The sequence below is a fragment of the Pelodiscus sinensis genome, chromosome 4 (assembly GCF_049634645.1).
Source record: "Pelodiscus sinensis isolate JC-2024 chromosome 4, ASM4963464v1, whole genome shotgun sequence".
Classification (NCBI taxonomy): domain Eukaryota; kingdom Metazoa; phylum Chordata; order Testudines; family Trionychidae; genus Pelodiscus; species Pelodiscus sinensis.
In genome coordinates, this window is record NC_134714.1 from 126309747 (window position 1) to 126448412 (window position 138666).

Consider the following 138666-nt stretch of genomic DNA (forward strand, 5'->3'; position numbering starts at 1 on the left):
CCATTGGCCAGGAAGGGCAAACCACAGTCACTGGAAACAGACAGAGCTGTGGACATGCAGATAAATAGTCTCCAGCAACCCACCAGGGCTCACTTGGTGAGCATTTCTGAACCCCTCTTTGTAAGGAAAAGCCCCATGCTCCTGATTGCTTTAGTTATCAAACTTCTCTCCCTGCAAAGCAAGTGTTTCCCACCCATCTTTTCTAACCTTTCCCTCATCTCAAACAATTTTTTTTTTTAATCAAGCCCTTGCTCCAATACCGGGCAGGGGAAAACCACATGTGGCTTCTGAAGTGGGCTGTACCCACAAAAGCTCATAGCAGCAGCACTGTTTTGCTAGTCTTTAAAGTGTTACTAGAGCAGGTGTTGTCTTAAGTTTTCTAGATTGTTCTTGCAAAATATACATCCCCTTCTCCCATGAACTGTGAAGGGAATGAACTGGCTTTTAGTTTATATTTATCCAGGCCTTTGTCATTCCCATCTCAAAAAACCTTGGCTTTAAATAAATTTAAAAAAATCAGGCCCATTAGTCAGGATTGCACTCATCTCTTCCCCGTAACCTTCCCCTTACAGGCACTAGCATTGCAGTAGGTGTTGACAGAAGGGAATAGATCCTCTGAGCTTTGGCTCTTCAGAAGAGAGTTTCTGGCTCTTAGCTCAGGCGAGTAAACCCACCAAAACTTCTGACAGACTGAAGTGCCAGCTGGTGCAGCCACAACTAGACAGGGTCAGGTTGCACTAAGTATAACAGGCCAGTGAAGGCATTGCCTTCTCTAGTGCTGCTATAACCCACCACTGGGCAACTGGGCTCTGGTGTCTCCCCTTCCCAGAGAGCCCAAGAGGGGAATCGAGCTTGAGCCAGCACCTAGAAATGCAGGCAACCTAGTCACCACCCTTCTGCAGGAGGCAATGCTCCACCCCTCCCCCACAAGCAATTAGTGTGGAAGCAAAAGCCACCCAGGAGAGATTCACGTGCTGTCTAGTGGATTAGCAGGGTAGGCACAGCTGAGAACATGTGTTTCTAGTGGTGGTGCCCATATGCCTCAGTGCACAAAAGTTTATTCTGCACATGGAGGGAAAACTGCTGAGGAGCACTGTAACACACTTGTGCCACAGACGCTTAGTCCTTTGACTGTTTCCAACCCTACACAGGGAAGTGGTAACGGGCATCTCCTCCTCTTCTCCCCCCCCCCCATTGCACCCCTTTCACAGCTATCCAGATCAGCTTCCGGGGTTCATTCAGGTGTAGGTGCTTCCTGCCTGAAGGTGGAGCAATACTGTGTTTTGAGGTTCTGCCACCTAGGCCAGTTCATAATGATTGTGTTGGATGAGTGTGCTGCTGCTGCCACTTCTCTGCATTGTCTGTCATCACATCTGATGCTCCCAGTGCAACATCTAAAGTTCATCCCCTTACAGACTATTAATGACTTCCGCTCTAGTGAGCACTGAGAAGGTGAGATCAAGGCCTTTCAGCTCCCTGCCCTTTAGTTGTACAATAAGGGTTTGTCACCCCCACAGCCAAAGGTCTGAGTTTAAGCCAAATTTGTTTTCACTTTGGAAAAGCAAGTCTGTGTGCTCATCATCCAGGCAAACTAGGTGTCTATGCAAATAGAGTGGATTCCTCACATTTTCCCCGTTCCTCAGTAGATGGTAGAAGAGCTTGGCTACATCTACACCGGCAAGATTTTGCACAAATACTCTTTTAATGCAAGAGTTTTTGCACAAGAGGGCATCTACACCAGCATGTGCTCTTGCGCAAAAGCACCTGTGCCAGTGTAGATGCTCTTGCGCAAGAAAGCTTCAATGGCCATTTTAACCATCGGGCTTTCTTGTGCAAGAAATTCATGTTGCCTGTCTACACTGGCCTCTTGTGCAAGAACAGTTGTGCAAGAGGGCTTATTCGAGGGGGAGCATCAGTGTTCTTGTGCAAGAACTCCACCAGTGTAGACAGGCAGCAAGTTTTTGCGCAAAAGCAACTGCTTTTGTGCAAAATCATACCAATGTAGACAAAGCCCTCAGGTTTACACACAAACCATCCTGTTACTAGTCACAGGAGAGCAAGACCCTCCCTTGCTGATATGATGCAGCAGCACTAACATCTAAGCTGCAGAGACCAGCGCCAAAATCCACAATTGTAGCTACTAGTCTGGCTCTACCGATCCATGCCTTTCTGAGCATGGCTGGGGTGGAAAAAGGAAGATCTTAGATAAGGTCACTGCAGAGAGAGACAGTGAATTGTGACCCTCAAAGGATAGTAGCAGACTGGCTTAGGACCAGTGGTACCTCACCCACTAAACCCTCACAATACTGAGTTGACAAGTAGAATTCTGTTGTTGGACAGGCACCACCCACAGCCCACAACTTAAAGCCCTCCAGTGCATCATCTACAGCCTATCCTGGAAAATGATCCCTTACTCACAGGCCTTGTGGGACAGGCCAATCCTCACCTACAGACAGACAATCCTGTAACCTAAAACAAATTCTTTCCAGTAACCACACAGCACACCTCCAGTCAATCATCCTGGAACCCAACCCTGCAATCAGCTCCAGTGCCCATGCGTCTACACACATGATTTCACCACTGGACCCAACATTAGCAGCCACCACATCAGGGGCTCATTTAACTGCACATCCACTAATTGATCTATGCCATCAAATGCCAGCAATGCCCCACTGCCATGGAGAGTGGCAAACTGGACAGTATGGGAAATTAGTGGATACAAATCAGACAAGGCAAAACAAACCTGTGGAATGTTTTAACCTGCCCAGACACTCAATGAATCTCCAAGTCACCCTGTTGTTTCAGACCAATTCCACAAGCCAAATACACAGAGAAGGGTGGGAACTTAAACTTGTAAATGAAGTGATCTTGTTCATGCCATTCTGACAACAGCTGGCACACTACCTTCTACATCCTAATGACTTAATTAACCAAACAATGGAGGTGCTATCAGCCTCCTGTAGCTACTTGAACAACCTATTCACTCCCCCCCCCCCCCTTCCCCTCTCCTCCCCTTATTCTTGGATCTGGATTTTTAATACTTAAGTCATCTGAAGTGGGTTATGCCCACAATAGCTCATACCACCATCTACATGTCTTGTTAGTCTTTAAAGTGCTACTAGACTGTTCATTGTTTAAGTTTCAGACTAACTTGGCTACCTCATTGCAAGGCCAGCCCCCCATTAACTGCCTTTGGGGGACCTAGATTCTAATTGGGAAGATGGTTTAAGGCCAGCCCAGCTTCAGTTCCAGCCACCATCAGTGTAAGGTGATCAGTGAGTGGAGAGTGGGAACTGGGGGCACGCAGAGGTGAGGAAGCTTCCTCTTCTGGGCTGTTTCCTCAGCAAAAAACCCTGCCCCTCCCACCCACCATCAGTGAGGTTGTTAGATCAGAAGACATGAAATCTCACCACCATGCTGCCCTGACAGTGGCTAGTGGCAGGTTTTCCACAGGAAGATATCCTGGGGGCAAGGCGGGGGGGGGGGGGGAGGAGAGAAAAAACCCCGCTGACGCAGCAACAGCTTCCCCCCAGTCCAGAGGGGAAATTAGAACTCCCTTCAGAGGATACCTTTATTTCTGGAAGCCTGACTCAGTGATCAACTTGTGTCCCCACTTTAACCATGGCCAGCCTCATCTTCAGGGCCAGAAGAGGTTTCTTTAGCTGGCCTGATGCTGGGGTCCCCACATACCTTCCCACCTCACCCCCACACTGAGGAACAAGACACATTTCCATTGACTGACGGGTTTAATTTTTCAAGAGGCTGGAGGTTCATACAGCGCCAGACTCCCCGCAAGCTGAAGCCACCACTGCACCAGGTTTCTTGGATGCTACACTGGAGTTTCCAGCAGCTGTGGGTGCCATGGCAACAGCACCAGCCTCCCCCAAGGCAGCATCAGCAGCACCCATCCGGTAGCCTCTGTGGTAGCGCTTTGTGGAGCAGTAGCAACCCAGGATCCCCAGGAAGACGAAGATGGAGGACATCACGGCGATGGCCAGGGTTGTGACAGAGAAGGGGAGCTGCAGCCCTGCGGGAAGGGAACAGAGCGGTGTTCGGAGAGGCCACAAGTTTGTCAAAGGAGCTGGATTCCAACAGGCCTCAGCTGTTCTCCAGCTGGGGGAGCAGCCCAGGAATGCTCCTTTTGCTACCCCCTTCTGGGCAGCACTCCGCTCACGGAACATGGTAGGGAGGGCTACTTCGAGCCCAAGCCAAGATCTTCCCTCACAGATTGCTAGGAGATGGGGCCTAGACCAGTCCCTGTCAGCAACCCCATTAGTTCTGCCAATTGGCTGGGTGAGGAGACAATAAGTAGACAGACTGCTCATGGCCTTCCCTATGACTACACTGAGTCATGGGAGTTTGTCTAGTCAGCTCCCATTCCCCATGACAGGTCTGAGCACACTCACCTGAGGAGTCCTTTGTTTCCTCTCTCACAATGGGATTTGCTGCCCGATTTGGGGACAGCAGGACTGGGCGGATGGCTTTAGGGATGCCAGAGGTAGTCACGGTGGAAGACACCTCAACAGCCACAGGCATGGCTGAGGCAGGCTCTGTGGAAGCCGCTGTGTGGGAGCTAGAGGCCAGCACAGCAGAGGAATTGGAGGCCAGCTTGATGGGGCCAAGCTGGATGTCCACTTCTCCAAGGAGCCCTACAGGGAAAGAGCAGCCACACTGAGTAGACACAGGATCTCACCCACCTCCTCCTGCAATGCCAGCTCCCACTAGCTATCAGCACAGGATCAGGGACATGCAGCAGCTAGCCAGCCCCGGCACCAGGGCTAGGCCCAGCCCCAGCAGGGACAGTAGAGTACCCAAGGGAGCGGTTATCCCAGCCAGCCTCCTGCAGGCCACCAAGGCACTACAGAACCCAGGCCTGGGGGCCAGGAGCAATGTTACCTTCCCGGTCCTGAGGAAGATGCCGGCGCCGCCTCCTGGTCCCACAGTGAGCAGGGGAAGCACAGCAGGAGCAGTCTCCTCCTTCGTGGGAGAGCCAGGCTGCAGTGGCTGGGTCATAGGAGCAGGCCTTGTTGTGCTGGGTGGCAGGGCCAGCAGCTACTGCCTTCAGGTGGCACAGCAGATAGATCTGAAAGCATGAGCTGTGTCACAGCAGGGTGTGGGTCTGCATGGGGGAGGGTTGGTGGGGAGAGCCCAGAACTTAGCCTACCCTGGGATCAGGCTGAGGGAGCCCTCTCCCCACATCTGGCTCTTGTGTCCCTAGGGAGACCAGACAGGAGACTGTGGGAGTGTCCCTCAGAGATGGCAACCATGTCACATGGCTAACACCCACCCATACAAAGAAGTCAATGCACTTCCAAGCCACTCAGGCCTCTGCCTCCTCTGCACTGCACTGACCTGGTTGTTAGAAGCACCAGTGAAGACAAACGTGTCCAGCTGAAACCGGAGGAAGTGGTCTCCCCGGGGGGTGAGGAAGCGAGAGCGGCTGTGCTGCCCGTCCACAAGGCACCTGTAGGGAGGAAGAGGAATGATGCTAAGAGCCTTACCCCAGCCGGCCTCCTGAATGGGAGCCAGGATAGCTCCCAGACTGTCCATATGGGCCCTGAGAAACAGCTAAGGCTGGGCATGACCTAGATCCTAGGGGGTAGAGACAAGCAATCAGGGGGATTCAGAGCAGTGTTGGAGTAGCCAGCAGCCCCCAAATTCAGATCACCACTGCTAACCCAGAAGGCCCAGCCTTATCCCGCCCCTCCTAGTTGGTCCATGGAGACTTGGTTGCCTAGTTCTACTAGATAAACTGGTACCCCATAGCCCATTCCGAGTCCTCGGCCTCACTGACCCATGGTCTGTGATGACTTCATATTTCACAGAGGACTCCACACTTGGCCGGGCCACACACTCGTCTATGTAGATCTTCAGTGGTGCATGGCTGCCTGTCCTCACCGAGGCCTGGATGTTTATCAGGTCACCAAGGTAGGACATGGGGTCAGACAGGGGGGAGGACCAGGTACCTGAAGACAAAGATGATGCAGGGGATGTCTCAGCTGGAGCCCTCTTGTTCCAGCCTGCCCACCCCCAGACTAGCAAGGAGCATCAGAAGAGGGTGAAAAGCAGGGGAGCTCAGCAAGAAAACAAGTAAGGGGACAAGGGGGAATCCAAGGCTAGGATAGTAGGGGCTGCAGGGTGGGACAAGAGAAGGGGGTGCCATTGGCAGAGCTGGAGACAGGACTGATGTGCATTGACCAAACTTGGGGTGTGCTGTTCCCCCATTTTGGGCAACATGGGCTGTGCATGCATGGGTAGGGAAGCCCACCCCTAGCCTGCCTCCTGGAGACAAGCCTAGCTAGTGGGCAGCTCCACATCTGGGAGCTGGCATTTAGCCGCAGGCTCAGGAGGAGCTAAGGAGGCCCCCTGACTACACCAGCACTCACTGTCATAGACATCCAGGGCAAAGTCCAGGCGCTGTCTGTGCATTAGTGTGGCGCTGAAGGGGGCCCAGGTAGGCTGAAGGCCCGAGGAGGAGACATTCCCAGACCTGAAAGAGAGAGAGTCACTCCTGTTTCCCCACAGCCGGGACCTCCCATTGGTTGATGGCACTCCCTGTTGGACCCATGCTGGCAGCTGTTGTGTAACCCCTTGCTCTTCCCCACCCCGCTCCCCTACAATCGGAGGTAAATCCCAGCAGGACTCCCGTTTCATAGAGAAGTGGGGGAGGTGGCTCTAGAGACGTCAGGCCAAGACTGGGGTTGCCAGAGCTGAGCTGCAGTGAAGCGGCCAGCTGAGACACGTGAGCCCTTGTGCTTTGCTCTCCACACCTGCCTCACCAGGGCTGTGTCTAGATTGGCAGGATTTTCTGGAAATGCTTTTAACAGAAAAGTTCTCTGTTAAAAGCATTTTTGGAACAGAGCATCTAGATTGTCACTCTTCCACAAAAGCACTTTTTGCTGAGAAGCGTCCATGCCAATCTAGATGCACTTTTCCGCAAAAAAGCCCTGATTGCCATTTTTGCGATTGGGGCTTTTTTGCAGAAAACAAGTCTGAGCTGTCTACACTGGCCTTTTTGCGCAAAGCTTTTCTTACAGTAGGAAGTCAGTGCTTTTGCGGAAATTCAAGTGACCAGTGTAGACAGCTGGCAAGTTTTCCCCAGAAAAGCAGCTGATTTTCAGGAAAAACTGGCCAGTCTAGACACAGCCCAGATGTATTGACCTAGTACCCACAGGCCAGCTTTGCACTAGTGTAGGCAACAGGCAGGTCATATGGACCATCAGGCCCCACCAGCTGCATCCCTGAAGCTGAGCCATGAGTCTTCCAGACCTGGGCATCTCACTGACTGCATGCCCAACCATGGTGACACTGGCCCAGGAGCACTGAGTCTTTGTTGTGGAAGGCCAGCCGCAGCAGGCTCAGTGGAGCAGCCCTATAGAGCAAGGCCACTCTCAGCAAGAGGGCAAGCTAGCCTGGGGATAGATACTCTGCTTCCCTGAAGCAGTTCAGCCCCCAGCACTGCCTGGAGGATGCTCGCTCACCTGGGGTAGTAGCAGTCGATGGGGAGGGAGAAGGCGCTGGCGCGGCTCACGCCCTCCAGAGCAAAGGGCCTGTAGTAGAGGACGTTTCTGTAGTGGATGGTGTCAGGGAGGAGCTGGGCAGAGCAAACAGAGCCAAGGGTCAGGATCTTCCTCCCCTCACCTGCAGCTACTCAGCCTGCATCTGCTCCATCCACCCAGCAGCATGGGAGTCTGTCCAGGCAGAGCCCAGCAGGGTAGCAGCAGTGACCAGCCAGCAGGGGGCCTACGCCATCGGAGACACCTCAGAGCACAAGCTCCGGCCCCCACAACCCTCTAGCCCTGCCAGGCACAGGGCAGGGAGACATCACTAGAGTGTCACTTCACTGCTGCCATAGCAACGTCAGAGCTTGAGTCTAGCTCCTGCTCCTGGTGCTGTTACCAGGAGCAAGAGGACTCCGCCTCTGTACGACATACGCTACCCTAGCAGAGGTTCCAGTAGTACCTGCTACCTGAGCATCTCCTCACATGGGATCTGTGCATTAAACCCTTGCATCCTTCCCCTTAGTCACTTCCCTAGGTGGGGGAAAACAGACACAGGGTCCCTTCCCACAGGGGCACAGCTGGGACTAGTAGTACCTAGAGCTCACCAAGGCCAGTATCTTCCCGCCTTACACCAGCCCACTCACTGCTTCTTCCTGTGAATGCAGGAACCTGGGGCCATCTGAGGAAGGCAGCAGTTACCCAAGAGATTTCCCCACCCAGCATTCACAGATCCGCGGTGTTACTACAACACTAAGCACCCACAGCCCTGGCGGTGCACCCTTCCCTGGTTTGGCTGCAGCCAGGACGTGGGGTGCTGTGGGTTCCCCAGATACCGCAACACCTTCCCCCCCAGGCACCCAAGGGCTTGCTCCAAGACATCCCCTATTAGTCCTCTCCTGTATGGGACAGGCTGTATCCCGACTCAGGGAGACCTTCACAGCAGTGAGTCTGCTCTGGGCCCAGTGCAGTGAGTGAATGCAGAGGCCTGGTACCCCTGAGGGGAGAGGGAAGCTCAGGAGGGCTGATAATTGAAGCCAGGCTGTGCTCAGTAAGGGGAGAGACTGACCTCCCCCACCTGCATACCCAGCCCACACTGGTCTCTGCTCTCACCTCCATGGTGGCCCCGCATGCCAATAGCAGGTAGTCCAGCTGGAAGGTCTCTTCCCCAACATCAGTCACAGCACAGCCAGCCCCCAGCATCAGCTCCCTGTCAGTGATGGGCACGCCGTTCCCAAAGAGATCCGCCGGCACCATGATCTGAAGCCGTGAGCTGCCACACACCACTGACACTGCAGATGGGGCACACCGGGTTACTCCACAGCCCCAGCATCCTCCAGACACAACACCCCCAGAGACTGTGCCTGGGAGCAGGCCAGGGATACCCAGACATGCTCAGTAACACGGGATAAGTCACATCACTGCACTGCTCAGGGCCAGAATTCCAGCTGCTCCCAATAGCCACATCCAGTGTGCTCCTTCCACTCCATGCCAAACAGACACTTGGCTTGTGCCCAAGAGACTGTCCACTCGCCCTGGCACCTCCCTAGCTCCAGCTACCAGATCTATGCTAGCAGCAGAGATTGGAGTGGGGGGAGGGGGGGCGCAGCAGAGGAAGAGGGAGAACAGCCCATGACCCACCAGCCCAGCCCCTGGTTACTGCAATCCAGGGGTGTGGACTAGTACTACTCCTGGGGAGTAGGTGGGGACAACATGGCAAGATGAAGCAGCCCTGTGTCAGCAGCAGAAGTGGCTCAGTGACCTAGTTTGGAGGAGCCATCACAGAAGCTGGCATATTCCTTGCATCTCATTAGAAGGAGCCAGGCTGTCCTGTGAAACCTACGGCAGCTTAGGGGCCCCTGTGGAGAGATGGCTCTGAGCTGCCATGGCAGCCTGAGGACATGCAGGGTCCATGGGGACTCAGAGCTCTGCCACACTATTTGTGATGCACCGCTGCAGCAAAGCCCATTTGTGCAGGCTTGGCTTACGCCAACAGATGTTTGGCCTGCAAGTAGACTTACAACCTCCCAGAACAATGTGCGCTCATGCAATAGACGCGCTGAGAATTGTCAGCTGGAGCTACACTAGGGCTTTTGCCAGTGTACCTTGACTTAAGACTAAGATCTGGCCCCCCAGTCTGCCCAGATTAGGCCTCCAACTGCCTCAGTTTTCCATGTCTTCCTACTCCAGCAGGGACAGGCCTCCAGGAAATCTCACCCTTTAGGTGAATGGAATCAGGAGCCCAGCTGGGCTAGGAACTACCAACCCCAGAGCTGAAATACCAGTCAGCTGCCTTCAATCCCCTAGCACGGGAGAGGAACAAGGAACAAGGAAGCTCTATGTAAGCCAGCAGGTTACTCCACCTGTGACAGGTGCTGGTAAAGCCGGGGTAGAGGCAGCAGAAAATGCTAACATTAACTCTTGAAGGGCCTAAAGAGACATCCAGGAGCAGCAGTGCCACTAACAGCATCATACCATGTTGCCAGGTCACACCTACAGGGCAGGAATAGAACTCCAGGCCCCTGACTCAGAGCCTCCAGCTGCTCTAGCCACTAGGTCACGCCACCCCACAAGTGGGCAGAGGGGGACAGCCAACTGGCAGTTTGTTACAGATTCCATACAACCGGAGGTACCAAGTAGTCACCACAACAGGAACCTTTGCCATGGCCTCATTGCTGCCACTAAAACCCAGTGTGGTGTCCTTGGAGGGAGCAGGTCTAAGAAAGGAAGAACCACTCAGACCTACCCTGCCGGGACCAAGTCAAGGGGTAGGAGGTGGGTGGATCAGTTACAGCAGACCCCAGCCGTCTGAGCACTGTAGGAGAGCCTGCCTTTCAACAGCTGCCTCCATTTTACAGCAATGTTAGAGAGAGGGGCAGGATCTTTTACTGAGCCATCAAGACCCAGGTGGAGGGATTCACCCATCTTGTGCCTCCAAGTAGTCTGGAGCCAACACTACATGAACTAAGGGGCTATTTAAGCCCTCAAGAGGCTGCCCAAGGAGGGAGTTTACAGCCACAAACTGGCAAGTGGAGCAACTTCCACACCCCACAGCTGGGGAGAGACTGGAGTTTCCCCACAGGGGCCAGGAGGAAGTGAAGCTGCATAGGCAGTCTGCTAGCAGGTGAGTCACTGAGCAGCAGCCCAGGACATTCCTAACAGGTGAGCCCTGGCTCTCCTTGCCAAGAAAACACATGAGCAACAGGACCTGGGTCCGGCTCTGCCCACTGAGCAGCACAGAGTCAAAAACCCCACAGCTGGAGGATCGGCTACAGCAAGCAGCTCAGTTTAGTCCCCCCCGACCCAAGCAAGCAGCTCAGTTTGCCGCCACCACCCCCACTCACACTTTACCTGAAGCATTTTGAGCCCACACACCAGCAACTAAGAGGAACAAAGCCCAGCAGCCTACAGGAACACCCATCCTCTGCTCCCCCTCAGGCAACAGCCTCATGAGGAGCAGCTGCCCGCACTGGCTGGTTTTATATGGGGGAAGCAGCACGCAGGTGTCTGTGATTCCACCATTAGCCACAGCCCCACTCCAGCCCTCTGCCCCTTTGATAGGAGCAGGGGGAAGTGGGCAGCTCAGGCCCGGAGGGCTGTAGTGAGCAGACATCATCCTGTACCCTTGCTGCTGTCAGTTCAGTTCCCAGGGGTGGTAACTTGCCCTGTCCCTGGTGAGTTAAAAGCTGCCCCCTTTCTTGTGTAAGAGACTTTCTAAAATGTCAGCCCATTATTTCCCCGTATCCCCCTAGCATTTGAAAACACTCAGGGGCAAAGCCTTGATACCGCACTCCCCCAGGCTCAACTAGTGCTGTGCACAGACACAGGAGCTAGCTCTCCCTGTGGTGAGTGAGGAAGGGATGATCACTCCTGTTGTATGAAAGGGAAACTGAGGCACTGCCCCTTCTTAGGCAAGAAAAACCCTCTTGTGCAACGCTGTTCTTCCTGACAAGTAATAGGTGTAACGGCGTTGCACAAGAGGGTTTTCTTGCACAAGAGGGGGCAGTGTAGACACTCCTTACGCAAGAGCCTCTTCTGAAAAAAATGGTGGCTCATTAGGTATGCAAATGAGGCTTGGCGGTATTCCACGCTTAGCCTCATTTGCATATTATTCGCGCAAGAAGCTGCTAGTGTAGACATAGCCCAAGTGTGGTTCACTGTCCCATCCAGTGGCAGCTAGACCACAGCAACAGTTAAGATCAAGAGACCTCTATAGAATGGGCTGAGAGCCAGTGGGCTTTTAACTCAAAGGGTAGAGGCTCCTATAGTCAGCTCCATAGATCCCTGGTTCAAATCTACCTGGTGGTTACACCATCATGAGCCCCATCCAACTCTGCCCATGCCTGTCAAACCTGACCCTACACCCCTGCTGTCCCTGCCCTGGGACCCCTGCCATACACTTCTCTATGAGCCTCCATCCCAACCCAGTCTCCCCAGCCCTCATCTCACCCCACAGCTCTGCCAAGGCCCCTCAATCCCACACTGCTGCCATCTGCTCTCCTAGCCCAGGGCTCCCTACCATGCCCCCCAGCCAAAGGCCAGGAGTGTCTACACATAATGAACTAGGAAGGGATAAAACCCCACATTTGCTCTGTGTTGTCCTGGTGGCCCATGGTGTCTGTGTGTCCAGGAAGAAGTGCCACCCAAGTCTGATCTCACAGCCCTACAGTGAGATGTGACCCAGGGCCGTGGACACGAAGTGACTCTGGGGGAAGGGATGTGAATGGGAATGTTCCATCAAGGTCTCAGGTGCCAGCTGGCAGCACCTGGCAGCACCCAGAGGCCAGAAGGAGGGAGTTGTGGTCTGTTAGGCCCAGCTGTCTCTGAGCCCTCCCCCCAGGGCACAGACCTGCCCACGCTGCTGGGCATTACTCAATGTCTCCCCTCTGCTCCAGGAAAGCAGCTGAGTGAGGCAAGCCAGGGTGTCCCCGCCTCCTTCCAGCTGATAAATACCAGGTCCCAGCACAGCCAGGGAGAGACCAGGGAGAGACCAGAGACGGAGGGAGGATGAGGTCTGTGATGATCCCACTAGCCGGGCTCCTGCTCCTGTTCCTGGCCCCTGGGGGGCTGTGCCAGGGCTGTGGTGAGTGAGTCATATAGCCTGTGCCCCTTCCCCTCCCCTGGGTGGTGTGACCCTGGGGAGCAGCGGGAAGGGAGCCTTTCTCCTTTCCCCCACTGCCCCTCCCTGCCAGAGGCTTCCGTCGGCACAGGTAGCTACACCCTGCAGCGTGGGCACAGCCTGCTTTTCACAGGCGATGAGCTGCTCCAGGCGTGTCTGCTGCCCACACCCGTGTGCCGAATAGCCAATGCTGTGTAGCCAGAGTTGATTAAGGCATGGGCTAGCCAGGCAACTGCCCGGGATGCCAACCTATGGGGGGCAACTGATGGCAGCTGTAAGGGATGTAAGGTATGCGGCTCCCGGATTGCGGGCTGCAGCAGCTCCCATGCAGCTCCCAATCGGCCACCCCGCAGCGGCCGCCCGGGGCGGGGGCCGTGTTATCCCCCGCAATGCCAGCCAGCAGCACCCTTCCCCCTGTGGCCGCGGGGCCCTGCACGGCCAGGCTCAGCCCACCCCAGACGGCCATGGGTCACATACCAGTGGTGGTAGCCGGGCTGGGCTGGGCCGGGCACGTGCGTTCTGCCACTACCAGCAAGGGGGTGGGACTGTGCATGCGCCCTTCCCCAACCCAGGGCGCAATTAAATTGTCTGCCCGGAGCTCTGGAATGGCTCGGTCTGGCCGGCTCGGTCCAGCCCTCCGTGTAGCTATCAACCAGACACCCTGGAAGCTGCTGGAAGCTGCTCTGTCCAGTTCCCTGGGGAGTTTCCCTTCCTACTGCCTCCCTTCACAATAGCCTCATTGTCCCTGCCATGCAGGTCAGGGTGGCCTCTCCCTTCCCATTGCTGCTGACCTGGGAAATGCCACACATGGCACCCGGGGAGGAGGAACTGGAGGGGGCGGGTCAAGGATGCAGCTGCCTCTGGGCCAGGATGCAGGTGACCTGCCACAGGAGCTGTGCTGGCACTGGGCACGGGAGAGACTGGCTCAGGTGTCAGACTCACAGCCATCTATCTAGGGCCTGCAGAGACCGGGCCCTCCCCTCACCAGGTGGAAACAACCTGGGCAGAGCCTCTGGATATAGCCATAATGCTAGGGAGGCTGGGGGTTGGTCACGAAGAGATGTGGGGGCTGATGAAGATGGGCCTAGAAATGGGGTGTGATCAGGGGGGCAAGAATTTGGGTGTGTTAACTTCCTCCTGGCTGATGCCCAGGGCCTTGCATCCCCCTTCAGCCGGTTCTGAGGCCTGAGGGGGGGGAGGCAGACCTATAGGCCCCCATCTCTGACTACCCCTGTATGATCCTTGCCCCGCCAGCTGTGAGCGACAAGGAGCGCCCTCTGGTGAGGGATCTGCAAAGGAAGATGATCTATTCAGTGGATCCTAAAGTCCCCCCGAATCCCAGCATCCTGATCGCCCTGCGGCTGGCCCAGGACCACAACAAGCGCGTTGAGCAGGACATGCTGAAGAAGCTGAGCCAGGATGCGGTGCAGCGAGCTGGTGAGGGCTCTGCCTCTCCTCCCCCATTCTGTTCCTGTCCCTTCCCCTCACACAACCCCCCAGCAGGCACATGGGACTCTGGCACTGCCCCCAAAAAGAACCTGCCCTCCCAACCCAGCAACCCCCATTGCGTGTGAGGTCCCCAAACAACCACACATATAAAGCCAGAGCCCGGAAAGTGATTAGGGGGTGGGGTAAATGACTCATGAGCAGAGACTGAGGAACTGGGTTTATTTAGTCTGCAGAACAGAAAAGTGTGGGGGGGGGGGAGGATGTTGATAGCAGCCTTCAACTCCCTGAAGGGGGGTCCAAAGAGGATGGAGAGAGGCTGGTCTCAGTGGTGACAGATGGCAGAATGAGGAGCAAGGGTCTCAAGTTGTAGTGGGGGAGGTCTAGGTTGGATACTAGGAAAAGCTATTTCCCTGGGAGGGTGGGGGAGCACTGGAATGGGAAGTGGTGGAATCTCCAGCCGTTGAGGTTTTAAGGCCCATCCTGACAAAGCCCTGGCTGGGATGATTTTGTTGGGGCGGGTCCTGCTTTGAGCCGGTTGTGACACAACCATCCCCCAAACATGCAACTCTCAGCAAAATACAGGTGACCCCACAGGTGCCCGAGAGAGACACCATTTCCCCATGCCCAAGCACCCCACCAACTACCACCCCCACCTCCTCACATCCAGTAGCACCTCCCTCAGGTACAACGCTGGGCTGCGTCTAGACTGGCATGATTTTCCGCAAATGCTTTTAGCGGAAAAGTTTTCCATTAAAAGCATTTTCGGAAAAGAGTGTCTAGATTGGCACGGATGCTTTTCCGCAAAAGTGCTTTTTGCGGAAAAGCGTCTGTGCCAATCTAGACGTGGTTTTGCGCAAGAAAGCTCCGATCGCCATTTTTGCCATCGGGGCTTTTTTGCACAAAACAGTACTGCATTGTCTACACTGGCCCTCTTGCGCAAAAGCATTTGCGCAAGAGGGCTTTTGCCCAAACGGGAGCAGCATAGTATTTCCGCAAGAACACTGACAATCTTACATGAGATCGTCAGTGTTCTTGAGGAAATTCAAGTGGCCAGTGTAGACAGCTGGCAAGTTTGCTTTTGCGGAAAAACCTGCCAGTCTAAATGCAGCCCTGGTATTGAAACTGCTCCTCCCTTCTGAAAAGCATGACACTGAAGGGAGATGAGAAGGAAAACAGAGAGACAGGCAGGCAGACTGATGGAGTGAGGGCAGAAAGCCACAGACCCAACGTGAGGTGAGGTTCAGGGAGGCAGAGGCAGAGGCAGGGAGGCAGAGGTAGAGGCTGGGGCAGGAAGCACAGGGGAGGTTTGGAGCCTGGCTAGCCTCACTGACCCATCCCTGGTGTGCTGCTTTTCAGCCAAGTCCTTCTCCTCGGGCCAGGTGGCCCTCCATATCCTGGCTCAACGGGCCTCCTGCTCCAACCCCCGGCAGGTCTCCGCAAATAACTCCACCATCAACCTGGTGCAGCTCCTGGAGCAGAAGTTCAAGGATGAGTTGCAGAACATAGGTGAGGAGCCAAGGTGGGAGGGGAGGGGAGACCCTGCCTGGCTCAATAGCCCCCCCTCCTAGTGGTACTCTCCCATCTCCCCCCCCCCCATCTCTCTGTGTCTCCCTCTCTCAGGCCCTTTTCTCCAACCCACACCCTCTGTCCTGGCCCCAGTCTGTATGTCTGTCCCTTCTGTCCTGGCCCCAGTCTGTATGTCTGTAGCTAACAGGTGTCCCTTGGGTTCTCTCCACCTCAGTGATCCATGGCAACCCTTTGACCAACTTCTACCAGCTCAGCTTGGATGTGCTGGCCCTATGCCAGCTGAACGGCCGCCTCTCGCCAGCCAGAGCCAGCGTCCTCCTCAGCCCGGACCAAAAGAAGTATTACCTCAGCGGCCAGTTCTCCGTGGGTGGGTAAAAGCACACAGACTCCCATACCTACAGGGCAACAGTCCATGTGACTGTCTCTGTGGGGTCAGCGCTGGGATGAACCTGTCCCATCTGAGCAGCTTCTCCCATCCCCACAGACACGGCAGCAGTGGCGATCCTAGCTCAGATCTGCCTGCAGACCACAGGGCGGCCCCTCCCCGCGAAGGTGACTAAGAAGCTCAGAGAGAACGTGCAGTGGCTAGTGAACAAAATGCTGGCTGAGAAGAAAAGTGATGGAGTGATCGGGAACATCTACAGCACGGGCTGGGCCATGCAGGTGAGGGACCAGAGTCTCACTGGGAATCAGTGGAGGTGGGGCTGAAGTCTAGCTTCACCCACAACCCAAAGCCCCTCCCCACAACAGCAGAGTAGCTGGATAAGGCAGCTAAGTTAACAGCAGCAAGTGGTGTCATCAGTAGGTTCCAGAGCTAACAACCCCATATTAATGTAAATGGAGGCAGCTCTCAATGCCAGAGAGAGCGAGCAGAGGATTGGGCTCCAAATTCCTTTGCTGAGAGAAGGCCTTAAATATCCCTCGCTTCTGTCTAAGTCAGGGGTGAGCAATAATTTTTGATAGGGGCCACACCAAAATTTTGGTAAGTGGTCAAAGGCCGCACTTTTCTATGGAGGGGGTGCAAGTCTGGGATGGAGGTTGGGTGCAGAAGGGAGCTCTGGGTAGGGGTACAGGAGAGGGAGTAGGGTCTGAGAGGGAGATTGGTTGAAGGAGGGGGTTCAGAGAGCACAAAGTTTCCCCCTCCTACCAGCACAGAGAAGCCGATGGAGCAGCCAACTGTTCTGAGCCCTGGACCTGCTCACTACCTGCAGAACCAGTGGGTTGGGCCACGGCCACATTGAAAGGCTTGATGGGCCAGATCTTGCCCCAGTCTAAGTCCCACTCCTGTCTGCTGGGCTATCTGTACGTGTTCCCGTTGCCCCTTCACAGCTGCCTTTCCTCACAGCCTTGTCCTCTATAGCTGCCATGGTGGGTGTGGGCAGCCAGGCCCCAGCAGGTAACCCCGTCTTCCTCTCTATCCTCCACAGGCCTTGTCCGTCTCCTCCAGGTACCTCAAACCCGGGGCCTGGAGCTGCCCCCAGACTCTGCGCAGGGTCCTGGAGGAGCTTCCCAAAGACACATTCAATAACCCCATGGCCGCTTCCCAGATCCTGCCTTCCCTGGAGAACAAGACCTACCTGGATGTGCGTCGGCTCACTTGCTCCAAGGACCCCGGTAAGAAGAGCAGACCAAATGCTGGCTACGTCTAGGGAGGCTAAGTCCAAAGGTCCAAATCTGCCAGCACAGGCTGTGAGAACTGGTAGCTTCCAGGCACATCTGGGGGCAGGGGGCTCAGGTGCTATTGATAAACAGAGCTCTTTCAAACATGCAGAGGAAGGGTGGTCTAGTGGCTAGGGCACTTACCTGGAATTTTAAAGACCTGTATTTAGCTTTGTGCTCAGCCTGGGCCAGTCAGTAAGGGTGAGTCTACACAGAAAAACCCAGAACCCTGTGGCAGGAAGAGTCAGAACCTGGGTCAACTGACAGGGGTTGTAGGGCTCATGCTGGGGGGCTAGAAATAGCTCAGGCTCAGGCCAGAGCATGGGTTCTGAAATCCGGCAAAGGGGCTGGGTCTCAAAGCCCTGGCTCCAGCCCACGCCCTAATGTCTATGCTGCTATTTTTAGCCTTGGAGCTCAAACCCAACATCAGAATCCAGGCTCTGAGACTCACCATTATGGCTGCGCAGATGCAGAGTGGCACCGTGCCTCACTTTCCCATCTGTACAATGTAGCTAATAGCACTGCCCTGCCGGGAGGGGGGCAGTGTTAAGAGTGATAGGGGCCATTTAAGGTATCTAAGGCAGACAGGAGCTTATGTAGCAAGGGTTGGGTGGGAAATGGTTTCCCATCCCATACGAATTTTGGACATTTCAAAAAATGTTCCCATCCTAAATAAGAACAGTCAGACTGGGTCAGACCAAAAGCCCATCTAGACCAGTGTCCTGTCTCCTGACTGGCCAGTGCCAGATGCCCCAGAGGGAATGAACAGGACAGGCAATCAAGTGATCCCTCCCTTGTCAGCCATTCCCAGCTTCTGACAAACAGAGGCTAGAAATACCATCTCTGCTCATCCTGGCTAAGCCATGGAAGGACCTTTCCTCCATGAATGTGTCTACTTCTTTTTTGAACCCTGTTGTGCTTGGCCATAACAACAGATGAGGTTGGAAAGGCAAAGAAATCTCAAACATTTTCACAAACTGAAAATCCAACAAACAAACAAACATTTTTTTTTCTGTTTGGATCAATAAAAATGTTTCCTTTTGATAACTTCAAAATGCTAAGAATTACCAACTTCCCATGGGTATTTTTTTTTCTTTTTGCAAATTTACTAAAAAGTTGGTTGAGTTTGAAAAGCCCAAAATGTCCAGTTTGGACATTTTTCTGCCTTGAAAAATGTTGGTAAAGTTTCCACTGACCCCATACTGCTTCCTGTACAGATTTCACACTGACTCAACATTGATTGCCTGTTCTGTTCATTCCCCCGGGGCATCTGGAGACATTGGAGAGGGTCCAGAGAAGAGCAACAAGAATGATTAAAGGTCTAGAGAACATGACCTATGAAGGAAGGCTGAAAGAATTGGGCTTGTTTAGTTTAGAAAAGAGAAGACTGAGGGGGGCCATGATAGCAGTTTTCAGGTATCTAAAAGGGTGTCATAAGGAGGAGGGAGAAAACTTGTTCATCTTGGCCTCTGAGGATAGAACAAGAAGCAATGGGCTTAAACTGCAGCAAGGGAGGTTTAGGTTGGACATTGGGAAAAAGTTCCTAACTGTCAGGGTGGTCAAACACTGGAATAAATTGCCCAGGGAGGTTGTGGAATCCCCATCTCTGGAGATATTGAAGAGTAGGTTAGATAAATGTCTATCAGGGATGGTCTAGACAGTATTTGGTCCTGCCATGAGGGCAGGGGACTGGACTCGATGACCTCTCGAGGTCCCTTCCAGTCCTAGTATTCTATGATTCTATGATCAGTGGGGGGGGGGAGAGGTTCATTTATCCTGCCCAATTGTACATGTGGACTCTGAACGTGGTTCCCTGAAGAGGGAGACGTGCTTCCTCCTGGGTATGTGTGACTGCTCTTCACCCTCTCTTCTCTTCCTCCCCACACAGATAACCTCCCCTTGTCCACTCCCCAGCCTACCACACCAACCAGCCAACCACCTACCATCCGTGTCACGTACACGGTATTCAGTGACATGAACATCATAATCAACAACTCCATTAATGTCACTGTGCCCCAGGGCTCCGTCTTCTTCAAGGTGATGGAGGTCGCCCAGGCGACAGACCCCAGCAAATTCAGGTACCTGTTCCGCCTGGCAAACCAGCCCCTATCGCTGGTGACAGTGGCAGAGAGCAGACTAGATGGTAGCACACACATGGGGGTGGGTGAATGCCCAGCTGGGGAAAGCAAGCTCCAGCCTCCCCCTTCTACAACCCCCCACCCACAGGGAGTCAAGCCTGCTTCCCTCCAGGTTAATCCCTCAACCCCGGAACATCCCCAGTTCCCTTATTCTCACCCATCCCAGTGGGTGGTGCAGCCCCACCCTTCGTGGCCAGCTGGAGCACCTGCCAACCAGAGAGCTGGGCAGCCATACCCCACCCAGCCCTCATCCTACCTGGGTGGCCAGAGAGCTGGGCGGCTGTGGGAAGGCAATGCCTTCCCTTGCCTGTGTTATTCGTTGCCTGTGGTAGCGCAGGGCTTCTAGGGCAACAGAGACAAGGAAAATGGAGGGATCCCACAGAATGGGGAAATGCTCCTGCTCCCCCCACACACCCTTCATGGCCCCCACTGCCAGCAATTTGCCAGTGGCAGGTTAAAGTGAGGAGGGGGCTCAAGGTTGGTTCCCCTGTGTCACTCAGCTGGGCAATGTCTCCTTGGGATGGAAGATCAGAGCTCAGCTAGGGGCCTATTCTGCTGCTTCTCAGTGGCTCCCTCATGTGGCCTGGGGGTTTGGGCCCATTGTGCCCAGGGTTACCAACCCCTGTGGTGTGAGGGTTGGGGTGGGGCCGTGAGGCGGTGGGAACCAGGCCTCCAGCAGGACTCTCTCTGTCTCTCTGTAGCTTCACGTACACGGTGACCTCCTGGGGCCCGTACATCACCTCCGTGCAGGGCCTGCAGGCTGATAACAACCAGCGCACCTACTGGCAGCTCCTGAGCAACGGCACCTCGCTGAACCAAGGTGGGACTGCTGGGGAGAACGAGGGAGGGGGCCATGTGGGGCGGGAGGAGCTGGGAGGGAGAGGGAAGACTGGAAGGTCGGAGGTGCAAAAGGGGATGGGAACCAGGAGACAGACTGACACAGACAGGGAGGGGCTGGCGTGGAGTTGGGGGACTGGACTGAGGGGCCACTAACCCCATTTGCCTCATTTAGCTTCCCTTCCCTCTCCTCTCGTTCCAGGTGCTGGGGACTACGTCGTCTCCCAAGGCGAGAGACTGGAGGTCAGATTCTCCACATACTGAGCCCCTGCGCACTGGCCGGCCTGGGGACAACGGGTGCTCCTAGCCTGGCCTCTCCACTGTCTCAAGATTTCACGCATCAGCAGCCCCAGACACTCCCCCACCAGTGCAGGAGGCAGGACAGGCTCTGGGCACAACTGTGTCTTGTAGTCCCATCTCTGTGGCTGCTTCCCACGCTCTGCTTGTGTCTGGGACGTGCTCCTGAAATAAACTCTCTGCAACAGCCGGCCGCACCGCGAGGGTTATTCCAGGCAAGCAGAGGGGCTGAGAAAGTGGGATTGTGGGTAACGGGGCCTCCGACGGGCACCCTCCCTCTGGGGACACAGCACAGCAGCAGGGCTCCTCCCAGAGCAACCGTCCCATCCACGGCCTTGGCCAGCCGGGCACTGGGCTCACCATGGAGTCACCACCCCCACCAGGGCCCTGGCTGTGGGGCACTGGGTAGTCAGTCGGACCCCAGACCTGGAATTGCCCTGGCTCTGGCACTAGCTGTAGCAGGGTTAGCGGCAGGTCCTTAGGTCCCGTGGTGTAGCAGGGCAGGCTGGGGAGCGCTGCTGGTGGGGAACAGAGGCTAATGGTGTTAAGAGCCCAGCTAACCATCCCTCTGCCTGGACGCCCCCACTGAAGCGCTGCCTGGGCTCCGTGCCTCCCCCACTCAGTCCAAGTTCCCCACCAGTGGCTGATCCACATGAGAGGTGACAACTTTCCTACAGCTGCCACCCTGGGCATGCAGCCTTCAGCCCTAGCCGTGGGGGCCCGGCCATGAGTGACGAGGGTTCCAGATTCAAACCCCATCTGGTCAGCTACAGGTGTCCATGGGGTGTTCTCCTCTTGGGTCCGGGCCATCTTGCCCAGGCCTTGGAAACAGCCTTGGGCCTTCAGGGCAATGGGCCAGAGCTGTGGGCTCAGCCCACAGGGGACAGGAGCAGTGACCCCCCGCACACACCCCGACTGTGACACCCCAAGTGTCCTGAGCAGAACCCAAGAGGTGTCAGTCTGGGATCAGGAACCGGGGCTAGAGATGGCTCTGCTCTGTGGGCTGTGTCTTTGCAGATGGGTCTTCCCATAGGCTCTTCACCTCCCGCCCCCCCACTCCTACTCTGAGATTCCTGCCTAGGGAGGGGGGACAATACAGCCAGAGAGTGAGGGAGCAGTGGGGCCCCGAGCCATGGACTCACATTCCTAGTGGGAAAGAGTTTTCCAAAGAAAAATGATTTTTCATCCCCAAAGAAAAAAAAGTGTGTGGGGTGGGTGTGTAGAGGGGGTGTGTCTGTGTGTTAGTTATTCATACACAGGACCAAAAAACAAGCCATGCCCCAAACTCATTACAGTCTAACTTTAACCCAGTGGGGGCAGTCGCCTGGACGTGTTGCCCCCTTGTGAATCAGTGCTACATGGTCCCTGAAGCCCCCTGCTCTGATCTCTGTAGGTCCCTTCCTCCCCTCCCCCCCAGCCCCGACCGTGTGTGTGTTTGCTGCCCTCTGCAGTTCAGTACCAGCAACATGTTGTGTCACAGCGAGAGGGTGAGTGGGACTGTCCCAGGTGGATGACCCCAAGCCCCTGTTCTGGCTGAAGAATGTCTCCCCATCCACCTAGGACAGAGCCGCCCAGAGGGGGGGCAAGTGGGGCAATTTGCCCCAGGCCCCCCCCCCCACAAGAATGTCTGAAGTCTATAGTATTGCAACTTTTTTATGGAAAGGGCCCCTGAAATTGCTTTGCCCCGGGCCCCCTAAATCCTCTGGGTGGCACTGCCTAGGGAAGGGGTGGGAAGGCTGTACTGGATCCCCTTTCAGAGCATCCCCAACCTAAGCAACTTTGCCTCCTGGGGTGCAGGGTTGCAGTGTCACTTACAGTAGATTTGGCCCTAGCACCCCTCCATCTGTATCTCCTCTCCCCTCAGCTGCCCTTTGATGCAGTATGCCAGCCAGTGAAACGAGGGAACCACCTACTCAGTCAGCACAACATGGGGAGGACAGGAGCCGACAGCGGGGAGGGGCGGGGGAAGAGATTGTTGATGATGTGGGTGAGCTCCTCCTTGCCTCTGGGGGATGTGATGAAGCAGCAGCCCCTTGGGATCTGGACACCGCAGTGAGCAGCAGCCAAGAAATGGACAATTAAGCAGAACAGCATATTGGGGGGACTGCTGGGACATAGCTCCTCAGCTCCCTGCAGCTTTTTCCCTAAAAAGGCTCCTCCTTGTGGCTGTATGAAACTTGATCTCCAGTTCTGCCAGCTTCCAGCCTGGCCCGATAGCTCTGGGAGACACGCCACTCACCTCCAGTTAGCTGATCAGAGCATTCACTCTGAACCCTACTGATGGCTAGTTGCTGACACAGCAGCATGTTAACCATTTCACTGCTGAGGGTATTAGCGGCAACATCCTGCTACAGCAAGCAACTCTTCTGACTGCCTTTCCATGGGTAGCTAGACACGCTATACCAGGAGCGGGCAATAATTTTTACACGGGGGAGCACTTAATGAATTTTGGAATGCAGTCATGGGCTGACTCCACCCCCGGGAGGGGCAGGGCCTGGGTAAAAGGGGCAGGGCTGGGGACTAGTCTCCCTCCAGAATTGTCTGGGGCCAGAGGCTTTGAATTAAAAACACAGCAAAGGGCTTACAGCTCCGGCCCCTGCTGGATTAGTGCTGAGATTGGGAGCCATTAGCCATTTGAATAAGATCCTATTGCCTGAGCCAGCGCCTGGAAATTCGGTGGCATGGGCAGCAAAATGTAAATAGAGAGGAGCCCACGGGCAGGATCAAAGTGCTAGGAGGGATGGATCCGGCCCCTGGGCTGTATCTTGCCCAGCCCTGCGCTATCCACTGGCCCTCCAAGCCATACCCTCAGTACAGCATCTCTCCCCTTAGCTGGGGCATTGCCAGCCCTCTCCCATCCCCGAAAGAGTTAACCTAGCTCCCTGCAGCAGTTTTCTTCTTCTCCTCCCCAGCGACAGCAGGGGTGGTGAACCTCAGGCCCGGGGTCCTCCCCAGCTTCTCACATGTGTGTGGCCCCCAACTGATTTTTCTGTGGGTCAGTGGCCCACAACCCATTAAAGGTTCCCACGCCTGAGCTACAGCTTCCCAGGCCTCTCTTTCCTGAGCTGTTGCCTGGACTTGCTTCAGCCACCTCCCATATTTTGTAGGGAATTCCTGACCCCACTCAGGCGAGGCTCCTCCTGGAATTAGGGCTGGTTTAGTCTGAGGAGCTGCACCCTGGTGCAGCCTCCATGGGGTAGGGTCCTTCCAACAGCAATAGTTGTGCAGCTTGGACTCTCCCCACTCTGCTCAGCAATAGAGGCCATTTCGTGACTGCCTGAGGCTGCCACAGAATTGCTGAGCTGCTGCTACCTGAGCCCACGGGAATCGTAAGGGAAACGGAGCCGGCAGAGAATTTAGACTTAGCGTGGCCCAGAACATGAGTCCTTGCTGCTTCCTCTTGTACGTGGCTTAGATTCACACCGGCAGTGTTAGAAGGCCAAGCCTAGACGGCAATCCATGGTTTCCGGTGAGGCAGAGTGGTTTGCAGAATCCACTGGGATAGTGTCAAGGACCCCGCAGTCTGAAGCCTGTTTCCCCAGGCACAAACCGGACTGGGCTTCAGTTCCCCTTCATGGTGAAGGTGGGGACATCTGCCATGCGATGTGCAGCCATGGGACTGTATTCCCCGCAGGAGTGAAAAGCCACCGGGGTCTTTGCTGGCGCATCAACAGGGGGCCCCTTTGAGACGCTGGTGTCCTGCCACCTTGCTTGCCGTTGATCTCAGGCGGGAAAAGCTAATTCTTCGAGCTCTTGCCCTAGCAGCCAAAAAAGTTCCCTGGATGTGAGGGCTGCCAATGATCTTGGAGTCTGCCCTGTTCCTTGCTAAGGGAACACAGTGCCCAGTTGGTATCTGAACGTCCTTTGGCAAAGTCTCGGCTCAAACAGCCAGCGACACTGCCCTTGCTTATCTCCTCGCTGACGGAATCTGGCTCTCTCTAGTGTACCTAGGAAGGGGTTTTGTTTGCGGGTTTTTTGAGCTGCTGGAGGCCTTTGGGGGGATGTAAAGATACAGATTATAAGGCTTAAATCAGACATGGGGAACCTGTTTTAGGTCAGGACCACTGACCCACAGAAAAATCAGTCCGGAGCTTCACACAAGTCAGAAGCAAACAAAAATCCCAAACCTTCACTGACATGGCTCCCGACTGTGAATCTGAAAGACACTCCCCACATCCCCCTCATGCACCAGGGTCTAGGGGGGCCCAGGCTAGTATATTTTGTGTGCTCCAGCCCTGGGAGAAGGGGTGTAGCGGGGGAACTGGAGCACCATTGTGGGCTCCGCAATGCTGGGGGAAAAGCCCCAAGCCTTGGGGGCCGCATCCTTCGGTTCCACACCCTTGGCCTAAATGAACCATAGATCACCTTGTCTGCCTGCCTGCCTAACACAAGACAGACTCTCCCTCCAGCCACCTTGAGCCACATATAGAACTGGGGCTCCATCTCCAGACAGTGAAGCATTGAAGATACCCTCCTCCCCTGCCCCCCGCCAGCAGAGCAGATCTGTCTCCCCAGATATCTCAGCAGGGAGGCAGCCAGGGCACGTCCTTTGCCTGCAATACAGGCAACAATGCTGATCTCCTTTGTGCGGTGCTTGGAGATCTATTGCTGCAAAGTGCTAGACACGAACTGGGTGTTGAGCTTTGGCTCTCAGCAAGATCAGGAGGGGAATTCACCAGGACCAAATGCCCGGGCACACAGGGAAGGCTACAGCTCGACTGACTCCTCTTGATTTTGGGCCTGTTCTCGGGTCCCCATCTGTCCTACTCACCTCACATGTTGGTTAGCCAACCAGATGGCTGCTCGCCCCAGGATGGGGTACAACAATGTCCTGTGTCCTTGCACTACCTGTGTGCCTGGCCCCACCTTGCCAGCCAGCTCCTGTATTTGTTCTCTAGAGTCACCTTGGGGAATTCTTGGGAAACACAAACTCTTGTGTTGTGGAAAGTGCGATAAGCGAAGAGAGATGAATAGTATCAGAGACGGGGCAGGGGAGACAGGGAGAGGGTGTGGGCCGTGCTGGAGAGCTTGTATAAAGGAGGATGCAGAAGGCTGCCAACGCTCCCTGGCTCCCACAATCCTGCCCCCCGGCAGAACCATTGCCCAGAAGACAAGGCAGGATGTCCCCCTGGGTCCTCGCTGTTCTGTGTGCGCTCTGCGCAGCCGGCAGTGCCATGGAAATGTGCAGTGAGTACCAGCCCTTCCATGGAGGAGACCAACGCCATGGAGGAGAGGGGGGCGGTCACTGGGGCGGGGTGGTTCAATATCTCCCTGGTGCTCTGGTAAAGGAAATAAGCAGAGGTGGGAGGGTTCCCAGCGTCAGGCAGAGCCAAGGACCCCCAAAGAAAGTGAGTCTGCGGAGGAGTGCACCTTAGTCCATATCGCAGGGCTGCAGAGGCGGCTCCCAGGGGCATGTGTCCTCCTGGACTCATGTCTGCTTCTCCCCACCCCCAGCTGTCCCTGTCGACCAGCAGCACCTGGTCACTAAACTCCAGAGTAGCCTGGAGAGCTCTGTGGTTCTGCAGAGCCCACCGAACCCCAGCATCCTCATCGCTTTGAATCTGGCCGGCGCCCAGAACAGCACGATGGAAAACCTACTGGTGCAGCAGATCATAGACCGGGTCATCCAGAATGGCACAGCAGGTAGGTGGCCAGAAATCAGAGATACTTCTGTGGGTGCCGGATCACAAGCCCACAGAGGTCGACTGGAGCTTCCCACAGACTTCAAAGGGCATTGGATCAGGCCTTCTCTGCATATGCCCAATCCCTTCTCCACATACTCTGCCTCTAAAAGAACTGGCAAAAGCTTTAGTCGTAGAATCACAGAGAAGAAGGAACCCTGGGAGGTTCTGTAGTCCTGCCCCTTGTGCTATGGTAGGACCAAGTGAACCTAGACCATTCCTGACGGGTGTTTGTCCAGCCTCTTCTTAAAATCCTCCAGTGACAGGATTCTTCAGGCCTCCCTAAGTAAGGGTACGTCTACACTACAGCGCTAGTTCGAACTAACTTAGTTCGAATTAGTTAATTCGAACTAAGCTAGTTCGAACTAACGCATCTAGAACTAAAAACTAGTTCGAACTAGCGTTTTGCTAGTTCGAACTAGTAAGTCCACATTGAGTGGACTCTGAACAGGGCTTAAGGCTGGCCGGAAGCAGTGCCGGCAGGGCATAAAAGGAGGACTTAGAGCATGGAGATGCTGTCTCAGGCTAGCCGAGGGCTGCGCTTAAAGGGTCCCGACCCCCACCCCGGACACACAGTTCTCAGGGGTGCCCCGCTTGCAAAGAAGTTCTGGCTTGGAGTGCCCTGAGTGCCCACACTGAGCACATCACACCACTCGGCCATCACCCCGGCTGCACTTGCCGCAGGCTGCCATCTGGGGAGAGGGGGTAATTGGGGGGCAGCAGGAGAGCTTCCACCCCCAGAAGCCCGCAGAGCCAGCCCAGTCCTCGCCATCGGGGGCTCGTACCCCATACCTCCCTCACCTCCTTCCACTTACCCTTCCCTAGCCCCCCTTCTTATTGATGTACAAAATAAAGATAACGTTTCTTCCAACATTGACTCTGTCTTTATTGAAAAAAACTGGGGGAGACTGGGAAAAGGAGGTGGGAGAGGGGAAGAGAAAGGCTGGGAGAGGGGAGGGCAACTAACATGATCAGGGGTTGGGAACAGGTCCCAGATGAAGAAAGGCTACAGAGACTGGGACTGTTCAGCTTAGAAAAGAGGAGACGGAGGGGGGACAGGATAGAGGTCTCTAAAAGCAGGGGTTGGGTGGAGAGGGTGCATTCAGAAAAGTTCTTCCTGAGTTCCCATAAAGAAGGACTAGAGGACACCAAAGGAAAGGAATGGGTAGCAGGCTTGAAACTAGTAAGAGAAAGTTGTTGTTGTTCTTGACAAAGCAAATAGTTAACCTGTGGAACTCCTTGCTGCAGGAGGCTGTGAAGGCTACAACTAGAACAGAGTTTAAAGGGAAGTGAGATCAAGTCATGGAGGTTGGGTCCATGGAGTCCTATTAGCCAGAGGGTAGGAGTGGTGTCCCTGCCCAAAGTTTGTGGAAGGCTGGAGAGGGATGGCACGAGACAAATGGCTTGGTCATTGTCTTCGGTCCATCCCCTCCAGGGTCCCTAGGGTTGGCCGCTGTTGGCAGACAGGCTACTGGGCTAGATGGACCTTTGGTCTGACCCAGTACGGCCATTGTAAGCTCAGGGCTCAGTGTCGGGGGTCTCAGTGGACCCCCTTGATTTTCATGCACACCTGCTCCTGGGTGGCCAGGCTGGCAGCTCTCCTGCCCTAGACGGCCACTTTCCTGTGCCTAGTGCGGAGATCGTGGACGAGGTCCACGATGTCCGCACTAGCCCAGGAAGGTGCCCGCCTCTTGCGGTCCAGGGCAAGCTCCCGGGAGCCGCCAGCCTGGTCCCGGCAAGAGGGGGTGGGCTGGGGGGCATCGGGTGGGTGGCTCTGTGCCGTGCCAGGTGCAGGGTCTGCTAGCTGGGTGCTGGCAGGCTTGCACCTGGCACGGGCACCGTAGCCAGCCCGTGCCCCTTTAAGGGGTCCGGGGCCGGGAGGGGGGCATAGAGTTTCCCTGGTGTTGGCCAGAGTGGCCACCAGGGAAACCTGGGGAGGGCTAGCCTCCCACTAGTTCGAACTAAAGGGCTACACAGCCCTTAGTTCGAACTAGCTAGTTCGAACTAGGCGTTAGTCCTCGTAAAATGAGGTTTACCTAGTTCGAACTAAGCGCTCCGCTAGTTCGATTCAAATTCGAACTAGCGGAGCGCTAGTGTAGCGCCTATGAAAGTTAGTTCGAACTAACGTCCGTTAGTTCGAACTAACTTTCTAGTGTAGACATACCCTAACCGCCGGTGCATAATGATCCTCGGCGTGAGAAAGTTTTTCCCGATAACTAACCAAAATCACCCCCGCAGCAAACCAAGCTGATTCCTTCTTGTTCTGCTCTCAGTGGGCATGGGGAATGACGGATCCTTGTCTGCTTTCTAACAAAATCTGTTATCAGGCCTCCCTTAGCCTTCCCTTCTCAAAACAAACCTGTCCTTATGTGTTGCTCTTCTCTAGATTCTCTCCTGCTTGTCCCCAGTTTTCTTAAACCAGGTGCCCAGGATTGGACACTGGATTCCAACAGAAGTCTCACCAGAGCTGAGTAGAGCAGGAAAATGACCCCCCTTCTCTCACACATGGCACTGCTGTAAATACACCCAGAATGACATTTGCCATTTTCACCACCGCACTGCACTGTTGGCTCATGTTCAATTTGTGCTCTGTGACACCCCACACTTCCGTTGCTGCAGCACTGCTGCCTCGCCGGTCCTTTCTGCTGCTGCCCAGCCTGTCCGTCCCTTCCGCCAGCCTGATTTTGTATAATCACAGATCCAAAAGGACTCCCTGACCAGCCTCTGGTGTAAGGAATGATGCCAAGGCTGACCCCTAGTGGCAATAGGGAAGAATATTCCTTCCAGCTGCCTTTTGCAGAGTTTGGAGGGGATTGTAATAAACATTCCATGCTAATACCCTGACCCTGACACCCGGCTGGTGAAGATGACATTACATTTCCAGGTTAGACACTGAAAAGTCAGCTGTTGCAGTTATGATTTCACATCAAACCTTAATTCTGCCCTGTTAGGTGGCTGCATAGACAGGACCAAAAAAAATCATTGTTGATTTCGACTGGAGGCTCTTTGGGGCAGGAACTCGCTCATAGTTCACAGATGTACAGTGCCTAGCGCAACAGGGCTCAGATCTCAGCCAGGGCGCTTAGAGGCTACCCTGGTAGAATAACAAACAACCCAAGAGGGATTTCAGGAGGAAGGGTGGTGATAGTGCTGGAACGCAGGCAAGAGGCCAGGCCTAACAGCCTTCTGTCACGAAGAGCAACAGGTGATCTTTACTACACATGAGCACGCAGGGCCTGAATTTGACAGCCCATCTGATAGACAGCACCTGCTAGCACTCTGCCAAGGTGCTGAAGGCTGAACCAACTCTGAAGGCAGAGCAGTAAGTCACCTTCATCTCCGTGCACCACACAAGTGTCCTTCAAGTGTTGCCCATCCTACACCCACCCTTAGCTTTGATAACAGCACATGCGCTGGCTGCCCCCAGCCTGTGCATTAAAACTCTCGCTCCTCTTGGTGTTTCAGATGCACACTCTGATAATGGCTTTGACCCAAGAAAACAAGAAAGACTTTATCTGTGGTGGTGCGTTGTGCCAAGGACGCCTTGATGAGTTTGTGTGTCTCTCTCTTCTGCTCCCCCTTCTCATTCTGCAGGAATGACCTCTGGCGAGGTGGCCCTCTACATCCTCGCCCTCCTCTCGTCCTGCAAGGACCCCAAGAACGTCACACCCGAGATCAACTTGGTCGAAGTCTTAAAATGCAAAACCGATGAGGAATTGGCCTATTTGAGTAAGAAGGGCGAGCAGAGCTTCAAACACATAAGAATTTAACCTGGATTCAGCGGGGAGGCAGGGGAGGGGAATCATTCTGTGCCTCAGTTTCCCCATCTGGGAGACAAGGCTAATGATCCTCCTCTGTAAAGCACTTTGAAATTGAGGGATGGAAAGCGCTAGACGAGAGCCTTGGGAACAGGACACCAGGTCGCCTTACACTGTTGGGGTGCTGCCCAAGTGTGCCTGGGATCTCTCTGTCCCAGGAGGAGTGTGCTCTGCAAATCTCCCGGGCGGCCACGGGTTGCCCAGATCTGCACCGTGCCACCATCTCAGCTAAAGGATTGCTGGGAGCTTTGCTTTACCCAGGTGAGTGGGGCCCTGGTGGCAGCTGCTGTCCTGGCAGCTTAGCCGCTCAAAGGGCACCTCCTACGCCCTCAGGGGAACAGCGTCGGTGAGGACAGGGACAAGGCGATGCAGGTCCCTGCCTGATCTACAGACACACCCTTTGGGGGAAGGGAGGCCCCAGGGTTTAGTCACTTCTGCATTGGTGTTTTCCAGGTAAAAACAACTCGCCCAAGACAACGTTCTACCAGCTTGGCCTGGACACGCTGGCTCTGTGCCTGGAGGGGGCGGATGCCCAGGAGGCAGCTGTAACCCTGGCCAGGCTGGCACTGGCCGAGGACCTCTCTGTGGGTAAGATCAGCTGCTGTGAGCACTAGCCCCTTCCTGCTCCAAGCCTCAGTGACGCAGGGGCTTGCTTCCCATCCGGCACCCTGCTCCACTCACTGACTTCACCCTCAACATACCCCCCTTACCTGCTGAGGAGCCTTCCCCTCCTTGCCCCCCTCCTGGCCAGCAAGACGTCCTGTCCACTGGACAGTTCAAGGCAGCCACGCAGGCCCCACAGAGGGGTTGGGCCTGCCCCCACACTCCCTAGGTGGTGGGAAGCAGAGGGACCCAGCTCCATCCTGCTTCGCTCCCCTGGCTCCCAGGTGTGTTGCTCAAGGGCAGAGGCTTGGGGGAAGGGGTGGAGCTGCCTCCCACACTCACTGGCAGTGGGAAGTGGAGCAACATGGGTGGGAGCTGGCACAGCAGAGCAGGCTGAGGACAGGTCGCTCCACTTCCTGCTACTATCGGCGCGTGCAGGGGCGGGACCGACCCCGGCTGTCGGCATCAGTCCCCGGGCTTGCGTTGCTCAGGGGAGGAGCTTGGGGGAAGGGGTGGAGTGCAGATAGGGGTGGAGCAGAGACTTGGGGGAAGGGGCAGAGCTGAGGGGGATCAGGGGCAGAGCAGGGGTGCAGAGAGGAGGGGCAGGGCCTGGGGCAGATGAGTGGGTGGTCCCAGGCCCTGCACCGCCCTTGGGACAGCCCTGCCTCCCACTCTGTGCCCTGCCACCTTCTTCTCCTCCTCACTGCTCCCTTCTTGCCAGCTGCATGGAGCTGGGCTCCCAAGAACGTGCTGCTCTAACTATCCTTGCTGTCTCCTCCCACCCCGGTGGCTGTGGTGTCCGTGGGGCGCGTGCCATGTACAGACACCGGTGCCATGGTGACGCTGGCGCTGACCTGTGTGCACGATGGGCTGCCGAAGGCTGAGCAGAGCAGGATCCAGGAGGTCATCGACGGTGCGCTGAGCAGGCTCCAGCAGCAGATCCTCAAGGCCCTGGAAACCAACACCGCAAATATATACAGCGTTGGCTTGGCTCTGCAGGTACCACCTCCCCACCTCTCCCTGCTGGGAACACTGGCCTGGTGCAGAGCCTCCGATGCACCTTGAGCCACGGGGCTGGCTGTGCCGTGACCGGATCGAGGTTCCTACCCGGCTGGACAGTGACCAAATGGCCGCAGGACAGTGCGCAGTGGGGCTGAGCGCACAGGGATACAGCCCCCTACAGTCTCCCACCGGGCCCTGCTCTGTCACAGGCGTCTCTCTCCTCCTTTGACAGGCGCTCACTGCCACTTCGGCGTCCTATCCCTCCAGGGACTGGAGCTGCTCACAGACCCTCACCAGGGTGCTCACGGAGATCTCCCGGGGAGCCTTCAACAACCCCATGGCTGCTGCCCAGATCCTCCCTTCCCTCGTGGGCCAAACCTACCTGAGTGTGACCAGACTCAGCTGCCCCTCAGATACAAGTAAGGATGCTCCATAGCCCCTTCCCGCGCCCTTTGGAGCAATGTAACAGAGACCCCGGAGATCTCCCCTTGGTGGTTTTCCTTGGCAGAGGGCTGTGCTAGCCGGTCCTCATACTGCCTCTGGGCCACTGACCCCCTGAGAATAATCCCAGGGTTGAGGGTTCCCTGGCTAGCATACGGATACTGGGAGCAGCTCTCTCTCTGCTCTGTTCCTAGCCTCTGGTGCTGGTCCAGGTGCTTCCCAGAGGCAGGCTTTGGAACAGCCAGGGCAGCCAAAGGGCTGCTCCCTCCTGCTAGTCGGCAGCTGAAATGGTCATGTGGGGCTGCTGCAGCCAGAGGGGTGTGAGAGCAGCACTTAGGCCGTGTTAGCTGACCCCAGGGGATGTGTTTGCCCTGTGACAATGTTGGCGAACCTCTGGTCTGCTGCGTTCCTGGGTTGTTTCTCTGCCATCAGCTGATTCCCCACTGTCTGGGTGCACACAACTCCTGGCTGCAGCACTAGTTGTAGATGATCTGGCTGTCTCTTGCTCTGTTACCCTGGCATTCCCTTATGGGATCTTCTGTAGCTTCTGTAGCCATGGGTCCCTCTAGCTGGCATGTTCTCCAACCCGTCTTGCTTGGCCACCCAGTCCAAAGAGCTATTAGTGTTGCCGCCCTAATAGTGTTGCAGTCATGCCCTGCAAGGGGCTATTTCGTAACTAGGTCCATCTCTTTCCCAAAGCATCCTCAATGACATAAGGATCCTCCCAAGTTTCCCCTTCTGCAATTGTCATTTTGTGCCTGGAGGTCTGGGTCTCTCCTACCCATTGGCCCCAGATTTCCTCACCCCTGGGGCAAAACCTGGCTGCTGAGGGTGAGGGGTTTTCCACCCCAATGGCTGGGGCTCACACAGGCCCAGGCAAGAGGACTCAGTCTGGGGCAGTGCAATTAGATATGAGTTCTTCTCTCCCAACATCTTATCCAAGTCTTGGTCTCTCCCCTGAGGAGACCCCACATCTGTCACGCATCTGCTCTTATCTCCTCTCTGCTTAGTCACAGTGAAATACACCATCATCAACCACCTCAGAGGGACACGCTTTGAAAATACCACCACCGTGAGTGTACCCAACGGCTCCGTCCTGCTCTCTGTCCTGCAGGAGGCTAAGCAGAAAGAGCCACAGATATTCAGGTGAGCAAGGCAGGCCGTACGTGGCTGTGGTTTCATCCTCCCTCCGTCTGCCTCTCTCCTGATCCATCCCCCTCCTTCTCGGCAGCCCCCAGCTGTACCCTTCCCCCATCATCCCGGCTCCCTCCTGACTCTTGCCTTCACTCCCCTTGCAGCTACGAAACAGAGCAGACATCCTGGGGCCTCATGGTGGTCTCCATCAACCATCGTGCTGCCAGCACCAATGACAGGACCTTCTGGCAGTTCTTCAATGGCACAAAACCCCTGGATCAAGGTGAGGAACAGTGTGGGGGGAAGGGAGCAAGTGGGATAGTTGTTGCCAACCACTCAGCAGGGGGAAGCTGCTTGTTGTGAGAATTGCATCTGTTCTGCCCAAGCGGGGTGTTTTGTAGGAGGGGGGCAACAGCAATAGAGGGAGGCTAAGCAGGACTGCTCCTGCCCTACCACCCTGTCCCATTACTTCCAGGTGTCGACAGCTACATACCGAGTAACAACGAGCATATCAAGGCCATCTTCAGCACATACTGAGCACGCAGGTGGCCTGAGGGAGGAGGGAGATGCAATCAAGCACAGGAGAGGCCTCTTCTATCACCCTTCAAGATCACAAGCCAGGCAAGACCCCTCTTGCCTAAGAAGATACATTCTTAGCCCATCACAGGGCTGTCAAGGACAAATAAAAAGATTTTTCTGGTTCTCATGGATCGCTGAGAGTTTATGTCACTTTGGGTACATCTAGACTACAAGCCTCTTTCAAAAGAGATTGCCTAGACAGCCACAAGAGTTTAGAAAAAGTGATTCGCTTTTTCGAAAGAGAGCACCCGGGCAATCTGGACGCTCTCTTTCAAAAAAGCCCTGTTTGTGTTCAAGAATGCCTTTTCTGAAAGAGCTCTTTCGAAAAAAGGCGTTCTTCCTGGTAAACATAGGTTTATCGATTTCGAAAAAAACCCGGTGCATTCTTTCGATTTAATTTCAAAAGAACATGATGGCAGTCTAGATACTGGTGAAGTTTTTTCTAAAAAAGGCCACTTTTTTTGAAAAAACTCTGTAGTCTAGACACACCCTCTGGGGCCTAACACTGGGCTCTCAATAAAGCTCTCAGCTTCTGAAAGGCTCCCCCGTTTGGGATAGTCTATGCAAGGAAGCTCAAGGTTCAGAGATGATTGCCTGCTTCTAAAGAGGCCCCAGAACAGCTCATGCCAAATCCACCTTAAGATTGAGACCAGCTTTCTGTTTAACGTTTGACTGTTCTAAGTGCTTCTAAAATCCACATGGTTAGGTGGATTTCCTTGAATTTTGGTGTGCCTTGCCAGGGTGCTTGCAAGAGTTAGCATTCCAAATTTTCAGGCATTTGACCAAGGGATACCCAAGACACAGCTCCTAAAAAACATTTTCCCCTAAAGTTTGTGAATTCTACCAGTGTATATTGATAACGCTTTTTCTGGCTAAAGTGGTTCTAGAATAAGCCATTCCCTCCCAGCTCTCATGGGGATATCGTTAAAATATCTCCCCCTCTAAAGAGGTCCTTAGGACAGGACATTACATAACTGGCTGGATAACCATTCTCAGGGTACGTCTACACTACAGCGCTAGTTCGAACTAACTTAGTTCGAATTAGTTAATTCGAACTAAGCTAGTTCGAACTAACGCATCTAGAACTAAAAACTAGTTCGAACTAGCGTTTTGCTAGTTCGAACTAGTAAGTCCACATTGAGTGGACTCTGAACAGGGCTTAATGATGGCCGGAAGCAGTGCCGGCAGGGCATAAAAGGAGGACTTAGAGCGTGGAGATACTGTCTCAGGCTAGCCGAGGGCTGCGCTTAAAGGGTCCCGACCCCCACCCCGGACACACAGTTCTAAGGGGTGCCCCGCTTGCAAAGAAGTTCTGGCTTGGAGTGCCCTGAGTGCCCACACTGGGCACATCACACCACTCGGCCATCAGCCCGGCTGCACTTGCCGCAGGCTGCCATCTGGGGAGAGGGAGTAATTGGGGGGCTGCAGGAGAGCTTCCACCCCCAGAAGCCCGCAGAGCCAGCCCAGTCCTCCCCATCGGGGGCTCGTGCCCCATTCCTCCCTCACCTTCTTCCACTTGCCCTTCCCTAGCCCCCCTTCTTATTGATGTACAAAATAAAGCTAATGTTTCTTCCAACATTGACTCTGTCTTTATTGAAAAAAACTGGGGGAGACTGGGAAAAGGAGGTGGGAGAGGGGAAGAGAAAGGCTGGGAGAGGGGAGGGCAACTAACATGATCAGGGGTTGGGAACAGGTCCCAGATGAAGAGAGGCTACAGAGACTGGGACTGTTCAGCTTAGAAAAGAGGAGACGGAGGGGGGACAGGATAGAGGTCTCTAAAAGCAGGGGTTGGGTGGAGAGGGTGCATTCAGAAAAGTTCTTCCTGAGTTCCCATAAAGAAGGACTAGAGGACACCAAAGGAAAGGAATGGGTAGCAGGCTTGAAACTAGTAAGAGAAAGTTGTTGTTGTTCTTGACAAAGCAAATAGTTAACCTGTGGAACTCCTTGCTGCAGGAGGCTGTGAAGGCTAGAACTAGAACAGAGTTTAAAGGGAAGTGAGATCAAGTCATGGAGGTTGGGTCCATGGAGTCCTATTAGCCAGAGGGTAGGAGTGGTGTCCCTGCCCAAAGTTTGTGGAAGGCTGGAGAGGGATGGCACGAGACAAATGGCTTGGTCATTGTCTTCGGTCCATCCCCTCCAGGGTCCCTAGGGTTGGCCGCTGTTGGCAGAGAGGCTACTGGGCTAGATGGACCTTTGGTCTGACCCAGGACGGCCATTGTAAGCTCAGGGCTCAGGGTCGGGGGTCTCAGTGGACCCCCTTGATTTTCATGCACACCTGCTCCTGGGTGGCCAGGCTGGCAGCTCTCCTGCCCTAGACGGCCACTTTCCTGTGCCTAGTGCGGAGATCGTGGACGAGGTCCACGATGTCCGCACTAGCCCAGGAAGGTGCCCGCCTCTTGCGGTCCAGGGCAAGCTCCCGGGAGCCGCCAGCCTGGTCCCGGCAAGAGGGGGTGGGCTGGGAGGCATCGGGTGGGTGGCTCTGTGCCGTGCCAGGTGCAGGGTCTGCTAGCTGGGTGCTGGCAGGCTTGCACCTGGCACGGGCACCGTAGCCAGCCCGTGCCCCTTTAAGGGGTCCGGGGCCGGGAGGGGGGCATAGAGTTTCCCTGGTGTTGGCCAGAGTGGCCACCAGGGAAACCTGGGGAGGGCTAGCCTCCCACTAGTTCGAACTAAAGGGCTACACAGCCCTTAGTTCGAACTAGCTAGTTCGAACTAGGCGTTAGTCCTCGTAAAATGAGGTTTTCCTAGTTCGAACTAAGCGCTCCGCTAGTTCGATTCAAATTCGAACTAGCGGAGCGCTAGTGTAGCGCATAGGAAAGTTAGTTCGAACTAACGTCCGTTAGTTCGAACTAACTTTCTAGTGTAGACATACCCTCAGAGAGTAGTTATTAATGATTCACAGTCATGCTGGAAGGGCATAACAAGTGGGGTTCTACAGGGGTCTGTTTTAGGACCAGTTCTGTTCAATATCTTCATCAAGGATGTAGATGATGACATAGAGAGTATGCTTATTAAGTTTGCAGATGATACGAAGCTGGGAGGAGTTACAACTGCTTTGGAGGATAGGGTCATAATTCAAAATGAACTGGACAAACTGGAGAAATGGTCTGAGGTAAATAGGATAAAGTTTAATAAGGACAAATGCAAAGTGCTCCACTTAGAAAGGAAAAATCCATTTCACACATGCAGAATGGGAAGCGATTGTCTAGGAAGGAGCACTGCAGACAGGGATCTGGGGGTCATAGAGGACCACAAGCTAAATATAAGTCAACAGTGTGATACTTGCGAAAAAAAGCAAACATGATTCTGGGATGCATTAACAGGAGTGTTGTAAGCAAGACACGAGAAGTCATTCTTTCGCTTTACTCTGCACTGATTAGGCCTCAGTTGGACTATTGTGTCCAGTTTGGTGCACCACATTTCCAAAAGGATGTGGAGAAATTGGAGAATGTCTAGGGAAGAGCAACAAAAACGATTAAAAGTCTAGAAAACATGACTGATGAGGGAAGGCTGAAGGAATTGGGCTTGTTTAGTTTGGAAAAGAGAAGACTGAAAAGGGATATGATAGCAGTTTTCAGATATCTAAAAGGATGTCATGGGGGAAAGGGGGGCGGGAAATTGTTCTCCTTGGCTTCTGAGGATAGGACAAGAAGCAATGGGCTTAAACTGCAGCAAGGGAGGTCTAGGTTAGACATTAGAAAAAAACTTCCTAATTGTCAGAATGGTTAAACACTGGAATAAGTTGCCCAGGGAGGTTGTAGAATCTCCATCACTGGAAATATTTAAGAGCAGGTTAGAAAGACATCTGTCAGGGATGGTCTAGACGGTGCTTGGTCCTGCCGTGAGGGCAGGGAATTGGAGTTGATGATCTCTCAAGGTCCCTTCCGGTTACTGTATTCTGTGATATTATGCTTCTCCTTTAATAGGCTCTCAGATTGGATCATACCCTTCAAGACGACCACAGAGTATCCATAAAGTGTCTGGCGATCCAGGGGAATGACAACATTCTAAAGTGGCCCCAGGATGGGATGACCCCTTTGGAAAAACAACAAGATACCATCCTTTCCCATACTGCCATGGGTTGATATACTCCTCCACGGGACGTTAAACCAAACAAGATGAAAAACAGGGGCTACAGCTCAAGTGGCAAGAGTTCCCTGGGTTGTCTCTTGTCCCTATGGTAACAGGGCACAGCCCCTAGGGTTAATGCAACACTCCTAGTCTTCAGGGCAGCATAGCCCAGCGGCCAGAGTTTATGCCGCTGCCTTTGAGCAGCAGAGTGCATTCCTTGGGGTGGTGACCACATCCAGTGGTGGGTGCAATGTGCGGGATCCGAGCCCACCCTATTCCACAGGGACCCAATCCAGGGTCCTGAGAAACCAATTCTCCTGTGTTCAGGATTGGTCAGTCTCAGCAACCATCCATTCCCTGGGTTACTCCCTACCTTCCCTATCAGTGTCGTTTCCTGGGGTATGTCTACACTACAAAGTTAATTCGAACTAACAGCCATTAGTTCGAATTAGCTTTCATAGGCGCTACACATACAAACCGCTAGCTCGAACTTAATTCGAACTAGCAGAGCACTTAATTCAAACTAGCAGAGTGCTTAATTCGAACTAGGTAAACCTCATTCTATGAGGATTAACGTCTGGTTCGAATTAAGTAGTTCGAATTAAGGGCTGTGTAGCCACTTAATTCGAACTAGTTGGAGGCTAGCCCTTCCCAGCTTGCCCTGGTGGTCACTCTGGGCCAAGCCAGGGAAACTCTTCTGCCCCCGTCCCAGCCCCAGAGCACTTAAAGGGCCACAGTCTGGCTACGGTGCCCATGCCACGTGCAAGCCTGCCAGCACCCAGCCAGCAGACCCTGCACCTGGCATGGCATGAACCAGCCACTCGCTGCCACCCAACCCTCCGCCTCTTCCCAGGACCAGGCTGGCAGCTCCCAGGAGCCTGCCTGGGGTCGCAAGAGGCGGGTGCCCGCCTGGTCTAGTGTGGAGATCATGGACCTCATCCAGGTTTGGGGGGATACCTCCAACGTCCACAATCTCTGCACTAGGCACAGGAAAGTGGCTGTCTAGGGCAGGATAGCTGCCAGCCTGGCCACCAAAGGTCACATGCGAACCCAGGAGCAGGTTTGCATGAAAATCAAGTTGGTCCAGTGAGACCCCCGACCCTGAGCCCTGAGCTTAGAACATAAGAACGGCCGTACTGGGTCAGAACAAAGGTCCATCTAGCCCAGTAGCCTGTCTGCTGACTGCGGCCAACACCAGCTACCCTGGAGGGTATGGATCAAAGACAATGACCAAGCCATTTGTCTTGTGCCATCCATCTCCAGCCTTCCACAAACAGAGGCCAAGGACACCATTTCTACCCCCTGGCTAATAGCACTCCATGGACCCAACCTCCATGACTTTATCTAACTTCTCTTTAAACTCTGTTAGGGTATGTCTACACTACCACCCTAGTTCGAACTAGGGTGGTAATGTAGGCAACCGGAGTTGCAAATGAAGCCCGGGATTTGAATTTCCCGGGCTTCATTTGCATGTTGCTGGGCGCCGCCATTTTTAAATGTCCGCTAGTTCGGACTCCGTGCCCGCGGCAACACGCGGCACAAACTAGGTAGTTCGGATTAGGCTTCCTATTCCGAACTACCTGTACTCCTCGCGGCACGGGGTTCGAACCAGCGGGGATTTAAAAAGGCCAGTGCTCCGCTTATGCAAATGAACCCCGGGAAATTCAAATCCCGGGCTTCATTTGCAACTCCGGTTGCCTACATTACCACCCTAGTTCGAACTAGGGTGGTAGTGTAGACATACCCTTATAGTTCTAGCCTTCACAGCCTCCTGTGGCAAGGAGTTCCACAGGTTGACTATTTGATTTGTGAAGAAGAACTTTATTTTGTTAGTTTGAAGCCTGCTACCCATTCATTTCATTTGGTGTCCCCTAGTCCTTATATTATGGGAACTAATGAAGAACTTTTTTTTATGCACCCTCTCCACACCACTCATGATTTCATAGTCCTCTATCTTATCCCCCCTCAGTCTCCTCTTTTCTAAGCTGAAAAGTCCCAGTCTCTTTAGCCTCTCTTCATATGGGACCTGTTCGAAACCCCTCATCATTTTAGTTGCCCTTTTCTGAACCCTTTCCAAGGCCAAAACATCTTTTTTGTGGTGAGGAGACCACATCTGTACACAGTACTGAAGATATGGCGTACCATAGTTTGATATTTCCCCTCCTCCTTCTTCCCCTGGCTTCCCCCTTCCAGCTCCCTCCTCCCTGGTTTCCCCCTCCCCTCTTCCACCCTCTCTCTTCCCCTCTCCCACCTCCTTTTCCCAGTCTCCCCAGAGGGTAATTCCCCCCCCCCCACACACACCCAGTTTTGTTAAATAAAGAGAGTTTCTATTCCTTTATTTTTTACATGAAGAAGGGGGGCTAGGGAAGGGTAAATGGAAGGAGGTGAGGGAGGAATGGAGCACGAGCCCCCAATGGGGAGGACTGGGGTGGCTCTGTGGGCTCCTCGGGGTGGAAGCTCTCCTGCAGGGCCTCCTGGATCCTGACAGCCCCCCGATTGACCTCCCCCCTCAGATGGCAGCCTGCGGCAAGTGCAGCCGGGCTGATGGCCGAGTGCTGTGATGTGCCAAGTGTGGGCACTCAGGGCACTCCAAGACAGGACTGCTTTGCTGTCCCTCATCGAGGTAGATAAGCAAGTGGGGAACCCTGAGAACTGTCTGTCCGAGGTGGGGGTCAGTTCCCTATAAGCACAGTCCTCGGCTAGCTTGAGGCAGCAGCTCCATACTCTAAGTCCCAACCTGATGCCCTGCTGGCACTGATTCCGGCCAGCCTTAACCTCGGTTCAGGGTCCACTCAATGTGGACATGCTAGTTCAAATTAGCAAAACTGTAATTCAAATTAGTTTTTAGGTCTAGATGCACTAGTTCGAATTAGCTTAGTTCGAATTAACTAATTCGAATTAAGTTAGTTCGAATTAGTGCTGTAGTGTAGACATACCCCTGGAGTCAACAAACTTCTCCATCATCCTCAGTGGTTGACTGGGTGCCCACAGTAACTTTAGCCTCTGCAGCCTAGGGCTCTCGCAACTTCTTAGAAGAAGCCTACAACACACATCTGCTCTCCACTGCAAACTGAGCTGAGCTGCTGCCTTTTATGCCTTGTCTCCAGTCCAAGCATGCCCTGCCCCACACACATATCCCTCTGTGGTCCGCACGGCATTTGTACCAATCATCCCTGTAAGCCGTGTGCTTGTGCGGCTGCTCAGAGAGATTTATACGCCGCCCAGCCGATTACCAGAGCACACCCAACTAGGTTTTTTGATTTGTCCTAATGGTGCATAGTCACACGTCTCGCTGCACATACAGGAAATTATTCTGCAAGTGGATGGAAAAGATTAGAGGGAACCCTGATTTGCTTCATTGGCAAAACTGCATGTGTCCCGTTTGCTGTTCCTGGCTGATGATCCCTTGGCAAGAGCAAAGGGGACACATGCAGATTTGCTAATGGAGACGGGACGGGGCTTAGAAAAGGGGCCACCCAGGCCTATGGGACCCTAACTGGGCCCCTCTGCCTGAGCTGGGGATGGAAACCAGGAGTCCTGACTCTCAGGCCTGTGGCACCTGATGTGGCTACAAAGCCTCATGGGGCAGCCCTGACACACACACACACAAGCTGTGCTTTCTGTAGGGGAGACTGACTGGGGGAAGGGGAGGCAGCAGCAGCAACCCCTGAGACCTGGTCCGCTCCCTGCTGCTTCGCTTCCGCTCCCTCACACGTCGGAACCCCCTAGTTCCGGAACCATACGTCCTAGCCCTCGTTTCCCTCCGTGACACACGCAGCGGACTTACCGGAAGTGACTCCTCCAGGACAGAGTTTAAAAGCACACCAAAGATGGCAGCGCCCTGGGACCTTTATCCCCTCCCTTTCCGCCTTCTCCCGCCGTTCCTTGCTTCTCAGCGCGGCTCCTCAGACGGCCTCGTTTCGAGAGGGCGGGGGGCGGTCGCCCGTTGCGCGAGGACTGCCCCGAGCGGCGCGCGACCATGTGGAGGGGACTCGCGCGCCCTCTGCGCGCGCTGCCAACGGCCCCCGGAGGTCAGAAGGTCACCAACTGCCCGGGGGGAGTCGAGGGGGGGGTGTTGTGCAGCGAACCCTCGGTCTCGTGTCCCTCGCCGCCCACCGTCCGGCCGTTACACTGGCACCGTCCGTGGGGGGGGACTCCTGAGGAGCTGGGCGCCGGGACTTGGGTTCTGGTCCTGCTGGGGGTGGATCAAGGGGTCTAGTAGTTGGGGGGCAGGGCCTGGGGGGCGTCCAGATTCCGGGGGGGAGGGGCTGGGGGGGCAGATTCCGGGGGGGAGGGGCTGGACGCCGGGACTGGGGTTCTGGTCCTGCTGGGGGTGGATCAAGGGGTCTAGCAGTGGGGTGAAGGGCTGGGGGGGGGTCCTGATTCCGGGGGGGAGGGGCTGGGGCTGGTATTTGGTAGCTAGTGATTTGGGGGGAGGGGAGAGGAGCTGGAAGTTTGGGCTCCTGGGTTCTTCTATCCCAGCTGGGGGGTGATGGGGTCCAGTGCTTGGGGGGGGGGGAGAGGCTGGGGGCCCAAACTCCTGAGGTCTGTCCCAGTTCAGGGAGGTTAGAATGGGGGGTTCTGGCCCAGTCTGCCACGAACCCCTTCCCCCACCTGTCAACTGGGCGTGCGCCTCTGAGAAGCCCTTAGAGTTCCCCTGCATGTTACGGTTTCATTCTGTGCTTGGGCCGGGGGGGTCTACGCCAGGTTTCCTTGGTGGCAGATCTAGGATCCAGCAGAATCTCATCTCTGTGTCTCCTGCTCGTAGTTTAAGGGCTAATGGTCTGTGCAGTGGCTGTCTACATCTCTTTGCCTTTTATTTTCCAGATCTTTCTTACACCAGAGTCCTCATCGCTGGTCTGAAGAACTTTGTGATTCCCCAGAATTATGACAGTGAGTACCAGGCATGGAGAATTTCCAACATAGAAGGGTAGCAATGGGTGTCTTGTAATGTTGGATGCATTTGTCGTCTACCTTGGAAATGTGTTGGGGGAAGATGTTGAGTCCCTGTAAGGGGCTGGAGGGGGTAGGTAAGGGAAGAACATTATAGAAAGCATATTACTATTTTTTTGCAATGTGATGGGGTATTGACCAAGCACGTTGTCATAATCTCTTGGGGGAGCATGGGTTATTTGTGTGGCATATTACTGATCTCACTATGGGGAGTGGAGAGGTAAATAGGAGCCCCATATTCTGAATCATCTGCCCTAAAAGAAAGCATTAGTGACAGTGTGAGAATTGGTAGTATTATTGCTAGTTTGAAGAGAGAACTTCTTGAACAGAGTCCTGAACAAAGCTGCCTTTTTGCCTTAGAGAAGGCAATGTTCTCAGCCCACAATAGAGCCAATATCTCCCTTTGCTTAGTGTAATATAAGCTGAGAGATGTATAGGCTCAGAGACCTGGGTACAGTTTCAGAAGCTCATTGAGGGAAAACTGGCTGATGATTCCTGACTGCCAGTTCCATGTTTGCATCCTTTTGCTACAGAGCTGCCTGAGTGGAAAAAGTGGAAGTGCTTAAGACTGAGATCCCTTTCTTTTTTCATCCTTCCAGATATCTCCATCCCTGAGAGACCCAAACTGAAGTTCATAGACAAAGTTCCAAGTGTACCTAAAGTAAGGCGGGAATTCAAGAACCTACGAGACATCCGTGGCCCATCCACAGAGGCCACTGATTTCACCGAGGGACAGTATGGCATTTTGGTGAGTGGTAGATGCACGCTGGGACATCTTTGGTCTGAATCTTTCACCCAGAGCAAGGAAAAACAGAACCCCATGAGCTGACGCCCGGAGGGATTATGGAAGTGATATGAGCACTGTAAATGGGTTTCAGAAGCCTCTTTGTCTATATCTGAGTCATAATTCCTCCCCTGCTTGCTTTCCTCTCTTTGCAGGCATTGGGCGGGGGTTACCTCCACTGGGGTCACTTTGAAATGATACGCCTAACTATCAACCGTCACCTGGATCCCAAGATCATGTTCGCAGTATGGCGTGTCCCAGCCCCTTACAAGCCTATCACTCGCAAGAGCCTAGGCCATCGTATGGGTGGGGGAAAAGGTGCCATTGACCACTATGTGACAGCAGTGAAATGTGGCCGCCTCATTTTGGAAGTGGGTGGGCATTGTGAGTTTGGGGAGGTGGAGCACTTTCTCACACAAGTGGCCAAGAAGCTGCCATTCCCAGCCAAGGCAGTCAGCCGCCAGTCCCTGGAGGAGATGCGGCAGGCAGAAGAGGAGAGAAGACGCAACAACCAAAATCCATGGACTTTTGAACGTATTATCACCTCCAACATGCTGGGGATCCGCAAGGTGCTGAGCCCCTATGACCTGGCACAGAGGGGGCGATACTGGGGCAAGTTCTTTCTGCAAGACAGAGTGTAATGACTAAGTGGGAGTAGGAGGGGGAAAAAATCTCAGGGCCTTCCCTGACCTGTGAGAAATGCAACTACTGTGGGACACAACCTTGATCTTCCTTCTGCAGCACCTGTAAGGCCTCTGCTGGTTACAGCCCATCTTGCATGGCAAAATCTCCACAAGGGGGCAGTGAAGTTGAAATCTGCCCCTCAGCTTTAAATGTAGCTAAGCTATGTGCAGTAATGATGGAGGTGTGAAGAGCAGGCTCCAGTAATCAGTGATTATTTTGGATTAATAAACTTTTCCTACAGTAACACTTTGTGGCTGTGTCCCTATGCCCTCTTTATGTTGGAGGTCAACAGCAATGTTTTCTTTAATTTTTTTTTCCATCCACAGGTTGAATAAATGTTATGCATGACAAATGATGCATGTGCAGATATGCACCACTAGTAGAAACATGCTGTCAGCTGTGGGCACTTGGAATCTTTCCTGGGTGGCTATTAAAGCACTCAGCTTACAGGGAACATACGCCAGAGGGGTGAAGAGTATTGTTGAATGGCCAGGCAGGGTATCAGTCTGTCAGGTATTAAGTTAGAACAGTGGTTTCCAACCAGTAGATTGGGATCTCCAGGTAAACCTTGGAGCCTCTGACAGGTGAGTCTGACTGATTTGGCCTAGAGGCTGTCAAGTGCAGGCACTTCAAGTGCCCCGCCCCCCACTGCTACTCATCTCCTGCCCTTGGGAGCTTTCTAGGGAGGAAGAGGAAGGGTGCTGGTGTCAGAGTTCCCCCTCTCCCACCCTGTATCCTTTTTCTACAGAGTGGGGACAACAGGACTTGGAGGGAGTTTGCTGGCTGCTTCAGGGAGTGGGCCAGGGCAGAAGTGATGCTGCTTTAGCCCTATTGCACTACCAGCAGTGCCCACATCTCAACTCCTATGCCAGTCATGAACCCCAGCACCCTTGCATCCAAATGTGATTCCTGAGCCTGGACCTAGACTCCCTTTCCTCCCCCCAATCCCAACTGCCTGCCTGCCCTAACAGCAGCTCAGACCCTTTGTCATTCCAGGTCCCTCAATCCAAGACCAGAGCCTTCCCTCCAACCTTCTGCCCCAGCCTGATGATGGGTAAGAGAGGGAGGATGGAGTGAGATGGGGCAGGGCCTCGGAGAAGGGGCAGGGGTATTTATATGAGGTAGATCTTGGATTGCACTTACATTCAAGAACTGATCTCATGCTCAAAAAGGTCAGAGACCCTTGGGTTAGAGCCTGTGGTGGTGTTCTGATTAAGTCAGAGAGATTAGACACCCCTCCCCCCAAGGGCAGGCCCATCCCATGGGACCATGTGAACTTAAGGTATGCAACTCCACCTATGTGAATAACATAGCTGGAGACAATGTACCTTAGTTTTTCCTGTCCCTTCCTGTGCTGTAGCTTGACCTATCACCTCCCCTTATGCTTGTTCTGGTGGAGTACTGGTGGCTGAGAAAGCACTCTGATTAAGTTAGCAGGTGGTTACCAGACTTGCTAAAATCAGCCTCTCGGGATCAATTGCCCCAGTACTAGTCTCACAGGGTAGGTCTGCTAGAAACTGTATTGTTGAAGTTAAGGGACCTCACCCCACCCAAGATGACATCCTCCCAAATGCCACCAGCAGCCTGCTACATATTGAATACAGTGGTCACAGTACAATGGTCACTGCACTGACCTCTTTATTTAGGAGGCAACTTTAGTGCAGATTGTGTCTTTTGAACAGTAACTATACAGATAAGTTAGATACAAGTTCTGGGCACAAGGGGGTTCTCCTTAAGCACTGAGACAGAGTCCTCTGCTCCACTCCTGTGTTCCCCTCCATGGCAACACATCTCATTTACCTTCTCTGTAAAAGGAGAGGTTATAATATTTCATGAAGGAATCCCTCTTTCTGAAGAACTTCTCACTAGCCAGTAGCTCATGTACACTAAATGCAAGGGAGTAAGAGTAAAAGCGACTTTTGTCTGCCCAGATGAAAAAAGCATAAGAGCCATAGAAGCAGCTGGGTATTTACAGATTTACAGCATCCAAGTCATTCCTCCCTCCTTCAGAGAGGATACGTATATAGTGTATAAGGGGAGTAGGGAAAAACAAATACACTTAAATGCACAAAGTAAGTGCCAAATTTTCAGGTGAGATTTCTGTAGGGTGAAGGAAGCCATCCTACATATAAACAAGGAAATAGACTATTTTGTGCCTAGGAGACCCTAGCTGAGTGAGTGGGAGGCAGAAGACAGGAAGGCCTATCAGTCATTCAGGTCAAATAAGTTCTGATTCCCACCATCACCAGGAGGAGTGAACAAGGAAAGAGCCAGAGAAATAGGTGTCACAGGGATCAGAGTGAAAACAGCGATGTTGCTCAGCTAGGAGAAAGACCGCTTGATGGTTCAGGGCCTTGATCATGCTTCTGCTGCACTGAACTACAGCCAGCAGATGCGGTCTTGAATCCCTGTCCACTGAGGAGAACTGAGCCCCCAGGGCAACACAGGCAGGACTGTGCCATTCCCCACCCTTCAGCAAGTTTGTGCTGGGTGTAATGCAGCCCGTTGAATGGATGTCCTCTGCAAGAGTCTCTACTCACACAAGTGGGCAGGAACCACTAGGACTAAAAACAGCCAAACTAAAAGGCTGATACTTAGAAGCACTTTTAAAACACAGTAAATAAACATGAAGTCTGAAAATGGTTACACCAGAAGATGAACATCCCTCTTAGTATCAGCCAGCATCATCCATGAGGTGTCCTGTTTGGTTCAGTCTTTGTGACCCATCCTCTTTGTTCTATTCTGGGTTGGGATAGCGCCTTGGTTTGAGCATTAGCCTGCTAAACCCAGCGTTGTGAGTTCAATCCTTGAGGGGGCCCTTTAGGGATCTGGGGCAAATCTGTAAGGGACGATACTTGGTCCTGCTGTGAGGGCAGGGGACTGAACTCGATGACCTCTCAAGGTCCATTCCAGTTCTATGAGATGGTATCTCTCCATATATTATATTATTCCTCTGCCCTTCCAGCCAAGAACATTCTGAGTGGTGAATAGCTGGCAGTTAGGGTCCACTGCCTACACCTGTGTCTTCCCCATAACCAGGAGGAGGTAGATCTGGTGAGAAATCCAGGTGGGAAAGTACATTTGAAGGGTGGCACCAGGGTAAGGAGTGGGAGAACGGTGAAAGGCCATCTGCAAATCCATCTAAAAAAAAAAAAAAGTATAAGTGGATCCTGCAGTCCCATCCACAACACATGCAGGCCCCTTTGCTGTCAGTAACCTACCATCCCAACTGGGACCTTTGACCATCCCTTAGGCTTGCTAGTGATGTTTCAGAATTGCACTCCTGCTCACTTCTCAATCTTCCTATTCTCCTCATGGGGCCAGAGCACCCCCTGCTGCTCCCATCTGACATAGCACCCGCTGATCAGTTGTGGCATGTCAGACATGCCCCAGAACATTTAACAGTTGCATTCTGCAGCGCTGCAGCTAGACACCTAGCAGATTTACTATGTAGATCACTTTCCCCATCCAGAATAAGGGCACGGAACAATCACATCACAGAGAAATCACCCCAAAAAGCACAAATATTGACTGAGCCAAACTCAGCTGCTACTTGCAGACCCATCACATCGTGACACCTGGCTCACCTGTGATAGGTGGGGGGCCGGAGATGGGCACTCAGGCAAAGATGCCCCCAATAGTGGAAGCCAGGATGATGACAAGGATGATACAACAGATCATGATCATAATCTTCTTCTGTTTGGCAAGAGAAAGAAATGTAAACAACCCAGTCCATGAAGTGAGCTTACAGCCAACTATAAATGGAAAGGGGGGGGGGGGGGGGAGAGGGAAGGGTCACCTGTCCTTTGTGTGTGTCTCACAGAGCAAAGGAAGGAGATCCATAGCATGGGCCGGAAAAAAAGGACAGGGATCAGTGAGTAGTAGGATGGAGCCGTAGCGGGAGGGAGTTAGGCTTTTCTTTCACAGAGGACAGGAAATGTTTTCTCTGATGCTGGTGGCCTGCACAGGAAATTATGGTTCGGTGACCTCATTTCCTCTTTCCCTCAACTCACATGCCAAAAAAACCAAAAATCCAAGATCCAGTTGTGCTGAGATGTGATACAGGGGCCCCACAAATAGCTAGACAGAAAGGAACTAGCCTGCCCTGCATGTACAGCCATGCAGAATGTCACCCCCCCCAAGGAAAAGGCAACACGTGCTCCGAACGTCCGCTTTCTTACCAGAGGCACTGGATACCGCACAGCAGCAGAGGAGAAACCCCGACCAAGTTTTCTGATCCAGGTGGGTGTAGCGGAGAGGAGAGGCCCTTCTGGGGACTTGGAACAACAGGCTGGCTTGAGTGAGTGGAGTGGAACCAGCTGGCATGGAGATTATAAACAGAACTCCTTCCTCTCTGCCACCAAACCTGATCACTTCTGCTATTCTGAAAGAGGAGCTGTCTCTTTAAATGTCAGTGTCAAGTGAAAGCAGTTCTCAGCTCAGTGCTGGAGGCTCCAAGTCCCAGTCTCATCTCCCTGTCCCTGGTGCCATCGTTCACCCTCTGTCAGGCAGGGCATCATATGCCTTTCCCCACCTGTTTCTTTACTCAGCCTTGCCTCTCACCATGGGATGGCTAATTGGGGCAGGACTACAGCTGAGCCGCATGACAGATCCCAGCCAAGAGGATTCTGAACTAGTGTTTGCATGGAGCAGCCTCTTCACACCTGGACTTGGGCCCTATGCCATGCATTGAGCAGCACAAGCTGCATTACTGGTGTGCCAGAGAGAACCACAGTCTGTTGCCTGGCAATCCAGCTAATCATGTCTCCTTTATACTGGGAGGAAGGTTGCTTAGTGGCTAGAGCACTAGACTGGGACTGGTGTCCTAGGATCTATTCCGAATTCAGCCCCGGGGCAACCACTTCTGGCCCTGCCTCAATTTCCCCTTCTGTAGGATGTGGGTAGGGATACTGAACTTGCTTCAGGTACATCTACACCGCATGCTTATTCTGAAATAGTTATTGCGAAATAGCTTATTTGGAAATAGCACATCCACACTGCAGACACGCCTCAAAATTAGTCCCAGGCAGCATGTCTATACTAGGGAGCTGCTCTCAATTTAGAGCCCCAGGAGGCACTGGGGAGGAACAACTTAGAATGGCCCTAGTGAGGGGCTATTTTGAAAAAGCATCAATGGAATGTCTAGACGTGCCGCATTTCGAAATGGGCGTTATTCCTCGTAGAATGAGGTTTACAGATTTCAGAATAAGTCGTCTGTTATTTCCAAATTACTTCAAAATAACGGAATGGCTGTGTAGACGGTCACACTGAACTAGCTTTTATCCTCCATAAGTCTACACAGAATTGTTATTTCGAGATACTAGCATTATTTCGAAACAAAGTTCTGCCCTTCATTCTAGCCAAGTTCTGTCTCTACCATGAGCCAAGGAGAGAGCACAGCTGCCTCACCCCAGACCAAAAGCAGCTTAGGTGTCTATAGCTAGATGTTGTGTTCAGTCAAGGCCGGCTCACACAGGGAAAACGACAGAGGCAAGAGGCTGTGTGTGATCAAATACAAATTCATTTATTTACTTTTTTAAATTAAAAATAAATCAAAGTTATAAAAAGCAACCTGGCACACAAGCCAATACCTTTGCTTGGGAAGACCAGGACGTTTCCCCGTCTCTAGAACCTTGGGGAGTTTCAGGAACACCCTGCAGCTGCAACAGCAACCTTACCCTGGCAGCAGGCTCCATACCCACCCCCTAGAAAAGTCACAGACATCAAGACCTAGAGAAGAGGCAGACAAATGGGAGCTCTCTCCCAGCTCCGTCTGTGCACCAAGGGGCACTGGCTAAGTGCAGTCGTACATCAGGATAATGGGAAATCAAGCTAGTGAGTGCTTAGTGGGTAGGAGATGTGCAGCCCCTAGCGCACCAGGAAGGATGGCGGGGGTGGAAGGGTGCACCTGGACCAGCCAGATGCTGCTAGGAAGTTTAGCCAACTTCATGATAGGAATCTCCCCCTCCTGACTACCAAGGACTGTCATCCCCTTATCCTTCTCCAACAGGGGGAGAGAACGTGTCAAGTGGATTTAGTGCAACCCTTGCGGCCTCTATTTATCAGACCAGGTGCAAACTGAGTAGACTCCCCCCACCATTCTGCCTTCAGAAGATCACCACAAAAATAACTGCCATTGATTCAGTCCTTAGCTTCTCTACCGTCACTGCCAAGCACAGAGCTGAATTAGTAGGATGGCATTTCTGCCATGGAAAGAGCTACCTACTGGGAACCAAGCCCAAGACCTCAACCCCTCCTTTCCTACAGAGGCCACCAAATGATGGTCCTACAGCGACAGCTGGTCATGTGGGTTTGGGTGTGATCCTCCCAAGCTGGGTCACACCCAAACCCACATCATACCAGTAAAAACAGGCCACCCTGATTTGTGACAGATGCAGACAGTCAGGGACTGGCTGCTAAGAATAAATACACACAAGGACTCCTGATCCAGGCACATTTAAAACATTCATGGAAACTCAACAAGTCCTGAGTATACAGAACACACACACACACACACACACACACACACACACACACACTAAAATTATATCCCCAGGAGGGGTGGGCAGTTATACCTGCTGGTCCCACAACCCAAGGAGAACCCCTCCCTTCAACAAGGATCAGATGAGGTCAGTGCTCAGATTCATGCTTGCTATTTAACAGAATACGTCACCCACCCTGCAGTTTTCCAGGAGACCTCAGCCCTGCAAATCAGAGCCCAGGGTTAGAGTTGGGTGCAGGAACCAACCTGACAGTTTTTGCTGCTTAGAACAAACAAGTAGGTCACAGAGGTTCACGCTTCAAAGCAAACAGCTTTAAATTCCTCCCAGTTCTTCCACCAGGATCGCAGAGACAGGGCTTGCAGGCCCCTCCTTCTGCATACAGGCAACCGTCCGGTCAGGAACGGAGGAACAAGAAATGTGGCCCATGCTTGGCTGAGCTCTTGCTGGGAGTCCTGCCGAATGCATCCCGGTGCTTGGCTGTAGACCCACGTTTCAATGCCAGCCCCAGCCTCTAAGAGCATCGAGGACAGCGCTGCATGCCCTGCTCCGCTTCGGATCCAGTCCTAATTCTGGGGTTGGCAAGGTGGAGGATGCTGCTAAGTCTGTGTCTGTTGGTTTGACCCCCGTCCCTTGCTAATCCTGGTGGCAATGCAATGCCTCGGGAGCCGATTCCGGTGCTACACAAGACTCAGCATCCAGGCCCTGAAGAGCTGCAGAGACCAGCCTCAGTTAGTGTCCAATATGCCACACAGCTGATACAGGTGAGCTCCCAAGCCCTGAGCTCCCTGTCCTAGCCAGTACCATTTGGAGGGGTAGTTCTTACATCCCCTGGCCTCCTCCAGTGAAGATTGTGAACAGTTAAAAAAAACATCTCCCCCAAAGAGATGAGAATGAGACAGGCCAGTGAGGTAGGAAACAGTCCTGGGCATTCCCTTAGGTCTCTGCTACCAGTGGTGGGAATCCCACCAGGAAATGAGATCCGACCAAAACGGGAAGCAACATTGGGCGGGGGTGACTTGGTGGCAGCTTCTCTGAAGTGCATCAGTGGTGCAGGACACAGTTACCGTCTGGAGAAGGCGAAGCAAGCTCAGATCCTCCAGGAGGGATGCGTCAACTAGCTGATGAACGGGCAGAAGGGAAGAGCTCCACCCTAAAGGGAAATTATTCACAGCAGAGCCCAGAGAGCAGGCCGGGATTAGCAGGTCCAGGAAAGGCAGGGGGAACAGGAACTCGGCGTGTGGGGCACGAGGAGGACCACAAGGGAAAAAGCTCACCACCAACCCAGGAGGAAGATCAGGAGTGTCTGGAGAAACTAAAGGAAGAGGGGAGAAATCAGTTGACACTGAAAAGCAGCTAGAAGGGTAAAATTAAACATGGATCTCTACCCTTAATAGATCCTGGGCCCAGGTAAAGATGGGGAAAACTACCCTTGCAGATGGGGGCAATAAGCTAGCTGGGGGGGAGCTCAGAAAATAGCCAGCACACGCACCCATATGCTGCTGCTACCTTGTGCTCCAGAGTCTCAGCTTCCACTCAAAAGGTGAGTGTCTCGCTCTGCTGCTTGTACAGGAAGCCTCACAACCATGACTGGAGTGAGGGGAGGGAGCCTGGAGCAACTTAGAGAAGCGTGTGAACTGCCCTGCTTGGGAGGGTCATTGAAACGGGGGGGGGGGGGGGGGGCTCATTGGAAAAGGGGAGGGCTTTTGGTGCCGAGGATGGGTGGTAAATGCCGCTTTCTCTCTCCACATCCCAAATTGAGCCAAGCACCTTGGTCAAGCTCAAGGGCACATTCAACCCCCCCCCCCCCCAAGAAACATCACATCCCTATTTTGATTATCTGCACAATCTACAGGGGATGGGGTCTAGTTTTCATGACTCACAGGGCAGAGCTTGGAAGAATCCCACCTACTTTTCTTCTCCAATCCACCCCCTGACCCCTGCAAGTAGGGAATGGAGAACAGATCAGAATTAACTCTTCAGATCCCTTTTTGCACAGCAGCCCTGCACTCGGAGTCTGCAGAGACCCAGAGAGATGTGCATGAGCCCTGTGAGAACAGTACAAATGCCTTCTTTGGGGCAGACTAACAGCTGTCTGCACTTGGGCCTCATCCATAGAGCTGTTCTCTCCATTCTAGAGACCTGAGCATTCACGGTCCCCGATTCCCAAGTCACACTCTTTACCCTCTCTTGCCAAAACCACCGCGCCTGCCACATCCCCAGTGCCCAGAGGCAAAAAGGTTGAAAAATGCAAAGTGCGGATGCAAAGCACAGAATCCAAAGCCAGAGCCAAGAACCCAGAGCACAGAAATCATACCCACAAGCCCAAAGAACAGAGTCTAGAACTCAAAGTACAGCACAGCACGCAGTATGGAACCCAAAGCACGGAACCCAGCCTAGAACCTACAACCATGGCCAAGAGCTCACAGCACAGAACCCGAAGCTAGAACTCACGAAGTTGATAGCATGGAGCGCACAGCACAGTGCCTAGAGTCTAGACCCCAAAACCAGCATCAGGAACCCAAAGCACAGAACCCAACACGCGCAAGGTTGAGGACACCACACCTCGGCTAGATCCAATGGTCACTGGGGAGGACACATTTCATTCCTGGCCTACGGCAGGGTTGGTCTCCCTTAGTCTCCAGGTATGATGAGCAGAACCCCACCCTATGTCCAAGGCACCCACCAATCTACACCCAGCTCAGTATGGTTTGAGCTCTCCTGGGCAGGCAAGCCACAATGAATTCAAGTCACTCCACCACCTTTGCTTGACTGCCACCCGCCTCCCCAAGCCAGCACCCGAAGAGACCGCCACATTGCCCACACTACTTACAGTTCAGAGCCAGCAACCCTGAGGGCCAGCTTTACTTGAGCCCTACGGAAAGTCCAATAATCAGAGCTACTATTGCCAGCAAGACAACCACTACCACAATGATAATTAGCGTTTTCTGGAGGAGGGGACAGAAAAAAAAAAAAAAAGAAGCCATAAACAGTAATGCAACAGCAAGTGAGAACAGAATCTAGGGCACCCCCAGCATGCCTCCCTTTTAGAGACAGCTATTTCAGAGCGGCAGAGCACGGATTTCAGCCATCCCTGTCAAGCAGAACGGCAATTTTTCCTACACCTTAAAAATATTCATCACCAGAATCTTTCAGACAAAAGAATCAGAGCTGTTGCATTTGTAGGCTTCTTGACTTTGGTCGTCCCCCCCCCCCGTTAATTTAGTCTAGAACTAGCCTTGTCCGGCAAGGAATACTGCAGGGACTGGCCTTAGGGCACTGGGGACACACAGCTACTCCCATCCCAGCCTCAGTTAGGGGCACTACTGGGAGTGATGAGTAGAGGCATTCCCAGCCCTTCCCACCAGGGGGTGCTGTAGAGATCAGGGCAGGAGCATTAGCTGGGAGGGGGGGGAGGCGGGGAGAGTTCCCAGCTACTCCAGACATCATCTCTCCCACCAGGGGGCACTCTACTGGGAGCTCAAGTTGCTCCAGCACTGACTTTTGCCAATAGGGGCCACTGTAGGGAACAGTGGGTACAGCAGGGGAGTGGGGAGGAATGCTGGACCTCTGGGGATGGAGCCTGGCTCATGACCACATTTATCGAGATAAAACAGAGAAGAAAAGGCCCGGGAGGAGCCCGGAGCTAGTGAAGTGAAGCAGGGAGACCACCCCAAGCAGCTGCCTCAGAGAGGGATGCAGTGTAGTGCCTTGTGCATGGAAGGGCTCAGCATCCAGGCTGTTAGAGAACTGAGGGCGAAGGGGCTGTTAGAGAATGGAGGCTGTGAAAGAAGAGCAAAAGGAAGCCAGAGCGAGGGATGAGGGAATATTACTGAGAAATCAAGGGGTCATCAGGGCCCCTGATTTGCTCTGGGCTTTTGCCAGCCAGACGCAATGGCTCAGGCACTCAAAAAAGGTGTTCAGGTCACTCTCTCCCTGGAAGTCACACCACCTTTGAGAGCCTTTCCCATCAGGGAGGAGGGACAGAACAGGGATGGGGTGGAAGGACGGAGAACAGCGAGGTCAGAGAAGGGTGGGATGCAGGCGAAGGATGAGAGGAGGGGACTGGAAAGCTTTTGCGAGGGAGGGAGCCTGAGCATGTGGAATAGCAAAAAGGGAGTGGGGCTGGAAGCAGCTTTGGTTGGAGGGATGGGACATGATGGATCTAAGAACGACTCTGGGTTCTGTGGTGGATTCGAGTTGGATGGGACACTAAGGGGTGGAGATTTGGATGGTGGAATGGGTCATGACCGGATGGATCTAAGAAGGGTGAGATGTGGGTTTTGAGTAGGGGTTGGATGGGGAGCGATAGGTGGGATTTTGGTTGGTGGGATGATATCTAAAGGCAAGACAGGGGCCACTGGTTGGAGGAGATCAGACAGGGGCCTGTCATAGGTCATTCTCACCCTTCTGGCCTCACTCTGGTATTTCACGGCCTTTTTGGTGTCAGCCACAGCCCGCTCCACAAAGCCCACCGACTGGTCCATGTTGGTCTCTATGCGGTCAATCATGGCTCCCTTTCAGAGGAAGAGAGACGGCGCGAGCAGCAGAGCGCAGCGGAAGTGGCAGGGAGGCAGAAGAAAGCGAGAACACCATCGAGGACCCAGGCACAGATTCGGATTCGGGGGACTCACCTTGCGTGTCTTGTTCTTGTATATCAGAGCCTTTTTGGTCTCCTCGCGCGCTTTCTCTATGTGGTCTACTGTGTGCAGCATGTTCAGCTCTATGTTATCTATGACTCCGCCCTGTCAGGGGAGCAGGAAAAGAGATGTCAGGAAACTCAGACATCTAAAGTGCCCACTGACCTGGGGCACCTCAATCACCCAGAGCACGTCTACATTGCACAGTTAGCCCAGGCTTTTACCCAGGTTAGGAAGGCCTGGGCCAATCAGCCGTGCACACACAGACCTGAGTTTGGAGGCTTGTTAAGCCTGGGCTAGTTGACTCAACTAGGGGGTGGGGGCTAGAGTGAGAATGCAGGAGAAATAACTAACTTGTGTGCTGATTGTCCTCCAATGCCCTTCCCAAAATGCCCATGAAGGAAAGATGAGATCTCCCGCAATTGACTGGGAAAGAATCCTAGAGCATCCCAGAACAAAGGCCCAGGGATGCAGCTCCGTGAAGAGTAGGGACACACTAATTCGGAAAAGGCTTTGCAGTGGGGATGCTCATTCAGGGGCAAGGCTAACGGTGGGCGCTCGGAGTGAAGACACAACACAGGCCTTCCTTGAGGCCCCCAGCATCAGCTCCTACCATGCACGGGCTCCTCCCACCAGGAGAGCCCAGCCCTGCCCTTGGTGAGCAAGGCATTCATCCCCACCGCCTCCACCCCGCTCTTCTCCCAAGCGCAGAGGGGTCACCATTGGCTGGTTGGGCTCAGGGTCAATCCACCGCTTCTCAGTACAGGAAAGGGGCACACTCACCGTTCCCTGACTCGCACGCCGCCTCCTCGGCATTGCATTGTGGGTAGAAAACAGAAAGGGGGCCTCAGAGATGGACACTGATGCCCAAGTTGCAGTGAGAGGTGGCTGCACTCCACAATGCAGGGCTACTCAGGGGGCATCAGGATAGCGAGGGGAGGGTTCCCTCAGGGACACAGTAGAGTGGGCCTTAGCTGCAGGAGCTCTGTGAGTTCGTAGGAAAGCCAGGCACTGAGTAGTGGGACAAAAGGACAGGCCTCTTGGCCTCCATGACATCAGCCATGTCAGCAAGATCCTAAACTCACGCAGTCTAGCTCCCGCATCTGAGGTACGGCCACGGTGAAACCGGTGGCTAGGAGGCACCAGGTTTCAGTTGCTTGGTTACCCATTCCAATTCCCAGGCTGGTTGCTCAGTCACCCAGTTTCAACTACCCTTGCATTGCTTTGGTTACGTGGTTTTCACCTGTCCCGACCTGTACGTTTCCTTCTTTCCTACCCTCGGTTTACATGGTCACCAAGCCATCTCCTCCCATGGTTACTCAGTTACCCTGCTCCACTGACTGTTACAGACCTGTCACCTTTCACTCGGATGCTGTCACCCTGTTCCCTGGTTGCTTAGTTACCTGTTACCAACCCCACCCTCTGCTTGCTCGGTTACCCTTTTCCTATCCTGGTTGCTAGGTTACCCCTGCCTGCCCCAGTTGCTCAGTCTTATTCCTCCAGAGGACCCCAAGTGGGCTGCTCAGCTGCGTAGCAGGCCCCTCCTGGGTTGTTCTGCTTGGTTACCTGGTTTTCCACCAGCATGGCTATGTCCACAAACATGTCATGGAGCTCCTTGATGCTGCTCTCGAGCTGCACAATGTCCTTGTGCCGCCCCTCAATCTCACTCAGCGCCTGCTTCGAGATCTGCGAATCCATGATCTGGAACAGAGCCAGGCTGCATCAGTCACCGCCTCACACAAGCCCAGATATTGCTAAGGAACCACAAGCCAGCGCTCTGCCATTCCCACAGCTCGGAGTCTCCCTGCTCCTGCCCATCATCCACACCCTGACACCCAGCACTCACTGCCCAGCCCTCAAACTCCTACTGCTCACCCCCCCCCATCCCAGCATCTCCCCCTAGATTTCCCATTCTATACATGCTGAGAGCTACTGTTGAAGATATCATCATCATCATCATCATCATGTTCCAAGGTGTCTCCTCACCCTGCACCCCTCCATTTACACACAGACGCCCGTTCCCACTGCATCCTCACCCCAGATGTGAATATTGATGGGTTTCCACTCTCGAGCATCTCCTCCAGCTCCTCATCCGTTGTGTTCTTCCCAGCTTTATCATTGGAGAAAGAAGAGCGATCACATCAAACCCCTGTAGAACCCACACGGGACGGGGCGGGGGGAGAGGGATTCACTTCGGGTGCTCTTGGTGACAAGTATATTTGTATGAATCCTTCTGGCCTCCAAACTGAGAAATGTCTTCCAAGCCCAGATCCTAAACATCCTCTATATTCAGCAGACACAAAGCTAGGGAGGAATCCTCACACTGCTTCCCCACATTCCCCAGCAGGGGGCGCTGGAAGGGAGGTTTATGGCTAGGGGTTTGCCCAATTCACTTGGGAAGTGAAAGGTTAACTGGTGGGGACTGGAGTTGCTCCCCACCCACCGCAGGTAAGGCTCCAGCCCTATAAGGGCAGCTCTGGAAAGGGGCTGCTTTGATAGGCAGGGGTGCTCCGGCCAGGGTGGAACAGCCCCTGCCTGCGGCATGAGGGAGGGTACGCTCCAGCTCAGCCACCCTTCCCCTTTAATTGGTTAAACGTTACGTTTAAACATTTAGCCAATTCAATGGGATTTTACATCCTTAAGATTCACAATTTTCATAAATTTCACGCTCACGGTATTTTAAAAAAAAAATCTTAAATTCTGTGTTGAACAAAAACCACACGTATGTACTTTAAAAACAGCAAAATATAAATGTGAAGGCCACAGTAATTCCTCCTCCCAAAAAAGCAACGTCCCTTCCCTCCCCCACTCCTTGCCTCCCTCCCCCATATCATACCACTCTCACATTTGCACTGATGCCGGTGGCAGTGCTGCCTTCAGAGCTGGGCATCTGGCCCAGCAGCCGTCGCTCTCCAGCCACCCAGCTCTGAAAACAGATGTATGGGTGGCAATATTGCAACCCCTCTACAATAGTCTTGCAACCACCTTTTGGATCAGAACCCCCTGTTTGGGAAACACTGTATAGTACAGAGAGAAGTACTCAAGAGATTGGCTGTCACGGTCCATGACAAGTCTTTTTTCACAGCTGTGAATTTGCTAGGGCCCTAGTTATGATCTCTGCAGTAACTCAGCACACAAACTTGAGCGGGGGAAAAAAAAAAAGTCTCCATTCCTGTAGGCAATTAATCCCATGACCTCTTTGGCTGGAGAGGAGGGGCCCCGTGGGCCACACGCCCCGAGCAGGAAGGGTACATACTGATTTCGAGCTGCCGCTGGATCCGCCCTTTGCTACGTTCCCGGAAGTCAACCTGCGCCTCGTTGTATTTGGTCATCACATCGACGAACTTTCGTGAGAGGACAGAATGCTGGGGCGGGGGGGAGGGGAAGGGGGAAAGGAGTGGTTCACTGTATCATCTGTATTGTCATAATGTGGGTTCAGCGGGCACTGCTCGTCCAGCTAGAATAGTAGCAGACCACAGTACAGCCCATCTTCTCTCTGTATCTTTCTCCTTACTCTGTCCCCAGGCCATCTCTCACCTGGTCTGGGAATGGCACAGTTCATCTCTCTGGCACCCTCCCTCTTCCCTAAATGCAGCCTGGCTAATTCTGATAGGAGCATCCACTGCAGCGCTGAGGAAGTGATGTCACTTGCCTGTGCCTCAGTTTACCCATCTGCATGGCAGGGCGAATAATTATCTGGATAGCACTCAAGGTCTGAAGGAATTATCTAGCCCAACCTGTGTAACAGGCCAGAAGATTTCAGCCAGTGAATGCGCCAAGGAGCCCAGAACTTTTGGGAGAGCTAGAACAGACTGTGGAACATCTGCTCTTGCATTTGAATAACAGACACCTACAGTGTAGGGCTGGAAGGGGCAAGTCAAGTAACAAAGGAGCCACCTCAGCCTGAGGCGAAGTCATTTGAATACTTAATTACTATCCGAATACAAAATTTGCACCTTATTTCTGGTCTGAATTTGTGCAAAACCAACATCCAGCCGCTGGATCTAGTTCTGCTTTTGTGGGACCTGAGCCAAGGATCTATCTCCTGCACATTTCATTCCCTGTAAGGTACCAGCTCCCCACACTGGACTGCGGCAGCGTCCCCACCATCTCCAACGTGGCTTTTGTCCCCTCTGCCTGGGTGTAGCCCACTGCCTCTGGGTCCCATTGAGGGCTAGAGGCAGGTCGATATGAGGATTGTAGCATGTGCCTTGCCCACCTGGGATTTCCGTATCCGTAGATCTGCTGATGACTGGATCTCATCCTGCTCGATGCTCCGCTCCATGCCTGGGGACACAGGCAAGTCGGGTGAAATAATCGAGGGGTGGGAGGGGAAGCTGGGACCAGCTGCACAGTCTCACATCTCAGCCTCCCTGCCCACATTCCCCTCTTCCCTTAAGAAAGGGGTTCATCTCTTACTGCCCCCACCCTTCCACAGACAAGTCAGGGGGCTCAGCCTGCTGCACCCTCTTGCTAATCAGGCACTGGGATAGTGCTTGGTCTGAGTGGCCCTGTTCCGCACTAGTGGAACACAGACCATACAGGCTGAGGAGCCGCCTACCAGCCAGGCCAAGAGGTGGGTCTTTTAGCACAAGCTGTGGAGACCAGCACATTAAGATCCAAAGGCCCCTGGATCCATCCCGGCAGCTAATGCCCCACGACGGGGGGGGGGGGGGGGGGGGATTGCAGGGGAGGACTCCTGCCAGGAAGGGTCGTTTCCAAAAAGCAGCCCCGGGGAAGTGCAGGGAGGAAAGGGCACTTCTGAGGAGGAGAAAAGATGGGCATGGACAGGTGCTGGTCAGCCCTAGAGGGGACTCCACAGTAAGAGAAGGCTCCAAAGACAGCCATCACGAGGTGGAAATCAGCCTCTTACTCTTCAGCTTGTTTCGAACGCTGTTGGCCATTTTCTTGATCTCTGCTGTGAGCTGCTCCAGGTCGTCCTTCGTCTCTGCAAAAGCAGAAGCAACAAAACACGGGCAGCAGTAGTTGGGAGACCTCGGCCAGTAAGGTCCCCAGAAGAGCACTTCCTGGGACTCTCCTCCCTCCCTAGCAGAGATCCATCCTCTATCTCCTCCTCCCCCCCCCCCCCCGCCCAAGGTGGGCCAACCCCTCTCGCAGGAGGGCGACCTGGGTTCACTCTTGTTTGGGGGGCAGGAGAAAGCTCAGACTTACTTTGTTCGGGGATGGGGGCGGACAGAATGATACTGTACAGCTTCTTCGCCCCCTCCACGTTCTCGGCAATTTTCTCAATGTTTTGTCGGGTTTCTTCAATCTAAACGGCAAGAGGAGATGGCTATTAGCTATGTTACAGCAGCACCTTACTGCAATCAGGGCTACCAGCTGCTAAGGGCTGTTCAGACCCATTCAGCGATGGCTCCTGCCCCATTCAGCTCACACTCTAAACAGGCCAGACAGAAAATGGCTAAGAGGGGAAACTGAGGTACAGAGCAGGGAAAGGATTTACCTAGGACAGTGTTTCCCAATTGGTGCTCCATGGAACCCTGGGGTTCCGCGAAGAGCTGGCACTCCCCCACCCCCTCTTAAAGAGATAGAGCCGCGGTGGGGCTTTTTTTTTGCGCTCAATGAAGTGCAGCCCTGGGGGTTCCGTAGCCAAATAAAATGGGGAAACACTGACCTAGGGTCATCAAGCACCCAGATCTGTGCCCTGTCCATAGCTAACCATCAAAGGAGGTGTGTAGGGGGCGAGGGAAATCTCTAGTCCCAAGAGCTCCCTTCTTCCCACTCCCTCCTCCCGGAGAAGGGACACAGACAATATAAACTAGGCAGAGGCCCATTCCAGGGCCACGCTGCCTCCTCACCTCCGAGAAGAACTCGTCCATGAACCCCGTGTTGTCGATAGCAATCGCCACGTCGTCGGCATCATCATCCTGGTCCTGCTTCTGTAAGGAAGGGCAACGCCGGTGAGAGGATGAGGGAACAGAAGAGAACCCCTTAGTAACCCCCATGGGAAGGCAAGTGTGCAGGTGCTGAGACTCTGGGAGGGGACCCCCCTCAGAACGAGGAGGGTGATCCAGTCCCACCCAGGCAAATCCAGAGCGACGGCACTTATTTCACTGAAGTCACTCCCAATTTACCTGGGTGAGACTGGGATCCAAATTCCAGCCACATGTGGGACCCAGAGACTTTGTGGAAGCTATTGCTGCTGCCAAAGAGGATGTGGGGAAGAGACAGCAGGACTGGAGGAAGGTAGAGAGGGTGGGGGAGTCAGGAGGCATACTGTGGGTAGCTAGCAAAAAGGCAGGGTTTATAGTGGAGAGGTCTGGCCCCAGCTTTAAAGTTTCCCTTGGGAGGAAGTGGCCCTCACCACACACCCACCAGAGCAGAAATGAGACTAGTGTAAGGTTAAGACAGTGTTCACTCCCACTAACGCAGAAACATTCCCTATTGCCACAACGCCCGCCAAGCCACCTGCCCCCCAGAGCCCCACCTGCTCTGTTGGCCCATCTCAGGAGCAAGCCAGGTTAGACACACACACTGGCCTTCTGCCATCTCTGATGAGCAACAAACTCAAGCGGTTTAGGAGCAGTGAATGTCTTGTGTCTAAGATCTGCTGAAAGGGCCTCGTTTTCCCACGTCCTGCAGCTTACACAGCCCAGTGCAAAACACGTCCATGCTGCTTCCAATCACATTTCCACCAGGGAAAACCTGGGGTTAGTGCCAATGAAATCAAAGCAATGTCTCCACACTCGCTCTGGTGTCAGTGAGAACAGAATTCAGCTCTTCCACTCTGATCCACAGGCCTAGAACACTCCCAGCGCATCTGTGTAAATAGCTTTGCCACAGGCTCAGGGACTGATGTGGGGCAATGCATGATGGGATAACCTAGTATTTCTCAGCCAGAGGTATGAGTACCCTTAGGGGTACTTGAGAGAAGTCTGGGGGGGGGGGGGGGGCAAGTCAACACAATTGAAATTTGTTTTAAGTTTTACAGCGCTTTATTTTTGTACTTTTTATACCCCAAAAAAGTCAGCGCCTGCCCGGCTACAATTAAGTTGTTAAACAAATGCGTTGCAAAGGTAGAAAAAAAATGGTGCGTGTCTGAAAACGGTAGGTACCGGGGGTACCTAGTTTTTTTTTTTTTTTTTTTTTTAAATAAACGGGTAGTTTATTTAAAAAGATTGAGAAACACTGGGATTACCCATCCCACTACAGGACCTGCCTCACGTCAGCTCTACATGCATATCACCTTCAACATAGAGCTCGTGCCCAGCTGGGACCTACAGCACAGGGTGGGGTTGTAGATTCAAGTCAATGCCTTGAATTGTACCTGGAAGCAAGTAAAAAGCTGGCACCATCTACCCAGGGCAGGAGGTACGCCCTGCGCCCTCTGCTGGGCTCACTAAACAAGCATCTGCCTCCTACCCTAGCTGAAGCTCATAAGAGGCCTCCAAAGGGAGCCCCAGGTAGTGCTCAGAGCAGTGATCCGACAGAGGTGTCAAGAAGCGCCCCAACAAGGAGGGGAGATTGCAGAGTCCGAGCCAAATGCACAGGATAAAGGCACGCCTGCCCACCAAGCCTCCACAGATTGGCACTCTCACTTGCAGACAAGGCCGCATGACGACTTTCGTGGGCCCTAGGCACTTCTGCCCTCGTGGGCCCTTTCCTCCATTAAAAAAAAAAAACAAAAACAAAACAAAAACAAAACAAAACAAAAAAACACAGTTATTTTTGATATAACTTTAAATACTTCAACATTTTTTTTCCTGTTTTAGGCAAAAATTTAATAGATTTTCGTGGGCCCTAAAAGTTTTGTTTTTTTCTGATGAGAAAAAAATTAAAACATTTTCTTCGACCCTAAAAGTTCATTTTTTTTCCTTCTGATTTTAAAAGAAATTAAAACATTTTCGTGGGCCCCTGAAAGTATCGTGGGCCCTAGGCACTGTGCCTACTGGATAAGTCGGCCCTGCTTGCAGAACAGTAGAGGGTGACACTACAGTTTGACCCCCGCAGGTCTGGTAACATCCATGGTTGCTGGGACAAAGAGCCCCAAGCAGCTGTTGGCAGCGCCCAGGGCGACAGCCAGGAGGGGAGCCAGCCAGGAGGCCAGTGCTCCTGGGAGACCCCTCACCTCCCCTGGCCCAGGGCCCATCGGCTCAAGATTTCTGCGCTTCCACAGACCCATCCGTTCCAGGCATTTCCTTTGCCCAGGGAGGGCAATTGCAGCTGTTGACCCTGGATCCAAGAGGAGGTGGCTGGGGTGGGAGTCAGCCACTGCCTGGGGGATGGGGAGGGTCAGAGAAGAAAACTTTCCAAGCCTTGAGACCTCACAGCCCATCACACAACGAGCTCCACACCTTCCCGCCAACAGTCCCAGGTCAGCTGAGAGCGCCAGGCGGCCTGCAAGGAGGGTGCACAGAGGGGTTCCTTTGCAGCCGGCCGTCAGCGGCCAAGGATGCCTGACCAGGCCATGCACGGAACAAGCCATTGGCCGTATCAATCCTGAGTGCTGGGTGGCTACTGCTGAAGCAGTCGCCGCTGCCCTATCCGAGCCCTGCACAGTCCCCTGAGTGAGGGGGGGAGGGATAATATTTCTCTGCATCTGCACTTTGCGTATGTTCAGGGGGCTGGCAGCATGGAGTGATCAGGAAAGACAGAGACACAAATGCGTACACGTTACACGCACCCACTCTGTGTTCCCGCTGTCCTGGGGGCTGGGACAGACAGCAGTCGACGGGCCTGTTACAGCTGTGGCTCAAAGGTCTTGAGGCACCAAGGTCAAATCCCTCAGCTGACACACACACACACACACACACCCCACCCACACAGACACAAGGGTGTGGTGTTCTGTACAGCATGACTAGGAGATGTGGATGACAGGGTGATGGTGCACAAGCAATCAACCTCCGAGGGACGTAAATGCCAATGAGAAAGAAGAATCTCTACTTAAGAGGAACATAACTAGTTCTATAGCAGGGGTGGGGAAATCTAAGGTCTGGGGTCCAGATGCGGCCCTTGGCTTGCCTGGATCCAGCCCCCCAGGCTCAGGGCTCTCCTCCCCACCCCCAGCATTGGAGAGCCCACAATAATGGGGCGGGTTCCCACATGGCCTAGGGGATAGGACATTTGCCTGGGGAGGAGGACAGGGTCACAGGTTCGAGTCCCACCTCCTCTGGGGTCGGGTTGGGCAGCCCCGGGCTGGAGCATACAATCTACTAGCCTGGGCCTCCCTAGGCTCTGGTGTGGGAGGGAAGTGTAAGGAGTGTCTTCCCTCCTCCATCAGGGCTTTTCACTTTGCTTCTCACTTGTGTGCAGCCCCTGACTGATTTTTCTGTGGGTCAGTGCCCTCCCCACCCCCAGCCTAAAAGAGGTTCCCCACCCTGGACTAAAGGGATGAAGGCAAGAAAAGGAACATTGGGGTTCAATGTCAGAACCTCTCCGAGTGGGAGACTGATTCTCAAGGGGAAAGAATTTCACAATGAGGAATCCTGACTCGAGACCTCTAAAATCAGACGCAGCGGACAGCTAGGAAAGGTTGAGTAGGGCCTAGTGGATGCAGCCAGCTAAAATATGCAAGGAAGGGCATTTTCCAGCTGGAACAGTCACTCGTGACCTGTGGCTAGATAGGAGCCAGTGACCTAGAAGTAAGAGGCTCCTTCTCTCTCCCATACCCTCCAGCCCCAGAGGCAGGAGATGCTAAGGCTGGGATGCTGCAGAAGGGGAAGGTTCCCGGCCTAGAGGAAAAAAATCTTTGGAGGCTCACAGGCAGAGTGCCCACCAGGGCATGCCACGCACTCAGGAAAGGCTGCTCAGCCATCTGCATTCCCAAGCAGCACAGCTGGTCTCTCAGCTGGTCCCAGACACACACTGGTGGTGGGGAAAGTGGGGCTGCCTGTTTAGGAGCGTGCACAAGCCTCCCTGCCCCCCTACTCTTCCCCACACCCCCACCCCCAGCCCAGTTCTTCCTCTTTTAAAGTGACCAGGACTCCCCTAAACCAGGCTCAGCTATGGGGAGGGGGGGCTAACATCCTTCCACCAGGTCAGAAGGGGAAGGTGCATCCCCTAGGCCACACACAGAGATTCACCCCAGAGCCATGCACCCATCAGCCATCTGGTTCTGCTACTTCCCCAGTTTAAAGGGCAGGAGTCTGCGTCACTCTCCAACTCTCCGGCACACCCATCACCCCACCCCCAGCTCTTGGTTTAAGAGACAGATGACCATCCCATCCCCCTCCTTCCCACGAGGTCTGGCAAAAGCCAGGGCCAGATGGCTGGCTTCCCTGTTTAATTGCATTACACCTTCCCAACGCACTCTGCAGAGACACAGAAAGAAGGGCGGGGAGAAAAGATGATGCTGGACATCATCTTGAGGTGTGGAGAGGAAAGGCAAAGGGGAGAGGCGTGAGGGATAAGGACCCAGCATGCTGGTTTGAGGGCAACCCTTGAGCACTCACTTGGCACCAAGAGAATTTTTAAATCCAGTGTCTATGAGGGACCATTCCCTCTCCCGCCCCCCCCCCATCTCAAACAGGTAGAATTCTGGGCTGATGAGGCGTGGGAGGCATGGAAATCTGTAGCTACAGGGGCAGATGACCATTTTGCAGGGCCCAGGACAGCTCAATTTTGTGCCCCCCCCCCCCCCTTTTGCCACGGCGCATGCGCGGTGCTTCTTGAAGCACGAGGCCTGGAGCGGCCGCCCGGCTCGCCCTGCCCTATATCTGCCCCTGCGTAGCTAGGACACTGGGCCATACAGAAACAGCCATGCCTCAGACAACCCTTTAAGGCACCAGGGCTGGGAGTCAGGGTTCAGGGCAGGGGAAGGCACTGTCTTCCTGAACTGGGAGGCATGGCACTACCCACACTCGACCCCCAGCTTCAGCATAGCCTCAGCATGGCTGAAGCCTGGGAGCTGGGGCAGTGCGCCCCGCCCTGCATTCTGAGCCAGGGAGGCTGCCATGGGGGGGGGGGGGGGGGGGGCTGGAGTCTATCACTGCATGGGAGTGGGCCTGGCTCCTGAGGGGGGGCGGGGCTTCAGGTGGAAGGGGCAGGGCTGGGAGCTTGCTTCCCCCAGACCTATGTTCAGCCATTGCCCATGGTTCAGGGATATCTGCAGGCTGGGATGGAGAGGCACCAGCAGAGCTGTGTATAGGGAGCCCAGGGCTGCTGTGGGGCAGAACTGAGGTGCATTCACCACAGGTTAACTGGGAATAAATTCACACAGGAGGTCAGCTGCCTGCATTGCACCCAGCCCCACCCACACGAAGAAAGAGACAAGGCGGGGGAGGCAAGGCGTTTTATTGGCTCAAGGTCCACTGGTGACAGACAAACGTCCTAGCTACACAGAGCTCTTTCAATGCCTCGTCTCCCCCACCAACAGAAGCCGGCCCAATAAAAGCTACTCTCCTCTCAGCTTGGCCTCTAACGTCCTGGAACCGACCCAGCCCCAGCCACACGAAGAGCTACCATTCAAGGAACGGCCTGAAAACAAACACCTACAGCGTCACGAGTCCTGCGTGCTGCTACTAGAGAGGGCAGTTTAAACAGCGATACACCTGGAATTCCCAACTCCTCCCAGCTGTTCAAACAGTTTTAGGGGACAGCCCTTGCAGAGAAGGGGTGACTCAGATTAGGTCGGTTTCAACCCAAGAGCTTATGGTTGTAACTCTCCTCCTTCCCTAGCCTCTCTTCTTGTTAACCCCACTCACTGGGTCACAATTACATTAAAGCCCGGATCTCTGCCTCCCTTCCCTCCTCCCCCCCCATGCAACCACCTAGCTGGCCTTAATCTAAGAGACTTACCTCTTTAACCTCTCAGCACCTCCGGGCTGCTTGCTCCAGAGGCAGAACAGCGGCACAGAGTCCAAATGATTCACCCAAAGTCTGGGAAAGCAGGGAACGGACCCATGGTCCCCCAGCTCCCAGCTTTGCCCCTGGTCCATCCTTCTTTTCCTTTAAGCTGATGCAGAGTCCTAGGCATAGTTCCTCAAAGGTATTTAAGCACCTAACTCCCGCGGAAGTCGGGCACCAGGATACCTTTGAGGATTGAAGTCCTCTGGATTTCGATGGGAGTTCTGCTTGCATAGATCCTATTGCAAGGCCAAAAGCTGTGACTGCAAACGCCTGGTGGCCATGACCATTTTTCTGTTTGTTCTGTAAGGAGCCCAGCAGAATAACGTGATGGAGGGGAACCTGGGGGTGGGGGGAGGGGGGGAGAAGAGAACCTCATTCAAAATCCTACCACCAGCTGAAGAGTGTCCAATGGCATCACTAGATCTGGCTCCCTACCTTTGCACGCTCACAGCACGCTCACAGACAGCACGTTATTTTGTCTTTGGAATGCATCAGATAATACATGAAATAGTCCCCCCAGGAGCTTCTTGTTCCTCCTTCCCCAGGACAATTTCTGCAGAAGCGTCACTCCAAAGCCAGTACAAGGACTTCAGACCCTCAGCCATTAGGAAAGATTGTTCCCGAGGTGTGGGGAGAATCCTGGACTGAGTAGAAACATTTCCGGGGGGAGGGAAACGTAGCTTCATCCGTCTCCAGGTTTGTGTTGAAACAGGAACACATTCCCCACTCCTGCGCCTCTAAACTCACATACAAGAGTATACAGAAGCAAATCAAAGGCAAAGAGGCGTGTTGCTTTTGTTAATTAAAATGCCAGAAGCCTATAACATTGGCATTGAAACCACTACTAGGAGAAGGTTCCGCCTAGTGGCTGTACCAGATGAGGTTAACATGTTCGCAGCAGGTGCCAGCCAAGGGACTTATTCCTTCAGCTCCAGTGGTGAAAGTTCATGCTTCTAGCACTCAATATCCTAGGTTCAGTGCAGGGTGGGTTATACCAGCACACTGCTGATTACCATAAACCAATTAATAATGTTTGGTACAGAGAGGGAAGAATTCAAGAATGGATTTTAAAATGAAAAACCCGGCGTTAGAGAAAGCGAGAAAGATGTGTGGAGCCAGTTCTCACCATAGAGATGATTGTGGAAGCCTCAGTAGTTGCATCAGGGTGGGTGTATGTTGTCATTGACAGGGAGGAGCTTAGGCCATGTCTACACTTATGTGATGGAGATCAGTCTTCTTGCGTTCGATTTAGCGAGTCTAGTTAAGATCCGCTAAATCAGGGGTGGCCAACCCATTTAACAAAGAGCCCCAAAACAGCGGCAGAAAAAATGCAAAGAGCCCACCAGAATTGTCAAGGGGGGGGGGGGGGGAAGCACACCAGAACAGAATTGTCGAGAAAAATTTTTTTTTTTTAAAAGGAGGCTGCCCCTTTAAGACAGCCATCATCTTGGCCACCATTTTTAAAACCTGGCAGCTCCGACCTGGTAAGCAGAGGGAAGCTGTGGGGGAGTGAGGGCCATTTTGGGGGGGGAGAGGAGCGGCTTTGTGAGCTGCACTTTTGGAGGGCAAGAGCCACATGCAGCTCGCGAGCCGTGGATTGACCACGGCGGTGCTGAATCAAATGCTGAGGACACCTCTAGTCGGGGCTGGTTCTCTTCGCAGTTGCAAAGGGTAAGGGAAGCAGACCAGAGCATTTGCTCCCATCAAACTCCCGTTGTGAAGATGGTGCCAAGCTTGGCTTAAGCTATAATGACTCCAGCTACGTTATTTACGTAGCTGAAGTTGCACACCTTAAGCTGACCTTCCAGGTGTAGTGTAGACCTGGCTTTAGTCTCATGCTACATTGTGAAGGAAGAAAAACTGCAGCCATATGGGAGCAGAGTAAAAAAATCTGAAACTGAAAATCTGCAGTCTCCAGCACCCAGGACTAGCTCCACCTGCCAGCAGGAAAACCCAACCAAAAGTTGGACCATACATTGGCCATTTTGCAACTGCTTGTGAGGGGCACCTTGGAAACCACTGGTGAAAGAAATAATCAAGTGAGGGCATTATCCTGCAATCATTAAGTACTAAGATCCAGTTGGTTTCCAGGTATTTAGGTAGCTAAATACCTTTGAGAATCTGGCTTCATGTTTTTGGGGCATGGGCACTGACCTCTGATAATACACCGTCCCCACCACGACAACAGCTGCCCACAGCTAATATGCCACCACTGGCATGCCACCAAGGTCCACGTTCAGCCCAGGGATGAGCTTAGCCCCCAAAGGCTGCCCCAGGAGTCCCTGCTCTGTGTTTCATTCCATTTCGTTTCCATGGCTACTCCTGTAGCCATTACAGAGACCCAAGGCCCAAGAGAAGGACGAGACGCTTTCACTCCCCGGAGAACAGTGGGCTCTTGCCAACAGGGAGGAGTGTTGTTTCTTTGTGCGTCTTTCCTCCCCTTACCTTCTCCACTCCGCCTGACACTCCCACTGGCACAATTGCCTTCTTCCAGGACAATCAACATGTGACTAAATGGATGCCATCTCCACAGTACAGACCACCAGCTGCTGTTCTCCTGCCCTGTTGCACTCCCCTACCCTATTTTCCTCTCTCCTCAATTTTCTGTCCCCTCCGGCCACCAAACCAGCAGGAACTAACTCCTGCTTGAATTGCCACAGCACAAGGAAGAAAGGTATAGTACTTGTTACACTGGGGACTTTGCCTAGCCAAGGTGCTTGTATGGGGGGGGGGGGGGGGGGAGGTTGTCACTCACAGCAGTAAGCAAAATATCCGTCCTGATCTTTAGTATCATCTGAACAGATTAGCAAAAGCAAACAAAGGTGCACCAGTTCCCTCTAGCGGATGGAATCAGATCTGCTCACCTGTGTGTCACTGGCCCTGTACTGCTGACAGTTAATGGAGATTTTCCTTGCAATCTTGTGGCTTTTGGAGTGTTAGGCCAGGTCTATACTAGACCCAGGTGGTCAGCTTAAGGTGCGCAACTCCAGCTATGTAAATAACGTAGCTTGAGTCAACATACCTCAAGCCAAATTTAGCGCAGTCTTCATGGTGCTCCTGTCGGCTTCCTTTAATCTTCAAGGCTGCGAGGAGTACCAGTGCCATCCAGGGGTGCCCTCAGCATTTGATTTAGTAGGTCTTTATTAGACCCACTAAATCAAACACCAGAAGATCAATCTGCAGCGTGGTAAGTATAGACATGGCCTAAAGTTCTGGCCTCCATTTGCTATGGAGTTTCAATTATTATGGGAAGGCTCTATTAAGAGCTGCTGCTGTACACGTAGCTTGCCAAGAGAAAGCCTCTTTCTTGCACATATACAGCCTTGTGCAAAGATCATTTTCCTAGCCCGTTGCTGACCTCCTCTCTTTGCATCTCTCTTCTAGCTCCCCCTCCTCTATCGCATCAAACATAAGCTGCTTGTCTTCACTTCCAAGGCCCTTTGCGGTCAATCCCCACTCGACCTCTCATTCCTCATTCGCCATCAAGCTGTTGATGCTCACTGCAATTGGCCCCTCAGGCCGGCCTCAGCTGCGGATGTGTTAGATTTTCATACAGGCACCTCTGTGCTGTCTCCCAAGCACAAGGGACAGCTGGGAGACTCATAAAACATCTACAGCTCTGCGCCATTCTCTCCGTCAAATCCTTCCTGACAAGGCGCCTTTGCCACGAGGTGTATAAAAACCCCATGACACTCAGGCCACTGATGTGCCCCGAACACTGCCCATCATGCTGACCAACATCGTCTCATTTTCTTGTACTTCCCTGTTGTCTGTACACAGAAGGCAAGAGACCTGGGGCAGGGACTACGTTTTTGTTCTGTATTTGAACACCATCTAGCACAATGAGGTCCTGTTCTGTGGATGGGTCTCCCAAGGACCATGGTGATACGGATAAGTACAATAGCAGCAGGTTCAATAAACCTGCTGGGATGCACTGCCAGCAGCTTCCCGCTGATGGGGCTCTTAGCACCAAGTGGCTGCCCTGTGGTTGGGTTTTTTAAGTAGCGTTTTCTTGTCAGATCACCTGGGTCCGCTTGACTCTCTGCAGGCAGCAGAGTTGTTCTCACCAGTATTTAAGCAAAGCCAAGGAAACCAGGCCCAGCCACCCGCCAGCACAGTGCCTCTCAGATGGAGGTCAAGGCCCTAAGATGGCAGTTGCCACGGAGACTCCCATCGTGGCTCCCCCACACAGTGCAATACACCAGGGGCTCCACTGCCCTCCGAGGCTAAAAAGAGCAAACCATGAGAATGCCACAGTGACTGGCCAGCTCCCTGTGCTCCATCAGCCACATCCCGACAAAGTCTCCATAACCCTAAACTCTAACCAGTGCCAAGAGATTCCTGCCCAGTTCAGAGCTCGCGTTCTCACTGTCGTGGGTATCATAAGAACAGCCATACAGGGTCAGACCAACGATCCATTGAGCCCAGTATCTTGTCTGCTGACAGAGGCCAATACCAGATGTCTCAGAAGGAGGGAACACAGAAGGGAATCCTCACCTGATCTCTCCCCTGTCATCTATTTCCAGACACACGGAGGCTAGGGACACCATTCCTCCCCATCCTGGCTAATAGCCATTGATGGACCTAATCTCCATGAATCTATCTAGCTCTTTTTTGAACCCTGTTAAAGGCGTAGCCTTCACCACTTCCTCTGGCAAGGAGTTCCACAAGTTGACTGTGCACTGAGTGAAGAAAAAGCTTCCTTTTGTTTGTTTTAAGCCTGCTGCCTATTAATTTCATGTGGTGACCCCTAGTTCTTCTTAAGGAAAATGTATTTATTTCCCATATTTACTTTTTCCACACCAGTCATGATTTTACAGACCTCTATCATATCCCCCCTTAGTCTCCTTTTTTCTAAATGGAAAAGTCCAGTCTTTTTAATCTCTCTTCATATGGGACCCGTTCCAAATCCCTAATCATTTTTGTATCAATTTCATACAAAACAATTAACCAAGGAGGGGAAGTCAAACGAAGCTCCCCCAGGGATCTCTTGCTGCCCAGGAGTGTGGCCTAGCACCTCTCCCATCACCATCCTCTCTGAGTCTGTGCCCCTGCTCCCAGGGCTAATCCCCTTCCCACTGCTGGAATGCAATCCAGGAACTGAGGCCTCAAAGTTACATTAGGTTTGGTCGGTGCTGCTGTACTGACTGGCTGCAGAGCGACTGGCTTAGCAAATCATTCTAGGCCATCAGAAATAAGCCCAGAGACATCCTGGTACAACCATGCATATCAGGATGTTAATTCTTGAGCATCAACTCCAAGGTGATCTTTACATGGGAAATGCCATCGATAAAATAAAATCACCACCACCACCACCCCTCGCTCTTATCTGGAGCTTTGCACCTGTAGATCGCAAAGTGCTTTGCAAAGGAGGGCAGGATTGTTAGCCTCATTTTCCAGCTGGAGAAACTGAGGCACAAGAGGATGTGGTATGGCCAAGCTGGGACTAAAGACCAGATCTCCCACGTGGCAATGCTCTGCCCTCTAGGCTAGGAGTGGACCACCATTTTTGATGAGGGGGTCACTCCAAGAATTCGGTAAGGGGTCAAGGACCATACTCCTCCATGCTATTAATGGAGGTGGTGCAGAGTTTGTGACGGTGGGTGAGTGCAGAAGGGAGCTTGGGGTTGAGGTGCAGGAGGGGATATGGAGGGGTTGTGACCTGGGGCAGTGATGAAGGAGGGGGAGCAGATACTTGGGGGAGGGAGAGGCTGGGGTGCCAGGTGTAGGCTCTGACCAGGAGGTGTTTACCTAAGTAGCTCTAGCCCAGCAAGACTCTCAGGCAGGCCCCCCTCCCCCAACAGACACACCCCATTCAAAGCAGCTGACGGGGGCCAGGTGCTCTCTGCACTGCGTGTCCCTAGTTTCCAGCCCATGGCAGCTGTGAGATTGGCCCAGCCCCTAGCACAGCATGCAAATCTCCCCTCTCCCCCCTGGGAGCTCACAGCCCACAGAGTATCTGGCCCCACAGCTGGCTGCTTTGAGCAGCGTGGCAGCAGAGAGGCTGGACAAGATTTGGCGGGCTGAATTTTCCCCACCCCTTCACCAGGCCGTGCTATCATTGGCTTCCCATATGAGCACTATTCAGGAACCATGTCTGTGGGGTGCCGTTCTGCAATAGCTATTGCAATTCATTTCCCCAGAGGGCTGCAGAATCACTGGAGGAAGGCATTGAAGCTACTACAGTTTCTGCATTAGCCCTGGACCACCATCAGGTTGGCCTGTTTGACAGCTGGCACCATGGCATCCTAACTTCCAGCCTGGGACATGCTCTGCTCCCCACAGGACCTTTGGGGGCAGGGGCCGTCAAACAGCTCTGCTCCAATCTTTGCTGACCTGCTCCTCCATCTAACAGGCTGAACTTTGCTCCAGCTAAACTAGGCCAACTGGAACCACTGAAACGCCAGCTTGTTCCCTCTGGAGGGTTGGTGCTTAAACCAGGCGTGACGGGGTCTCTCTGCACGGCTCCACAGAGAGACTGACCCGAAGCCCCTGCTCAGATCCTCAAGAGCCGGTTTTCTCCACACAGCCAGTCCCGTTGTCCTGGGGCCCAAGTGAGGAAGCTGCTTCAACCAGGCTTGCCCGTGTAGACGCCAACTGCAGCTCTGGATTCCCCAGCCTCAGCAACTGGCCCAAGGAAACCAGGCCCAGCCACCAGCCAACACGCTGCCTCTCAATGGCGGTCAAGGCCCTAAGATGGCAGCTGCCCAGGAGATGCACTGCGTGGGGGAGCCACTGTGGGAAATACACCAAGGGCCCCAGTGCCGTCCCAGGCTAAAAACAGCAAGCCAGGAGAATGCCATGGTGACCGGCCAGCTCCCTGTGCTCCATTGTGACAAGGTCCCATGCCAGGACAGATCTGGGATCATATCCAAGGGCTGGGGAACTGTCCCTATACGCCGCATCCTGCTGATATCCTGGTAAACCCCCCGGGGCAGGACAGAACCGTTTCCAAGACAGATCAGCCATGTTAGCTGTCCATAGCTCCTCCTCCCTTCACCCCCCCCTCCCACTGCCAATTTGGGACTCCAGCCCAACGCGGAATAAAAATAAAATTAATCCCCTTCTCTTGCTCCCCCCTCCCTCCAGCATTTTATCTCCTCTTCTTCTGGCTGATGGCTTTGTAATCCCAGCTAAATCCCTGTCACTCTCCCCCGCCCCCTTCTCTCCCAGCCTCCAACAGGGTAACCCCAGGACCAGCAGAAAGAGGAGAGCTCAGAGCACATCTGTACCACAAAGATGAACCCCCACCCCAAAGCAAAGAGAGAGAGACTGACCCCAGAATAGTCCACCTGTAACACAAGAGTCACTGGTTCAAGGCCCCCCCTCTCCCCGATTCAAGGCAGAAATTGGTCTCTGACGTCCCACAGGAGTACCTGAATCATCAGGCGACTGTGAGGACACAGATTTCTCTGTCTCTGGTTGGTCCCATGCAGAAAATAAATCTGCAAACTGCCTTTCAGTGAACAACTGAGCGCTCTTGTTTTCTAGCCGTCACTGGGGTGATGGCGAAGGGCTGAGTTTAACCCCTTGTGTTCTGCAGGGACACATCTAGACTGGGAACGGCCTCTGCTCTGGGACAAGAGATCCATCTGATCCATCCATTCCGGGCAGGTCAAGGCTTTTTTGGGAGGAAGCTGTTAGTTTGACAGGCCTGATGTGATCCTTAGGGTGAACATTTACCTCAGGAGATGCTGGTTCCTATCAGGGGCCTGTTTTCTGGCACAGCCTGCTCTCGCCCCATGAAAAGAGCCATTGTTTGGATCTCCTCACAGGGCCTCCTATAGCAGGTGCAATTCAAACAAGGCACAGGGCCCCAAGGCTGGGGCAGTGTCACCTCTGGAAGGCCTGCACAGAGGGAGTTGGGTTGTGTCATTGTTCCCGCTCAAAGCCCTACAGATTTCCCCTCCCCCGTGCCCTTCCTTTGCCACATCTTCATTCCCCACAGCAACCTTCCCCCTCTCTCCTTTTGTAGCAAAGCCAGAAAGTGTGGCCTTTCCCCTGCCGTCTGGGATCAGTGGATCATTAGCCCTATTTCACAGATGGGGAAACTGAGGCACAGGAGGAGAGACCCAGGTAAAGTCACACAGTGACCCAGGGAAAGAGCTCCAGGTGTCTAGGCCCATGCTCTCACCCCTCATCACTATAGCCCAGCCTGGTGGAGTGGACTATCACCAAACCTGGAGAAGATAGGCAGCAGATGTAGTTGCCTCAGGCAACAGGACACAACAGGGATGGTTTAGTCTTCAAATACCTGCTCTCTTGAACGGGATGCATTCCAGACTGGGAACTAGACCCACTTCCCACAACACTATATACAATTTCTCTGATACCTCTGACCAAAAGCCACAGAGCTACCCTGAAGCAAAGAAGCAGCATACAGGGTACCCAACCCCAGAGTTCCCACCCAGTTCAGCTCAATTGCTGCCCACATGCTCCTAGGCAAGGCACAGCCTGTATTGCACCTGGGCCGGTGCCAAGCAGGCAGGGGAAAAGAGCAGGGAGGGGACAGCTAACCCTGGAGCCTCACAGACAGAGACCTGCCCTGGCAGGATGGAGACAGAGTTTAGTTTGGCCTTGGATTCCCTGTGTTCATCCCTTTGTCTGATACATGTTTAACAAGCGCTTCCTGGCAACGAAAGCAGTGAGAATCTGACCCCGTGCCAGCAGGCAGCCTCACCCCAGCGGCCTGTCATCTGACACCAGTGACCCCGCCAAGGGCTCATACACAATTCTCACCAGTAGCCTACACTAACTTACGTGCGCAGCTCCCTCTGGGACCCCTCCCATCATGTGGCCCCTGGGAGCTTGCACAGGCTCACATAAGGAAAGGTGGGTGCAAGCAACCCTCCAAGCACAACGCAGCTCACGAGTGTCCTTACACTAACACCACATTGTGCACAGCACCCAGCGCTCACAAGCAACCCCCACACACGCACACAAAAGAAACCAGCACCAGAGGCAGTGCTCCCAAGCAACCCTCTAAAGAGTAGCCCCAGGCACTAACCCATCCCCATGATCAGTCAGCAGGTGCCCTTGTGGTGGGGGGGGAGGGGAGCAAAGACAGCCACTGAGAAAAGTGTCATGGCAATACCGGGCATGACCCTGCGGGAACTGTCATTGTGGGGTCCCACTGCGGGCAAGGCCGTTAACGGCCAAGCTGAGCAATGGGCAGGAAAAAAAAAAAAAAACTTCCCCAGGAGGAAAAGCAAAGGAGGAAGTTGCCAGCTCAACTCATCCTAATACAAGCGGGAGGGAGGGGGTGTTGAGGAAGGTTAGGCTGAAGAAATGGTCCCCCCCCCAGTCTCAACTGCCCCTCCAGGTTCCTCCTTCTAAGATAGCCAACGGCCACTAGCCCGTGCCCCACTCCCTGGTCTCAGAGGGCAGAACAACCTCAATCTTCACCAGTTTAATCTTCAGGACATTTCATGCAGATGCTGTTCTCACTCCCTCCTCCTCCCGGAGCATTAATACCCCTGCAGTGGGGCTGCCCCCAATGCAGCATTACACATCATGCTGCCCCCCCCCCCCCCAATACCCTCCAGCTTCTCTTCTGGAGCGAGAAGAGTCTCCAAATTGGGGGGGGGGGGACGCTTAATTATTTCCCTCCTTAACCCATATAAGGGAGCTGAGAGGAGTGGATGATACTGGATAGACCAAGGAGCTGGGGGTGGGGATGACACTGGACATACCAGGACACTGGTGGGGGGGGGGGGGGGGAGGATGAGCGGACAGACCGAGGCACTTGGCGGGGGGGGGGGGAGAAGAGAGGGGGAAAGGAATGCTAGCGGACAGACCGAGGCACGGGGAGGGAGAACAACAGTGGACAGACCACTGGGGGGGGGGGGACCGACCAGGGACGGCGCGGGGGAGGGGGGGGGCGCAAGTGTCCCCCACAGCGGGCGAGCCCCCCACGCGCTATAAAAGGCCAGTCTGATTATTAGCCCGGACACGGGACGCCCTGCTGCAGCCCCCCGGCTCGGCCCGGGGGGGGGGGGGGGGCGAACTCACGGCTTTCAGCTGCTCCAGCCGATCCTTCATGGTGCCCCGCTGCTCCTCCCAGCAGGTGCGGGCGCGGCTGGCTCCAGGAAGTCCTGGACTGTGCTTCGCCTCCCTCCCACCGAGCTAGGGGGAGGGGGGGAGGTTCCTTAAAGCGGGACAAACAATAACCCCCGGCCCGGCTCGGCTCGGCTCGGCTCTCCCCTGCTCTCGCTCTGTGCCTCCGCGGGCGGCCGGGCGCAGCTGATCCTCAGGCAGCCGCCAGCTGCTGCTCCTCAATGACATCCACTGGGCGGGAGCGAGCTGGCCGGAGAGGGGGAGGAGACAGAGAGGAGCCTCCTCCTCCACCTGTGCAGGAGTCAGCTGCCCCGCAGGTGCACGAGGGATCAGCCACGAGGGAGGCAAAGGTGAGGCAGGCGGCGTGAGCAGCTCTGTGGCCAGCCGACGTCGGTGCGATCAAAGACATGACCTCCTCCACCCTGGCTCTCTAATGACCTGGGAGCCACCCGGCCACACCAATTAAAGGGACAGGCAGGCCAAGCTGGGCTGGGCTCAGACTCCAAGGTTTGCCCAGATCAGACAACAGGATTGCTCAGAGAAACCTCTCCTGCCCTGCTTGTGGCTTGTAATCAAATGGGAATTTTTCAGCCAGCCCGCCTTTGCCTCCCCGCTTGGGAAAATGAGCAGGGATTGCATGTGATGTTCCCTCGAACTTGATTCCATTCCCTGTGCGGAATAAATTTTGTTATATGCACCGAGGCATGCGCATATGTGCACCACCCACAGAAACACATGTGGGCGCTCTGCTAATCAGCTGGGCGGCATTTGATTCTCTCCTGGGTGGTCACCCAAGCACTCAGCTTACAGGGAACACTGATTTATGGTACCTCCCCATGCCTTGTCTGCTGTCACAGAAGGAAAAGCCCAGAACAAACACCTCAGCTGTTAAAAGGCTGTTAAAATTCCTTTGGATTTAATCATTGCTGAGGCCAGTTACTAAGGCAGGGAAGGAGATGGGGCCCAAGCAACAGGAATTGGGGGCCCACCTGCCCAGGGCTCATTGCAACATCAGGGCCTTGGCATTTTGGGTGGGCTTTGATTGTGTCCAGCATGTGTGTGATGATTTTTAAGGTGACAGGGTCCCTTTAAAGGTCCAGCTGACAGCCTGATTGCCTGAGGGACTTGTCCCCAGCTCCAGTGAGAGCCAGCACCTTTCAGGTTCAGCTCCTCCCTGGTGAACTCTGCAAGGAAATAATAAATGGAGCTTGTGACGTTCTTTACTTCTTTGTCATCTTTAAAGAAAATGGAAAGGAGGGGAAAGGGAGGAGGGGAGCTGGGCTAATATGAAACCTGATTGAGAAAGGGAGCTATTTTGATTGAAGATGTTTAAGATTCGGTGAGGGGGGATTGCATGGCTCAGCTCAAGGGAGAGGAAGCAAAAATGACTTTACACCACCTTTGTGCCTCCCTTAGTTCTGGGCAAGTCAGGGGCCAGGTCAGTCCTCTCTCTAAGTTATGACAGCCCTGTGATCCAGAGTGGCCCTAAAGGTGTGAATTAAGGTCAGGGTAGGCTTGCCTAGTGGTTAGAGTGTTGGCTGGAGACCCACACTGAATTCTCTGCCCTGCCACAGATTTCTTGTGTGATCTTGTCCCTCTGCACCTCTGTTTGCCTATCTGTGCATTGGGCTTAATAGCACTGCCCTGTGTGTGAGGACCAATACATTAAAGTCTGCGAGGTGCTCAGATATCACAATGATGGGGGGCATATAAGTATGTTGGATTTGAATTACACTCCCTCCCTGCCCCACTTCTGTCCCCAGAGCTTGTAAGGATGCCTGCATAGAGCTTATCCTACAGAGTACCTGCCCCAGAGAAATTCTTCCTAGGGACTAGGGAGGGGTTACTAGGGGTTGCACATGTTGCTTGTATCTGATGAGCTTATTGTACCCTGGGGGCTCCTTGCCTCTGTCCACTCGCCCCAATAGCTCCCTGGATGCCACCCTCACACCCCCTCTATTGTAGTGAGGATCCCCCAGGCAGGGTCTCTGTGTGCCCCATGTCCCCTACCTTCCATACCAGAGGTCCCCATTTTTCCACCTGCTTTGCATGAACACCTATTCCAACATCCTCCGAACAGCAAACACTCTTTGTGCTCCCTTCCTCCCTCCCTCATTCTATAGTCCCCCTTCTCCCCTCCATAGCAGGGGTCTGTATGCTCCCTCATTTCCATCCCCCACCCCCGGGGTCCCCATTCCTTCTTTCTTCCAATCCCCTCCTTCCCAGGGGTTCACTGTGCTTCCATTCCTGTCTTTCCCTATACCAGGGCCCCCATGGCAGGGGCTTTGTGTGCACCCACTTCTTCCCTCTGCCAGGAGCTCTGTCTGCCTCCCATTCCCATCTGACTATTGTCTTTGACTCTGTCACCGGAGAGAGTCCGTGGACAGTCCTCCCCAAGTTCCGCTTCCTCAGTAAATTTCTGAACATCACTAAATCATTCCATGTGGGAATGCCGCTTCATGTCCTTATCTGAGGCTGCGTTTCAGCTCCCTTGGCTGTGGAGTAAAACATGGCTGTGCTCCAGCTTGCACACTATTTAGCATCGTGTTGGCAGCTGTGATAATAGATGCATTCGGAGACATTGATTATGGCGTTTATGTGAGTACCCTGTGGATGGCAGTGTCTTCTAGCTGTACTGCATGCCGGCAAAGACACAAGTTAGGAAGACAATTGAACTACTGTTCATTGATGATTGTGTTTTATTGGCCCATAACTTCCGGGACAGTCAGTTGCTCACTGGGGCCTGGTCTACACTAGACCAGGAAGATCAGCAAAATGCGTAGCTGGAATCAGCTTATCTTAAGCCCAGCCGCCGCAGCATCTACACTGTGGGAAGCCAACAGGAGCACACGCTCACATCGGCTTCCCTTACCCCACACAGAATGAGGAGTACACCATGCCGGCAGGGGCTGCCCTCAGTGTTCAATTTGGGGATCTATACTAGCTCTGCTAAATCAAACACTAGACGATCGACCTCCGGAGGGTCAATTTTCTCCATAGTGTAGTCAAGCCCTGACTGCTTTTCCTGGGCTGCAAAATGTTTTGGCTTAACTGTCTGCCTGAAGAAGGCAGGAGTCATGCTTCAGTCTCGATCAAGAAATGCTGCAACTATTCCAGTGGTGTCTATCAATGGCACATCTCTTGAGGTCGCTGACAAATTTGCTGCTCACGCAAGGTCATTTCACAAGCTGCTTTCACCAGTCACTTTTGAAAATTGTGGCCACACACATACCACTAGACATTGGGTTTGGTTTTGCTTATTGGCCTGTTTTATTAAAAGAAAGCACGCAGAAGCAAAAACCAGAAAGCAAGAGACCTGTATGGCTGCATTCCTTTATTCGGCTGTCAGGGATAATATCTGAAATGCTGCTCTAAATGTCTTCCTCGTGGCATTGTTTCAATTCTATGTCTTGAAAAATTAATATATTTTTAATTAAAAAAGAGGGCAGAAATGATATGTATAGAGTATTTATTTGGGAAGTGGGGAATGTATAGACTACTAGAAGATTTACCCGGCATTGCTTGGGTCCTTACCTCATTTAAATCATTGCTTGGGGGTGGGGTTGGGGTTGGGATGTGGTGTTTAGGGTGAAGGTTGCTACTAGAAAAGAGGGCAACACCAGCCCTCTCTCACTGCAGCAGTTTGGGGGCAGCAAACACACAGGAGGGGTATATATGCTCTGGCTGTGGGCCAGACAGACACACAGACAGACGAACTGTCAGAAATATATAGTCGATAGCTGCTCTTTTCTCTACCCTGGCCCCTTGCTGGCTCAATGGGAGTATAGCTGTGCCAATCCCCATCTCTGGCACCTTGCTGCCCCCCTGTGGTCATTCTACAGTATAACTCCCTCTTACCAGGCCCCTCCTTTCCATCTTATAAGAAACAATAAAATTCCAGGCACATCCCATTGTCTTGGCACAACCAAATCCTGACCTTGCTGTATGTTTTGATAAGAGGAAGCTGTATCCTGAAATTTGGTGGTCCTAGCTCTTACCATGTAGGAGGAATTCCTGAACAAACAGACTCACAGACAGGCAGACATTTCTAAAATATATGGTACGTTTATTAATACTTTTTTTGTAAAAAATAAAGAGGGCAGCAGTTGTATTTATAGATTATTTATTTGGGGGAATGCAATGTCTACCCTGCCACAGCTCTGGGTGGGGGGAATGTAAAGCGCTGTGGGCCTAGAAAAGGGTCTAAAGATTCCCCAGATCGTGCTGTCACCTTAATAGCTCTGCTTGGCAATACTCGGCCTTCACTGCCTAAGTTAAAAAACTGATCTCTATTAGCTGTGGCTATCGCAGGCTGTCTCTGTGTCCCAGCCATATCTGGAGGTGGGCACAGCACCACACAGAGTGTGTGCCAAGGGTACACTGAGCACTTGGGAGTCTGGGCTAGAAGAGATTACTGTCTTCCCAAAGGACAACCATGCTTGAATCCCCCTAAAAACGACGGGCGACAACAGCCATCTTTCCTAGGGGCTTTCACCTTGAAAGGCTATGGAGAAACAGTAGCCATCTTGACAAAGGGCAGCCTGTGACTTTGATAACGCCAGCAATACTTGGGAGAGGGCGGCCATTTGGGATACGAGCAAGGCTATGTACGGGAGAACATGAAACACCTTAAAAAGACATGAGCCCTCTGGTAAACTCCTGAGACTGGGCCTGCTGGTAAACTCCTGAGACTGGGCCATCCTGCCAGTTACTGCTGTTCCTGAGTGTCTCAGTGACCTGCACCCACCCCCACTGCTCCCTCTAGACTGGGAGTCTGCATAGTAGCTCAGAAATCTCCCAGAGGGCCTGGCGCCCTAAAGGAAAAACCTGGAGTCCCCCACCATAGGCCTTCTCTATGGGCATGAAAGCACTCAGACAGCCCACTAGGATACAGCTGTGGAAGGGGTGGCTGGGGAGCTAGGCAGTGAGATCCAGACCAAGTTACTCAGATTCTTGAGGCTCTGGACCTGCATACGTTGGGCTAGCTTGAAGGTAATGCTGGCTGGTGACGACTCTGTATCCTCTGAAGTTGCAAGAACAGCCTTGAGGTTCCAGCTCCTAATGCCAACCCCAAAAAGTTTTAAGGCAGCAGGAGTTAAGCATCTTCCAGCCCCACCCCAAACATCGTGGGGTCGTCTTAAAAACCATGACACTAAAACTACAAACTGGGTTCTTTTCATGGGGTCGTTGTGCATTTTGGCCTTTGCGGGTTCACATTTCCCAGCTTTTCTCCACAATGACACGGACAAGAAACATACTTATTTAAAAACCAAAGAAAGCCGAGATTCTGATGTAATTCCATGACTCCAAGGATAGGGCCTTTAAGGAAAACGTGAGCTCTCACAAGGCTTTCGATGAAATCATGAGAGTTGGTCACACTGAGTCCATGAAGCCCTTGTGAACCCAACATTGACATATGGACAGTGTGCTGAAGGTCTGAGCCTGTTTTCTTCCTTCATGGTGTTGGGGAGACACAAATCTGCCTTCCTCATTCAATCTTTCACGCTTTAAATTCAGGGCTCAGGAGAGCAGAGGTGGCTGGAAAACTGGCTTTTTTTCCTGAAGAAATATTTATTTTCTACCAAATTGCAATGTTTCAGTCAGGCTAGAGATGGGCAAGAGGCTTCCAGCAGGCTGGATCCAGCCTGACAAGCCACCAGATCTGGTCTGCGGCCGCCTCGCCAGAACCCTTAGGTGGAGAACAGCTCATGCTTTAAACAGCCAGCTGCTCTTCACTCTGGCTATGTCTAGACTGCAGGCTTCTTTCGAAAGAGGCTCTTTCGAAAGCATCTTTCGAAAGAGCCTCTTTCGAAAGATCGCGTCTAGACTGCAGGCGGATCTTTCGAAAGAGAAATCCACTTTTTCGAAAGAGAGCACCCAGCGAGTCTGGATGCTCTCTTTCGAAGACGGCCTCTTTACATTGAAGAACGCCTTCTTTCGAAAGAGGAACTTTCGAAGGAAGGCGTTCTTCCTCGTAAATTGAGGTTTACCGCCATCGAAAGAAAAGCCGCGTTCTTTCGAAATAATTTCGAAAGAACGCGGCTTGAGTCTGGATGCAGGGGAAGTTCTTTCGAAAAAAGGCTACTTTTTTCGAAAGAACCCCTGAGTCTGGACACGGCCTCTGGATGGCTGGGGAGGGAGGAGGGAGACTTTCATGCTTCCCCAGCCCTCCCCCTCCCCCGAAAAATCTCTCAGCTCCCATTGGCCAGTTTCCAGCCAATAGAAGCTGAGAATTTTTGCTTGGGGGGGATAGGGGCAGTGTGGGAAGACTCCCTCCCCCACCCTATGCCTGGAGTGGAGCCATATGGAGCAGTCAGCAGCTTCGGACTGCAGTAGACAGTCTACCTCAGGTTTTTTTGCAGGGCTGCTGGTTGGGAGCTGCTTAGGTAAGTGCCTCCGAGCCAGAGCCTGCCTCTGACACTCTACCCTCTCTTTCCTCTCTGACTACCTGCCCCAAGCCTCCACCCAAACCTCTGTACCCCTCTTGCTCCTACTTCCAGGTCACAACTCCCTCCCAGACTCTGCTCCCCCTCCTGCAACCCTCCCCCAGGTCAGAATCCTTTCCTCCATCCATACCCCTTCCCTGACCTTGCACCCCATTCCCCTGGCCCAGGTTACCACCCAAACCCTCTGCATCCCCTTCACCCAGGTCATAACTCTCTCCCAGACATTGAACCTCCTCCTAAAGCCCCTCCCCCAGTCCAGAATCCTCTCCTGCACCCTTACCTCCTCCTGGACCATGCACCCCAAGCTCCTGCCTCCGATCACAGCCCCCTCCTTCACCCAAACTCCTTCTCAGACCCCACACCTCCTCCTGCACCCCATTCCTCTACCCCAAGCTTTCTTCTGCACCCAACCTCCATCCCAGACCCCAAACCCCCTCCATAGAAGTGCAGCCCTTGACCACTTGCCAAAATCTTGGAGTGGCCCACATCACAAATTATTGCCTACCCCTGCATTAGGCAGTGCGGCCATGGGGCCTTGTGGGTGTTGTAGTTCATGCATGTATCTCATGCTTCCATCCTCCTCCGTAGGCCAGATTCCTGGCCAGATGACATCCTCCACAATGCACCACAGTTTTCTCTCCTGGAAAGGCCAGGCAGCTGGCCTGTATAGGGGTGATCCGACCTAATGGTCAGGGCTCAGAGTAGAGTCAGGAGTCAAACCAACGTCAGGGTCAGAAGTCTCCCCAGGGGTTAGAGCCACTAATGGGAGTTAGGGCAAGAGAACAGGAATCAGGTATGAGAGCAGGAGCACCGAGTGGGAACCAGGTGAGGTCTCAGGGTCTGGTCAGCAGCAGGCCCAGGGGCTATTTGCTCAGGCACCGGGTGTGGAGGGGAACAGGAAGCTGACTTATCAGCAGTTGGTTGTTGGTCATCCGAGCTTCTGAGTCAGCAAGTGTGGCTCCTGATTGTGGTGTATCAGCTCAACTGTCGTTCCCCTGGCTGGCTTTGCAGCAGATAATATTCTTACTTAGCAACCCCACATGCCTGGCCCACTGGCCACAATAGCGGTACCCTTAACTCACCCAGCAACATTGTCAATCTACACACTCAGCCCGGCAGAAGAGTCTGCCCTATCTCAGGGACTCTATTTTTGCCCTACCATCCCCATAAACATGATACAGTTCTGCGGTGAGCTGGAAGCCTACTTTTGCCATCTCCGACTCAAGGAATACTTTCAACACAACACTGAACAGTGCACGGACACACAGATACCCTCCTACCAACAGCACAAGAAGAAGAATTCTGCATGGACTCCTCCTGACGGTCAAAACGACAGACTGGACCTATTCATAGAATGCTTCTGCCTACGTGCACAGGCAGAAATTGTGGGAAAGTGGCATCACATGCCCCATAACCGCAGCTGTGCAGAATGCAATGCAATCCATGGCCTCAGAAACAACTCTGACATTATAATCAAAGAGGCTGATAAAGGAGGTGCTGTTGTCATCATGAATAGGTCAGACAACCAAAAGGAAGCTTCCAGACAACTCTCCAATACCACATTTGACAGGCCACTATCCTCTGATCTCACTGAGGAGTACACAAAAAAACTACACCATCTGCTCATGACACTCCCTACACAAGCACAGGAACAAATCTACATAGATACACCCCTAGATCCCCAACCAGAGTAATTCTAACTACTACTCAAGATCCATAAACCTGGAAATCCTGGACTCCCCATCATCTCGGGCATTGACACTCTCACTGCAGGACTGTCTGGATATGCGAACTCTCTACTCAGACCCTATGCCATCAGCACTCCCAGCTATCTCAGTGATACCACTGATTTCCTGAGAAAACTACAATACACTGGTGATCTTCCAGAAAACACCATCCTAGCCACCAGGGAGGTAGAGGCTCTCTACACCAACATCCCACATGTAGATGGAATACAAGCTGTCAGGAACAGTATCCCTGATGATGCTACAGCACAACTGGTGGCTGAGCTCTGTGACTTTATCCTCACACACAACTATTTCAGATTTGGGGACAATTTATACCTTCAAACCAGTGGCACCGCTATGGGCACCCGCATGGCCCCGCAATATGCCAACATTTTTAAGGCTGAGCAGGAACAATGCTTCCTCAGCTCTCATCCATTAGCACCCCTCCTACTTACGCTACATTGATGACATCTTCATCATCTGGACCCATGGGAAGGAGGCTCTGGAAGAATTCCACTGTGATTTCAACAGTTTCCACCCCATCATCAACCTCAGCCTGGACCAGTCCATATTAGAGATCTACTTACTGGACACTACAGTGCAAATAAGTGATGGTCACATAAACACCACCCTATACTGAAAACCTACTGACCGCTATGCTTACCTGCATGCCTCCAGCTTCCATCCAGGACATGCCACATGATCCATTGTCTACAGCCAAACACTAAGGTAGACCCCTCAGACAGAGACAAACACCTACAAGAGCTTCATGAAGCATTCCTCATACACACCTGAGGAAATGAGGAAACAGATTGACAGAGCCAGGTGTGTACCCAGAAGCCTCCTGCTACAAGACAGGCTCAGTAAAGAAAATAGCAGAACACCACTGGCCATCACCTACAGTCCCCAGCTAAAACTTCTCCAACACATCATCAGTGATCTACAACCCATGCTGGATAATGATCCCTCACTCTCACAGGTCTTGGGAGGCAGGCCAGTCCTCGCCCACAAACAACCCGTCAATCTGAAGCAAATTCTCACCAGCAACTATACATCACACCACAGTAACTCTAACTCAGGAAGCAATCTATGCAACAAACCTCGGCACCAACTCTGCCCACATATCTACACTAGCGAGACCATCACAGGACCTAACCACATCAGCCACACCATCACTGGTTCATTCACCTGCACATCTACCAATGTAATATACGCCATCATGTGCCAGCAATGCCCCTCTGCCATATACATTGGCCAAACTGGACAGTCCCTACATAAAAGAATAAAAGGACACAAATCAGATTTCAGGAATGGTAAAATACAAAAACATAAGAGAACACTTCGATCTCCCTGGACACACAGTAGCAGATTTAACAGTAGCCATCCTGCAACAAAAAAACTTCAAAAACAGACTTCAAAGAGAAACCGCAGAGCTACAATTCATTTGCAAATTTGAAACTATCGGTCTAGGATTAAACAAAGACTGTGAATGGCTAGCCAACCACAAAAGCAGTTTCTCTTCTCTTGGTGAAACAAAATACAGGACTATGTAGCACTTTAAAGACTAACAAGATGGTTTATTAGATGATGAGCTTTCGTGGGCCAGTCCCACTTCCTCAGATCAAATAGTGGAAGAAAATAGTCACAACCATATATACCAAAGGATACAATTAAAAAAATGAACACATATGAAAAGGACAAATCACATTTCAGAACAGAGGGGAGATGCGGGGGGGGGGGGGGTAGGAAGGTAAATGCCTGTGTGTTAATGATATTAGAGGTGGGGAAGGGGAGATGTCTGTGAGTTAATGGTATTAGAGGTGATAATTGGGGAAGCTATCTTTGTAATGGGTAAGGTAGTTGGGGTCTTTGTTCAGCCCCCTGCGGAGAGTGTCGAATTTTAGCATCAATGCCAGTTCAGAGGATTCCCTTTCAAGTGCAGATTTGAATGTCTTCTGAAGTAGGATGCATGTGATTAGGTCATTCTGAAATGTGATTTGTCCTTTTCATATGTGTTCATTTTTTTAACTGTATCCTTTGGTATATATGGTTGTGACTATTTTCTTCCACTATTTGATCTGAGGAAGTGGGTCTGGCCCACAAAAGCTCATCATCTAATAAACCATCTTGTTAGTCTTTAAAGTGCTACATAGTCCTGTATTTTGTTTCAGCTACAACAGACTAACATGGCTACATTTCTATCACTTTTCTCTTGGTGTTCACACTTCCACATCAGGTGCTAGAAGTGGCCCACATCCTGACTGAATTGACCTCACTGTCTCTGGCCTTCCTCTTGATTGGTACTCCCTTCTTTTCATGTGTCTGTATATTTATACCTGCCTCTGGAATCTCCACTACATGCATCTGACAAAGTGGGTCTTTGCCCATGAAAGCTCATGCTCCAATAAATCTGTTAGCCTGTAAGGTGCCACAGGACTTCTCATTGTTTTTGTAGATTCAGACTAACATGGCTACCCCTCTGACACTCTTAAAGTATGTACATTATGAAGGGCATAAAGAAGATAAATGTCAGCTATTCCAAAATAACGCTGCTGTGTAGACACACCCCCAAGAGATCACAAAATCCCAGGGAGGGAATGAACATCAGGGGGTGTCCTGTTTATGACAGAGATCAAAAAATTCGTCTGGTGTATGAGGAGGATGCAGAGAGACACCCAGGACAGGGCTATACCAGAAGGCTATGTCTAGACTGGCATGATTTTCTGCAAATGCTTTTAATGGAAAAGTTTTCTGTTAAAAGCATTTGTGGAAAAGAGCGTCTAGATTGGCACAGACGCTTTTCCGCAAAAGCATTTTTTGTGGAAAAGCGTCTGTGCTAATCTAGATGCGCTTTTGCGCAAAAAAGCCCCGATTGCCATTTTTGCGATTCGGGCTTTTTTGCGCAAAACAGTTTTTAGCTGTCTACACTGGCCCTTTTGCACAAAAGCTTTGCGCAAAAGGACTTTTGCCCGAATGGGAGCAGCATAGTATTTCCACAAGAAGCACTGATTTTTTACATGAGATCATCAGTGTTCTTGTGGAAATTCAAATTGCCAGTGTAGATAGCTGGCAAGTTTTTCCGTAAAAGCAGAAAAACTTGCTTTTTTCTGCTTTTGCGGAAAAATTTGCCAGTCTAGACATAGACAAAGTGTTACATTGGCCCAGCTGCCTGCATGTGATGAAGACGCTCAATGCTGATGGACGAATGCTTTCCCATGAGCATAATTACTCCCCCTCTGCAACAGGTGGTAGCTGTGTTGGCAGGCGAGTGTCCCCCTCTAACACAACACTGTTGTGCACAGTGTAACCCACACGCCTAGGCTATGTCTAGACTGCAAGCCTCTTTCGAAAGAGGCTCTTTCGAAAGCATCTTTCAAAAGAGCCTCTTTCGAAAGAGAGCGTCTAGACTGCACGGAGAAATTTCGAAAAAGCGGCTTGCTTTTTCGAAAGAAAGCATCCAGTGAGTCTGGATGCTCTCTTTTGAAGAAGCCCTATTTACATTGAAGAACGCCTTCTTTCAAAAGAGGAACTTTCGAAAGAAGGCGTTCTTCCTCGTAAATTGAGGTTTACCGCCATCGAAAGAAAAGCCGCGTTCTTTCGAATTAATTTCGAAAGAACGCGGCTTGAGTCTGGACGCAGGGGAAGTTTTTTCGGGAAAAGGCTACTTTTCCCGAAAAAACCCCTGAGTCTGGACACAGCCCTAGTGTGGTGCACTGTCCCATGTAGTGGCACTTAGATCAGCGTTTCTCAGCCAGTGATACGAGAACCCTTGGGGTACTCGAGAGAAGTCTGGGGGGAACGTCAACACAACTGAAACTTGGAGAAAACTGAATTTTTGTTTTAAGTTTTACAGCACTTTATTATTTTTGTACTTTTTACACCAAACAGTTTCATTGCTCACCCGGTTATGATTAAGATGTTTAAACAAATGCGTTGCAATGGTAGAAAAAATATGGGTGTGTCAGAAAATTGTAGGTACTGGGGGGGAAGGGGTACTTTATAAAAAAAAAGGTTGTGAAACACTGACTTAGACCCCTTACAGGGAGAGCTAAGACCAAGGGAGTGCGAAAGCCTAAGCTGAGAGACAGCTGGCTTTATAGTTCACGCTGTAAAGGCTCCTCTACTATGCTCCCCAGGTTCAAATCTACCCAGTGGCAGTTATAACAGCACTTAGGTTGCTACAATTTGCATCCCTCCAGGGTGAGCTTTTTCACACTCCTGTTGTGAGGTGGCTCAATGTAAGCAGTAGGGATGTGAAAATGTGTTTAGCAATCCTAGCGGTGACATGGTTACACACCCTGCTGGCTCTTCAGAATAAAGTTTAAATAAAGCTTAAATAAGATTCATGCTGCAGCGCCCACAGTGAAGCCTCCCTGGGAGCCAGAGTGTAACCTGTGAGCGGGGCAGGGCGGGGCGAGGCGGGGCGGGGCAGGCCCATCATGGGAGCTGCTCCAGCCTCTACCAGTTAATCCTTTACATCCCTAGTAAGCAGCTATATAAACCTGCCCCAAGTATCCTTCACCTGGGGGACATGCTACCAGCATGCTTAGCTTCTGTATGCAGGGTCACAGCTGGCCTGGTTGTTAATTGCTGGCTTGGAGGGCTGCCCTGAGTTTTGGGGGTCCCTGTGGTGCCACCTCAACCATCGTATGGACCACAGGAAGATCCCCCTCTCAGCCATGGTGGTGAAACCCTGGGCAGCCTGTGGGATTACTGAGAGGCATGGCGCAGGGCGGCAGCAAGAGTCACACCCCCTCACTCTCACAGTGGCAGGCAGTGGGAAGTGGAGCACCCCAGTCTCAGCTCCTATCCCGCTCTGCTCCACTGTCCTGAGAGGAGTGGGCTGGGGCCGCCGGGGTCCTCTGCTTCCTGCTGCCATGGCGAAACAGAGCAACCTGGCTGGGGGATGGGTGGCAGGACGGAGCCACTGCTGCCACCCTGTGCCAGACCCCCCAGCTCACATCGCTTGGGGGAAGGAGTGCAATGGGGGCGAGAAGGGTTGGAGCAGGGGCTGGGGCAAGGAAGTTGCTTTGGGCCCTACACCTAAGGCATGAGGGAAGGGTTCCCCGCATCTCCCTAGAGGTGTCCCTGCTGGGAGTATTAAATGTCGTTAGGCCAGGAAGTGTCTTGTTAGTTGGTTCTGGTCTCCGCAAAGCTATACAGGTTGAACCTCGCAAATCCAGGACTCAATCCATGGTCCGGCATGAATGTTTGCTGGGCCAAAGAGCCCCAGGTGTGGGAGCCAGCTGAGAGAACACGGGGTGTGTGGAATCCCGGCTGGGCCAGCAGCAGCTTGGCAGGAGAACCCCGGTGTCAGTGGGGTCAGGCGGCCACGGAGCCCCGGCAGTGGGGGCGGTGACAGCTGGGGAACCCTGGGAACCCCCAGCAGCAGCAGGGCTGGGATGGCCAGGCAGCTCTGACCAGGAAACCCTCAGTGGAGGTGGGGCCAGGCAGCAGCTCGGGAGCTCCAGCAGGGGAACCCCAGCATCAGTGGGATCAGGCGGCATCGGGGAGCCTCCACTCCGGCTGGGGAATCCAAGTATCAGTGGGGTCAGGTGGCCACGGAGCCCCTGGCAGTGGGGCCGGCAGTGGCCGGGGAACCCTGGGAAACCCTCAGCAGTAGTGGGACCAGGCAGCAGCAGTGGGGCCAGTGGCAGCCAGGTTGGGTCTGGGAAATCCCAAGGAACTGCCAGAGGTAGTGGGGCTGGTGGCGGCCAGGTGGTCCTGGCTGGGAAACCCCTGAGAATTCCCGGGAGCAGCTAGTGGGCAGCAGGGCAGGGAGCCTCAGCCAAGCCAGATTTAGCAGGGCAGTGGTAGGGTGGGGAGGCCCAGCCTGGGGAGCCCCAGGGAAAGGAGCCAGCAGCGGGGCAGCTAGCAGGAGAACATTGACTTTCCCTAGTCCGGCAAATTCCTGGTCTGGGACAAGTTAGGTTCCCGGGGTGCTGGACAGAGGAGGTCCAGTCCACCCTGTAGTTTTATTTTACATGTAGCTAACTATGCCCAATACAAGCCTGTGTCTCCTGTTTCTTCCATCTCTGCCCTTCGTTAGAGCCCTTTATCCTCACTTTCCCTGCAAACACTTTGCAGTGCTGTGAGCCAAGTGGAGCCGGGAGCTGAGATGTGCTTCTCTCACCTGGCCCCAAGCTGCTGTAGTGACAGAGGGCTGAGATTGTCCCCTGGGCAGCCTACGCACTGAACCCCTCATTCCCAGCCTCACTCCAGAACAACGATTGGAACGTCTTGCTTTTAAACCCTTATTCCACCTGTAATGAGGTCAGCACCCACTTCTCAGGAGCACCTCCCTTTCTGGTCAGTAGTGAGCCTGCTGTTCTTTTAGTTCTCACAACAGATTGGCAACCGCCTCTCACAAGTGTCCCCCTGGAAGATGGTTGTTTGGTAGCTCTCCTGCAACGTCATGCTCACTGCCCTCCTGTCTGTCTCTAGATCTTTCTCATTGTCCTGTTATGGGGCTGTCACACCAAAGATTCCTTCCCAGAGACGCTGCCTTCCCTAACACTCCAACAGTGGCCATCTCAGTACCCTCAGAGGGTATGCCCTTTCACACACAATGCTGTGCATTATGACTCCTGGGGGAATTCAGCACTGCTGATCCCCTTGGATTTTTTCCCCCCTCTGCAAGGAATATATTTTGCTGGAGAAGTGCTGCAATGACACCTTTTGCCCACCAGGGGCTGCTATGGCACCAGAACAGACCAGAACAGCTAGCAGATGTGTTCCTTACAGCCCCCTTTCCACAAGAACAAATGAAGAGGCACAGGATATGGGGAGGGGAAGAGAGTGGGTCAAATGGAACTGCTCGGGGGATAAATAAGTTAGGGCTCAGAAGCGCTAGTGGGAGGAGACAGATTGGGATGGAGGCTGAATTGGAGGAGGGGTGCAGGGCCATCTGGGCACGGGGAAGGGGTGCATTGCTGCAGGGACACCTAGGAATGGAGGAGTAGGTTTAAGCTGAAATGGTTGAAGTGGCCTGTCACATCAACAGAGAAGGCCAGGGTGTGCATGCCTGTGGCATTCCTCAAAAATGCGTATAACTCTGCAGCCTATAGGGCTAATCTGCTTATTTGCCTATTGGTATATACATTTATGATTTCCTTATGGTTTTGATTATATGTTTGTTATAATAAGTCACGGTAGGTTTAAATTAGTAGTTTGGCTGTAACACAAGAGACTTACAGGTCTCGTCCTGCACATTGAGCTAAGGCAAAGTTAGTATTTTTGTCTGGGACCTTTCACTCAGATAGCAGTTAGCTCACATATGTCCAGGACTTTTCACTTAGCTAGATGGTGGTAAGATAAAGTGACTTTCTATGGTATAGGAGCTTTCAAGAATATCCTCAAACTTAGCAGGTACATCATTGCTTAGAAAAACCCCAAATAACCGGTTGTCACCTGACCGAATAAGCGAGTAAGACAGAAATAATAAATGTGATAGACAACCACAAAAGGCCCATGGTAATGAACTGATGAGTATGCTGATAAGTTGAGATCAATGATATACTGCCCTATGGGAAAAAGACACTTCCCCATTAGTGAGGTGAGAAAATACAAATAAGGAGAAAAGGAAACATCCTTGATGCAAAAGGAATATGCATCAAGCATAAGAACATCAGTGTAACGTATCATAAAAGTGGCACCCCAGCCTAGGGGCGGTAGGAGGAGATGTGGTCCTTGGAAGGTGTCGGAATGATGGGCATTGGTGGCGATGGGGAAGGTGTGGATGATGAGGAAGAAGATGGCTTACACACCTTGGGTTGTTCATGGTATGGAAATATAGATGTACATTCCCTATTTATCTTATGAAATTGGGGTGTCTGTGACTGTGCTAAATGTATTAACAAACTATATTTGCAAACATACAAGAGTACCTACAGTGTGAATGTTGCATCTGTGCACATTAGGCCACCCAACTAGGGATCTTAAACATCGGTTAATTGAATAGTCCAGTGGTCTCCAACCTTTTTACACCCAAGATCACTTTTTAAATGTCAGGACAAGCCAAGATCTACCCCAACCCTTTCCCACAACTCTACCCCTTCCTTGAGGCCCCACCCTCTCTGTTCCCCTTCTCTCCATCACTTGCTATCCCTGGCCCTTATACACTCTCAGGGTACAGCTACACTGCTGCTTTTTTTCAGCCGTGAAAAAAAAGAAAGAAGAAGTTTTTCCGACATTTGGCCCATCTAGACTGGGCCAAATGTAGGAAACCCAACTAAAATGATTAAGGGTTTGGAACGGGTCCCATATGAGGAGAGGTTAAAGCGACTGGGACTTTTCAGTTTAGAAAAGAGGCGACTGAGGGGGGATATGATAGAGGTCTATAAAATCATGAGTGGTGTGGAGAGGGCCGATAAAAAAAAGTTATTTATTAGTTCCCTAAATAGAAGAACTAGAGGACACCAAATGAAATTAATGGGTAGCAGGTTTAAAACTAATAAAAGAAAGTTCTTCTTCACACAGCGTGTAGTCAACCTGTGGAACGCCTTGCCAGAGGAGGCTGTGAAGGCTAGGACTATAACAGAGTTTAAAGAGAAGCTGGATAATTTCATGGAGGTTAGGTCCATAAAAGGCTATTAGCCAGGGGATAAAATGGTGTCCCTGGCCTCTGTTTGTCAGACGCTGGAGAGAGATGGCAGGAGACAAATCGCTTGATCATTGTCTTCGGTCCACCCTCTCTGGGGCACCTGGTACTGGCCACTGTCGGCAGACAGGATACTGGGCTAGAAGGACCTTTGGTCTGACCCAGTACGGCCCTTCTTATGTTATGTTAACCCCCCCCCCCCTTCTTTTGGAAGCTCCCTCATTCCTTGTGGAATACAGGGTCTGCCAAAAGAGCATGTTTGCCAGAAAAGCTCCTGCAGTCTCGCCGTACCCTCACTGGGTTGAGACAGGAGGTGCAGGCTCTGGGGTGGGAACGAGGGATTTAGGTGTGGGAAAGAGCAAGAGGTGCAAGCTCTGGGGGGGATTTGGATGCAGGAGGAGGTGGAGAAGGGGACGCTGGCTCAGGGAGGGGGATCTAGGCCGGGGAGTGCTGGGCTCAGGTGGAGGGTTGGAGTGCTGAGCAAGCCACAGGCTTGTGGATGTGAGGGTGCAGGAGTTTGGGTTGAGGGTGTGAGGTGCTCAGGGCAGAGAGGTTGGGAATATGATGGGCTCAGGACACAGATTTGCAGTGTGTGAATGGTGCAAGAGTGTTGTGGCAGAAGACTAAGGACGTGGGGGTGCAGGAGTTAGGGGATGTGAGAGGCTCAGGACAGGGGGTTCCAGTGTATGATAGGCTCAAATTTGGAGTTGGGGTGGGGGGTACAGGAGTGTTATGATGCTGTGGCCAGATGAGGCTTGTTGGGGGCTTGTTGGCCAGGCTTCATTTTTAAATACAATATTATGTAAAAAAAAAAAAGGTTTCATCATCGTCTTTATTTATGAGAAGGGCGGAGAACCTGTTTTGAGTCAGGGGTCACTGGCCCAAAGAAAAGTCAGTCGGGGCCACACAAGTGAGATACAAAAACACAACCCCTCCAAACCCCTCAAGCCTCACTAATGTGGCCCCAACTGTGCTGGTGGGTGCTGGGACAGGGTTCTGGGGAAGGGTGCCAATGGATGCTGGGACAGGGTACTTGTGGGTGCTGGGGCAGAGTACCTGTGAGGGTCTGGGTGGGGATGAGGAGACGGGGACCGATACCTGGGGATCCTTGAGCTGCACGCCAAGACCCAGGAAGTGCCCGGGCTGCTCCCCTGTCTCCCAAACAGCAACGCGGTACCTGCAACGCTGGTCCATCGCACGCCTGATGCCTTCCTGCATGGCGGGAGGGGGATTCCCGGACCGCGCCAGCCCCAACCTCTGGGACAGTGCACACCTTGCTTCTCCACTCCCCACAGCAGTGTGTGCTGCCCAAGCAGCTGAAGCTGGAGTGCTGGGGACTTTATTCCTCTGCTGCCTTCCTGCGTGGGGGGAGACGAGAGGGGGAGTCCCGGACTGCATAAGCCTCAACAGCTCGGGCAGCGCGCACTGCTGTGGGGAGCGGAGGAGCAAGGCGCGTGCTGCCCGAGCAGTCGGAGCCGGCGCAATCCCGGATCCCCACCCCCTCCCCCACGTACAGGAAGGCAGCAGGGGAACAAAGTCCCCAGCGCGCGATGGACTGGCATTTTAGGTACCGCGCAAGCTGTTGGTGCAGGGGGCAGAGCAGCACACACACTTCTGGGACCTGGCATGCAGCTGCAGAACTGCGCCCCAACCCTGCAGGAAGCCCTTGCTACTTCCATGGTCCCTGGAGGTAGCATCAGTGCGGCTTGCATCTTGTGGGTGGGGAACAGTGAGGGGGGGCCCCAAAGCCTCGCGATCAACTGGTCAAGCCTCCAGGATTGACTAGCCCATGGGTTCCCAAATTGGGGGGGCGTGCAGAAATTCCAGGGGGGGCACGAGGTGACCCAACCCCCCTTAAAATCCCCCCCCCCCCCAAGTTTTCCTGCTATTTTTGTTTTTCTGCCTCAGTCCGTTCCTTTTTTTTTTGCTCAACAAGTTTTGCTGTTATTGGGGGAGGGAGGCGTGAGGGTTTCTGAAAAATCGAAAAGGGGGCGTGATGCCAAAAAGTTTGGGAACCACTGGACCAGTTGATCACGATTGACGGGTTGGTGACCACAGGAATAGTCGATTAACCTCGTGAATTATTATTGGTTACTCGACTATTCTATAGTCCCTGGGGGTGGGGTCAGCAGCCAGTGAGCTCTGACCCCACTCCCGAGAACTCCCTGCCACTCGGTGCTGCTGCCTCTGTATCAGAGGCAGCAGCATGGGGTGCCACGTGGGAGCTGGTCCATGAGAAGAGCCAGTTTAAAAAACAGCTCCCCTTGCGGACCAGCTGCCTGTCACCTAATACAGAGGCAGCATCACGGAGTGGCAGGGGGTTCTCAGGAATGGGCAGCCACCCCTCTCCAGAGAGGGTGTGAGCTCTTGGACCCGGTGCAAGCCAGAACTTAGCTAGGCTGCCTGTCCACCCAGCTCCTAATACACTTTAAATGCAGAGCCACAGCAGGAGAAGGTCCTGGACTCGGCACAAGCCAGGAATGAGCCATGCTGCTAGCCAGCCTGCTAAAAATGTACTGGCAAGGTGGGGGTGGGTGGGGCATTAACCTATAAGCTTCTGCTTATCAGTTAAACAACTAGGCTGTGTCTAGACTGGCAAGTTTTTCTGCAAAAGCAGCTGCTTTTGCAGAAAAACTTGTCAGCTGTCTACACTGGCCGCTTGAATTTCCGCAGGAACACTGACGATCTCATGTAAGAAATCAGTGCTTCTTGCGGAAATACTATGCTGCTCCCGTTTGGGCAAAAGTCCTTTTGTGCAAAAGGGCCAGTGTAGCCAGCTCAGATTTGTTTTGCGCAAAAAAGCCCCGATCGCTAAAATGGCGATCGGGGCTTTTTTGCGCAAAAGCGCGTCTAGATTGGCACGGACGCTTTTCTGCAAAAAGTGCTTTTGCGGAAAAACGTCCTGCCAATCTAGACACTCTTTTCCGAAAATGCTTTTAACGGAAAACTTTTCCATTAAAAGCCTATGCGGAAAATCATGCCGGTCTAGACGTAGCCCTACACTATTACATCCCTATTCCCAACCATAGCATAACTGAATACTGGCTCTGATCGTGGGCCTCTTTCCCTGGCATTGTATGCACATATTCCTTCACACAAACTCTGATTTCCCAAGTCTGAGAGCTTGACCTCGGCCCAGCTGGCAGATGCTATTATGGACCAATAGGTCATCGCCACCCGCAGCTGTTTCCGAAAGAAAACTTTTGAGCCGTCTGTGTTGCAGTACCAGCCTGGACTGAAGAATGTTGACAAGTTTGATCCCCACTGGCACAAAGTCAGGGAGGCGAGCAGCCTCACCGAGCCCCTGGGAAAGACGGTGGGGGAAGAGGTTACTCCACGCCCTGGAAGGGGCGGGGCCTTGGGAAGAAGAGGTGGGGGTGGGGCTGGGTAGCCCGCAGCACTAACTCCCCCAGGCAGCCCTCAGTGCTGCCCAGAGCATGCCACACAGAGCTCCAGCGGTGATTTAAAGGGCTCCTGGCTCCAGTTGCCGCTGCTGCCAGGCCCTAGGGCAGTTGTCCCCTTTGCTCCTCCCTGCCTCGGCAGGCCTGTGCAAAGTGCAGCTGGGTGGATTACGCAGGGATAGGAAATCAAATTGAGGTTCAGATCCTGCAGACGTTTTACAGGCTCTCAGTGAGATCCCATTGTGGCAGGAGCCCCCTCTGCTATAGCGGACACAGTCAGAGTCATATCAAAACCTTTGCCACGCTCTGTGCTTCTCCCCCTTTCCAGGGGAATATATCAGGGATGTAAGTGAGTAGCTGACTAGTCAGTTACCTAGTAAGTTACTACTCACTTCCCCCGTCTCTTGTTGCCCCTGTGTGAGATGCAGCCGGGGATGCAGGAGGGGAACAGGAGCTGGCGCCATGGGGAGCTGGCTTAAAAGGGGAGGGGAGGATAGAGGAGGTTGCTCCGACATCAGTCCCTGTCCATGGGGGTCCCAGTGGAGAGCTGACCCTCCCCCACACCCCCACTGTGGACAGGAGCTGCTGCTGCCAAGCTGCCCATTTGCAGTGGCCTGGGCTGGCTGAGGGCAGCAGCTACTGCCAGAGCAGCCTCTGTTTGCAGTGGCTGGGGCTGGCCGCAGGCAGGGGCTGTTGCTGGAGTGGAGCAGCCTCTACCTGTGGCCAGCCCCAGCCGCCACAAATGGAGGCTGCTACACCCAGCGCGAGCCAGGACCAAGCAGTCACAGCTCATGCCAGTCCGGGAGTACTGCACCTCTGCATTTTTAATGTAGTAAGAGCCATCTTACTACATTTAACATTCAGAGCTGCTGTGGTCAGGTGCTGGCGTGAGCTGGGATGCTCAGTCCTGGCTCGCACTGAATTCAGGAGCCATGCAAGCTGCGGCCCTGCATTTTAAATATGGCTCTGGACCGCCTGGTGGCTCTTACTACATTTAAAATGCAGAGCCACAGTGGCCCAAAGCTGGCATGAGCTGTGACTGCTTAGTACCAGCTTAAGTTGACTCTGGGAACTACCCCTGCTGTGGCTCTGCAGAGCAGCCCTTATCAACTAATCCTCTAGTCAATACAAATTGTACTGACTACATGATTAGCCAAATAACTGCTCCTCAACATCCTGAGAATGTACCTCAGTCTGATGGCCCAGTCACTTCCTCAGTGTTGAGAGGGGGTGACAGGCCTTTGCATGCTAGCCTTGGCAGTCAGCCAGTTGCTCTGATCCTGCCCTGCACTGCTCTGTCCAAGGTGCTAGCTTTCTTCCTTCTTTTAGGCAGCCAGTGTTCCCTCCTTCTGCTCCAGAGAGCAACTGAACCTGCTCTGCCCTGGAGCTCTTGTTATATGGGCATGCCTGGCCCTGCTTGGCTGCTCCTTGCAGCCTGTCTTCTGTTGGCTGCTTTCTGCATAGCCTCCCCAGGGCTCCATTAACAGATGCCCCATCACACTGCGTAATGTCTTTGCACCTGAGAGCAGTAGTTGTCAAAGGCATCAACATCTTTCTTTGCCACATGGTGTTTCAGCGATAGTAACCTTACGCTGCTTAATAATGTCCATGTAGTGAGGGAAGGTGGCCTCCCTATGAGACTGCTAGGGAGGAACTCCTGTGTGCCCGCTGGTGGGCAACGCCAGGACACCTGCCCCACAGGAAGCAGAGGGGTAGGGCAGGAAATATAAAAGGTGGTTCATGCAGCTCAGTTGGGCTGGAGCTGCCAGAAGAGACAAGTGCTTCTTGCCCACTGCTGGGGCTTGAGTCTGAAGGGGACTCCTGCTGAGGACTCACCAGAGTTATCAACCAACCAGAGCACCAAGAAGCCGCTGGGGCTACTACTAGAGTACCCCAGGGAGATGGGGGATGACCCAAGCCACAGGTGCAGCACAAGGGAGTGTAGGAACTAGCCCAGGGACACCAAACTGTAATCCAGTTACGTTGTAGCCCAAACCCCAGCCAGCATATTTCAGTCGGATCCCGGTTGGCCTAATGGTGGAACATTCTACCACTGTTAAAGCCCTGGTCTAGGGCCCCTGCTATCCACCCCACCCCTGAGTGACAGCCTCTCCACCTTAGGCCATGGGGACTGCTGTATGCCAACACCAGGACATTGAACTGTCCCGTGCTCCACCCTGCCTGAGGCCTGACCTCCAGACTGTTCCTTGCTCCGCTCTGCCTGAGGGCCTGAGCTCCTAGGCTGGTTGTTGCTCTCCCCTGCTGCTGCCCAGCTCTGCGCCCATCCCCGGCCCTGGTCAGCCACCAGCCTGGCTCTGCTCCCGGCCGCTGGCCTCCCTGCCCCCAGTCTTCTGGCTGGCTCCCACTCCCAGTTTCTTAGGCTCTCTGATCTGGCAATGTCTGTGATCCTGCTGCCATGGCTTTTCTCCCTGAGTGCTTCAATTCCAAAATACCCACAGGGCCCCTGAGGATGCTGGACCACAGATGTTGCTGGACCAGAGAATCCCAGACAAGAAAGATTCAACTTATAGGGCCAGTAAATGTTCCCACTTATAACCAGAGCCACAGTCTCCGTACAAATGTAACACACTGGCCAAGCAGGGGAGCCGACAGCTATGCCAGGCCTCCGGGCAAACTGTGTGTGTGTGTGTGTGGGGAGGGGGGGGGACTGGCTCTGCATTCCTGGAAGGGGCGGGACCTTGGGCAGAAGGGGTGGGGCCAAAAGCAGTCCCGCCCTCAGTGCCGTCCAGATCGCAGCTCCTCCCCAGTGCTGCCTGGAGCACATCTACCTCCCCAGGAAGCCCTAAAAGACAGTGGGAGCGCACCGTGCAGCATCTCATTGGCAACTTAAAGGGCTTGGGGTCTGGGTACTGCTGCTCCTACATCAGCAGTGGCAGGAGGCCCGGGCCTCTGTGAATTGTCAGGCCCCTGGGCAACTGCCTCCTTCCCTCCCTCCCCTTCCCATCAGCAGGCCTGTGGTCAAGCCTTTGATGTCATGGGAAAATAAAACAGCAAGCATCAGTCCACTCTGCTTTAAATGAATGGCTTTCAGTGTCAACTTTCCTTTTGTTTGCTGCCATGCTTAAACATAGTGCAGTTAAACATTGAACGAGCTGGAGGCAGGGCTACAGCTTTCATCGGGGTAAATGACCCTGGGAACATACAGTGGAAAAAATATTTTTTTTCAAAAAGGAACATCCTCTCCATTTTTTTTTATTGGCAGAAACAGACAGCTCAAATTAAACAAACAAGGAATTAAGAAGAACCAGCCCATCATAAATTCATGGTGCAAAGTACTGGAGATCCCAGTGTGATACAAGCAGTTGAAATCTTGACACTTTTTGTACACTGAAAAATAAAACAAAATCAGTTCAAGTCAATCAAAACATTTTGTTTCAATTTCAACCCCTTCTTACTTTATACACTGCTTTTGACTTCAGTTAGTTGAAACTGAAAAAACAAAAGTTACTGCAAATCAGAAAAATCAGAAATGTTCACAGAAAAGAGTTCAGTTTCAAAACTTTTCTGAGGGTTTTGTGTGTTTGTTTAGAAATTCATTAAAACTGACCCTGTCCTACAAAAAGTTTCTTTTTGATGAACTGGCATTTTCTGGCCAAAAAAAAAAAAAGAGTTTTGTAAACACATTCCTAGCCGTTTCTGTGCTTCCCCTGCTGGTATCCCAAAACATAGAATCACAGAGTTTAAGGCTAAAAGGGACCATCCAATTGTTTGGTCTGACCCTCTGTATATCACAGGCCACCAACACCACCCAGCATCCACACACTAAATCTAATAACCAAATCAGACCAAAGTATTAGAGTCTACAGCAGACTAGACTATTATGTGCCACAGGCAGAGAACAGGACAGACTGAGGTGCACTGGTGCCTGAGACTCCAGCAATGGCAGGGAAATGAGTAGGTGAGATATACCCAGATACTTCTGGCAAGTGTCCCGCATCCACATGCTGCAGAGGAAAGTGAATCCCACCCAATTCCTTCCTGACCCCACATATAGCTATCAGTCCAGGGGTGGGAACCTTTTTTGGGCTGGGGGCCGCTGACCCACAGAAAAATCCATTGGGGGCTGCACACAGATGAGAAACAAAAATACCACTCACTAACGTTCTCCTGACTAAGAAGGAGAAAGACACTCCCCACAGTCTCCCTCACACATCAGAGCAGTGGTCCCCAACCATTTGAAGCTGCCGGGCGCCAGAAGGCGTGGCCGTTCGCCTGTCGGGCGCCAGAGGGCGGGGACACTCGCGCACCTGGGGGTGGGGCCGCGCATACGCCACACCCTCATGAGCCATGTGCCTGGGGCCAGCAACCCTATGCGCCACGTGGCCAAGGGCGGGAGGGCCGCCCATTCACAGCAAGCCTGGTGCCAGCATCCTCCAGAGCTACACGCCCAAAGCTGGCACTCCTTCCCCCATAGCTGCGTGCCCGGGGGCGGGGTGGCCAATTCGCCGCGCTCCCAGGGCCAGCGCCCCCCATAGCCGCACGCCCGGGGCCGGCGCCCTCCATAGCCATGCACCCGGAGGTGGGGCGGCCAATTCGCTGTGCGCCCGGGGGCCAGAGCACCCAATTCGCCACGTGCCCGGGGCCAGCTCCGGCACTGCACATGCGCCATGCGCCCGGGGTGGGGCCAGCCCCGAGCACTTGGTGGGCACAAACAAATGCCCCCGCGGGCGCCATGGCACCCACGGGCACTGTGATGGGGATCACTGCATCAGAGTCTAGGGAAGTCCAGGCTAGTAGATTTTGTGTGCTCCAGGGCAACAGGGGGAGGGGGAGAGAGCTGGAGCTGTAATGTACATGTAACCCACCCTCACCCATTTTGCCTAGTGCTCTGTCCCTGCTAAAGGTGGCTGGACCACAAAATAGAGGCTGATTTGACTGCTTTAGCCCTGGCTAACAGAGAGTCTCAGGAGCTGGATCCAGACAAGCCAAGACATCCAGACATTCAGCCCTCGAGCCTCAGGTTCCCCACCCCTGAATTTGACCCTGAACAGAAAATGCCCTTCCACTGAGCATCTATGCAATAGGTATTCACTGGGCCCAGAAAATGCCCATGCCCAGGGCACAGTTACATAGTGGCTGCAGGAACATCCCAGAAGAAGCTTGATTTCTTCCTGCCAGCATGTGAGACTCCGGAAAGAAAACTGGCTGTGCATGCAGAAGTGAAACTGACTGAGCACAAAGTATCTGTTTCATTTTCACTTTCTTTCCACCTCAGTCTCTTGGAGCATTGATCTGCAAGCCAAAGAACATCAGACAGCAGCTGGTCTGATGTTCCCACAGTAATGTACATGTAACCCACTCTCACTCATTCTGACTAGTGCTCTGTCCCTGCTAGAGGTGGCTGGACCACAAAATAGAGACTGATTTGCTTGCTTCAGCTGTAACTAACGGAGTTGTCCCTAGACTGGAACATCTTATGCCTTAACATCCAAAGGCCTCTGGGTCAATCCCTGCTGTTGACAACATACTTGCATTCCACAAAGAATGAATCATAATTAACAACATCCACTTCCACAACTGTTTTCTTAGTTATCCAGGTACCCTTCCTAAAACAGAGTCCTACTATTTGTTAGACCAGGGCACTGGAACTCAGGAACCTGGCATTCTATTCTCACCTTTGCTGAAATCCTTAACTGTAGTGCCTCGATTTCCCCAAATGAAACATGAGGGTAATAATAACGATGCACCCACTATTTTGAAAAATACTTTGAACATCTATGTATATAATACGTTGATTATGAATTGTAATCATTACTATTATTAAGTTATAATAATAATAATTATTAGTATCTTCCTGATTATGTGCTTGGTATGGCTGGAGGGTGAATAAAAAGGGTAAAGCAGAAAGAGAGTGAATGATAAAAACATGAATTTTGTTATGTTATTTGTATAGCACGAATAGCATGCATAGCACTGTATAGACAGGAATAGAGAGCAGGTCCTTCTCCTTGAAAGCTGACAATCTAAGCAGTCAATGTACAGATAGAGAGAAAAGGCCATAACAAAAGCCATGTACGTGGGTGGGGAGGTCTAGCATGTGCCATCAGGATACCATGACTTAAGAGGGATGGGGGCTGGTAGAGATTTTCTTCAAGGTCAGAATCTGTGCCTTTTACGCAGTGTCACCAAACCCAGGCATGCAAAAATCATGAGTCAGGTGCCCACAAATTCATGAGCTGGCACTAAGAAAAGCAGGAATTTCAGCAAAGACACCAGAAATGAAATTATGTTGGTCCTGGACACAGAGACACAGGACTTGGCTGTAAATTGGTGCTTGAAGTGGTAGGCAAAACAACTAAAAAAAGGGGGGGGTCATCACCCCCTTATCTGCCCTTCCTCTCTCCAGCAATTAGTTCTGCTCCCCCATCCCCAAACCAGTTCTATCCCCCTTAGTTTCACAAACACACCATCAATTTTGCCTTCACTGTTCTGTCCCCAGCCTCACTGTTCCCTCCTGATGGGAAGGAGAGCGCCGCTTGTCTTCTGTAGCTGCTCTGATTGGCTGCTCTTCCCCAGGAGGCAAATAAGTGAGGAAAGCCGCCAGTCAAGAAGGGTTTCTCCCCACTGATGTGGCAGGACTGAAACATGCACTGATCTCTGAACTTTTACCGTTTGGCTCCATGCCCCAGGGCACTTTACTGACTGGCTGTAATGGATAGAAAGGGGATTCCTGCCTGAGGCTGTTTGACACAGATTGGCTTCACTCTGCTCTTCCAGACCCCAGACTAACAGCCCGTAATGTCTAGTGTCATCAAACAGACTTAGCCTGGGGTAGGCAATGGTAGGAGGAATTGAAGAGATAGAAAGATAGAGTGTATGAGGATATCTAGATGGAGTGTATGGGGATAGATAGATAGATAGATAGATAGATAGATAGATAGATAGATAGATAGATAGATAGATAGATAGATAGATAGAGTGAATGTGTGGGGATAGATGAGAGAGAGAGTGAAAGATGTAGGGTGTGTAGGGGATGGGGGAAGGGAGGAAGCAGCCTAAGGTTTGCTTACTTCCCAAGGGGCACAATGCAGAAGCACGAGGAGCAGGAAGAAGATCCCTGAAGCTGTGTTTGAAGGGGGACTTGCAGGAGGCGGGGGTCACGCAGGACTGGGGCCCCCAAAGAGCAGCAGGACGAAGCAGCCTGGGGGTGGGTAACTGAGCAAAGAGCATGAGGCTGCCCAGGCTGCAGCAGAAGCAGCCGGGGAGTGTGGCACAGGCGGGGCGGTGGCCCCCGTGTGCGAGGCCTCCTGGCAGTGCCTCGTGCGGATCCCGGGGCCCTGGCGGGGCGGCTCGGCCTTTCGGGCAGCAGGGCTCTGGTGCCCCATTGGGTGTGTGGGGGCTGTTGAGGCTGCCCAGCGCTGGGGCAAATCAGTGAGGGTGTAAAGAGGGGCCTGCCACTAGGGAGACCTCCCCCAGCCTTCAGTGCTCTGGTCAAAGGAAAAGGAAAGAGACGCTGTCCCTTTAAGAGGCCACAGGCAGAGAAAGGGACACTGGCCCTTTAAGAGGCCACAGGCAGGGAAAGGGACACTGGCCCTTTAAGAGGCCACAGGCAGGGAAAGGGACACTGGCCTTTAAGAGGCCAAAGGCAGGGAAAGAGACACTGGCCCTTTAAGAGGCCACAGGCAGGGAAAGGGACACTGGCCCTTTAAGAGGCCACAGGCAGGGAAAGAGTCTCTGCCCCTTTAAGAGGCCACAGGCAGGGAAAGAGTCTCTGCCCCTTTAAGAGGCCACAGGCAGGGAAGGGACACTGGCCCTTTAAGAGGCCACAGGCAGGGAAAGGGACACTGGCCCTTTAAGAGTGGCCCCAGGCGCTGTTTCTTTAACAGCAGGAGCAGGGCCGCTAGACGTAGTGCGCCTGCGTACCGACAGGAAAGGCCGGGGAGGGTTGCGCGATGACGTCATAATCATGTGTCCTGACGGCGACGCATGCGTAGCGAGGGGCGGGGGTTCGGAGCCGGAGCGGGGTCCGCGCGGAGCCTCCCTGGCGGTGGGAGTCTCCGCGCCGCTCACCATGTTCCGCTACCAGGTGAGGGGCTGCCCCGGGCACCGCCCACCCCGCCTGCGACCTTTGACCTCTGACCTCCGCCCCTGCGCTACTTCTCCCCCGTCCCCCCCCCCCCGCTCGGAGCCCCAACTTCCTCCTCGGTCACGGGGCGGGGCTGGCGGGAACGGCTGGGGGGTGCCAAAGGGGCACGGCCGGGGGGGGGCGTGGGCCAGAGGAGCACGGGCTGGCGGGTGTTATGGGCTGGGGGGGGCTAGCCCTGGGGGGGGTGCAGGAGGGGCACGAGCTGGAGGGTCATGGGCTGGCAGGCTAGGTCTGGGGCGGGATTGCAGGGGAGTCTGAGGGGCACGTGTGTCTGGGGGGTGGGGCGTGGCTGGGGAGGCTTGGGTATTTTGGACATTGTTGGCGGGAGCTGTGGGGTGGGGTTGGGGCTGGAGGACGCAGTTCTGAGAGGTGGGGGGGTGGGTCAGGGATTGTGTCTGGAGGGGCATAGGATTCTGGGTGGGTACAGGCAGGGGGTGTTGACTGGGAGGCCTGGCTTGTGGGTGTGTTGGGCTGCTGGGGGAGGTCTGTGGGAGGTACCTTTGGGGAAGCATGAGCTAGAGGGCCTCTGTAGGGAGTGGTGTGATTTGGGGAGGGGTCTCAGTTGTGTGGATGTTGGGCCACGGTCCAGGAGGGCCCTCTGTTGCAGGGTGCATGGTCGGGTACAAGCCAGTGTGGCGGGGGCACACATGGCGCAGATACTGTGGCCTGGAGTAGGGGGCTCTGAGGGTGATTCTACAGGGTGTGGGCTGGGTCGTCCTTCAGAAGGAGGTAGCATGACCGATAGGCTAAAGCTGCCTCTTTGAGGTGGGAATGCAGAATGTGGGCTGGGGTCAAGGTGACTGAGGGGGCTGCATGGGCCATAGTATGTACCTTTCTTAGGATGTGCGATATGAAGGGTGCATGTCTTTTGGAGCAGGAACTATTGGGGTACAGGCCTGGGGCTGCTCTTTTGAGTCTGATGTACATGGGGGGGTATGTGCATCTGAGTTAGATTCTGGTTATGGGATCAGGAGGTGGCACAGAGAGATGCCCGGGGATGTTGGCCAATCAGGTTAGATTTGCTGATACAGGTTGAACCTCTCTAGTCTGGCACCACTGGTGCTGAACCAGAGAATTTGCCAAACATGGGAGGTCAATATTGTTAAGCAGCATCGCCAACACTTCCACTACTTACTGGGATCTTAGAAGACATTTAGGGGTAAATTAGAGCTGAATCAGAGCACTGAGAGCCAAGAATGATGGCTGTAAGCAAACTTTATGGGACCATGGGAAACTTGGTCAGACCTAGGATAGGGGACTAACTAAAATCATATTGGACCACAATTTTTGCCAGATGAAAGAGGTTCAGCCTGTAAGCTGATCCTAGTCTGTCTGCTGTGTTAACTGAAAAGTTGTGTGCTTTTAGGTGATGGGACTCAGAAAGTGAACAGTTTGAGGGAGAACCTAATTGAGTGGTGGGTATGGCGTAGCGCGTGCTTGCTGGCCACTATGTTTTTGTGAACTGAGGCTAGGAGCACACTTGTTTCTTACCCAGCTGGCTTGGGTCAGAGAAGGCATTTGAGTGGACACTCTTGGTCCATGCTGGGAGGCAAGGATACATGTGTCTTACATGTAAGTTATGTTTGTTGTATGGTGTATGTCAGGTACCATGTTTCAGGGTGTGCATGGGAGGAATATGGGGCATGCTTGGTCTTGGTAGGAGAGTATTCTTTGTATTTCTCTGGCTCCTGTCACACTCACAATCTTTAGCATATTTATCATTGTAGCACCTGTGTAAGGCAGGGCTGTGCTATTTTCTCTTTGTACAGATGGTGAACAGGAGCCCCAAGAGACTTAGTGACTTGCTTGAAATGTCACAGTGGCAGAGCAGGGAAATTGATCCCAAACTGGACCCCGTAACCGCTGGACTTCCCTCCTTCCCCTCATGCTGTCTGGGGAGGTGTGCTTGAAATGGGATGTTTATCTGTGGGGTGGCATTCTTTGTAAGGAGGGGGTGAGTGAGAGAGAGAGGAGAATTATGTCTTTCCTGTGGGATGCACTTAGTCCATGATTGGGCAGAAGTACCTTGTTTGATGGTCGTGGGTGCCCTGTGGGTGGGTGTTTTGGGACACGCTTGCTGGGGAGTAACGTGCCTTGTCTGAGGAGTTGTGTTTAGTGTGTGCTGGAGGTGATGACTCTTTTTCTGCTGAAGGGCCACGCTTGGGATGTGCTGATATAGAGAAATGAGACCATCTCCACAGAATGGTTCAGACAGGCTCAGAGCCCTAGCTTTGGACACGAGGTGACTGAGGGAAGCCCACTTCGGTGATGCTGAATGGGCATGTCAAACTGACTTTTCTGGAAGCCGGTTCATTGTTCTTTCTTTGCTCTTTTCCAAGTCCCTGGAGGACTGTCCTCCGGATGAGGATGAAGATGCTTTTCAGACCCTGGGTGAGGAGGATGAAGATATCGACCAGTTCAATGATGACACGTTTGGAGCTGGTGCTATTGGTGATTGCTGCATTTCCCATTTACTGCCTCATCTCTGTTCCTAACTCTACTTCAGGGGAATGCCATAGCTGGCTGGAGATCTTCTTAGTCCTGCCCTTAGCCACTCCCACTCCTGCAGCTCCAGTCGTGGGTTGCTCCACCTAAAGCTCTGCTGATGTCCCTCAGTCTGACCTGTAGCATTTCCACACTATTCCAGTCCATTGGTGCCCGGGAGGTATAATTGGCTGCAGCATAAATGAGTGGTACTGAGGTGCCAGCCCTGCTTCCTTTCTGTGGTTCCCTTGCAGATGATGACTGGCAGGAGGCACATGAGCGGCTTGCAGAACTGGAAGACAAGCCTGCAACAGCTAGAGAGCTGGAGGATGGGACCGTCAGTGATGAGATGGATCTGCTGGGCCACCATGAGGAGAACCTGGCCGAGAGGCTGAGCAAGCTGGTTATTGACAACGAGCTGGAAGATCCAGCCATCATGCAGGCTGTACAAACCCAGCCCTCCATGCTGGTGAGTGCGGTATTTTTAGGTGGGGGGAGAAGCAGGAAATGAATGGAAAGACAGGAGAGCCCTCCCTAAGGTAACCCGCCATTCTCTCCTTTACAGCAGCCTGGAGGCCTCAACTCTAGCATCTGGGATGGATCCGCAGTTCTCAGGCGCATCCGAGGACCACTTCTCACTCAGGTGCCATGTCCTGCCTTGTTACTAATCCAGCCTCTTTCAGGGGAGACACTTTTCTCCCACCCCAGAAATCCCTTTCCCATGCAGAGCAGAAGCCTCTGTGCTCCTCAGGCACCGAAGATTTGCCAGCTCTGTCATTTACCCTGGACCAGCCGCTAACCCTTTTTGTCTAGCATCCTGCTGTTCACATGAGGTTGTAGCCCAGTGGTACTGATGGCAGATGCTTATGAGGAAGTTGTAGTTTTCCATAATGCATTTAGCTTATTGTGGCCATGCTGAGTGGATGATTCCTTCTCAGCTCCCGTGAAAGCCAGCTTAGACCCTGAAGTGAGAGACTTGATTTACTCCTAAAGAGCCCTTTTGCTGTGTAAAGTGGCTCTAAGGTAGCATTGTGCCGGGTAGGCCTGGGCTTGCTTCCTGCAGACTTTAGATCAAACAAGATCTGTTGACAAGAAATAGTCTTTTAGCTGTCAGCTCTGCCAATTTCCTCTTGGGTCTGCAAGCCAAGCTGGCTTGACTCTTGCTTGTGTATTATCCCCAATAACCCTGCCCCTTTTGAGAGGTGTTACAGAGCTAGTTACGGTCCAGTTGATGTGAACTCCTCAAGATAATGATTGTGCCGATCAGAACTTAGTTAAGAATGCTGATGCTTGAACCAGAACAGAGTCCAACTTGTGCTCCGGCCTCTGAGCTGGTTCTGCAGGGCTAATAGGGCTAAAAAGTAGCAAAGTGTGTGGTGCCACAAAAGGCAGCCAACAAAGCAATGATCCTTCGCACACAGCTGGGTTGTTCTGAAGGACACCAAGCTCCCTTTGCAGAGCTTGCTAGTAACGTGTCGATCTGGTGATGGAATCTGGCAGAATCCCAACTAGAACTCTGTACCCTGACTTCCAGCTGAGGGTTTCGTTCCTTAGGCCGGGACCCCTGCCCTCTAGATCATAGCTGCAGGTGAAGCTTCCCAGAGAGCGTCTGCTTTCCTGACCATCCTCCTTGTTTCTCATTAGGCAGATTTCCTTGCTTCAGCTGTGCCACGAGGGCCTCTGTTCTCACTGAGCCCCGGTGCATGCGGAGTGGTGCTGCTGGTAAACTGCACATGGTTCAAAGTAGCAAATCATTGCCTGTGTTTTCCCCTCCTCCCGCATGCAGGAGATGCCCGCGGTGTCCGTGCTGGAATATGCTCTGCCTCAGAAACCCTCGCAGACCCAGGAGGATGAACGGGATCTCTCAGAGAGGGCACTGCCCAGACGCTCGTCCTCCCCAGTCATTGGGAGCCCCCCGGTCCGGGCTGTCCCCATCGGCACGCCACCGAAGCAGGGTGCCATGGCCAACTTCAATCAGCAGGTATTTCTTCCCCTCACTCTTCTCTAGCAGGAGGTTGGTCTGGTCACTGTGGTTTCAGGAAAGGGTGGTGTTTCCAGGAAGGATTAGGGTAGAAAGGGAGACCCAAGAAAGTGAAGAGCCTAACATTTCCAGGATGCTTAATTAAGGGAGCCTGCCACTAGCTTTTGCTACTGCTCAATCTTTAGAGCAGCAACCCATCTGAGTGCATGCCTGGGTCCTGCCAGGTGGAGGAGAAATTAACGGTAGGGCAGGTGGCTTGTTCTTCAGATATCACTACTTCACCTCCTTCATCGGCTGCTTTCACATGCCAGCGTCTGGCATCAGGACAGGGATGTGGCATTGCTGCCCAAAACAAGATGCAATCCAGCCAGTCTCCACTGGGCAAGAGTCTGGAGATGCTGCTGCTGTGTGTACTGGGGGGTTCCCCCTCTGCTGCAAGATAAGGAATTGGAGGTGGTGGAGGCACTCTATATATGGTGTACTGCTGGTCAGTCTCCGTTCTGCTTCATGAGTGAGCCCTGAGTGACAGCTCCATGGGAGGAGTTGCCTGGCAGATGTTGGCAAGGAAAAGGGAAGCTAGTTTATAGGACTAAGACCTGTTCCCTTTTCTGGTTTCCCCTTCATGATAGATCCTGTGTCCAAAGCCTGTTCATATCAGGGCCCCGATGCAGCAGCGTTATCCTGCCCCCTACGGCGAGAGGATGTCCCCAAACCAGCTCTGCAATGTCCCGGTATGGAGTATCTCTCACTCTGTGTTCCTGGTTTGCTCCCCCGTCCCCAACAACTGTCCCTTCTAACATTCCTAATGTCCATTCTCCATCAGCTTCACCCCCCAGCCTCTCTCACCTCCTCAGGACTCCTGAGGTCCTTTCCCATCGCTATCTCACCTGCCCTCTGATCCTTCCTCTAATGCCATTCCCTTCTAGAGATAGGCCTCTGTGTCTAATTTTTTCTTAAAGGGGAATCATCTGGTGTTGAATGCTGTGGCCTCCATGTGTTGTCTGGAGAGCCGCCTTTCTGTATCTCAGCACTTCTTCCCCTTTCTCCATTCCCCCTCTGGCCCAGATGTATCCCACGTGCCAGAAGCTCATGTGCCTACTCTCAGCCTCTCTGTCGCTGATCTGGGTGTTTCTGCAGTTTCTCGTTTTCTCTCTGATCCGAATGTCTCTGGAGCATGCACCTGCTGAATGTCCATGTTGGGTTGATTTTGATTCTTTGTTTAGAACTAGTGTTTCCTTTTTGCTCTTCCATTTTCTTTCCCCAGAATTCCTCCCTCCTGGGCCACCCGTTTCCTCCCAGCGTCACTCCTGTTTTCACCCACCTTCAGAGAGCGCAGCTTCTAGGAGGAGCACAGGTAAAGCTCAGACTGTTCCCTCTTGTTCTACATCATTTTTCAGCAGCATCCTGTGCGCTCTGCATTGGTCTCTGGTATCTGTGATCTCTCTTCTGCCTTTGTGTGGCTGTCTCTCTGCTACTTCTCAGACAGTTGGTAGCTCCCATTGTGTGCTCCCCATGATAACAGTCTTGTCTGTCTGTCCTGCTCTCTCTCTGTGGTAATGTTTGTGGTGGTCTTTCTCCTTGCCCCCATCTCTGCAGGCTGGACGCATGTCTCCCAGCCAGTTTGCTCGTGTCTCTGGGCTCGTTGGCAGCCCCCTCGCATCCATGAACCCCAAGTTGCTTCAAGGCAGAGTTGGGCAGATGGTGTCTCCAGCCAGTGGGTTCCGTGCCTTTTTTGGGGGGCCCCCGCCTTCTGCGCCAACCCCATCCCAGCAGCAGCACCCGCCATGTCCTGGGTCCCACTTGCAGAACTTAAGGTACCACAGTTGTCCTCTGCCTCCTGTCCCTGAGCTCACCATTCCAACTTGGAGAGGCTCTCGTGACTCTCCAGAGATGACCAATCTGAGGTTATAACAACTCTCTTCTCTAGGCCTCATTCGCAGATGTTCAGACCAGATACAACTCACCTTCACCCTCAGCATCGGCGGCTCTTACATCAGAGACAGCAGCAGAACAGGAAGTGAGTCCTGGAATCGCCTGCATTCGGATGGTGGGGGGGTGGGGAGGGTGAGAACTCCACAGGGTGAGAAAATTCAGCCATCCTGCAATGCAGGCCAATATCCGTGTGCCCGCTCCACTGTGCCCTTTCTGTATCTTCTGAATTTGTATGGGTCCTCCCACCAGCCAGCACCGGAGTCTGAATGGCTCGGCGGGGGACCGAGGGGGCCACCGGACCTGCCATCAGGAGCAGTTGCGGAAAGACCCCTACGCCAATCTCATGTTGCAGCGGGAAAAGGACTGGGTGTCAAAGATCCAGATGATGCAGTTACAAAGCACTGACCCTTACCTGGATGACTTCTACTATCAGGTAAATGCTTTGCAAGTCATTAGCTGAGCCATCCTGACCTAGCTTATGCTTAAGGGTAAGATCAGCTGTCCCTGGGACAGCTGGCTGACCATGCTAACCCCCATCTGCACTAGAGATGTGAACAACTAGTTGACCAGCAAATGCTTATCGGATAGTTGACTAGTCGCCCCCCCCCCCCCCTTTTGCTGCCTGTATTGGAAAGTGGCCACGTGTGGGGGGAGAAGAGAGGGTGCTTCAAAACGGCAGCACCGTGTGGGGCCCAGGATCTGCTGCTTTGAAACGCCATGTGCAGCCCGGGGCCAGCTGGGATCTCCCCAGCTGACCCCATGCTCCCCGCAGCACTTTCACCTTTGAAGTGTAGCAACAGCCCTGGGGAGGTGCCCTTATCAGCTATAATCAAATAGCCAATACAAATTGCATCGACTATTTACCCCATTAATCTAAATTTAACATCCCTAGTTTGCTCCTCCCAGAGAAGTAACTGCTGGTAAGGGGCTGTAGCTGAGCTCCCACTACAATGCTTTTAGCTGACTCTAGAACTGTGCTTCACCATCTGTTGCATTCCCCTGGCTGCTCCTTCACAGACTGGCTTGTCAGCCCCACTAGCTGTGGGACTTGGCGTGTGATGGCACACTGATTCCGAGGGCCACAGTCTCAGTGCTGGGCTCCTAACCACTGCTACCTCCTTCTCCCTCTCCCCTCAGAATTACTTCCAGAAGCTGGAGAAAGTGTCTGCGGCGGAGGAGATGCATGGTGATGGCCCGAAGAAAGAACGTACTAAACTCATCACGCCCCAAGTGGCCAAGTTAGAGCATGCCTACAAGCCAGGTAAATGCTCCTTGGGGGGAGGTGGGCAATGCATGGGCCAGCAGGGAACCAACAGACCTGTGGGGACGTGTTGGTGCTGAAATAGCACCTCGCTCCCTAGCCATATTGTTGTGTTAATAGTGGAGGCGGCTATCCGTCGTGGCGCTGGGGCAAAAGAAGCACCATAGACTTGCTGTGGAGAGGGGTGGAGCTGGAGACAGCTGCAGAGCTGCTTTGGGGAGGGCAGGAAGCAATCAGGGCTCTCGGGGTCAGGGGGAGGGCATTGGTGCAGTGGCCGGGGGAAGCTGGAGGAGACATGGGTTAAGATTTCTGTGGCATGGCTAAGGGAGCAGAGGCTTGAGGCGGTGACTCCAGCCACATGGCTATTCCTCTGTCCTTGCAGTGCAGTTTGAGGGGTCGCTGGGGAAGCTCACAGTCTCCAGTGTCAATAACCCCCGAAAAATGATTGACGCGGTGGTGACCTCCCGGAGCGAAGACGATGTAAGTAACGGCGGTTATGGCTGCCTTGCGCAGTCTGGGCTCTTTCTTTCCACTCGAGGTTTGGTCCCCTTTCCCCCCCCCCCCCCGCCCCCTGGTCCACTCCTTTCTGATGCTGCTTTTTGTTCCATGCTCCACCTGGGGCTGCCTCACTCCCTGCCCCTAGGAGACGACGGAGAAGCAGGTTCGGGACAAGAGACGACAGACCCTTGTCACCATTGAGAAGGTGAGCATGAGATGAGACCTCCCCCTCTCCCACTTTTGTAAGAGTTGACCTGGCCGGTACCCCAGGTAAATGGCGCTTGGGGGCTGGGGATATTTGTAAGCCATGGGAAAAGTGATCCCCACATACACCCCTTCCCAAATCCCTGCCGTGAACTGGGCATGCTCCTTGCTTTCCAGCTGCTGACTGACTTCCTGCTTTAAACAAAACTGGTAGTGAATAATGGAAACACCTTTCCTCTTGGTTGTCTGCGTCAGCAGCCAGGCCAAGGCGAGTGGTGGCGTCTCTCAGCTGTGGTGGAGGCATGCTGGCCACTTGCCGCTTCCCTGGGAACGCCGGCACTCTCTCTATAGGGCTTGCTGATGCAGCCTGCTCTGAGTCTGCTCTGGAGGCAGAGCTTTCCTGCCCGGACTAGCTGTGGGGTAGTGGGGGTGCCTGTGAATGGCTCTGATCTGGCTGCATGTCCTGCAGACGTACAGCCTCCTCCTGGACGTGGAGGACTACGAGAGGCGCTACCTGCTGAGCCTGGAAGGGCAGCGGCCAACCCTGATGGAGGAGCGGAAGCAGAAGATCTGTGACATGTATGACAATCTGAGGGGGAAAATGCCTGGCCAAGAGAGGTGAGCAACATGACTCTGCTTCCAGTGCTCTTGGCGCCGCATGTCTGAGCCCCTCCCCCCACCAGCCTTGTCTTCTCACCCTAGAGAAAGGGGAGGACTATGGAATTCTCCCCTCTTTTGCTTCAGGGTAGGGTGAGTGTCTACAGCCCATCCCTCATGTGGGGCAGCCCCCTCGCTAGTACCAAGCTCACTCAAACAGCCAGGACACTCTCCTTTGGATGCTGCTCCTCCTCCCCTCCCCACTGACTTCAGTTGGAAAGATGGAGAAGGAAGAGACTGAGGCATGTGGGAGGGGGAGGGCACTGCCCAGTCCTGCCTGGAGTGAGGCCCCTCTGCCCCTCACCTAGTCCATATGCAGGGCAGGGTCTGCCCCTGGAAATGGGAGAAACTAGGCCGGGACAGAGGGGTCTGCGCTCAGGAGGAAAGTGTGACTGGGCAGGCCTCAGGGTCAGAGGAATTTTATTGTCCTCGTCCTTCATGTGCATTGGTCCAGTCAGGCCTGATAGGTAGCAAAGCTTTTTGTCATGCTGTCTGTTTTCTGGGCATAAGCTCTTCTGGTTATCCACTGTATAGACCCACAGGGAGCTAGGGAAGGTACCTGGCTAATGACCATCCAAACATTCTCCTCTGGGCAGGCTGAGTGATGACCACTTCGTGCAAATCATGTGTATCCGGAAAGGAAAGCGTATGGTTGCCCGGATCCTGCCCTTCCTGTCTCCAGAGCAGGCGACCGACATACTCATGGCAACAGCCAGAAACCTGCCCTTCCTGATCAAGAAGGATGCTCAGGATGAGGTAAGCAAGGAGGCTGCAACAGAAAGAGCTTGCTGTCAGGTGGTTGATACGAGTTGTCTGCATCTCAGAGGCAGCATTGTCAAACGATCAGAGCAGGAGACTGAGAATCTGAATTCCTGCTTTCACTGTGTGAGCAGGGGGAAGTCGCTTTGCAGGTTTGCAGCTCTGTCAGTGGGGGTAATAACGAACTGGTCTCTGCTGAGTTAGTGTTCCTGGCCTCATATGGGTTTGTGAGAATTCACTGTTTGGGAAAGGGCTTTGAGATCCTTGGACAGGATGGTCCAGTAAGATACGCAGACATCCATTGTGCGTCCATTTTCATCACACACACAGCTCTCCCGGAAATTCTCCCTCTAGATGGAAGGCACGCAGCTTGGTGGGAGCTGGCACACGCAGGGAGCTGGCTTCTGCCACCCCTCCCCCCCCTTGCTGCCTCTGATACAGAGGTATAGAGGCAGCGGGGTGCATTTAGCCATTGGAATTAACCGATAAACCCAGGCTTATTGGTTAATTATGTAAATGACTACAGGCTAACAGTATCGCACAGCACCCAGCACAATGGGGCCTCAAACACATACAGTCCTTGACTCATAGAACACTAGAACTGGAATGCACCTCAAAAGGTCATCGAGTCCAGTCCCCTGCCCTCATGGCAGGATCAAGCATCATCTAGATCAGTGTTTCTCAACCAGTGGTACAAGTACCCTTAGGGGCACTTGAGAGGAGTCGGGGGGGGGGGGGGGGGGGGAGACAGACACGTCAACACAACTGAAATTTAGAGAAAACTGAATTTTTGTGTTAAGTTTTACAGCATTTTATTACTTTTGTACTTTTTACATCCAAAAATGTCATTGCCTGTCTGGCTATGATTAAGTTCTTTAAACAAATGTGTTGCAATGGTAGGAGGAAAAAAAAAGTATAAGTACCCCCCAGTACCTCCAGTTTTCAAAGAGGTTCTTTATAAAAAAAAAAAAAAAGGTTAAGAAACACTGATCTAGATCATCCCTGACAGGTGTCTGTCTAACCTGCTCTGAAATATCTCCCGTGAGGGAGATTCCACAGCCCCCCTAGGCAACTTATTCCAGTGTTCAACTACCCTCACATAAAGTTTTTCCTAATGTCCAACCTAAATCTCCCTTGCTGCCCATTTAAGCCCACTGCTTCTTGTCCTATAACAAACTCCAAATGGTGAGAGACAGAGGTGAGAGGACAGTTCTCTGTATAATGTTGTAGCCACCACATCTCATCCCAGAGGCAATGCTGTCACTTCATGGCACGCAGGCGAACTTTCCCTTCAATTCCTGCCCATCTTTTCTCTCTCCTGGTTTGCCAGCCGTCTCCACTCCGTGTCACCTGGATACCTGGGTTCACTCACATGGCCTGCCCTGCCTGCCAATAGGAAATGAAGCCTGGATTTGTTGCATGGCCCCTCCTGGAGCATGGGGAGCTCCCTGCATACTCGGCTATCTGTGATTTTATATTGTTCTTCTCTCCTTCAGGTGCTGCCGTGCTTACTGAGGCCCTTCTCTCTCGTTCTCTATCATCTTCCATCGGAGACGGTCACCAGCCTTCTGCAGCAGCTAGCGAACCTACCTCAGAGCGCCACGGCGCCAGCGCCTGCCAACCTGCACCTCGCAGCTGTGCTCCAGAACAAGGTGCCTGCGGCGTGGGCTATTGCTGAGCACTGAGAGAAGCAGTAGTTGCACGCTTGATTCCTTCATTGCTGGGACCTGATTTAGCTATAGACATGCCTGGCACACTCAAGCGTGAGAGGCTAGAGATGCTTCCCCTTGCTCGATTCTCTCCTGTTTCGCTCTGGCCTGGGGAACAGCGAGAGACTCAGACCCTCCTTTCTCTTTTGAACTGGAGAGTTGCCCTCATTAGCCAACCCAGTGTCCGGAGAGAGGTTCCAAACACCAATCCATCCAATAGGTCCTCTTCTCCATGCCGGGGTATGTGAAAATTCCCTGAATGTGATTCATGAAACCAGGGACAGGCCAACCAGGCATTGAGAGGTCGTCCTTTCTGACCAGCAGCTTCCTTGCCAGAAGAAGTAGGGTTGAGCTAACTGGCACTGGAATCTCCTGCAGCAACAGGGGTCGATGAGGAAGGAACTAAATGAATGGGACTCACTTGGGGACAGGGAATAAAATCTTCCTGCAGACACTTCCATTCCCTCTCCTCTCCTTGCATGGCACAGACAGCTGTGGGGTAGGCAGCTTTACATTGCACACTTGCACAGCAGAGTGAAAGGCACCTTAGAAGTACCACCAGGGACGGGCCGATGCTAGGAGTCTTCCTCCTTGTGCATCTCTTCCTCATAGTCAGGGTCTGTTTCCCTGGTCTTTGCTGCTTTTGCTTTAATGGTAGATAAGGCTCTATAGTGCTTATGAGGCCTGTGACGGATCAGTTACTTTCTCTGGGATTCATTTGGATCCAGAGGAGAATTAAGGTAAAGCACGAGTCTTGGAATTCTATACGCTCACCATCTCCAAAAGCCTGTTGAACCCTGGTCCTAGGGACTCCAGCCAAGGCAATCATGGGCCAAAGCATGATGGTGAAGGCTGGCGAGCAGACTCGGAAGCAGCATGCTGTTCTGGGGCAGTCCCCTGCAAATGTGGGACAGCACTATGGGAGATCATACAGCCCCTGCACTGAATTACAACCCTCAGTGCATCTGGGAAGAAGCTGCTTCTGGGCAGGGGTGGGTGTCTGCTTTGGTAAGCCCAGCATAGTGGAGAAACCAAAAAGATATAATGGGTCCATGATGGGCAAAGAGAGGAAACCAAGACGTGTATTCCCAAGAGGCTGAGGGAATGTGAAGGCTCTATCTGTAGCAAAGGAACAATGCACATTTCTCATCCTGCCCAGTGTTGCTCTTGCACAGTCCAAGGCTAATCCTGTTAGGCAGGGGGCTTGTCTTAATCAGAGTTTTTCCCCTCTCTGTTATTACTAAATCTTGGATCCAGGGGTCCTGGACTAGGACTAGAGCGCCCAGGTGAGAAGTAAGACAAATAAGTCCCTTGGCCTCTGACTGGGGTGCGGTGATGCCACTGTGGTTTGTCCTTGAAAGGAAGATGACCCGAGCTCGTGGGCGGCACGTGCTGTGCTGTAATAGTTCCCTCTAGGCCTCCCTGACTCGCTGCAGTCAGGCCCTGGGGTAAGCTAAAGGGCCGTGAACAGAGGCTGGTAATGGGGGAGTGAAGGCTTCAGACCCAGGAGTGGGAAATGTGCTACAGCACCCCCAGAAGAGAGAAGAGTGCCTGCTGGGGGTCAGGCCTAGAGGCTGTCCCCTCCTTCACGCGCATACTCTCTCTTATTACTTCGTCTTTCTCTGCAGTTTGGCCTGTCCCTGCTGTACTTGGTCCTGAGTCGTGGGGAGGAATTGCAGAGTTCCCATGATGCTACTGAGCTAATGCAGGATAACCAGTGGTGAGTCCCTGCTGCATCCCTTAGCTGTGTTTCTCTTCCTCCGCCTCCCCCCTTCCTTCCCCCCCTTCCCTTGAGGACAATGCATGTTGGCCAAGGGTGAGCAGAGCATGCCCTGGATCAGTGTAACCCAGAATCATATGCCTCCTAACAACAGATGGGGCTTGATCTAGTAGCCAGGGCATAGGATTAGGAACTGGAACAGGGGACACAACTCCCCAGCCAGAGGAGCGATCACCCTGTGAGCTGACAGCCTCCTACTGTAATGCCAGGCTTCCCTTTGGTGTCCCATTGATAAGGGTCTGTGACTTAAACTCCTGTGCCTCCAGGAACTGAGATTCAGTGGTACTTTCTGGGCCTGCTGTGGAGTTGTAGAGAAGTTGAGCCCAACTGAAGGAGTCTGACTTCTACCCCCTAGAGAGGGGAACGCTTCCTAGCTGCATTACTGGTTACTCAATTGGCTGCAAGGGGAACATTCTGACTGGAGTCCACAGAGCCACCGAGGCATCCCCCTTCCCCTCCCAGAGTGCAAAGTTTTGCTGAATGCAGTCGAGGCCTGAATCCTGGGACTCCAATGCCTGAGAAGGGTTTAAGGTCATAGAGGGCAAATAACTGAACTAGGGATGTAATAGTGTCGTCGGTTAACTGATTAGCCGATAACCAAAAGTTCACAGGTTAATGCTATAGACTATATGCATTTCCTTCCCCGGACAGGGGCTGCTGCCTCTGTATCAGACACAGCAGTGCAGGGGGAGGGGAGCTGGTTTTTAAACTGGCTCTCCTCGCAGACCAGCTTCTGCCTGGCATCCCGCGCAAAGTGGTAGGGGACTCCTCGGGAGCGGGGCCTAAGTGCACCGGCTGCCAGCCCTGCCCTTGGGGACTATAGAATAGTCAAGTAACCGATAAGAATTCATGAAGTTACTCGAATATTCAATTTACCCTAAACTGAATGTGAGCTTCAAGTGTGATGCTGGTGCAAAACATGCCAATGTGATCCTTGGATATAGAAACCACAGGGAGCAGTGTTCCCTGTCGGCTGAGTGCTTGTACTGCTGCTCAGGAGAAATTCCAATGCCGCCCATCCAATTAGTAGAGTGCCTACCGCTAGGTTTTGTTTCTACTGGTGGTGCACATTGACACATGCTTTGGTGCACATAACAAAATGTATTGTGCACGCGGGTGGAAAATATCCTCGCTTAGATGGAAAATTGTTGGGCAGGTGATTTTTTTTCCCCCCTCCCCTTCTGCATATGGCATTGGTGAGACACTGTCTGTACTTGTGGCGTCCACTTTTGTAAAGAGGATGTCGAAATGCTGGAGGGAGCACGGAGAAGAACCACAAAAATGTTTGAAGGGGTAGAGAAAATGCCTGACAATGAGAGAGTTAAGGAATTCAATCCATTTGTAGCTTATAAAAATAGTTTAAGGGGTGACCTGGTTACACTGTATCAGTCAGTACCCTCTTGGGGAGAAGATACAGGTTGAACCTTTCTAGTCCAGCACCCTCAAGAACTGACCAATATCAAACCAGAGAATTTACCCAACCACGGGAGGTCAATATTGGCTAGCAGCATTAGCAACACTTCCACTGCTTAGGGGCTCTTGGGAGATATTTAGGGGTAAATTAAAGCTAAATAACACAGAACACTGAGAGCCAGGACCGGTGAGTGTAAACAAACTATGGGACCACGGGAAACTTGGCCACACCCATGATAAGTGGACATTCAGCTACCTAAAATCATGCCAGACCACGGATGTTGTTGGACCAGAGAGTGCCGGACTAGAGAGGTTCAACTTACACCTGGTGTTACAGGAGTGAGATGTGGAGAAAGGCAGAACAAGAATCTGGGGCTTGAAATTAAAGCCAGAAAAAATCAACTTGGAAATAAGGCACAGTTCTTTGCAGTGCAGGTGACGAGCCATTAGCACAGGTGATCCAGGAAAGTGGTAGATTCTCAATCTCTTGATGTCTGTCTTTAAATCCAGATGCTTTATCCAAATCCAAGTTCCTGGGCCCAATACAGGGGTAACTGATTGGCATTCTTTGGTTGTGTTACCTACCAGTCCCTTGGGTTTAGTCTGGAAATGGTGATCAGTCGTTAAGGCTCTGGGTGTTACCAGAGTGGTGACCACTCTGGACTTGGATGATTCCCAGAGTCTGGCTATTGAGCCATTATTAATTAGCTGACTTCTCAAAGGCCAGCTCCACTGTCTCTGGGAACTGAATCATGTCTTGCATACTCTATTGCTGTGGTCAGTCTACCTGTTGATCGCGGGGGCTCTATGGCTGCGTCTAGATTTGCATGATTTTGCGCAAAAGCTGCTGCTTTTGCGCAAAATCATGCCGCCTGTCTACACTGGCCGCGAGTATTTGCGCAAGAATACTGACTTTGTAATGGTCAAAATCAGTGGTTCTTGCGCAAATACTCTGATGCTCCTGCTCAGGGATAAGCCCTCTTGCGCAAGTATTCTTGCACAAGAGGATCAGTGTAGACAGCAACGTTAATTTCTTGCACAAGAAAGCCCGATGGCTAAAATGGCCATCGGAGCTTTCTTGCACAAGAGAGCGTCAGCACTGGCAAGGATGCTTTTGCACAAAGGCACATGTCAGTATAGACAATCTCTTGTACAAATACTTTTAACAGAAAAACTTTTCCATTAAAAGTATTTGCGCAAAATCATGCCGGTGTAGACGCAGCCTATGAGTCTATCTTTAGCTCCTTCTGGACTGCGTGCCTGCGCACAACTAATTTTGAATTGGCACTCTTTGCGGAGCAGCTACTCACAGAGCAGCAACACAGGTGAGTAGCTGTGGTGGGATCTGTTGGGTCAGAGGGCTGAAACACCCCGGCCAGCTGGCTGTGGCGGAGGAGGCTGCGCCGCACTCCAGCTGATTGGGCCGCTTTCCCTCTGCTCCAGCCCACGTGGAGGGTGGTGCACCCTGGCTGAGCACCATGGCCAGCTGGCCATGCAGTCCTCCTCTTTGCTCCAGCCCAGCTGCCCTGCGCTCTGCCCGTGTAGGCTGTACCACTGTCCTGCTGGCCAGAAAGCCCTTCCTCTTTGCTCCAGCCCACTTGGAGTGAGGCGTAGCCTCCCCGGGCTGAGCGCAGGGCAGCTGGGCTGGAGTAGGCCAGCTGGCCATGGTGTTCAGCTCCGGTGCACCACACTCTACCTAGGCTGGAGCAGAGGAGAAGCCGCCTGATCAGCTAGAGCGCAGCACCGCCTCTGCTTCTGCCTTGAGGGAGTCTGACCAGAAGTGAATACGGTGATTGCAGAGCCTTCTTACACCAGAATATACTTCAGTTTAACAGTAGGACTAGAGAGTGGGGGATTTTTAAGCCATTTACATTTGTACATTACCTCAGGCCTAAGTTCTCCACACATCCCTGTATGAACTGTGACATTAAGCCATCAATGTTCCCGCTAATCTTTTCCATCCACGTTCAGATTTTTTTCATCCATGTGAGGGATAATTTTTTTTATGTGCACTGAGGCATGTGTGAATGTGCACCCCAATAGAAACAAAAACCTAGCTGTGGGTACTCTGCTAATCAGTGGGGCGGCCTTGGGATCTCTCCTGAGTGGCCACACAAGCGCACAGCTCACAGGGGACACTGTAAGCCATGTCTACATTGCAGAATCATAGAACTGGAAGAGACCTCAGAAGGTCATCAAGTCCAGCCCCCTGCTCTAGGCAGGACCAATCCCAACTAAATCAACCCGGCCAGGGCTTTGTCAAGCCGAGACTTAAGCACCTCTAGGGATGGAGACTTCACTACTTCCCTAGGTAACCCATTCCAGTGCTTCACCACCCTCCTAGTGAAATAGTTTTTCCTAATATCCAACCTGGACCTCTCCCACCACAACTTGAGACCATTGCTCCTTGTTCTGCCATCTGTCACTACTGAGAACAGCCTCTCTCCATCCTCTTTGGAACCTCCCTTCAGGAAGTTGAAGGCTGCTATCAAATCCCCCCTCACTCTTCGCTTCTGCAGACTAAACAGACCCAAGTCCCTCAGCCTCTCCTCATAAGTCATATGCTCCAGCCCCCTAATCATTTTGGTTGCCCTCCGCTGGACCCTCTCCAATGCGTCCACATCCTTTTTGTAGTAGGGGGCCCAGAACTGGACACAATACTAAAAGATGCGGCCTCAACAAAGCCGAATAAAGGGGAATGATGACAGAAGTATCTCAACCTAATTGACGTTGGTAGACACAGCCACTGCAGTGGTTACATCGCGTGTGCACGTCTACGCTTTGCTGTTTGTGTTGGTGGCACCAGGAGTGCTTGCACTGATTCAACTATCAGTGTGGGGCATCATGGCATGGCTTCAGAAAGCCAGCAGCCTTAATGAAAGCAAAGCACTGTCCACACTGGCAGTGCATTGACCGAACTACCTCAGCATTGACTCTCCCCCACTCATGGAGGTGGAGTTACTAAGTCGTTGTAGCGGGCGTGTTGTTGGCAGGAGTAAAGTTTTAGTGTAGATGGTTAAGTCACTGTAAGCAGCCTTGCATCTGCCGAATTCTTCCCTTCCTCCCCTCCCTCTTTTGAAAGAGTCCCTTTCTAAATACAGGTGGTCCGCGAGTTACGAACGCATCAACTTATGACCGTTCGTACTTATGACCAACCTCTCATTAAGCGCATTACAGCCGGTTCCTGAGTTATGAACGCACAATCTGCGCTTACGAGCAGCGCGGTTGCATTTAAATGAATGGAGTCCGACTTATGAACAGATCGAGTTACGACCAAGTGTTTGGTATGTAACTCATTCGTAAGTCAGGGACTACCTGTAGGTACAGTCCTTTCGATCTCCCCTGTGCATGGGCCTCTTCCCAGGGATGGCATTATGGCATTGTCTTTTAATGACACTCAATTTGTTTGCAGAGGAATGGCTTATCTGGAGCCACTGTGTTTCTCTCCTGCTTGATTTTTCCTTGCATTCCCCCCCCCCTCCCCCCCGTTAAACTGAACTAATATAGTCATAGCAAACATCCCACTCACCAGGTCAACATCTGGCATTCATAAATTATTGCAGAGCAGCTTCAGTGCAGTGCCAACTGGATTCGTCAGTGAAACAGACCGTGTAGGCTGTCATTGTGGAAACTGCCGGCCTCCATCTGCTGATAGGAAATCATATATCAGAGCCTAGTTGGGTTTAGGAGAACTTAGTTAGGCAGTCAGTAGAGCTTCCAGTCCTGTGCCTCCTTGACCACTGAATCCTGCATGGGGCTGAAGCAGAGAAGTCCTGTTGTCTTGCCATCTTCTCTCACCTTGACCTGTATCCTTCTCCCTGGCAGGACGGAGTTGATGTTCACGGCGACCCGAGAGCTTCTGCGGATCCCACAAGCAGCATTGGCAAAGCCGGTGTCCACCCCCTCGAACCTTCTGTCCCTTTTTTCTCGCTACGTTGATCAGCAGAAGCTGAATGTGCTGGAGACAAAGTTGCAGTAAGTCCCCGTTTCTCATCTGGTTTAGTGCTCTCTGTCATCCTGCTTCCCACGCGTAAGAGTGGGGGGGGGGGGGGGGGCAGGGCAGGGAGTCAGTTGTGCAGTGATAGTGAGGATTTGAGTGACACTCAGTAAATGGGGGAAGGGGTTCGGGGAACCGGGCTGATCTCTGGTGCCTAGGAGGAAGGAGCGTGGTTGGGGAAGAGAAGGCCAGGAGATAGGTAAAGTGAGGAGGGGAGATTCAGGAGTTCCCACTTCTCTGCTTTGGTTTAACAACTGTGGAGCGGGGTGAATTGCTGGGGCTGACCAAGCAGTGATGAAAGAAAATGAAGGTGGCGGGGATCTCTGCAGCGTGCGTTAGCTGCAGTACTAGTGGCACAGAGACCAGGGTCCCATCTTTGCCTGAACCCCAGGAACAGACATTCAAGCCTCATCTGACTCTTCTCCTTTCCTCTGCCCTGCCAGGTTAGTGCAGGGAATACGGTAGGAGATCTCAGCGAGTCCTCGATGGGAGCTGCCATCCTTGCCGCCGCCGCCGCCACCACCACCACCAGAGGACAGCAGTGGAGGAGGGGAGGCAGTTGCTCTGCTGAAGCAAAGCCTTGTGGGATTTTTCTCTCGGATACCTGGCACGGGAGGCCTTTCTTTTGCTCTGTGAACTTGGCTGGGTGTGTGTTTGGTTTCTCCTCTCACCCTTCGCTGCTAAGTTGCAATTCAATATGTCCTTGCTGCATTCCCATTTTCCCGCTGCATCGTCACAACAGCTGCTGCTTTTTCCCTCCACGGCCCCTCTTCCCCCACCTGCACACTACCGAGGGACTGGTGAGGAGCCTGCCCCCTCTTCCCTCTCACTGTCAATGCAGTATCCAGATAACCAGGCATACAACTAGCTTTGGGGAGAATCCCCACATGCTCTGCAAGGCAGAATTGGGGGCATAGAGAGAGAGCTGCTGCCCATGGCCTCCTAGATGTTTAGGAGGGTGTGGCTTTTAGATAACTGGCCCTCTCTCCCCCTTCACCTGTTGGCTAAGACTTGAGAAGTGTCTGGCTTCTTCCCCTCCATCTCCAAGCACTGAGATTTGGTCCCTCTCTTCATATGGCACTGGGGGCTTTCTTGTCCCAGTCAGTCTGGGGCTCTTGTTCTTTTGGAAGTTGCATTTGGAAATTGCATAAATTGGGCTCCCTTAGGTCAGTTATCCTTGTCCCATGATGCAGCGAACACACATCTTTGCACACTCACCTTGTCTTCCTGAGAACCATTTTGCACCCCTCTCTCTCTCTCACATGCCCTTTGGTTCAGGCCTATGCTGCCAAGAGCCCTCCAAGCCAATAACCAAAGGACCTACTGGATAGAGCCGCTAATCTGAATGAATTTTCCATCCCCAACCACTGCTCAATCCTGCTGTCTGCTCCTTTTGGAATGTGGTGGGGTTTTTAAATATTACTTTGCTTTTAAAGACAAAAATATTTGCACATGTAGGTATTCTACAACCAGTAAACTCCTCCCTGTTATTAACCAGCTGCTTTTTCCTAATCCTTCGCCTCCCCAAGTGTTCTCCCCTCCAACCAAAACCACCTCCCTGTAGCTCCCCTCACCTCGATTTCCTCACAGCTGATCAAGTGGACTGTTCCTTTATTCTATTATTCCTTTTTTGTGCTTCCTCTCCCCATCCCAATTTTTTGTTCTAATGAAAATAAAACTTTCTAAATTTACATTTTTATAGGGTATTGTAAATAAAAATGAATTGTATACTTGGGGAATAGTAGAGTGCTTCCTTCTACTTGCTGGTCTTGTACCTCTTCGAGCTCTCCTCCATCCCAGGCTATCAGCAAATATCTCTTGCCTCTCAAGCCTGAGGTGTAGACAAGATTTTGAGAGGGAGCTTGTTAATCTAGTGGACAAAAGCATAGCAATATCCAACGCCTGGCAATTGGAGCTAGACGTTTTCTGATGGAAGATAAAAACTTGAGCTGAACCCATTAATGCATGTGATATTGGACATTTTCCTAAAACACTTAAGTGCCATGCAGGAATGGCCAGCTTCTTTCTCTGGCGTAGGCTATGCAGGAGGGCAGGGTAGGTGATCATAATGGTCCCTTGTTGTACTCTGTTTTGATCAGAATGTCAGGAATGGAGCATGGGAGCTGTTTTAACAGGGCCTGGTCCAACTCCTAAAAATCAGGGCAGAATGTTAAGATCTGCACTGGACATTGCCAGACTTGAGAAGTCCGTGTGAACCTGGTCAGGATCTTACTGTTACCATCTTGTGAACCACTGGAGTGGTTTTAACACCCAAGATCTCTGCACTTTGGTTTCATGTCTCATTTGAAAAAGGGGGCATGCGAGTTCTTGCTGCTGACTCAGAGGAAGGAATGGGTTCTGAATCATGAGTGCTGCCACTCTTAATAACAGTCAGCTTAACCTTTGAGGTCTCCTATCCACCCGCTGCCAGTCCTGCCTAGCAGATGCAGTTAGGCAACCTGTTGCTGAAGTAGAAGGGCCGAGGAAGCTGTTCCTACTGGAACCTTAGCATGAGCATCAATTATCTAACAAAGGAACAGCCTGAGGAAGTGCCACAGCTGGTATATTCAGCACCCAGGGCTACATGTGAATCCAGCTCAGTCTCTGCTACGCTGCTGTTTGTGCATGAGAGGGGTACATAGTGGCCTAGCAAGAGCTGAAAAGATCACGATTGGTATTGCTAAGCATGTCAGCTGCTCTGTTCTGAATCACTGGGGCTATGTCTACACTCGCGGCTTCTTGCGCAAGAACATATTGCGCAAGAAAACGTCCACACTGCCATGTGCGAGATGTGCTTTTGCGCAAGAGCTCCCATGGCAGTGTGGATGCTTTCTTGCGCAAGAAAGCTCTGATGGCCATTTTAGCCATAGGGCTTTCTTGCGCAAGAAATCCCTGCTGAGCATCCACACTGCCCTCTTGCGCAAGAGCTGTGCAAGAGGGCTTACACCTGTCAGAAAAGAGCATAGCTCTTGCGCAAGGAGCCCCCTCTTACCATGCCGTACTGTAAATTTACTTGAGCAAGAGCAGATGGGCAGTGTGAACACTCTGCAGATTCTTGCGCAAGAACGGCCGTACTTGCGCAGGAAGCTGCAAGTGTAGACATAGCCCAAGGAGTGGTCCAGCTCCAGGGGCGTGAGGTCTCTTTTCTCAATGCTGCAGTTAGCTCCAAGGACTCCAGGTGAATTCAGAGGCAATGGCTCAGTTTAGCAACCCAACGGCAAGCTGTTTTCAATGGAAAGTGACGCTATGGCTGGAGGGAGTTCTTCAGTGTGCTTCCATTTGTCACTCTGCATCTCCTGTCAGTCCTTGATTTAGCTGCACTATGTCTATACTACCGAGTTTTTTTCCAGGATGCCGGAGGTATCCCAGAAAAACTCCGTGTCCAGGGAACGGTTTTCAAAAGAGCTGTAAACCTTGTTTCATGAGGAAGAAGGGCTCTTCCAAAAGGAGGTTTTTCTGAAATTTGGCCCAATGTAGAAAAGTAAGTGTAGTGTAGACATAGCCTTAGTGGTGCCTCTCAACCAATATCATGGGTGGGAGAAGGATATAATACAAAATAATGGAAATGTAGGAGATGATTGGAATTTGGGGGCAGCATGAACTGTTAAGAGTAAAGGAAAGACTAGAGAAACCATGGAGGGGGAATCAAATCAGTATGCATACTAATGTGTGCACGATAGGCAACAAACAGGAAGAATGAATGCTAGTGTCTAAAACACAATTATAACAGCATCACAGAGGCTTTGTAGGATTATACGCATGACTAAAATAGGGGTATAGAATGATCTGGTTTACTCGGGAAGTACAGAAAAGGGAGGATGTGGGGCCTTATCAAAGATGTACAGCCTCTCTCTGACTTACAAACCGGTTACGTACCAAGCCTCTACCTCCCCTGCTCCCACTGCAGAGACGGTGCTGGGGGGAACTGGCTTTTAAGCCAGCTCTCCCTCCTCCCACCCCGTACCAGTTCCTGCCTGCCCCCTTGCTGCCTCTCTGATAGAGGCAGCAAGGGGGGGGGGGAAGCGACTAGTTGACTATCCAATACGTTTATCAGATAGTTGACTAGTCGCTTACATCCCTCTCCAAATGCATGGAAAAGATAGGAAGTATGACAAGAGGTTACCTTGGCTTAACTAGGAGATTGTTAAAGATCTGAAAATCAAAAAGGAGTTCTACAAAGAACAGAAACTGTGTCAAATGATAAAGAATATAAACAAATTACACAAGTACATTGGGACAAAATTAGAAAGGCTGAGGTACAAAATGAGATTAAACTAGTTAGCGAAATAAAGGATAAGAAAAAATTCTACACGTACATTGGGCCTCCATCTACACTGCCCTCTCTTGTGCAAAAAATATGCAAATGAGGCACAGCGGTGAATATCGCTGTGCCTCATTTACACAATGAGCTGCCATTTTTGTGCAAGGGGCTTTTGCACAAGAGCCATTCTGTTGCTTTTATTTCAGGAAGAACAGCTCTTGCGCAAGAGGGTTTTTGCGGAAAAATGGAGCCGTGTAGACAGCTCTTTTTTGCACAAAAGCCCCTTGTGCAAAAATGGTGGATCATTAAGTATGTAAATGAGGCACAGCGATATTCACCGCTTTGCCGCATTTGCATATTGTCTTGTGCAAGAGAGGGCAGTGTAGAAGTAGCCTAGAAGTAGGAGGAAGACCAAAGATCAAGTAGGCCTGTTACTCCATGGCTGCGTCTAGACTGGCAAGATTTTACACAAATACTTTTAACAGAAAAGTTTTTCCGTTAAAAGTATTTGCACAAGAGAGTATCTACACTGGCACGGATGCCTTTGCGCAAAAGACATCTTTTGCGCAAAAGCATCCGTGCCAGTGCTGACGCTCTCTTGCGCAAGAAAGCTCAGATGGCCATTTTAGCCATCGGGCTTTCTTGCGCAAGAAATAAACTTGGCTGTCTACACTGGCCCTCTTGCGCAAGAATACTTGCGCAAGAGGGCTCATCCCTAAGCAGGAGCATCAGAGTATTTGCGCAAGAAGCACTAATTTTGTATAGTACAAAGTCAGTATTCTTGCGCAAATACGGCCAGTGTAGAAATGGAAAAAGCGTTAAATGAGTTTTTTGTTTCAGTTTTCAACAGAAAGGTTGAAAACAGAGTGATTGGACATTTAACTCAGTGAATGCCACTGAAAATGAGGTAGGATCCAAAGCTCAGATAGGGAAAGAAGTGGTTAAAATTATTTAAAGAAGTTAGATGTCAGGGCCTGATGAAATACATCCTAGAATACTCAAGGAGCTGACTGAGGAGGTATCTGAGCCATGGAAGTCATGGAAGAGAGAGGAGACTCCAGAGGATTGGAAAAGGGCATAAAAAGTGCCCATCTATAAAAAGGGAAACAAGGACAACCTGGGGAATTACAGATCAGTCACCTTAGCTTCAGTACCCAGAAAGCAAAGGGGGTTCTGGGAGGGGATTCTCAGGAGTGTCACTTCCTTCTCTGCCCCTGATGAGTGATATAGAGAAGAGGCAGCCACATTGAGAAGGAAGGCTAGGAAATGTCTAAGAGCAGTCACTAGGAAAGGGAGCCAGAAAGAAGGATGACTCTCATTTGTTTCCAGAGGAGATGAAGATGAACCCACACAGAACGAAGATGTTATCAGTGCAATAATGCTACTGCAGCTTTGGAAAGGGGGATCTATACTTTAGACAGTTCTGTGAAAGAAGTTTGTGTTCTTCCTCTAGGCTTCCTCCTAATTCCCATTGAAGCTGATCTAGTCTTGACAATCGGACTAGGCTGGCTGAGAACCCAATACAACTTCAAAATGGACTAACTGCAAGAGGTGGGGTGGGGAATTATTCAGACTCATTGGGCCCAGGTTATTAAGCTAAGAGGTTCAGTTTGGATCCAAGGGAGCTTGCCCTAGCAGCAAAAATTTCCATCTCCAATCCTAGGGTTACCATATTTGAACTTTCAAAAAAGAGGACACTGCTGAGAGAGAGTGTATCAGTATCTGCCCAACTCACATTGTATTAATGTGTTGTATAGTATAACACATTAATACAATGTGAGTTGGTAGACACTGATATACACCCTCTCAGCAGTGTCCTCTTTTTTGCAAGTTCAAATGTGTTAATCCTACCAATCCAGTGGGGCATGGCACACTGGAATAAATGCTACATGTACAAATGATAGCTGGAGTAAAGCATGATATCAAACATGCAGCGATGGGAAGGTGCTTTGAATAAATACTCTATACACCTCATTACAATGAGGCAATGCAACCTTTAGAGAACCTGCTGCTACCCCCACACTCATGAAGAAAAGCACAATTCTAAAAGTGAGCAAGATAGTGAGACCATGCACCATGAGTAATTAATTAGGCAATCACCAAGCTATTGGCTTAAAGGTATGTAGGTGCCTAACTCCCACTGACTTCAATGGCGTGAGGTGCCTAAATACCTGTCACTGAGGATCTGGGCCTGTTGTTGTGATAACGCCTCACAGTCACAATCACTGCAACTCAAGTGGTGATTGTCTGAAGAAATCAAGGTGTACTTTAAACATGCAGTGCCAATATGTACTGCAGCCATAATTGTACAGTACACCAAATCCTTTATTATTTGTGTTAACAATGCCAAGACTTGGTATCTGCATAATCTAACCACACAGAATTCTCTTCTGCAGTTTCTAATCTCATCTTCTCAGTGTGATGTCAAAACCTGCTTGGCACCTGATTTGGGGGAGGGGAGCTTCTTGATGCATTTGGGGTTTGATTTTAGAGGACGCTTGGCAGGATTAGATTTTTATTCGTAAACAGCAATAAACATTGATTTCACTGATACACAAACTGACAAAAAGTGTATCATCGATAATCAAAATAGACAGATGCGTAAAGTAAGAAAAATGCTGCTTGAGAACGTCTGAGGCTATGTATACAGTGCAAGTTTTTGCAGCAGAAAATATGCTAATACGGCTCATTAGCATGAATCGTGACATCATTAGCATATTTTCTGCCAATTCTTTTTGCGCAAGCTTCCAATTCTTTTTGTAGCAGCTTCCATTTTGTGCAAAAAAAATAAAAAACCTCTTTTGCACAATCAGGATCTTGCGCAAATGGTTTTTTTTGCACAAAACAGAAGTGGCTACACTGCTTCTTTCTGTGCAAAAACTACTTGTGCAAAAAGAATCGGCAGAAAATATACTAATGATGTCGTGACTCATGTTATGAGTTCCTCATTAGCATATTTTCTGCTGCAAAAACTTGCAGTGTAGACAAAGCCTTAGATTTAGATTTAAGAATACTTTGTATATGTTGACATGATGCTGACTTCCTCTATGACCTTGGACAAAGCTTGGTGCCTAGGTTCATATGAAAACCCCCCAGAGATTATAGCACTAACCTGCCTCTGAGGACTGTTTGCAGGAGAAACATATTAAAGATTTTGAGGTGCTCTGAGATCTGAAGATAAAAAGCATATTAGTCACTGTCCGATCCTTGTTAGTGGCAGTATTACACAACAATGGGGTATTCAAAATCACCTTTTCCATATGATTCTGCTTTTTTTTTTAAAATCCTTTATTGCTCTTCAAGGTTGAATATTGCTTTTCCTCGCTGCTGATGGGGAAATCCGTATCTTTCATTTCGTCATATTTTGGAAAACACCAGCAGAAAATACCCTTCTGTCATGCTCTCCGTTCTCAGCAGTGCATGTCTCCTAGTTCGTTTCCAACTCTAGTTTGTGCTCAACCATTTGGCAAGGGTCTGTGTAGACTTCCCCCTGGGTGGGGCAGCTTGGTAGGGCAAATCCATGTAGGGACTAGGGAGCAGCTTGGCTTCAGTCCACTCCTCCCAGCAGTTCTTGCCCTTTTCAGAGAGCGGTGTTGGTGTCAGTGGTTTGGTTGGGCCGTGCCGTTCCATCCCTGGCTCTGCCACAGACGCTGCATGACCTTGGTTGAGTCCATTGCCATCCTAGCCCCTATTGCCCAGCCCTGACCTGGGGCCCCAAAGGGGCCAGACTGAGCAGCTGGGGCCCATGGTGATACCCACCACTGGGGTCCTGGCTGTGGGGATAGGTCAAAGGTCAGAAGTTGGCCTCAAGGTGACAGTAACTCAAGGTCAGAGGTCGCCAAGGTCAAAGGTCAGGGAGACCCTGGCTTGGACACGTCCCTGACCTGGTGCTTCCCGGCTAGCTTAGCTCCTGGCTCAGCCAATCCCAACATTGAAGTGGGTGAGACCCCGCCCACTGGGCTACACAGCCAATCAGCCACAGGATGAATCACCCCTCAGCGTCTGCCGTCACCTCATCGGCGCCGCTCCCCACCAATAGCGTCTCGGCTCTGCGGTGACGTTTGGTTATCTCCGCCCCCAGCGCCCCGTTAGATACAGACAGCGAGGAGCGGTCCAGGCAGCCAATGGGAAGGGCGGAGGACGAGGCCAATGGAAAGGCAGTGACGACCAGCACTGGCCAATAGGACTCACAGGACCCGCCCAGCGGGGCCCGCTGAGCCAATAGCAGAGCCAGGGCGGGGGCACGGCTGGGCGGGACGCCTGGCTCCGGAGAGGGGCGGCGCCGCCGCCAATGGGCAGCGCGCGGGGGGTGTGGCGGGTGACGGCGCCGCGCACAGAGGCAGGAGGGGGCAGGGCGCTTGGGCTCCAGGCGGCGGCGGCGCGACGAGCTCCCGGACGCGGCGCGAGATGTCGGAGCTGCGGGCGGCGGGGCCCGCGCCGGGCCCAGCGGCGGCAGCGCCCGGACCCTCGGCCCCAGCCGCGGGAGGCGGCGGCAGCGGCAGCAGCAGCAGCAACTCCGGGCCCGGCCAGGCGACCCCGCTCCCCTCGCCGGCGCCGGGCGGGTGCCCCGTCGGAGCGGGCCCGGGCCCGGGCGGGGTGACAAGCGCTTCCGGGTCGAGCAGCTCCGCTTCCGGGTCGGCCCGCGAGGGCTGGCTCTTCAAATGGACCAATTACATCAAGGGGTATCAGCGGCGCTGGTTCGTGCTGAGCAACGGGCTGCTGAGCTACTACAGGTGAGGCCCCGCCCCCCGGACAGGCCCCGCCCCTTCTGGCTGTTGACCCAGCGCAGGGCAGGCCCCGCCCACCGAGACCTTGACCCAGACCCTGTCCCCAGGGGCAGTAGGGTCCCCAGCTGCTCCCCCCCCCCCATTGAGTCCCTCACCACAGAGCCATCCCCCCAACTACTACAGGGCATGGCACCCACCCTGCTGGGGGGCTGCTTCCCATGGGGGCCCAAGGCTGGGGAGAGTCCACCCTGCAGCTGTGAGAGAGCCGGGCCCTTCCCTGGCTCTGGGGTGTCATTGGGTACTTCCCTCTTGCTCTCTAACCCTGTCCTTGCCTAGAGCCCCCTGGGAAGAACCCAAGCACGAGGCTGCTCAGCTCCTCTCCTTACATCAACAAGCTTATACGGAGAGTGGTTACTTCCCCGCAGGGGGAAGGCTCCTCTTCTGCCCCTCATCCCCAAGGAAGGATGTTCACGTAGTTAAAGGACTTGTCCGGGTCATTCGATTCCCTGCCTTGCCGCAGACTCCATGTGTGACCTTGCGGAAGCCAGGTGCTCTGGGCATCATCTGTAAGGTGCATATAATGTTACCCTGCCTCACAAGGATGTGGAGAAGGTGGACCAGATAAGTACTGAGACCAACAAGCTCCTTCAGGTACTGGAGTGTCTGCCCCCATAAGGGACAAAGATTGAAAATCTCTAGCCTCTAGGGAAAAAGAGAGAACTATTTCCTTATCTCCTGAGTAGTGGCTTCTCAGGTGCTACAGATACCTTCCTCTAGGAACGGACACCATTCGTGTCCTCCTCACCTTTGCAGTGAACTCTTCAGTTACAGGTACTGGTGTCCACCCCCACACAGAGAGAGTTCCAAGAGCCACGCTTGTTGTAAATATAAGAGATCTTCCCATACAGCAAAATCTCAACAGAGAGATAATGCCTAATTTAGCGGGAGTTCAAAGGAAGGTGATGAAAATGATCAAAAACTTGGATAACTCTTACAAGAAAAGAGATTGAAAAGATCGGGATTGGTACTTTAGAGAGAAGATCAACAAGAGAGGTCATAGTAAAAGTAATGACAGGTTTTGAGACGAGAACTTCTGTTTTTCCTACCTCTTAACCCTAAAACATTGACAGGCGATGATTTTTTTCACTGATAGCCTATGGAATTCGCTCAGGAATAATCTCTAGCTATTGGGACTAGAGGAGGCCTAAAGTAGGAGACAGATTATCTCTTTCCTGCCATTGCAGGGTTCTTGCTTCTTCCTGTATACTGACCACTGTCTAAGACAGAGTACAGGGCTAGATGGACTTTGGGCCTTGTCCAGTCTGGCAGTCCCTATTCTTACCCATCAGAGCAGTGGGCTCTTCAGCTACTGGCGGTACATTACCCCTCTAGCTTTATAACAAATCTCATCAAATGGATCCTGTTCTAGGAGAGACCATCTCAGCTCTGTCCCTTGGTAGCTATGGGATTGTCAGCTCACGCTGGCACTGGAAAACCTCCTTGAGGCTCCTGTGTGGGAGATCTATTCCCCTTTTACCCAAGGCAAAGAGTTTCTAGCTAATAGATACACCTGAACATCTGAGATGACCCACCTCCTGAGCATCCAAAGGGGGAGACACCCATCCAGATCAGTAGGTCCCTTAACTACTACAAACACAAGAGCAACAAGAGACCCAAACAGAGTAGCAGACTCCTCACCAACTATAGATAGTTGAGCATGGGAGCTACCATCCCTTCAAAGGGGGAGGACAAACCTTCCATATCCCCTTAGGCTGCTGGTTACAAGGTATGGGAGCCACCAGAGCCACTCCCTCCACTAATTCCCTGGACTGCCACCTCCCCCCTCCAAACCAGAACAACAGGTTGCTGAGCTATTCTAGCTACAAGCAGAAGTGTTGCCGTCTGAATAGAGCACTGGACTGGGACTCAGCAGACCTGAGTTCTGTTCCCAGCTCTGATACGGCTTGCTAGGTCACCTTTGGCAAGTCGCTCCCCTCTTCGTTTCTCCATCTGTAAAATGTGGGCAATGATACTTTGAGATCTTCTGGTGAAATTGCTGGATAAGGTCTCAGCCCTCTCCCAGGGGGAGATTCCCTCCTCCCCCCCAAAATCAGTGGGCTTCTGAGTTGCTAAAGGTACCACAGCAAGAAAAGTGTCTTTCATCCTGGGTACGTTTTGTTTCATGAAAAGTAATGAACATGCAAACTGCTGGGATGCCTAGGTACAGACATACCTGCCCAAACACCTACTACCTAGAAATCTCCTATCTCCGTGCTTAGATATTGGCATAGAGAGTATGTTTATTAAGCTTGCAGATGATACCAAGCTGGGAGGGGTTGTAAGTGCTTTGGAGGATAGGATCAGGGAAGGAACAATCAGTTTCACACATACAGAATGGGAAGCGACTGTCTAGGAAGGAGCACAGGGGCAGAAAGGGATGTAGGGGTCATAGTGGACCACAAGCTAAATATGAGTCAATAGTGTGACACTGTTGCAAAAAAAGCAAACATGATTCTGGGATTTATTAACAGGAGTGTTGTAAGGAAAACACAAGCAGTGATTATTCTGCTCTATTCTGTGCTGATTAGGCCTCAACTGGAGTACAGATAGTCCACGACTTATGAACAAGTTACGTACCTAACTCAGGTCGTAACTTGATCTGTTTGTAAGTCGTACCCCATTCATTTAAATGGGACCACACTGTTTGTAAGCGCTGCTCCCGTTCGTAACTCAGGGACTGGCTTAATGGGAGGTTGGTCGTAAGGACAAACAGTGGTTAGTCGATGCATTCGTAACTCGGGGACCACCTGTATTGTGTCCAGTTCTGGGCACCACGTCTCAAGAAAGTTGTAGAGAAATTGGAGAGGGTCCAGAGAAGAGCAACAAAAATGATTAAAGTCTAGAAAACATGACTGATGAGGGAAGACTGAAAGAACTGGGCTTGTTTAGTTTAGAAAAGAAAAGACTGAGAGGGGAACAGCTTTCAAGTACCTAAAAGGGTGTTACAGGATAGAGGGAGAAAAATTGTTCTCCTTGTCTTCTGACGATCAGTCAAGAAACAATGGGCTTAAATTGCATCAAGGGGTGTTTAGGTTGAATATTAGTAAAAACTTCCTAACTGGTTAAACACTGGACTAAATTGCCTAGAGAGGTTGTAAAATCTCCATAATTGGAAATATTTAAAAGCAGTTTAGACAGACCTCTATCAGGGATGATCTAGATAGTGCTTGGTCCTGCCATGAGGGAAGGGGACTGGACTTGATGACCTTTTGAGGTCCCTTCCAGTTCTAGTGTTCTATGAGTGCTTCCTTCCAACCCCCGCCCCTCCTCAGTGTCCCAGCCAGGGCTACTGAGATATAGGAATGTTAGCAGCTAGATGTTGCTTATCAGTTAATGGTCCCGGTTAACTGCAGCACCTTTCTCCCCCGCCTCCCTCCCATGTGTTCTGTGTTTAAAACTCAGACCTGCAGGCTGGCTCAGTCCCAGCCTGCAGGTCCAAGTTATAAATGAAGAGCATGCAGGGGAGCCACCTGCCAACTCATGCTGCTGCCTCTGATACAGAGGCAGTAGCGCGGAGTAGCAGGTGGGACCTGGTCTGTGTGAGGAGCCAGTTTAAAAATCAGCTCCTGTGCTGCTGCCTCTGGGGGGTTGGGAGTGCACTGGCTGCTAGCCCCGCCCCGGGGGAGTTGATCATTTTAGTAACTGTGTTATTGCTAAGAATGGTTGCGGCTACATGATTACTAAATAAACTATTTCTAACATCCCTACTGAGATACTAGTAAAGTTACAGGCCTGCCCTGCCCCTCATCTGAACTGGGCTTGCTGGACAAAAGCTTCCTTAGTCGTTACAGAGACTGGGGTTCCCCCTTGCTAAGAGTCATCCCCCTTTTCTTCACTGAGTTACCGCCGAGGCCAGAATTTCACCTCATTCCATTCTGTCCCTTTCTTGGCACAAGCCTTCTGCTGCCACTGACTCCTCTAAACTCTCCTTCTTTCTCACTTGGAAATTACCTGTAGGTACCGAGACCTTCTCTTCCTGATGTTCCCTCTGAAGCCCAGCAGGCCAACCAGGAAGGAGCAGGGAGGGCAACTCCTTTGTTCCTTTGGTGGTTGGCTGGTGCGTGACAGGAAACAGCCAGGTCTCTGAGTGTAGGTGCTCACCCAGCTCCACTCTGCAGTTTGCCTGGCAGAGTAATCATTTATGTTCCCTTGTTTGGCTCAGAAGTGGGCATCCTGAGCCGCTGGAGACCCCCCTGCTGCCAGCCCATAATTCCTCTTCTCCAAACTGGCACCTTGTGTCATTACCTACACTGAGTTGTGCACACTGAACTCTGAGTAGCGCTGGCAGCAGCTAACCCTAAGCCCTTTGCGGTCCATCGTACCCTGGCTTGCATGCCCTAGGTTCACACCCTACCCAGAATCAGAGTACGTGACCAGCGCTTGCAGGGCGATCAGTCCCTAAAACATCTTCTGAGTTCCTCTGCCCTTCAGGGACCAATCTAAATCTTAAGCAAAATGTTTCTTGTTGTAAGCGTGTAGATCCGTGAGATGTAAGCTCAGGGGATGTGTGATCAGTCTAGCCTGGCAGTGCCTTGCGCTGGGAGAGAAGTGGCAACTTCCCTGTCATGCCTAGTTTGGGTGAATGGGGCACCAGGGGCCTTGCCTGCACAGCCAGAAGGGCCACGTGTACCTCTAGCCTCCCGCCCCTCACATTTCTGGATAGTGCAGGTATTTTGGGGCTCTGAGGCAGCTGCAGCCTGCTCCGTGTGTAAAAGTGCTGCTCAGACTATGCTCCTGGGTGGTAAAGTGCCACACTGTGGTGGATGGGTTCCATGCTCCAGGCCTCCCATGGGGCTGGGGTGGAATTGAGCACTGTTCTCCTCTACCAGGGCGAGCATGCTAGAGCCTTCCATAAAAATCCACAGAAATATTTTGCTGGCGCCATCTGTCCTGAAGGATCACAAAGAGGTGTTTAGTCTGCTTTCAAATGTCGCTTGTTGGAATTGGCCAACACGCCCAGGTGAGGGTGGGGAGTGCGATAAGACTTTAATCACCACGGCCTCCGCTTACATCAGCACCTGGTACAGCCTGGTATCCACCACCACACTGGGGCATTGAGTCACTCCCACTTCCGACGGCCTTCTTTCCTGAATTGCTTGCAGTCCTGCTTATAGTGCTGTGCGGACATCTTCCATCCAGCCTGGCTTGGCTTGCTTAGCTTTGGGCAGCCTGGAAGTAATTTCATTGCTGTCCCCAAGGTAAATACCTGCAGGTAGCGCAACCCCCGTGCACACCCTTCCTGTAGCTGATATCTGAGTCCCAGACCCTGTATAAGGGTTAAAAGCTTTACCAGAGGCCTGGATTGAAGCAAGGGGTAGTTCCTCTTGCCAAGCTGAGCCCTCCCCCCATGCTTTATGGGGGCTTCTTCATCTCTGCCTCTGGCAAGT

General features: G+C 52.5%; 7 protein-coding genes and 1 long non-coding RNA gene across 21 annotated transcripts in view; 5 read left to right on the forward strand and 3 right to left on the reverse strand.

The window, feature by feature from the left end:
• Nucleotides 1-3727: 3727 nt before the first annotated feature.
• Nucleotides 3728-10949, reverse strand: LOC102448275 (zona pellucida sperm-binding protein 3-like). Its single transcript, XM_075928486.1, has 9 exons — nt 10851-10949; nt 8613-8791; nt 7482-7594; nt 6387-6490; nt 5795-5966; nt 5353-5464; nt 4897-5083; nt 4407-4649; nt 3728-4027 (listed from the first exon to the last, which is right to left on the reverse strand). Exons 1-9 carry the CDS (start codon nt 10918-10920, stop codon nt 3771-3773), a joined length of 1437 nt encoding a protein of 478 aa, XP_075784601.1. The 5' UTR covers nt 10921-10949; the 3' UTR covers nt 3728-3770.
• Nucleotides 10950-12431: 1482 nt separating this feature from the next.
• LOC102461746 (transcobalamin-1) lies at nt 12432-20714 on the forward strand. Its single transcript, XM_006110306.4, has 9 exons — nt 12432-12582; nt 13873-14055; nt 15424-15573; nt 15809-15961; nt 16079-16257; nt 17022-17208; nt 19142-19331; nt 20093-20211; nt 20431-20714. Exons 1-9 carry the CDS (start codon nt 12507-12509, stop codon nt 20490-20492), a joined length of 1299 nt encoding a protein of 432 aa, XP_006110368.2. The 5' UTR covers nt 12432-12506; the 3' UTR covers nt 20493-20714.
• Nucleotides 20715-21991: 1277 nt separating this feature from the next.
• On the forward strand, nt 21992-33896 carry CBLIF (cobalamin binding intrinsic factor). The gene is made up of 9 exons (XM_075928803.1): nt 21992-22012; nt 25901-26168; nt 29801-29935; nt 30478-30612; nt 31451-31626; nt 31862-32048; nt 33081-33216; nt 33369-33487; nt 33680-33896. Exons 1-9 carry the CDS (start codon nt 21992-21994, stop codon nt 33739-33741), a joined length of 1239 nt encoding a protein of 412 aa, XP_075784918.1. The 3' UTR covers nt 33742-33896.
• Nucleotides 33897-41747: 7851 nt separating this feature from the next.
• Nucleotides 41748-44516, forward strand: MRPL16 (mitochondrial ribosomal protein L16). The gene is made up of 4 exons (XM_006110308.4): nt 41748-41882; nt 42679-42744; nt 43404-43552; nt 43744-44516. The coding sequence occupies exons 1-4, from the start codon at nt 41831-41833 to the stop codon at nt 44227-44229; spliced, it is 753 nt and encodes a 250-aa protein (XP_006110370.2). The 5' UTR covers nt 41748-41830; the 3' UTR covers nt 44230-44516.
• Nucleotides 44517-45879: 1363 nt separating this feature from the next.
• On the reverse strand, nt 45880-77435 carry STX3 (syntaxin 3). Of its 8 annotated transcripts, none has more exons than XR_012903706.1 (12): nt 77232-77435; nt 61232-61312; nt 60585-60684; nt 60286-60360; nt 59632-59699; nt 58669-58777; nt 57449-57522; nt 56979-57113; nt 55407-55517; nt 53606-53647; nt 52656-52712; nt 51950-52087 (listed from the first exon to the last, which is right to left on the reverse strand). XR_012903706.1 is itself a non-coding variant. In XM_075928489.1 (11 exons), the coding sequence occupies exons 1-10, from the start codon at nt 77259-77261 to the stop codon at nt 47891-47893; spliced, it is 861 nt and encodes a 286-aa protein (XP_075784604.1). In that variant the 5' UTR covers nt 77262-77435; the 3' UTR covers nt 45880-47413; nt 47860-47890. The 8 variants fall into 8 exon arrangements, 6 of the variants coding, with proteins under 6 accessions (XP_075784604.1, XP_075784606.1, XP_075784607.1 ...); XR_012903705.1 differs by having other exon boundaries at nt 53606-53720; XM_075928489.1 differs by lacking the exons at nt 51950-52087; nt 52656-52712; nt 53606-53647 and adding exons at nt 45880-47413; nt 47860-47968.
• A 23208-nt stretch (nt 77436-100643) lies between these two features.
• LOC142829266 (uncharacterized) lies at nt 100644-132659 on the reverse strand. Of its 3 annotated transcripts, none has more exons than XR_012903709.1 (4): nt 131605-132659; nt 124033-126062; nt 123764-123879; nt 100644-100797 (listed from the first exon to the last, which is right to left on the reverse strand). It is a non-coding gene; the product is annotated as an uncharacterized LOC142829266 (long non-coding RNA). The 3 variants fall into 3 exon arrangements; XR_012903708.1 differs by having other exon boundaries at nt 123764-123882; XR_012903707.1 differs by having other exon boundaries at nt 123764-126062.
• On the forward strand, nt 105352-125964 carry PATL1 (PAT1 homolog 1, processing body mRNA decay factor). Of its 5 annotated transcripts, none has more exons than XM_075928496.1 (19): nt 105352-105496; nt 107896-108007; nt 108295-108509; nt 108606-108683; nt 109827-110021; nt 110651-110752; nt 111286-111375; nt 111618-111835; nt 111949-112038; nt 112203-112386; nt 113091-113214; nt 113597-113694; nt 113858-113917; nt 114386-114534; nt 115170-115329; nt 116829-116984; nt 118670-118761; nt 124060-124209; nt 124675-125964. In XM_075928496.1, exons 1-19 carry the CDS (start codon nt 105377-105379, stop codon nt 124694-124696), a joined length of 2415 nt encoding a protein of 804 aa, XP_075784611.1. In that variant the 5' UTR covers nt 105352-105376; the 3' UTR covers nt 124697-125964. The 5 variants fall into 5 exon arrangements, with proteins under 5 accessions (XP_075784611.1, XP_075784612.1, XP_075784613.1 ...); XM_075928497.1 differs by having other exon boundaries at nt 108609-108683; XM_025186212.2 differs by lacking the exon at nt 105352-105496 and adding an exon at nt 106045-107128.
• Nucleotides 132660-132769: 110 nt separating the features above from the next.
• Nucleotides 132770-138666, forward strand: part of OSBP (oxysterol binding protein) — a 25852-nt gene continuing 19955 nt past the window's right edge. The window contains exon 1 of the mRNA XM_075928499.1: nt 132770-133225. Coding sequence (XP_075784614.1) covers nt 132900-133225 — 326 coding nt within the window. The 5' untranslated portion in view covers nt 132770-132899. The remainder of the gene's footprint in view (nt 133226-138666) is intronic.

Excerpts from the sequence above, each read along its gene's own strand:
- CBLIF (XM_075928803.1), top strand. The coding sequence starts at position 21,992 with ATGTTGTGTCACAGCGAGAGG. Across the intron at positions 32,049-33,080 it reads CAGCTGCCCCTCAGATACAA|TCACAGTGAAATACACCATC; the intron begins GTAAGGATGCTC and ends CTCTCTGCTTAG. Across the intron at positions 33,217-33,368 it reads AAAGAGCCACAGATATTCAG|CTACGAAACAGAGCAGACAT; the intron begins GTGAGCAAGGCA and ends CTCCCCTTGCAG.
- MRPL16 (XM_006110308.4), top strand. The coding sequence starts at position 41,831 with ATGTGGAGGGGACTCGCGCGCCCTCTGCGCGCGCTGCCAACGGCCCCC. Across the intron at positions 41,883-42,678 it reads GCTGCCAACGGCCCCCGGAG|ATCTTTCTTACACCAGAGTC; the intron begins GTCAGAAGGTCA and ends TTTATTTTCCAG. Across the intron at positions 42,745-43,403 it reads GATTCCCCAGAATTATGACA|ATATCTCCATCCCTGAGAGA; the intron begins GTGAGTACCAGG and ends TCATCCTTCCAG.
- LOC102448275 (XM_075928486.1), bottom strand. The coding sequence starts at position 10,920 with ATGGGTGTTCCTGTAGGCTGCTGGGCTTTGTTCCTCTTAGTTGCTGGT. Across the intron at positions 8,792-10,850 it reads GTGGGCTCAAAATGCTTCAG|TGTCAGTGGTGTGTGGCAGC; the intron begins GTAAAGTGTGAG and ends CCCCATCTGCAG. Across the intron at positions 5,084-5,352 it reads CTGGTGCTTCTAACAACCAG|ATCTATCTGCTGTGCCACCT; the intron begins GTCAGTGCAGTG and ends TCATGCTTTCAG.
- PATL1 (XM_075928496.1), top strand. The coding sequence starts at position 105,377 with ATGTGTCCTGACGGCGACGCATGCGTAGCGAGGGGCGGGGGTTCGGAG. Across the intron at positions 110,022-110,650 it reads TGGCCAACTTCAATCAGCAG|ATCCTGTGTCCAAAGCCTGT; the intron begins GTATTTCTTCCC and ends CCTTCATGATAG. Across the intron at positions 111,836-111,948 it reads TCCCACTTGCAGAACTTAAG|GCCTCATTCGCAGATGTTCA; the intron begins GTACCACAGTTG and ends TCTCTTCTCTAG.
- STX3 (XM_075928493.1), bottom strand. The coding sequence starts at position 77,261 with ATGAAGGATCGGCTGGAGCAGCTGAAAGCC. Across the intron at positions 60,361-60,584 it reads CGCCCCCATCCCCGAACAAA|AGACGAAGGACGACCTGGAG; the intron begins GTAAGTCTGAGC and ends CTGCTTTTGCAG. Across the intron at positions 57,523-58,668 it reads CCAGCGGCAGCTCGAAATCA|CTGGGAAGAACACAACGGAT; the intron begins GTATGTACCCTT and ends CCAATGATAAAG.
- LOC102461746 (XM_006110306.4), top strand. The coding sequence starts at position 12,507 with ATGAGGTCTGTGATGATCCCACTAGCCGGGCTCCTGCTCCTGTTCCTG. Across the intron at positions 15,962-16,078 it reads CAGCGGCCAGTTCTCCGTGG|ACACGGCAGCAGTGGCGATC; the intron begins GTGGGTAAAAGC and ends CCATCCCCACAG. Across the intron at positions 19,332-20,092 it reads ACAGACCCCAGCAAATTCAG|CTTCACGTACACGGTGACCT; the intron begins GTACCTGTTCCG and ends GTCTCTCTGTAG.